The 144,179-nt window shown below is 34.9% G+C and overlaps 3 protein-coding genes across 6 annotated transcripts; 1 reads left to right on the top strand and 2 right to left on the bottom strand.

Moving 5' to 3' along the window:
• Nucleotides 1-942: 942 nt before the first annotated feature.
• Nucleotides 943-43,315, top strand: dpysl4 (dihydropyrimidinase like 4). 4 transcript variants are annotated; one of them, XR_012388163.1, is made up of 15 exons: nt 943-1,310; nt 11,958-12,046; nt 17,328-17,512; nt 20,210-20,374; nt 21,858-21,919; nt 22,781-22,861; nt 25,728-25,796; nt 26,495-26,615; nt 30,891-31,047; nt 33,277-33,418; nt 34,206-34,376; nt 39,281-39,460; nt 39,785-39,956; nt 40,624-41,798; nt 41,923-43,315. XR_012388163.1 is itself a non-coding variant. In XM_021480108.3 (14 exons), the coding sequence occupies exons 1-14, from the start codon at nt 969-971 to the stop codon at nt 40,713-40,715; spliced, it is 2,028 nt and encodes a 675-aa protein (XP_021335783.1). In that variant the 5' UTR covers nt 943-968; the 3' UTR covers nt 40,716-43,315. The 4 variants fall into 4 exon arrangements, 2 of the variants coding, with proteins under 2 accessions (XP_021335783.1, XP_005173028.1); XR_012388164.1 differs by lacking the exon at nt 943-1,310 and adding an exon at nt 5,061-5,307; XM_021480108.3 differs by having other exon boundaries at nt 40,624-43,315.
• Nucleotides 43,316-46,209: 2,894 nt separating this feature from the next.
• On the bottom strand, nt 46,210-60,864 carry LOC100334340 (E3 ubiquitin-protein ligase TRIM39). Its single transcript, XM_002664053.8, has 6 exons — nt 60,316-60,864; nt 58,125-58,220; nt 55,362-55,592; nt 52,831-52,853; nt 52,001-52,119; nt 46,210-49,460 (listed from the first exon to the last, which is right to left on the bottom strand). The coding sequence occupies exons 1-6, from the start codon at nt 60,709-60,711 to the stop codon at nt 48,925-48,927; spliced, it is 1,401 nt and encodes a 466-aa protein (XP_002664099.2). The 5' UTR covers nt 60,712-60,864; the 3' UTR covers nt 46,210-48,924.
• A 15,445-nt stretch (nt 60,865-76,309) lies between these two features.
• On the bottom strand, nt 76,310-126,201 carry kif5bb (kinesin family member 5B, b). Its single transcript, XM_002664019.7, has 26 exons — nt 126,063-126,201; nt 111,162-111,249; nt 109,097-109,170; nt 108,721-108,825; nt 107,133-107,181; nt 106,916-106,971; nt 106,744-106,831; nt 106,469-106,593; nt 106,206-106,310; nt 102,398-102,543; nt 101,773-101,921; nt 100,960-101,150; nt 100,374-100,442; nt 98,743-98,949; nt 97,763-97,906; nt 97,436-97,621; nt 96,286-96,403; nt 95,671-95,726; nt 95,441-95,550; nt 89,614-89,715; nt 89,464-89,524; nt 89,307-89,378; nt 87,699-87,803; nt 87,406-87,622; nt 85,402-85,537; nt 76,310-81,397 (listed from the first exon to the last, which is right to left on the bottom strand). The coding sequence occupies exons 1-25, from the start codon at nt 126,186-126,188 to the stop codon at nt 85,407-85,409; spliced, it is 2,880 nt and encodes a 959-aa protein (XP_002664065.1). The 5' UTR covers nt 126,189-126,201; the 3' UTR covers nt 76,310-81,397; nt 85,402-85,406.
• Between the last annotated feature and the right edge of the window lie 17,978 nt (nt 126,202-144,179).

Here is a 144,179-nt window from a genome sequence, read left to right as displayed (position 1 = left end):
ATGAAAAACATCTAATTTTACAACAGAAAGACGGATAAATCGAGTTAGACATCTGCATTAAGAGGTTTTTGTAGCTTATTCTATTGGCACAATCTTTTGTGAATGACTTGATCTAAAGATTTTCGATTGAGAAGCAGGACTTTGTATTGATCTTCTCTGCTGGAGTGTTCAGCACCACGCCTCTCTGGACAGCTCAGCTCGTCTCTCTCTCTCTCTCTCTCTCTCTCTCTCTCTCTCTCTCTCTCTCTCTCTCCCTCCCATCTATCTTGCTCTCTCTATCACTGTCTCAAATTCAAAAATTGCTTTATTGGCATGGCAAATGTGTTGCTAAAGCATTTCTAAAGTTTACTCCAGAAAAGTAAAGACAGTAAACAGTGGTATTTAAAAAAATAAATAAATCAGAATAAACTGTAGTCAATAAACATTTTAAAATAAAAAAAATAATAAAAATCAGTATAGGTGGCACAGTGGGTAGCGTTGTCGCCTCACAGCAAGAAGGTCGTTGGTTTGAGATTCTGGTTTCCCCCACAGTCCAAAGACATGTGCTATGGGTGAATTGAAGAAGCTAAATTGGCCATAGTGTATGTCTACGTATATGCAAGAGTGTATGGGTGTTTTGCTGTGTTGGGTTGTGACTGGAAGGGCATCCGCTGCATAGAACATATACTGGATAATTCGGCGGTTCATTCCGCTGTGGCGACCCTGCATAAGAGACTAAGCTGAAGAGAAAATTAATGAATGAAATAATTAATTAATTCAGGGTAAATAAGCGCAAATTTGGGATAGAATGATGGTCTGACAGTCCTGATAGAAGTGTTTCTCTGTCTCCACCTCTTCTTGGTCTCTCTCTCTCTCTCTCTCTCTCTCTCTCTCTCTCTCTCTCTCTCTCTCATGGCACAAGAGTCTTTCTGCATTGAAAACTAGAGAACAGGTTCAAACATTGCTCAAACCCAGTTCGTCCGTGCACTATGTCTGAGAGAAGGCTCCTTCCCCGGGATGATGATCAGGGCTCCCTGCTGTCCAGACTGGGCACCGACAGCCCCAAACCCCGAGTCAAATTCGGAGGGATGTTCTGTAACATTGAAGGCGCTTATGAGAACAAAACCTTGAATTTTGAGTCATACAGCCCGAGTTCAGTAAGGAGGAACCCTGGGGGACGGGTGGATGACCAGAGGGACAGTTTCAGCGACACGTCCAGCATCAGTGAGTTCAGCAGCGCGAGTTACGCCGCTCCCAGCCGAACTCACGCCGGCGGGTCACGCGCACAGACGCTCGTGCAAACCGCGCGCGTACACAACGGCAGACGAGAGGTAAATTACTGTTATTTTTTATCAATCTTTTTATTAAAATTTAGATTAAAAAATGGTTCATTGGGTTTACAATGTTTTTTTAAGATAGTTGCAAACATATAGGCTAATTAAATTTAATACTGTTCAACTTAATTTGTTTGTTTAAATTCAGGATGTAAAATGTTTGCAACCACTTCAAATGTTCCAATGAACCCTTTTTTTCAGTGAGTTTGTTCAAAACATTTATTTGAATTGACCTACTCTTGATTTTTTTGGAGGGCGATAACTTATTTGTTTTATGTTCAATCAACTTAAATTTGCAAAAAAAAAAAAAAAAAAAAAAAAACAAATATGTTATGTTAATTCCTTCATCTTGTCCCAACACAAATCGATTGTATGCCCAGCAGTTATTACAGTGCAGGTTGTTTTATAGTAACAGGTTATTCTAGATAATAAAACATTGGGAAGAAATATTTTATTCATTAAGGCATGCATCAGATCATCATTTGACCATGGTTGGTTTAAATAAATCTCTGGCGATGGGGGACTGTGTAGACAGGACAAGTCAGTGTTAAATTAATGTAAACTCAAAATAATGACTCATGCGGCTTGTTCAAACGACTTATTTAATATAAGTTGCACTAACGAAATTCTTAACTTAATTGTTTTATGTTAAATCTACTTACATTGATGAATTAACTATTAACTTAATCAATTTGTGTTTGGACAACCTTTTTTTTTTACAGTGTATCTTTACCTGTTTACTGTTACTGTTCATGCTGCTCTACTCTCAACTGACTACAGGTTAAAGTAGAGAGATAATTCCACCATGTTTGTGTCAAAACATTATGTATAAACTTTGACTTAGCCTAACAGACAGACAGTCAACAGAAATTAAATCTAAAATATTTATCAGTCATATAGTTAACATATGTAATTTATCAATAAACATTAAAACCTATAAAATCCTTAAAAGTTTGACATTAAATGAACCTGAGATATACAGTACTGTAATAAAATAATTGTGTATTGTTCATTTTAATTGATGCATTAAGAGCTGCAATATTATTGTTGATGCATAATGTATAGGCTATAAGATATTGTAAGAATTTATAATCTTCCATCAGGCCAGCCTGGTGAAAAGGTTGTTTTTTTTCCTCAAGAAGTAGTCCTGTCAGTTATTCGCCTCATTTTCTATAAAATTATGAGGTTTATATACTGCATGTTTGTGACATGTTGGATGCTGGTCATAACAGCACTTTTGATGTACCAAAAACACTTCCTAAAGATTCAGAGAAAAGAAAAAAAAACAAAGAAAAAACAGTACTTATAATTTAAAATACAAATCTTTCAGATCATATATCATTAGAAAAAAAGAGGAATTTGTTAATGTTTAAAATGATAAACTGTATTGTCATTTATTAGGCAAATAATAAACTGGCCTGTACATTCAACTTTCCTTTGTCAGAATTTGTGACTGAATTTGGCATGGTGTGGTCTTAAAACCCTTTTTTTTTTTTGATGGGCTATTTTTACAATTTATTTTGGGATAGCAGTCAAAATAAGACAAAAAGAGCTCATGTATGGGACAAATTCTGGACCTTTTTCAGTGAGGAGTGAGTCTTTTAAACCCCATACCCCCCCCCCCCCCCCAGTTTTAGACCCCCAAAACAGTTTTAGGGTCAAAATTATTTTCCCCTTTAAGCTATATTTTTTCGATATAAGAAAACAAAACAATGCTATACAGTAACTTGCCCAATTACCCTAACCTGCCTAGTTAACCTAACTAACCTAGTTAACCCTTTAAATGTCACTTTAAGCTGAATAGAAGTGTCTTGAAAAATGTCAAGTCAAATATTATTTACTGTCATCATGACAAAGATAAAACAAATCAGTTATTAGAAATGAGTTATTAAAGCTATTATGATTAGAAATGTGCTGAAAAAATCTGCTCTCCATTAAACATATATTAGGGAAAAAATAAACAGAGGGGCTTATTATTTAAGGGGGCTAATAATTCTGACTTTAACTGTATATAAACATTAACTTGAAATATATAAAGTTGCAAACAATATCTAAGAAACCTTTACTTTAAATGTGGACAGATATTTCAATAGCCCTAAATAATCTAAACTTATTCTTTTTTCATTTAAAACATTCATAACATAATACATTTTTAGTCACACTCTCAGAAATTAAGGTAGCCTACAATTGCTGTCACTAGGACGGTAGCCACCCTTTCGGGAGGCAAAGACACATTTGTCTCTAAAGTGTCCATATTTATACCTTAATAGATATTAAGGCCTACAAAGAAATGTTTAGGCGCAGCTAACTAATATATTTACATTTGATTTGAGGCAGACTACCAATATTGACCCTTTAGGTACACATGTTGAAACGAAAGTCTACACCCTAATGACAGCTTTTATTTTCTGGCAGTAGTTTATAACAATGCCAGTGACTCGCGACCCCCACCTTTCTTGGAAGTGGTTACAAATATCCAAACGTTGCACACACAACAATAGGCCTATAAAAACACAAGCATATGGACAACACAAAAACGTGCAAGTCTTACAATCATATACTGTTTATAGTCATTTATTAATTTGTTTAATTACATATTAACTAATGAGACTGGTGAACACAATGTTTTCAGCACAAGTCTATTATTTAGTTTAATTTTGAAGACCGCCACTCAGAGATCATCCTTAATGTTCAGTTGTGACCTGTATTTATTTTTAATGTATTTAATTCCCATAAAGGTGTCAGAAAGGTTAACCTGGTGCTATAAAATCATTCTGCTGCCACTGACACTATTGCTGTATTGTTAATCTAACGTAACACAATATCATTCATTCATTTATTTATTTTCTTGTCGACTTAGTTGCTTTATTAATCCGGGGTCGCCACAGCGGAATGAACCGCCAACTTATCCAGCATGTTTTTTTGCAGCGGATGCCCTTCCAGCTGCAACCCATCTCTGGGAAACTTCCACAGTCACATTCACACAGACACACTCATACACTACAGACAATTTAGCCTACCCAATTCACCTGTACCGCATGTCTTTGGACTGTGGGGGAAACCGGAGCACCTGGAGGAAACCCACGCGAACGCAGGGAGAACATGCAAACTCCACACAGAAACGCCAACTGAGCCGAGGCTCGAACCAGCGACCTTCTTGCTGTGAGGCGACAGCACTACTTACAGCACCAGTAGATATGGATTTTTCTATGGAAAAAGTCATATTTAAAGGCTGATGGGTTTTCATTTACAATTTTTTTGCATCTTTTGTGCGTTATTGATAAAATATGCTAATTCTAATAGTTTAAGAAAATTTATTTGACTTTTGGAAATCACCAAGGGACCCCCTGTCATTGTCCCGCGACCCCCCATGGGGTCCCGACCCCCACTTTGTTTGGGAACCACTGGCTTATTTGACCATGAATCAGTGAAGATTTTATGTTATTTATTAAAAATAATAATAAGTTCACTTTTTATTTTGTTTATTTAAAAACAAATGAAATACTTATTATTTTATCTATTTTTTAAATAAACAATAAGTAGGCCTTTTTTGTCACCAAAGAGTAGGCTAAAATGCCGATTTACAAACATATACTGCAAACTCTGTTATTAAATCCAATCATTAACACCAAAATATGACATTTTCAAGTATTTTTTATCCTGGACGTGGAGTTGTTGTGTCCGCCTCGCCCCTCTGTGTGTGCGGGATTGTGTGTGGATATAAAGCAGCAGATGGTGAGCGGGCACAGACAGAGGGTGGGGTCTCCGCGGGGCTTTTGTCTGTGTGACTATTGAACCCCGGTATTCCTAAACTAAATTACACACCCCGGTCACCGACACCCGTCCACGTGCGCGCGGCCGCGTCGCCTTTATTCTGACGTGAGCGCAGATCCGCTCATCATCAACGCCGCCGCCGCCGCCTATCCCCGGGAATCAAAGCTGCTCCGCCAGTGCCATGTCTTTCCAAGCCAAGAAGAGCAACCCTCGCGTGACGGTAAGACATGCTAGCGATTAAAACCCGAGGTCACAGGCGAATATGATGCCGGTTAACCGAGAGCGATGATGATGATGAAGGTGATGATGGTTTATTGTGCAGTCATGGGTGAGCCGCCGCCGGCAACAACCTGCTGTCCTCCAAACACACCGCTCAGAAAGCCGGTTAACGTTTACGAGCCAAGCTAATGCATTAAATCATGCGATAATTGTAAGAAAACGCTGTGTGTGTGTGTGTGCTTTAAATGTGTTTGCTCGGCCATGGCGGCGGCTTATTCCCGGTGTCCATTGTGCCTGCTATTCATTCACGTCTGCTCATTTCGGAGCCGGTTATTTTGTCATTTAGATCAATAGAAAATACGCATTTTGGCTCTATATGTTTAGCAATATCTCCATCGCTCAGGTCAAGCAGATTACGTAAAATGAGTTCAGATCTGTTCCCTGGCCTACACTACATGTGTCTGGGGGCCCAGCCCATCAATACTGGCCCCTGGCTGACATTATAGAGAGCATTTAGCAAGAGACAGCTTTACAGTTTTAATAAATGTGTGGCGATATATACACTATTCTGAGATGTTCTGCTTTATATTTAAGCCTGTAAAAATGCTAATGACGATACTGACAGCCCATGAATATATTTTCACCCATATTATAGTAAAGTGCAATATACATTATAGTATTTACCACACTTATTAAACGCTGTAGCGCACTGTTGTTTTAACAATAGTAAACTGATAAACTTTAATGCATACTGTTGTGTACTATAGTTTTTAAGGTAACACTTTACAATAATGTTCATTAGTTAATGCTTTTACTAACATGAACTAATCATGAACAACACATGTACAGCATTTATTAATCATAATTGAACATTTACTAATGCATTATTAACATCCAAGTCCATGCTAGTTAACATTAGTTAATGCACCATGAATGAACTACTGTATTTTCATTAACTAACATTAACTAACATGAACAAATACAGTAGTAGATGTATTGTTCATTGTTTGTTCATGTTAGTAAATGCATTAATTAACATTAACTAATGACCTTATTGTAAAGTGTTACCGTTTTTAACTGCATTAAACTGTAGTGTATTGTACTATACACAGTTAAAATAGTTGGGTTAAATTCCTCCACAAATAACCTAACTATAGGTTATTATAGCACTTTACCAACTATGGGTTATTTTAACCCAATGCATGTGGTCATAAAACGTAACCCAATGCATTGAGTTATTTTGATTATTTGTTATTTTTTGCATTCTGGTATTACTAATGCTAATATTTCTAGTACTACTATTAATTTTATATTTATGGCTGTGTAAATAAATAACAATAAAAAAATATTGAAATTGAATTCTTTATTTCCATTACATTTTAAGTTTCAGACACATCGTTTTTATCCATTTAATATAGATCAGCTACAAAGCGTGCATTTATATCATCAATAGTTGAAAGTGCTGGTGAAACAGATAGAAAAGACACGACTTGGAGATGCAATTTGAGGGAAAAAATAACAATTATTGTAAACTTTAACGCAAAAACAACATTATGTGCGCATATTAATACAGCTGTTCTGTGTCAGTTAAATCAGTTGACTTTTGAAATATATTTTTTTAACCCAACTAGTTGAGTTGTTAAATAAATAACCCAATAAAGGTTAAAAATAACGCAACAAAGCACCAAATATTTAACCCAACTGGTTGAGTTATTAAATAAATAACCCAATAAAGGTTAAAAATAATGCAAAAAAGCACCAAATATTTAACCCAACTGGTTGAGTTATTAAATAAATAACCCATAAAGCTTAAAAATAACGCAACAAAGCACCAAATATTTAACCCAACTGGTTGAGTTATTAAATAAATAACCCAATAAAGGTTAAAAATAACGCAACAAAGCACCAAATATTTAACCCAACTGGTTGATTTATTAATAAATAACCCAGTAATGGTTAGAAATAACTCAACAACTCACCAAATATATATTTTAATAAAACAAATATTAATATGCATATAATAAATAATACTGCTAATAATAATACCATTATACAAAAGCAAATTGTCATGAATAAACCGAAAAAGCCCCATGAGATGAAGAAGACATGGAGATGGGGGTTTTTATATTTATGTAGAGAATAATAATTTTTGTAATATTTTAATCCTTTAATTCAGGAGTCACCAATCTCAGTCCTGGAGGGCTGGTGTCCCTGCAGGGTTTAGCTCCAGCTTACCTCAACACACTTGCCTGGGTGTTTCGAATATACCTAGTAAGACCTTGATTAGCTTGTTCAGGTTTGTTTGATTAGGGTATGAGCTAAAATCTGCAGGACATCAGCCCTCCAGGAACAAGTTTGCTGACCACTGCTTTAATTCTTTCTCATTTGTAAAGATATTTGTGTATTGCTGTACACCCTATGTGTTTTAAGCAATGTTTAAGCGAGACGCACAACTATCGCGCTCTGTGCTGGACTTTAGACCTGCTCTCAGTCTGTTTTAGTTCCTGAAAATAGCAACTCTCCAGCAATGTGCCATAACACGCCTCCTTTTTAGACCAGAACACTTATGGGCGCACATATGAGTGCAAATGCATTTGCTATTTAAACAGCATGCTGCAAAACGTCAAAACGACTCTTGCGCCAAGCTGAAACTAGCAAACAACTATTGCACCACGCCTTGCGCAGGGTGTATGATAGGGTCCAAAAACTGATAAAAAATGAAAAGTTGCATTTTTTTAGGCTGATATGGCAAGAAATTATACTCTCATTGTGGCATAATAATCAAGGAACTTTGCTGCATTCGGCACATTGATATTAATCTGCTTAATATCGTTGCGCTGCTGAAGCCATAGTACACAATTTAACTACAGAAGAGTCAAGCTATAAATAGGAAAATTGTCAAAACTTTTTGGTCATTTTGAAGCAAGATGCTAATAAGTACCTCGATCCAGGAATCGAACTCGGGTCGCCTGGAACACCATAGATCTACAGTGTGTGGATACTAATCACAAGTCAACACATCTTCTATATTTTGACATTTTGTCTTTACAAATGTTATTTGAAGCATTAAACTACACCTTTATGACTCGATATTTTAGTTTTATGTGCATTACTTTATTTCACATCTAATTTAATCCATATGCATTATTAATGACACATCTATTATAGTTTGCAGTGTATGCTACACCACTGATGATGAAGACAGTAAAAGGCTTAATAAGCCGAAATTCATCCATGTGCACAGCAGGAGCGAGAAAACCCAGGGAAGAGCGCTGTTAACACGGCCAAATTGGATCCAATTCCCTTCCGCACAATTTGTCATTTCTGTCTGACCGCTAGCGTCCCGTCTGACCCACATTCAGTCAAACCATACACTCAGCATGACCTTCATTGCTTATAAACTCTTAAACATTAATGTTCTCCATCTATGATCTGTCATTTTAAGATTATCCATGGAACTTTTCCATTGCACAAAAGATTCTTTTAGTTTTTTTTTTTTTACAATGTTAAAATCTTTAAATAAATGGTTGTTTTTAAGAAAAGATCTTTTCTATGTGAAATATCTCACTTCATTTTTAAGAATTGCGATATAAATAGTGCATAGTCATTCATGCAGTGCATAATATTTAATTATAAAAGGCTCTTGATGTTGACTACTGTAAGATGAAGGGTGGTTCTGGTGATGTGCGCCGCTTTCTAGAGCCTTCGCTGTCTGTCTTGTCTCTCCTCAAGCAACATTGTGGCCCAGAATCAGAAATGCTTGGAGGGGATTTTGGCATTGCCAATGATGGGCCGCCCGTGGAAGTGTCACACCACATTAAAGTGAAGCACTGTGGGTTGCACACCAGCGCTGGCACAATTGTGGTGAATCACCCTTTAGCTAGATTCTAGATTTAATTCTTTGTTTGAAAGAACACCACATTTCCTCAACTTTCTCAGAGTTAAAGAGTTGAGTTTTTTCATTTTTTGATTCCATTTAGTCAATCTCCTGGTTTGGTAGCAGCACATTTAGCTTAGCGTAGGATAGATCATTCAATCAGATTAGACCATTAGCATCTCACTCAAATATGACCAGAGTTTAGATAATTTTTCTATTAAAAGCTCGACTCTTTTGTAGAGTCATGCAGAAAGACAGACAGAAAATGAAAAGTGGCTATTTTCTTGGCTGATATTGCCAGGAATTGTACTCTCATTCAGGCATAATAATCTAGAAACTTTGCTGCTGTACCACGGCTGCAGCAAGCGCAATGTTAATAATCTGTGTAAAATCATTGTACTGCTACAGCCATGGTACACAATATATCTGAAGAAAACTTTAACTTTAAATAAGGAAATATTGAAACTTTTTGGTCATTTATGAGTGAGATACTAATGGTCTAATCTGATTCCATGATCAATGCTAAGCTAAGCTAAAAGTGTTCACGCTAGACCCGGAGATTGGCTGAATGGATTCAAAAATGGTAAAACTCAGCAGTTTATTTCTAGGTGAACTGTAAAATGAGTCTATTGTCAAAAAACACTGCATTAAGGTGAAGCACTGTGGGTTGTACACCAGCATTGGCACTGTTGTGGCGAAACACTCGTTCTCTCCGTTTATTTAATTTCCTTGCTTAAAGGAAAACTCCACACTTTTTTGAACATGGGCTCATTTTACAATTTCCTCAGAGTTAAACAATAGAGTTTTATCATTTTTGAATCCATTCAGTCGATCTCAGGGTTTGGTAGCATCATGATGATGAACTTGGCGAGCCAGGGGTGGCCCTAATAGTATGCCTGGGGGCTCCAAAATGGCGTGGGCCCTTAGAATCGTTCTAAATTCCCCTAAAAAAACCTAGCAGCGCCCCTGCTTGGAACTATACTCTTTTTCGGGCATGATAATCAAAGAACTTTGCTGCTGTAGCACGGCTCAATGTAATTACAACATCACATAACATCATTACACAGCTAAAACCATAGTTTACACTGTAACTACAGAAGAGTCAAGCTTTAAATGGGTAAATTAATGAAACTTTTTTGAGCGAGATGCTAATGGTCTAATCCAATCCAATGATCTATGCTAAGCTAAGCTAAAAGTGCTCCTGCCAAGGGCAGAGATCGGCTGAATTGATTAAAAAAATGGTAAAACTGGTTAACTCCTCCTCAATCTGTGCACATCACAGGCTAATACAATGCAAGGTAGTGCATAGAGCTCATTGGTCCAAGAGCTGACTAGCTCGCATCAGTCCGTCTATAGACCCTGAGTCGACAGGTGTTTTGGTCCTGTCCTTCCCTGCTTTCTTTTTGGAGACAAATATTTCTCTCGCTATCAGCTATTACCACTGTTGATATACCACCATGTCCAATTATTGGTTTATTTGGGGTTCTTCCGCCCGACCAAACTTTACCCTCTCATTTTGTAGACTTTGTAGCCTTCTTAACCCTTCTGGCTAGGCGATTAATTCTTCTGAACTGGAAGAGCCCTCACCCTCCTTCTCACTCTTGTTGGATAAGAAATGTTCTTTATTTTATGAAATTAGAAAAAATTAGGTACTCTTTTCACCAAACTAGCACCGTTTTTATTAAATTGTGGGAACCCCTTCGCAAATATGTCCAAACTCTTCAGCTTGACCCTGCTCCTTCTAATTGAGTCCCCACCCCCTAATGACCAGCTTTTAGGGGGAACTATTTCTGGTCAACACATTGTAGACTTGTTTTTTATGTATATAAGATTGCACTAGTGTTGTTGGTTTTTATTTATTTATATATTTATTTTTATTATTTTATTTTTATTTATTTATTATTTATTTATTTATTTTTATTATTATTATTTGCTCAAAATACTCTTCAGTGTATTTGCTTATTGTTACATGTTTATTTGTTTGTACATTTTTGTAATGTTTCACAATGTATAAATAAAACATTTTTTAAAAAATGGTAAAACTCCATTTTTTTATTTCTAAGAGAACAGTAAAGTGATAAATGTAGCGTTCCTTTACCCTCGTCTATTTGGACTTTCATGTCATAGTTAGGTTTTGAGGTTTTTGGCTGAGATCGCACTGTCTAACAGCTCCATGAATGATGTTTCATGCTTGGTTGCCCTAACAAGGCCGAGTTGCCTGGCACAGTTTCATGACATTGGCATTGTTTCATCTGGACACACTGTAACTGGCCTTATTATTTGGAAACGGTGCAAAAAAAGGACAGGCAAAAGTGTCACTCCTTAGTATGCATTCAAGCAAAACAACAGCAGCCACGCGTGAATAATGGAGAAAGGAGAAGAGCGTGGTCACAGATGAGTGCGGTTGCCTGTTATCTTGCTTCTGTATTCTCTTCCTCTGTCTGGGGTTTTAAATGTCTGTTTTTTTTGTCAATGATTTAATCTCTTTGATTAGCTTCTCGAAGAAATAGGAGGATTTGCATGCATTATACAGCTCTTTGTGCTCTTTGATACAGCTGAAGCTGTCTGGAACTGGGTCAATCAAATATAAGTTTAATAGTTGTGGGTATCGCACACTGAAAATTTCAACATCTTGGTGTCTTGAACTTAAAAAGTGAATTTATTTATTTTATTTGTGAGTAAATGCTAACAGGTTGTTTGTTTATAATTAATGTTTATTTGTAGTTGTAAATAAGCTGAATTGAATATTTTTGTCTCTTTTTTTTTCTCCACAGAGTGATAAACTCATCATTAAAGGTGGAAAAATCGTGAATGATGACCAGTCATTTTATGCCGATATTTATGTTGAAGATGGAATCATTAAGTAAGATTTTATTATTTTTAAAATAATCTGCTTTGCAAAAATGATTTTTCAAAGCTGCGAAAAGCAAACAAACAAAACATATAAATGATTATCGTATGCTTACCAATGTTCTTTTTTAACTCTTTTTTTTTATTATTATTATTAGAACAACAAAATCAGAGATGCATCAAAAATACTCAATAAGGATACAGAGATTGATACTAAAAAGACTAGAGATAGAAAAAAGGGGAAAAAGAAAAGAAAGACATTTGCACAGTGTTTATTAAAAACAATATATATATATACATATATATATATATATATATATATATATATATATATATATATATATATATATATATATATATATATATATATCGTGTTGGAGTTAAAAAAAAAAAAAAAGGAAACAGGAGTTGGGGTAGGACGGGGAGTTGAGAGATGTCTCATATACTTATCATGTAAACAGTGTATTCATAGCACTTCACTTTTTACACATTTTTTTATGTTACAGCCTTATTCTAAAATGAATTAAGTTCATTTATTTCCTCAAAATTCTACACACAAAACTCCATTATGAGATTTTTAAAAATTGTTGCAAATTTATTAAAAATAAAAAACCTAAAAAATTACATGTACATCAGTGTTCACAGCTTTTGCTCAATACTTTGTTGATGCACCTTTGGCAGCGATTACAGCCTCAAGTCTTTTTCAATATGATGCCACAAGCTTGGCACACCTGTCTTTGGGAATTTTTGCCCATTCCTCTTTGCAGAACCTCTCAAGCTCTATCAAGTTGGATTGGAAGCGACGGTGTACAGCCATTTTCAGATCTCTCCAGAAATGTTGGATTTAGGTCTGGGTTCTGGCTGGGCCACTCAGGGACATTCACAGAGTTGTTGTGAAGCCACTCCATTGATATTTTGGCGGTGTGCTTTGGGTCCTTGTCCTGCTGAAAGATGAACCGTCGCCCCAGTCTGAGGTCAAGAGCACTCTGAAGCAGGTTTTCATTCAGGATGTCTCTGTGCATTGCTGCATTCATCTTTCTCTCTATCCTGAATAGTCTTCCAGTTCCTGCTGCTGAAAAACATCCCCACAGCATGATGCTGCCAACACCATTTTTCACTGTAGGGATAGTATTAGCCTGGTGATGAGCGGTGCCTGGTTTTCTCCAAACGCAATGCCTGGCATTCAGAGAAGTTTGTTACTTATGGTCTGAAAGTCCTTCAGATGCCTTTTGGCAAATTCCAGGCCTGATTGGTGAGTTGCTGCACAGATGGTTGTCCTTCTGTAAGGTTCTCCTCTCTCCACAGAAGAACGCTGGAGCTCAAACAGAGTGACCATTAGGCTATTGATCACCTCCCTGACTAAGGTCCTTCTCTTCCGATCTCTCAGCTTAGATAGCCGGCCAGCTCTAGGAAGAGTCCTGGTGGTTCCAAACATCTTCCACTTACGGATGATGGAGACCACTGGGCTCATTGGAACTTTCAGAGCAAAATAATTTTTTTCTTTAACCTTCTCTAGCCATATGCCTTAAGACAATCCTGTCTCAGAGATCTAAAGACAGTTCCTTTGTCTTCATGCTTGGTTTGTGTGCACTGTCAACCCTGGGACCTTATATAAACATGTGTATGCCTTTTTCAAATCATGTCCAATCAACTGAATTTACCACAAGTGAACTCCAATGAAGCTGCTGAAATATCTCAAGAATGATCAGTGGAAACAGAATGTACCTGAGCTCAATTTAGAGCTTCATGGCAAAGGCTGTGAATAATTCTGTACATGTGATTTGTCAGGTTTTTATTTTTTATAAATTTGCAACAATTTCAAAAACTCTTTTTTCATGTTGTCATTTTGGGGTATTGTGTGTAGAATTTTAGGAAATACATGAATTTAATCCATTTTGGAATAATGCTGTAACATAAAAAATGTGCAATAAATGAAGCGCTTAGATACTGTCCGGATGCCCTGTATAATGTGGCTGTTTGCTAAATCTATGTTGTATGTTTAGAGTTAGTTATGTATAATTCTTAGAATTGGGTTCCATCTTGCTTCAAATATATCAATCTAAAGTCTAAGGCAATAAGTTATTTGTTGCATTTCATAAATTTCCCTAATTCTTTTAATCCATGTAGGGGGGTCTGATCTGAGCCAGTTAGGTGTAATACATTTTAGTGCTGCAGAAAGCAATATTTGAAATAAATAATTTTACTTTCCTCCATGCTCTCAGGCACCAGAGCAGGACTGCCACAGTGCAGTAGGATCAAAGGGAATATCTATACAAAATTTGTCTCCGAGTACCCTATAATTATCATTCCTGAACTGCTGCAGTTTTAGGAAATACCTTGTTTATTTTGGAAATTACCTTAAAAATATAAGAGTGGTTCCCTACTGTAAATGATCACCACATTCTCCCCTGATTACCGATGTCTAATTCAATTTTAATCACAGTTTTAAATTTTGACTGAAAATTTTTCTACGCTAATGTTTTTAACTATAAAATTATTTAAATACTTTATAAACTTTTAATCTTTTCTTAATCTTATTATAAAATGATAACCTTTTTTTTTAAAAAAAGTTTGTGTATTTTCAGTTATCAGATGTGTTTTTTACAGCACACACGCATTTTAACAATGATAATATTTCTAATTGTATGTTTATGCAATATTTATTGGAAGCATTATTGAATCACAAAATAAACTTAATGGATTTTAGGAAGATTTTAAAATATAGTCTGTGTTTGGCTGGTTAAGAAATTGAACCTGAACATTCAAGATTTAAAAACAGGATTTATTTTAAGCTTTTAAAGCTTTACTCAGTATATTATTTAGCGACTTCATAATTGTGCAATTTTCTTGCAATTTCACAGTGAAAACAACGTACATGTGAAATGACATAAAACAGTGTTAAAAGTGCGACGAAAGTATACTTGTACAAGTAGTCTGTGTTATAATAAAGTTAAAATAAATGTATTTTTAGAAACTCAAATTTTGAAGTGCATATTGAAAAAAGCAGTTTATAGCATCATTATTTACAGCAAATTAATATTCATAAACATTTCTGATTGCATCTGTATTTTGTGTTTTACATGCATTTAGCAGATGATTGATCCCTAGTGACAAAATCATGAATATTACGTGCAATTTTATTTTATTGTTTTATTGCGAGAGCGTTTTTTTGCAGAATATAAAAGACAGCTTTACAGTTTTAATGAATGTATGGCGATATATAAACTAATGTTACAACTTCTCTTTCCGGAAAACAGTCCGGAACAAATTTACCGGTATTTTCAAAAAGGGCCTGTTCACACATACACACTTTTCCGGAAAATTGCCGGTAATTTTCCGGAAAGGTCTGTATGTGTGAAAGGGGCTACTGACAGCCCACATGAAAAAAAAAAAAAAACATTTCTATAGTAGGTCTCATTTATAGATAAATAAATTAATAATGATTTTGAATCATATTATTGTAAAGTATTTTACACTTTACAGCAGGGGTCTCAAACTCAATTTACCTGGGGGCCGCAGGAGGCAAAGTCTGGGTGAGGCTGGGCCGCATAAGGGATTTCACAAAAAAAAGTCCTCAAATGTCATTATTAACAGTTTTAATTATTTCTTCTGAACATGAAGTGTCCTGAACATTAATAGAACATTGAGTGAAGATTATGAACAGTTCTTCTGAACATGGCATCTTTTGCCTACTTCTTGCTGCCAGAGACTTGACAGCGCTTCTTCTCACAAATCTGAACCACATTTGGCTTTAGAGCAGAAGCAGTTGAGACCCTCAGTATGGCTCGAAGATGATCATCATCAAGTCTAGACCTGTACTTTGACTTATTGAAGTCCTAGGGAAAAAAGTGGGGGAACTCACTCAAAACTTCCATTCCCTCACCTAAAAAAAAAGGCGTATATATGTATAAATAAAACACCCCCACCCCACTCCAGCCACATCAGTCTGTATCTACCTATAATATCAATATATATAAGATGCAGGGCAGGCACGTGCACACATAGGGCTCAACCTGTGCAGAGCACATGCCCTTTTTAGTCTTGCATAGAAAGTGCCCTTCCAAAATGATCAAAAGTGCCCCCGCGACGCGACACACCCTCGGTACCGCCCTTCAGTAGGCGCGCGATAACACCGCTCTTGAGTACGCGCGCGACAACACAGCTGATCAGAACGCGCGCGACAACGCGCATTGAGTGACAAGCGCGCTGTGTACGGATAGAATCAGCGGAGCGGGGAGCGCTCTCTCTCCCCGCTCCGCTGATTCCGTCAGTGTACAGCGGTCGGCGCGGGCCACAAAATATTGCACTGAGGGCCGCAAATGGCCCGCGGGCCGCGAGTTTGAGACCCCTGCTTTACAGTATTTACAACACTTTCTTAATGAGTGTTATACTGTAGTATTAACTATAGTTAACTGATAATAGAAACTATAGTATACTTTAGTTTTTACTGTAGTGTTTTGTAGTATAATATACCCTGTAGTACTACCTGTGTGTGTAGACCATCACTGGGTCGTTTGTTTATAATATAGCTGTTACAATAGCAACTATAGAATTACCACAATAGATTCGTTTCTATACTTTTCAATAGTATGAATCAAAAACAATATAGTATAGTAATATAAATGACTACTAATATAAGAGGACCTACAGTTGAAGTCAGAATTATTAGCCCCCCTGAATTATTAGACTGCTTGTTTATTTTTCCCCTATTTCTATTTAACGGGGAGTTTTTTTTAACACATTTCTAAACATAATAGTTTTAATAACTCATTTCTAATAACTGATTTATTTTATTCTTGCCATGATGACAGTAAATAATATGGGACTAGATATTTTTCAAGACACACTGTACAGCTTAAAGTCACATTCAAAGGAGTAACTAGGTTAATTAGGTTAACTAGGCAGGTTAGGGTAATTTGACAATTTATTGTATAATGATGGTTTGTTCTGTAGATTATTGAGAAAAATATAGCTTAAAGGGGCTAATAATATTGTCCCTAAAATAGTGTTTAAAAAATTTAAAACTGCTTTTATTCTAGCCGAAATAAAACAAATAAGACTTTCTCCAGAAGAAATAATATTATCAGACATACTGTAAAAATTTCTTTGCTGTGTTAAACATCATTTGGAAAATAATTTAAAAAGCTAAATAAAAATCGAAGGGGGCTAATAATTCTGACTTAAACTGTATATATTTGCCTCTTCTTAAACTCTGGTCAACAGTTGCTGAAAGGCAAAGCACCACAATACATGCCTACATACAAATTGTATTTATTTTATTCCGGCACATTCAGGCAGATTGGAGAGAACCTCATCGTACCCACGGGTGTGAAGACGGTGGATGCATATGGACACATTGTGATCCCAGGAGGCATCGATGTGAACACGTGTCTACAGGCTCCTCATCTGGGCATGAGTCCGGCTGATGACTTCTACCACGGCACCAGAGCCGCTCTGGCTGGAGGAACCACCATGATCAGTACGTCATCTTATAGAAACGGAGGAAAAACACAGCAGATACAGTAGACCTGCATGATAATGATAAAAACTCATATTTAGCGTTCACACTTTGCAATAAGTTTTTAATAGTTAAAGATCCCCTATTTTGCAATAAAAAGGTCATATTTTGGTTGATCGGCATGCAAGGTCAAAAAACACTTTCATTGTCTTATAACATGCTTTTATTTTTACCTGATTATCCCAATGACTCCCACATGATTCATTCAGTGATTCATTTGTTCCCAAACCCCTCCTTAGCTATATTAATGAATATACCTGATTAACTGATCACGATTAGTTAAAGTACCATAGAACATTTGTCATATCATTTTTACAGTATCCCCACACAGTGCCGTGCCTTAAAAACACAAACAAATCTTAAAGTTTGACTCTATATTGTCTAGTATTTACATTGACTCCACAAATCGTATGTGTTCTGAACTGTGGTGCACTGCACGGTCAACTATAATAAGTGGACATTTGCAATGTTGATGCTGAAACAGTATATATTGTGCAGCACTGGACAGCTCATTAAACTCAGAAGCAGGCAGTCTCTGGTAAAAGTGTGTGTGTTGTACAGTATGAGGGCAGAAGAGCTTGTCCGGTCTCATAAATCAGCTGAATCGGGGTCACAGCGCTGTCACTGTCTGTTCTCTTTTCTCTGCTCAACTTTCCTCACATTATTCACTGTATTGTTACGCAGTGATTTAGGACAGAGAAATCCTACTTTTATATGGCATTTCCACCTTTAAAGGGACAGTTCACCCAAAACTGTAAAGTCTGTGATTATATTGTTTCTCTTTACTTTTCACAAACCTGTTTTAGTTACTTTTTCTGTTGTACACAAAATCTTTCAAAAAAAAGTTCTTTTGAAAAATGCTGGAAACCTGTATATGGAACAAAATCAACGGCAAAAGTATTGAATTAAAAAGCGTGTTGAATAACACAAACTGAAAAAAATAATACACCGAATTAACAAGTTCTTGCGTTTTAATGACTTGAATTCCAGGGTTTGTATTTTTAGGTCCTGAAATTTAACATAGCTGTTTATTTAAGCTGTGAATATTTCAACAAAAAATATTTCAAACACGTTTTCATACTTACAAATTCAATAATTCATATTCAATTTCCAGATTTCACTTACAAAATATTCAATTCCCTTTAAAAATACGATGAATAATATACAAAAGGTAATTTTCAGTTCATTTTATTTCAGTTCAAATATTCACTTCCATAAATTCAGTGGTTCAAATTCGACTGTTAAAATTCAACATTACATCCGGGAACTGCAGGAAAAGCAATAGGCTGCAGATTGAAGATCACCAGCTGTTCTTTCACCAGCAGGTGGAGATGGAATAATTTAAGATTTTTAACCCAGTAAACAGGCGAGAAAAAAAGCTAATAAAGGCACAAAAGTAGCATGTATTAATATAATACACTTCTCATCAAGGCCCTTATCATACACCCGGCGCAATGTGGCGGAAGGCGCGGCGCAATAGTCTTTTGCTAGTTTCAGCTTGGCGCAAGAGTGGTTTTGAGGCGTTGCGCTATGCTGTTTAAATAGCAAATGCATTAGCGCTCATTTGTGCGCCCATAGGCGTTCTGGTCTAAAAAGGAAGGCGTTCTCAGGCACACTGCTGTCGCGTTGCTATTTTGAGAAACTAAAATAGATTTTTCATTAGACCAAAACAATCCCGGTCTAAACTGCAGCGGAGAGTTGCGCCTCGCTTACACACTGCTTAATACACACAAGAGAGCAATAGGCAAATATCTTTACATATGAAAAAATTTAAATATTAAGGATATATATATATAGGATATAATAAGAATAGATATATGATATAAATATAAAGGATTAAAATATTACAAAACATATTATTGCTGAAAATTAGAACTGAATTTAGAAATAGTTTTGAAACAAGTCTTTGCGCTTAAGAAACGAAATTATTTATTTATAGACTAACTGATGTCTGTGCATAAAGGTTTCCCTATCCAAGAGCGAAAGTGAAAGTAGATCCATTATCTCTCATTCTCACGCAGTAGATGCTCTGTTTAACAGTTTTCTGTTAAAAAAAACTGTCAACTGTTAACTGTTTGCTAGTGAAATGCTCAGTTTTTCCACTTAGACTTACTTTACGTCCTGTAAATAGCAAATGCGCCTTTGGCGCGACGCAGCTGACTCTTAAAGGGAATGGGAGATGAGACTGTAATTGGTTTATTCACAAAACACACCTATAACTCATTAAGAAAATAAACTCAACCCTTTTAGACCATGCGCCACGGTGCAAAGCGGATTTTCCCGTCCTTAAATTAGCAAACATGCGTTCTGACACGCCCTGAAAGCGTTTGCGCCCTGCGTTTTGCGCTCTGCGCATGGACCATCAAAATAGAGCCCAAAGTCTTCTGACTAATCAAATGCACTCTACTATCTGACATGTCGCGCGCCCTTATTCTCATTTGCCTTTCTTTTGATGTGCTTAATCTCAACCACTCTCACTGGCAGAGCGGTGATAAAACAAAACACTAATGGCTGCTTTTTTAAACGGGAGGAGCTTCTCTATGTCCCGCCCTCTCTTCATGTTTCAGATGAGATTACGTCAAACATCGAATAAAATATGCACATTTCAAAGCACTTCAAGCATCTTTTTTATCAGTATTTTCTGCTCATTTCTTCCAGTCGACCATGTAGTTCCTGAACCGGGCTCTAGTTTACTGTCAGCGTTCGACCAGTGGAAGGATACGGCGGATAAGAGGTCGTGCTGCGATTACTCTCTGCACATTGACATCACGCGCTGGCACGACGGCCTGTTTGAGGAGCTCGAGTCTCTGGTCAAAGATAAAGGTGATGTGAGCTTTCAGGTGTGACTTTATTAGTTTATTGTTTGATGTATTCTTTTATTTCATGTAAGGGTAATTCAGTGTTATTAGAAAGAGACATAATGCACAATTGAGATGGTCAAGACACAAAGTGATGTGTCTATTATACCTTGGGCGCATTATTTTGTAATATTTCAATGGCTAGGTGTTAAATATTCTGTTTATACAACAGTTACTAGGCCTGTCATGATATATTGCACCAAAATATTGTGATAAATTAAGTTATTGTCATTTTAAGACCATTTTACGCTATTTATTATATAATGCCAGAATATAATAGCATCACAATGCAAGTACACTCTTCCAAAGAACACATTATATTTTATTCTGAGGAGTATTTCATTTAATTATAGTGAGTTTAAGAATGAGGCATTGGAATCAGAGTGTGAAAACTTAAATCCTAAATAATTAATAATAAATGTTGACAAAAAAGTGCAATGTGAAAAGTATCAGAGGCTGCGATATCTGCTAGCAGATCTATTTTCAGTTGTCAGACACCCACATGAAAATATACTATAGAAATTTATAGCAAATACTGTAGTGTTTTTTAACCATACTGACACTGACATCTCCAATAGAGATAGAGATGTTGCACAATTAGCTAAAATGTTGCTAGAATTGATTTTATGTATGGGCGATATATATTGCATTACCAAAAATGACTGAGATCATGTCCATGTTGTGTGAAGTCAATATATTGATTATTGTGACAGGTCTGACGGTTAACACTCCTAAAGACATGGTTTAAATGTTGCCAATTATCTGTTTTTTATACTTAAACAACTTAAATCTTTCTGTGTAGTGATATAGAACTGTAATTCAATCAAAATCTGACTGGAAGTACTTTAGGTGCGTGTTTATCTGACATTAATAGCACACATTCGAATGTTCATCAGCCAATCAGAACCAAGCATTCAACAGTAGTATATTGCTTTACACACACAAAAAAGATTTCATTATATATATATATATAGCTGACATTAAAATTATTAGCCCTCCTGTGAAATTTTAAATCTTTAAAAATATTTCATAAGTGTTACCTAATACAGTGTATTTACCATCATAACTAATTTCTAATAACTCATTTTTTTATCTTTACCATGGTGACACTGCATAATATTTTTACTAATTATTTAGCAAGATACAAATTTTTAGCATAAAGTGTTATTTAAAGACTTAATTTCGTTAATGAGGCAAGTTATTGGATAACAGTGCTTTCCAAAAAATAAAGCTATGCATTTCTTAAGGGGGCAAATAATATGGATCTTAAATAGTTTAAAAAAATTTTAAATACTGCTTTTATGCTTTTATCCTAGCCAAGCAAATAAAAAAAAAAGACTTTGCCTAGAAGAAAACATTTAATTTTAGGAATTACTATGAAAATATATTTGGTCTGTTTACATATATATATATATTACAATATAAAACCTTTATTTATTTATTTTTAGGGGTCAACTCTTTCCTCATCTTCATGGCTTATAAGGACAAGTTTCAGAGCTCTGATACACAGGTTTGTGATTAACTTTCTGAATTTACAGGTCAACTTTAATCTCTCACATATAAGTATCAAAAGTATATAGTAAATCATCTAATGCCATTTATATCGAACTTAATATTTAGCCATATTGGTGTTTCGTAACATCTAGTTTTTCTTAGGTGAGTTGTTAACTCAACCCCCAACCTGGAGGACGAGGACATACACACATACACTACGGACAATTTAGCGTTCCCAATTTATCTATACCGCTTGTCTTTGGACTGTGTGGGAAACCAGAGCACCCGGAGGAAACCCACGCCAACATGGGGAGAACATGCAAACTCCACACAGAAATGCCAACTGACTTTTCTGCAAGGCGACAGTGCTAGCCACTGAGCCACCGTGTCGCCTCTAATAGTAAAAATTAATGAATTATATTTTTTATAATTACACTTAATAAAAACAGTCTGCAGAAACACTTTGATTGACATTCTCCTGTTGTACGTGTCATCAGCGGGGGAAAGCCCCGCCCACTAGTGACAATAAACAGCCCTGAGTAAGAAGCAGCCATCCACCAACAGAACTTTTGCATTGTACCTGCAAAAAAAATAATGTGGTATTTTCATTGTGAAATATCGTCACAATTTAAAATAATAGTGTCTTGTTTTAATGTTGTGGCACCTTGTTGAATTTGATTTGTGCTGCAACACAACAATTTGGTTTAAGCTATGGTGCATTTCTTGGTGAATCGAAAGTTCATTTAAAACATTAATAATTTTTAGCATTACAAATGACTGTATTGTCACTTTTACATCTTTGCTGAAGAAGGCACTGTTTGCTTTCAATATAAGTTTGAAGATGCTGTTTTAACAAAACCTCTCTCTGTGTGTGTAGATCTATGAGATGTTTAGTGCCATGAGAGAACTGGGTGCCATCGCACAGGTTCATGCTGAAAACGGAGACATCATTGAGGAGGTAACCATCATCTGTTTATTCATTTAGGTTTATTGTAATGCGTATGCATTTTAATAAGCAATATGTAATTTTAAATAGTATTTTTTTATTTTTGCACTGAAATTTGCACAACTGAAAATGATTTCTTAAAACTTATTTTAAAATTGTATTATTGTCATTTTTTTTATTGATATTTAATATTATCATTGTTGCGGTAAAAGCTAAGACATCACATACATATTAATTAAAACAAAAATAGCTATAATGATAATCTGACTATTACATATTTATTAATCCACCCTCACAAAAATACAACCCGGGCTCATTGTGGAAACGTAGCCCCGCGGACGTTTCTGCGGACCGAGATTTACGTCCCGGGAGGTACGTATTCGAACGTTTTTTTGTTTTCGCGGATCCACGAGAGGCCGCTGTGCGCGCTTTTTCGCGTCTCGGGCGGGCGCCTCTCGGGAGCGCGCGGCGTTCGCACCCGCGCCGTTCTCGCGCGAATAGCCGCCGGATCGAAAAAAAAAAAAAAAAAGCAAAAGCCCCCGTCTTCGATTTCGACCGCGTTTTCGGAACCCGCCACGTTCTCGCCCTCATTTTCCGGATTCCGTTTTTCGTCTTACCTGATTTCCGGAACCCGCCATTCCCCGGACTCGATCCCGGTCATCATCCACCGCAGCCGGCTCCGGCTCGTCCTCCTCCTCCTCCAGGGCCTCCGCTCCGCCGACGCAACGCTGTGAGCTAGGCAGTCGGACTGATTGCGTCGGGAAAGCCCTCCACTCGGAGGCGAGCCGTCGGTCGGCGAGCGCGAAGAGGAGGGGCGGAGCGGCGCCACACCGCCCCGCGGCGTTCGCTCGAAAAAAACCCAAACGCGGCCTTTACGTACCTCCGGCCACGTAAATCGCGGTCTCCAGAAATGTCTGCGGGGCTACATTTCCAGAATGAGCTTGGGTTGCAAAAATATGTTGTACGTCTTTTGTAATTAAAATATTAATAATTTTATAATCAATTTAGCTAACTAGCAACATACAGACATTGAATGCCTTTCCCAAATAAATGTAACATTATTGTTTATGATCTAAAAAAAAGCTTTAGTGATGTCTTACCGCATTCGAAACACTGATTAAGAGATGCACGCTCAATCAACGCCCTGTGAAAGAGAATAAAAATGGCATTAATTAATTAAAATGTAATGATAGAATTGTCAAAATATGAAAGTTGAGACTGTTTGACATTAAGTGTAACAAAGCACAAAGATTATTAAGATTGTAAAAGCACTAATTATTGTCACTATACTGTATATAATCATGAAAATATGTAAAGCTGTAAAAACATTTCAGCCCAAACCCAAAACTGCTGCTTGTGCCTGAAAATGCCCACTTGAGAAAATACTATAGTAATTTATAGTATATACTATGGTGGTTTTGATCCATATTGTACCATAGAATAAAGTACTTGCATTAATATGTAGTCATACTTCTATACAACTATGGTATACATAGACAACTGTGGTATACATAGACACATTGCCCAATACCGTACCTTTTCTACAACTATATATGATACAATTATTATGTTGGCTTGAGAAAGCCAACATACTGTTATACTACTCTGTCCTTGAAAACAAACGTATCTCCTCCTAGGCCGTTCATGCCACTAGGCCCAAATGTGGTCAAAATGTGCCTTCTGCATTCAAGATTGTTGCTATATCTCCTCATGCCTATAAGACTTATTGTTTTTTTAATAAAAAATGTTAAATATTAAATTTTTATAATCCGGGCATATAAAAAAATTATACAAGCCCCAAATTTGGCCAAAAGCTATATTTAGATGCGTAAGATTTTGTTGCTATATCTTTAAGGTTTATCAGACTTATAGTTTTCCAATAAATAATTTTTAAGCATTATTTTTCTCAAAATATGGCAAGCAATTTTTACTTGAACTCAATATTTTTACTGGTATGGCAAGCCATTTTTGCATGTATCACCTTTACACTTATTAAGCATTGTATTTTCAAAAAAATACAGCAAGCCATTTTTAATTAATGTTCATTCCCTTAGTCCCTTTATTAATCAGGGGTCGCCACAACGGAATGAACCGCCAACTTATCCAGCATTTGTTTTACACAGCGAATGCCCTTCCAGCCGCAACCCAACACCAGGAATACATAATGTTCAAGTTCAGTTTTTGACACTCATAAAGACTGTCATTGAAACATCGGGGTTGATTTAGATCACTCATATTGCCAAGAAGCTTTGATGTATCATCACTAACCTGTCAAATGTCCCCATAGCAATAAAACAGTATAACCTAGCAACCATTTAAAAATAGCAATATCTCTACATCAGAACATCGTAGGGACCTGGGCATTGGCTTGTTTGACTCATGCTAGCAAATGGGACTTCCTGTGAACTATGCATGGTAACAATGATAATGGAAGCCAAGTGCTAATAACGATTAGCTACATGCTATGAATGATTATCTAAATGCAATAACATATGCTAGAAATGCCTACTAAGTATTAGCATTTGATCAAACATGTACACGAGCATTGCCATTTAGCAACTGCTTAGCAACCACCTAACAATGCCATAAACGTTTGACTTTCTCAAGCCAACATCAAAGTTTATCAATGAACTTTAGTTTCCAGTTATATGTACTGTAGTATTGTAGTAAAATCTAAAGTGTGATGTTGGAGCATTCATTAACAAAATGTTGTAAATATTATAATATATACAGTAACGTGCATTCTGTTTGCTTACATATTTATTAGTATTTACTTATGATATCCACTATAAAGTACTGTGGTGTTTTGCAAAAAAAATATATATATATATATTTTTAAACTCCATACCTACAATGCTTGCTTTGTTTGTAATCTCAGGAGCAGAAGAAGCTTTTGGATCTGGGAATCACTGGACCCGAGGGACACGTGCTGAGTCACCCGGAAGAGGTCAGTCTATTTGTGAAAAATAAGTATAATAATAATAATAATTCATATATTGGCTTTAAAGTCTGCTTAAAACAGACGTTTCTGATACTTTTATTTCAGTATGCTGATGTACTTCCAGCTGAAATAGAATATTGAGTAGGGGCAGGGCTTTTTGTGCATCATTTACTCACAGCAAAATAGAGATATGAGGGCGTGGCTAAATATTGTGGCTTAATAAGTGTCCAAGCTGACATCATCAGAAAAGGACCGCCCCTCCAAACGCAGAAGCACATGGTCAGACTTTAGTTGAAGATGACCAAAACAACACTTTAGTTTAGGTCATAATTGATGCTATTATCTACTGGCTAACTACCTGCCTATTATTAAGATATGAACTGTTCATTAGTAGTTATAAAGTATGATCTTGTTCTGCATCCCCAATCCTACCCAAAACCTAAACCCAGCTTCAACATTACTATTTATAAATAGCTAATTAAGAGTTTATTAAGCTAATAGCATTAGTTAATGGTTTAATACAGTGAATTGTGACTTACCAGTGTTACCACATCATTTTATTTCAGTGGATTAATGTGCACAATTGAATATGTCACCTATTTGTGCTAGCAAAATAAACATTGTCATTTTTGATTTCACACAGACTTTAAATCCATTCCAGCGCCGAACATCAGCATTACTGACAATCTGTTGTGTTCCTCCAGGTGGAAACGGAGGCCGTGTATCGAGCCATCACCATCGCCAAACAGGCAAACTGCCCTCTTTACATCACCAAAGTGATGAGCAAACCTGCTGCTGATCTCATCGCCAAGGCCAGGAAAAAGGGTATGAAAGCTGATCACACAAACACAAATAAACATTGAGATGAAATAAGGAATAATTAAAAACATGCTGTTGAATTATTAGAGAATAATGCACACCTTATATAGTTAATAGACTGGCTTGTGTAGCAAGCCAGACTACTGAAATCCTATTTTTCTTCTAACACTAAAAAACAAAACGCATCTCCTCCTAGAGCTTTCGAGCTATGACCACCAAACTCACACCAGACCTCTAAACTGGTCTGACTCGGGTTGCTATATCTTTTCTGACTGAACCGACTTTCGTAAAGAAGCGGTAGATTGTAGAGAAGCGGGGGTTGGCTTGTTTGACTCATACTAGCACAACATTCATCTTGTATGTTTCACATGCTAGCAATGACTGGCAACATGCTAATAATGATTAGCTAAGTACATTAACATGCTAGAAATGCTTACTAAACATTGATGAAAATCAATAGATCACTGCTCTATCTATCTATCTATCTATCTATCTATCTATCTATCTATCTATCTATCTATCTATCTATCTATCTATCTATCTATCTATCTATCTGTCTGTCTGTCTGTCTGTCTGTCTGTCTGTCCGTCTGTCCGTCTGTCCGTCCGTCCGTCCGTCTGTCTATCTATCTTTTGATACTTTTTAAAACTGTTTAAAATAAATAAACTATTGTCCACAGGCTTTTTCAAGCCAGCCTCAAAGTTTGTCTAGACAAACTTTAATAATCTAGTTTGGATATTATGCAAGTGAGTGTGCATTATTTTTTAAGGTAACACTTTACAATAAGGTTGCATTAGTTAATTTATTTACTAACATGAACAAACAATAAATACATTTATTACAGTATTTGTTCATGCTAGTTAATGAAAATGTTAATTGTTAGTTCATGTTAATTTGTGGTGCATTAACGAAAGTTAACAAACATGAATGTGGATGTTAATAATGCATTAGTAATAAATGCTGTACAAATATTGTTCATAGTTCATTAGTAAATGCATGAACTTATGAAACCCGATTGTAAAGTGTGACCTTTTTAATAACTCAATGGCTAGGAGTTCATTACAGTATATAGCTTATACTACAATTGAATGTTCAGATGTTTTATTTCAAAACATTTGTCAAGATTTTTCTTACGCATCTCATGCAAAGCCTTTTGTTTTGATTTGATTTTTGACTGCTGTAAATGCACTGAAATCCTTTAGCCTAGTGATATGGAACTGTACTGTGGTCAAAACCTGTCTGGGACTACTTTAGCCATTCCTTTATTTGACAATAACATGTTCATAAGTATTGTTGTCATGACTATCAGTTTCAAGGTAAACCACTGTACATTTTCTCATGGTTAGTATTACCGTTTTAAATTTTCATCATCATTAAAACTGATTGATTATCGTGATTTTAAAACTCAGTGTAAATAACTTTGCAATTAGTTAATCGCAAAAGGTTCCAATTTAAATGTTAACAGTTAATACATACAGTTGAAGTCAGAATTATTTGCCCCCTGTGAATTATTTTTCTTTTTTAAATATTTCCCAAATGATGTTTAACAGATCAAGGAAATTTTCACAGTATGTCTGATAATATTTTTTCTTTCTGAGAAAGTCTTATTTGCTTTAATTCAGCTAGAATAAACATTTTAAGGTCAAAATTATTAGCCCCTTTAAGCTAAATTTTTTTCGATAGTTTACAGAACAAACCATCGTTATACAATAACTTGTCTAATTACCTTAACCTGCCTAGTTAACCTAATTAACCTAGTTAAGCCTTTAAATGTCACTTGTATAGAAGTGTCTTGAAAAATATCTAGTCAAATGTTATTTACTGTCATCATGGCAAAGATAAAATAAATTAGTTATTAGAGATGAGTTATTAAACTGTTATTACCAGAAATGTGTTAAAAATTCTTCTCTCTGTTAAACAGAAATTGGGGGGGGGGGGGATCAACTGGAGGCTAATAATTCAGGGGGCTAATAATTCTGACTTTAACTATATATATATATATATATTAGGGATGTAACGGTATTGTAAATACCGTCATACCGCAATATTAAATTTTTTCGATATTACCGAAGTCGCATGACTCGGTAAAACTATAGGTCTTCTGAGAAAATTTGCTCAGGCGAATGAAGCAAACGGGAGGTAGCTGAAACTTCATTTCCCATCAGCCCCGGCGTGGCCATAATCCTTTGCGGTCTGTTGTCGCTACAGATCCAGTAATGCGGAAATGGAGTGTGCTGCTAGCGGAGATGAAAAAAAGATGGAAATGATCGAACCTAAAGCGGGTGTTGTCGCCGCGTGCGTGCTGAATAGCGGTGCTGTCGCGCGCGTTCTGATCAGCTGTGTTGTGGCGCGCGTATTGAAAAAGCGCCGAGGGGGGGTTGAGCGCGCATACTCAAGAGAGGTGTTGTCGCGCGCCTACTGAAGGGCTGGACTGGACGGAGGTTGTGTCGCGTCGCGGGGGCACTTTTGATCGTTTTGGAAGGGCATTTTCTATCCAAGACTAAAAAGGGCATGTGCACTGCACAGGTTGAGCCCTATGTGTGCACGTGCCTGCAAGTTGGGGAATACGACTAATAACAGTCATGGGGACTGCAGAAACACAGCACACTGTTCATATTGATGCAGACATTGACTTGTACCGCAAAGAGACCTCTATCTCACTCATGGTTTGTCTTCTCAAGTGGGGGAAAGACAATGCACAACGTTACCCCACTGCTGTCAACATGGGCCAAGTCATATCTCTGTCCCAGAAACCTCAGTCCCAAATGAGAGGGGTTTTTACTGTTGCAGGGGACATTGTAAATGCCCAGAGATACCAGCTTTTACCAGATTATATTTATATGATAATTTTCCTTTAAACCCATCTCTATCTAAGTGAGTGATTAAATGTTGAATGTGATGAGTTTTCAACAATACTAAATTGAAACTTTATTTTTTTTACATGGTTTAATAATTTTTTGTTATTAAAATTGAAGTTCCTGTTTCAAAGCTAACAGATAGATGACTAATTTGTATGTCATTGACATTTTTGGCACTTTTTTGGAGTATTTTCAAAAGTTTTTTTTTTTTCCTGTAAATGATTCAATAAATACCGTACCGTGACATTCATACCGAGGTATTACCGTACCGTGAAATTCTGATACCGTTACATCCCTAATATATATATATATATATATATATATATATATGTGTTTGTGTGTTGTGTGTATATGTATGTGTTGTATTATTTGTTGTATCCATATAAAGTGAATGTGCTGCACATTATTGAGAATATAGAGCTAAAGCTTGACTTTACAAAATGAAATCACATATCGAACTGGAATGTCAGTCAGGAAAATGGCAATTAGATGTTTTTTTGCTTGTGTTTTTGTTTTGTGAGGGTCAAGGAAAACATGGATAACTGTGAGAGTTTTCCAAGTAGGGTATATGACGAATCATGCTAATAGGACTTTTAATTTGCCAGTAACCTGGGTTAAGCGCTTCCGATGAACTGCATGCCAATGCAAAAATCAGCGTGTTTAAGGTCTGTTTACTTTAAAAATCAGCGATCTCCACTGGCTGTGTGATATCCAATATAAAGTGAGTCTCAGATTGTACAAGAAGCACTGCATTACATTACATTTTCCCCGCCATGTCTTTATAATATGAGCATTTATTTTACCCCAGTATATTCAATGGAGCTTCTGTGCTAGCCTGCCGATTCTGACAGGCGAGTGCAAGTAAAAGGCCTTTTGTTTCATTTTACGCTTGAACAACTAAATGAATGCCAAAGTTTATTTAACTGAATGTATTTTAATGACATTACAACATCGATGCTGTAAAAGGAACCGTATAAAATGGAAAAACAATTCACAATAACAGGTCACCGTAAGTTTATCAGTATGGAAACAGCACTAGCTCGGCAAATACCCTATTCATCTTATTTCACTACTAAGAAAATCTAATTTACATATAAAGCACAAAAAAAAACAATGTATGTGAAATAATACAAACGTAATAAATCCAAAAAGCAGGGCTCCATTTATAAGTTGCTGGTCACCAAATTGCGTAAAGCAGCTAATTTTATTTGTCACTTGTTCATTTTGAGATGCAAATGGTGCAGGAATGCCATAAGTGTGCGAGACTTGAACATTTTCAGGTGATTTTAACAAAATCCTCATGACAATCATGATATGAAATTTTTATATGGTTTCATAAGCCAATCAGAATCAAGCATTCAGAAGGCCAACCATGCAAGTTGGGTTACTTGGGTAATGTCTGTTTTGTGCTGTGATTGATCAGGAATGGTCATCTATGGAGAGCCGATCGCTGCCAGTCTGGGCACAGACGGGTCACACTACTGGAGCAAAAACTGGGCGGAAGCTGCTGCATTTGTGATGTCACCTCCTCTGAACCCGGACACCAGCACACCAGATTACCTCAATTCACTGCTGTCCTGGTGAGAATCCATGCCAGATATCAGCACGCACAGATTTTCAACATTTTCTGCATGTCTATATATTCCATATTATATTTATGGAAAAAAGTAAGAGAGTGCTTCTCTGGATTAATGACATTTCTGCTAAACTTGATCAGAATCAGAATAAGCTTTACAGAGTTCACACTTAGATATTGATTGATAATAATAGCAGGTTTGGCCTGTTATCCCAGGAGAGAACCCTGAGCTCGGACATAATTGACCAGCCTGGTCAATGAGCATGTAAGGGGATCAGGAAGTTCTCTAGTGCTTCCCCTGATAAAGGAGGAAAGGGTGAGATAGGGGTGGATGGGGGGGATACTTCAAGAAATGAAGATGAGGGAGTAACGCTAGTTGGGCTATTTATAGTGAGTCTGGAATGATCTGATTGGCTTACTAATGATTACAGATGAGAGACCAGCTGCGATCAATCGTATCTCTCAAAATTAGTTTGTGAAACTTCACTTAAGCTGTGGTCACACTAGAGTTTGAGCTTGCGAAACATTGAACAAGATGATTAGACATTTAAAAAGCGAGCGATTGCTCCACATTTGAAAGATCTGTCCAGAGAGGTCATGTTTTGATCCTTGATTGGTCTCACGCAGTCACATGATGTGATTTTGCAGGTCAGAGTTCACCAAGCTTGAACTTTCCAACGCAGTGATATGCGAAACTTAACGCAAGATCTTGTTTCCAGTCTTCTGCATTCGCCTGCGTATGAATAGAAGTCTTTCAGGAGAAAAGTGCAGTGTGACCACAGCTTCATTCACCAAGTGTGTGCCAAACACAAAAGGATTTTTTTTTGTGGTTTACAGGGGCTCATAGAGGTATATCAGCACAAGTAGACAGAAGGAGATTTAATTAAGTGGGAAATAAAGTAACAAATAAAAATGATTTTTAAAACTATATTATACACACACATCTAGATGGTTTATGTGCATCTAAACTATTGACTGTTTTATTCATTCATTCATTTTCTTGTCAGCTTAGTACCTTTATTAATCTGGGGTCACCACAGCGGAATGACCCGCCAACTTATCCAGCAAGTTTTTACACAGTGGATGCCCTTCCAGCCATAACCTATCTCTGGGAAACATCCACACACACATTCACACACACACACTCATACACTACGGACAATTTAGCCTACCCAATTCACCTGTACCACATGTCTTTGGACTGTGGGGGAAACCGGAGCACCTGGAGGAAACCCACATGAAGGCAGGGAGAACATGCAAACTCCACACAGAAACACCAACTGAGCCGAGGTTTGAACCAGCGACCCAGCGACCTTCTTGCTGTGAGACAACAGCACTACCTACTGCGCCACTGCCTCACCATTGACTGTTATAACTGTACAAAAAAAGAAATAAAAAATATATAAATATTTATACGTATTTACAAAGAAGTGGCTTAACTGGTTACAGAAACCATGAACAGTAAGGGTTACGGTATTGCCTTTGACCATAAGAAAACAGGTAGCAACTGATGTGCTAAGAAGTGTGAACAGTTTGTGGCCATAAAATAAAATGAAAAAATGTTTGCATAAAATAACTAAAAATGCCCTGTTTTAACATATATTGCTTGAATTTTTACAAATGTTTTATTTAAAGAACAGTTAAGAATTCAGTATTTGGTTAAATAACATTTTTCAGTTACAACAGATTAAATAATTTATTACTTTGATGAATTATTTTCTAAAAAAAAAAAAAAAAAGTATTTAATTTTAAAATTGGAAGAAATTTTATTATTAGACATTTGTATCCACATTTTAATTAGACTCATACAAAATAAATCCAACAGAGTCCAGAGAAACTGAGAATTGTCAAGTAAATGATCATTTAATCAGAAAATTTCAGGTGGAGATTAGTAAACTTAAACAGTCATTTATTGATGTGTAAAGTATGCATATAGTTGCCAGATTTCAAGTGAAACTGCAGGCAGAAAATGCATGATTTTTAACAGAAAACTGATTAAAGCATTCTTGACATCTGGAAACTGCAAACTGTTGTTTTTTTTCCCCCTCAAAAAACGTTTATGGTAACGTTCTTGCATTTAAACGATATTTTAATGACCTGTACTGCATGCTGAAACTATAAGTTATTATTTAATGTCCTTATTGTCTTCTCGACTTTTAGTTATGGGGTAAAAAAAGCTTGCTGACACATTTTTCATCATAGGTTTAACTGAGGAATAAACCCTGTTTTTCAGTGGAGATCTTCAAGTAACAGCCAGTGCAAACTGCACCTTCACCACCGCACAGAAAGCTGTAGGAAAAGACGACTTCACCTTCATCCCAGAGGGAACCAACGGCATCGAGGAGCGCATGAGCATCGTCTGGGACAAAGCTGTGGTGCGTTATGAACTCGTTTAAGAGAAATGCATGTCAAATGATATATTCCAAGTCTTAAAGGGGACCGATTATGCAAAAATCACCTTTGAGTTTTTGGATATTAGGCATGGACAGATTTATTGCGATCGTGATTTTCGAAAGTATTAAATCGATTTGTAAACGTTTGTTATTACCATTTTCAGTGGTTTAAACACAGTTGTGTGGTAAGAGTGTGTGAATATAGTCAGCTTCTAATGGTACAAATGAATTCATTCTATTTTTTATAATCACACTTGATAAAACAGTCTGCAGAAACACTTTGATTGACATGTTCTCTTTGTACGTGTCATCAGATGGGGAAAACCCCGCCCATAAGTGACTATTCGCTTGTTAAGTGTGACATCACGCGAAGCGGCTTCCGGGTCCAAACGCTCTATTCAACTGAATGGGGAGACTCGTGAAATGGTGATAATAAACGTTTACAAATAGATTTAATACTTTCGAAAATCACGATCGCAATATATCTGTCCATGCCTGAAATGCAATGTCCAATGGCTATCCTGTAGCAAAATGCAGCAAAAAGTGCTACGTGATAGTAATAGTTCAATAAAGATTAATAATCAAATGAAATCAATCAAAACTCGCTGTTTACATGGCAGACTTTTAATCTGAGTATTGTCTTAATCGCATTAATTGAACTATTGGTGTCCATGTAAACGTACTCATACAGTATGCTTCAGTAAACAATATCATAGCTATTTGCATATGCTTGAAACTTCCATTTGCTTGCTTTTCTATTGTCACACAGGCTACAGGTAAAATGGATGAGAATGATTTTGTGGCCGTGACGAGCACAAACGCTGCCAAAATCTTCAATTTGTATCCTCGGAAAGGCCGAATCGCTGTTGGATCCGATGCCGACATTGTTATCTGGAACACAAAGGAGACCAGAACCTTTTCTGCCAAAACCCACAATCTGGTATGAGAACTTCATCTGTTGTTGCTGAAAACTGTAGCTATCCAGCATGACTGTACTCATTCAAATATTGCTTTAAATATTTTGTGGATGTGATCTAGAGCTGTGCAACATTAAATCACTATTATTTTTGGGACATTTGGGATTAATTTGGGAGAATTCATATAATTTGCTAAGTGTAACAATAATTTATGGGTTTGGATTTATTCTAGTTGTTTATTCATTAATTATTTCATACATACAAACATTCATACATACATACATACATAAATACACATTCATTCATTCATACACACATACATACATGTGTTTATACATACAAACATTCATTCATTCATTCATACATACATACATACATACATACATACATACATACATTCATTCATAAATAAATACATACATACATACATATGCGTTCATTCATACATACATACATACAATCATCCATTTATTCATACATTCATGCATACAAACACATTAATTTATTCATACAGACATATATACATACATACATTTGTTCATACATGCATACAAACACATTCATTCATTCATACATACAAACATTTATTCATACGTTCGTTCATTCATTCATACATACATACAAACACATTCATTCGTAAGTACATACATACAATCATTCATTTATTCACACATACATACATAAAAACATTCATACATTCATTCATTCATACAAACATACAAACATTTATTCTTGCATACATACAAACATACACACATTCATACAAACATACTTTCATTCATGCATACATTCATAAATTCATTCATTCATACAGACATACAAACATTCAAACATTTATTCATGCATACATATATTCATACATACAAACACATTCATTCATTTATACATACAAACATACATTCATACATACATGCAAACATACATTCATTTATACATACATGCATACAAACACATTCATTCATTCATACGTACAAACATACATACATACATTACATACATACATGCATACAAACACATTCATTCATTTATACATACATACATTCATACAAATGCATTCATTCATTCATTTATATATTCATTCATGCATACAAACATTCATTTATTCATACATACATACATACATACATTCATTAATTCATTCATTCATGCAAATGCATTAATTCATACATACATACATACATACATACATACATACAAACATACATACATACATACATACATACATACATACATACATATATTCATACATTCATACATACATACATACATACATTCATTCATTCATTCATTCATTCATGCAAATGCATTCATACATACATACATACATACAAACAAACATACATTCATTCATACATTTATTTATACATTCATGTATACAAACTTTCATTCATACATACAATCGTCCATACATACATACAGACATACATTCATTCATTCATACATACAATCGTTCATTCATACAATCATTCAATTATACATACATACAAACATACATTCATACACATGCAATCATTCATGCATTCATTTATACATACAAAAATTCATACATTAATTCATGCATACATGCATACAAACATACATTCATGCACACATACAATCAATCATTCACTTATTCACACAAACCTTCATACATTTATTCATGCATACATATATTCATACATACAAACACATTCATTCATTCATACATACAAACATACATTCATACATACATACAAACATACATTCATTCATACATACATGCATACAAACACATTCATTCATTCATACGTACAAACATACATACATACATTACATACATACATGCATACAAACACATTCATTCATTTATACATACATACAAACATACATTCATACAAATGCATTAATTCATTCATTCATATATTCATTCATGCATACAAACATACGAACATTCATTTATTCATACATACATACATACATACATTCATTCATTCATTCATTCATGCAAATGCATTAATTCATACATACATACATACATACATACATACAAACAAACATACATTCATTCATTTATTCATACATACATACATACATACATACATACATACATACATTCATACATACATACAAACATACATTCATTCATACATGCATGCAAACACATTCATTCATTCATATGTACAAACATACATACATACATACATTACATACATACATACATTACATACATACATCATTCATTTATACATACATACAAACATACATTCATACAAATGCATTAATTCATTCATTCATATATTCATTCATGCATACAAACATACGAACATTCATTTATTCATACATACATACATACATACATTCATTCATTCATTCATTCATGCAAATGCATTAATTCATACATACGTACATACATACAAACAAACATACATTCATTCATTTATTCATACATACATACATACATACATACATACATACATACATACATACATACATACATACATACAGTTATTCATGCAAATGCATTCATTCATACATACATACATACAAACAAACATACATTCATTCATACATTTATTTATACATTCATGTATACAAACTTTCATTCATACATACAATCGTCCATACATACATACAGACATACATTCATTCATTCATACATACAATCGTTCATTCATACAATCATTCAATTATACATACATACAAACATACATTCATACACATGCAATCATTCATGCATTCATTTATACATACAAAAATTCATACATTAATTCATGCATACATGCATACAAACATACATTCATGCACACATACAATCAATCATTCACTCATTCACACAAACATTCATACATTTATTCATGCATACATATATTCATACATACAAACACATTCATTTATTCATACATACAAACATACATTCATACATACATACAAACATACATTCATTCATACATACATGCATGCAAACACATTCATTCATTCATACGTACAAACATACATACATACATTACATACATACATGCATACAAACACATTCATTCATTTATACATACATACAAACATACATTCATACAAATGCATTAATTCATTCATTCATATATTCATTCATGCATACAAACATACGAACATTCATTTATTCATACATACATACATACATACATACATTCATTCATTCATTCATGCAAATGCATTAATTCATACATACATACATACATACATACATACATACAAACAAACATACATTCATTCATTTATTCATACATACATACATACATACATACATACATACATTTATTCATGCAAATGCATTCATTCATACATACATACATACATACAAACAAACATACATTCATTCATACATTTATTTATACATTCATGTATACAAACTTTCATTCATACATACAATCGTCCATACATACATACAGACATACATTCATTCATTCATACATACAATCATTCATTCATACAATCATTCAATTATACATTCATACAAACATACATTTATACACATGCAATCATTCATGCATTCATTTATACATACAAAAATTCATACATTAATTTATGCATACATGCATACAAACATACATTCATGCACACATACAATCAATCATTCACTCATTCACACAAACATTCATACATTTATTCATGCATACATATATTCATACATACAAACACATTCATTCATTCATACATACAAACATACATTCATACATACATACAAACATACATTCATTCATACATGCATACAAACACATTTATTCATTCATACGTACAAACATACATACATACATTACATACATACATGCATACAAACACATTCATTCATTTATACATACATACAAACGTACATTCATACAAATGCATTAATTCATTCATTCATATATTCATTCATGCATACAAACATACGAACATTCATTTATTCATACATACATACATACATTCATTCATTCATTCATTCATGCAAATGCATTTATTCATACATACATACATACATACATACATACATTTATTCATGCAAATGCATTCATTCATACATACATACAAACAAACATACATTCATTCATACATTTATTTATACATTCATGTATACAAACTTTCATTCATACATACAATCGTCCATACATACATACAGACATACATTCATTCATTCATACATACAATCGTTCATTCATACTATCATTCAATTATACATACATACAAACATACATTCATACACATGCAATCATTCATGCATTCATTTATACATACAAAAATTCATACATTAATTCATGCATACATGCATACAAACATACATTCATGCACACATACAATCAATCATTCACTCATTCACACAAACATTCATACATTTATTCATGCATACATATATTCCTACATATATACATACAAACGCATTCATTCATACAAACATTTATTCGTTCATTCATTCATATATGCATACAACACATTCATTCATTATACATATATATACACACATTCATACATACATACATACATACATACACATTAATTCATTTACACATACATTCATACATACAAAAACACATTCATACAAATGCATTCATTCATTCATACATACAAACATACAATAATTCTTTAATTCATACATACATACATACATACATACATACATACATACAAACACTTGGATTAATTTATACATACAAACATACATTCATACAAATTCATTAATACATTCATTCATTCATTCATACATATATACATACATCCAAACACATGAAATCATTTATACATTCATTCATACAAATATAAAATCATTCATTTATTCATACACACATACAAAATACTGTGAAAACATCTCATCTTGATGTCTTTTTATATTTAAATCTTTTATTTTTATGTAAATGGAATACTTGATGATGTCAGTACACACATCGCTAAATTCCAATATAACTAATTTACTATAATGTGAGTGTGTTCATCATTCATTTCTGTGTCTGTGTGACTGTTTCAGACAGTGGAGGTGAATATTTTCGAGGGAATGGAGTGTCGTGGTTTCCCGGTGCTGGTGATCAGTCAAGGCAGGATTGTTCTGGAGGATGGTACTCTTAGTGTGATGGAAGGTTCAGGACGCTTCATTCCCAGAAAAGCCTATCCGGACTATGTATACAAGAGAATCAAGGCCCGCAGCAGGGTAAACACTCATCAAACAACTGATTCAAAACAAAAATTTACTTACCCTCCACTTGCTTTAAACCTGTTTGCGGTAGTAATTCTATTCTGTTTAACAAACACAAGAATGCTGTAAACAGCTAACCACTGACTTTTTATAGTATTTTTTTTACCTACTATGGAAGTAATAGATACCAGTTTATAATATCTTTCGAAATGTCATATTTTGTGTTCAACAGTAAGGATCATGAGTACTTTTCAATTTTTAGATAAACAACTTTTTTGTCATTGTTTAATGTAATGCTGTACATATAAAGCTGATTGTTGTTTTTGATGTATTGTTCAGATGGCTGATGCTCGTGGCGTTCCTCGAGGAAACTATGACGGTCCTGTTCATGATGTCATCAGCATGACTAAATCTGTTCCTGCCACTCCCACCACTAGAGGGCCCTCATGTCCAGGAAAGACCCCATTGGGCCCGACCAGAAATTTACACCAGTCTGGATTCACTTTATCTGGTAAACACCTTTTTGTTTTTTAAGAGCGTGCGCATGTACGTTAAGTTTTTTGTTCATTTTACATAACTTTATTATTATTATTATTATTATTATTATTATTGATTTATTAATAATAAATCATATATATATATATATATATATATATATATATATATATATATATATATATATATATATATATATATATATATATATATATATATGTGTAATGTGTATATATGTATGTATGTATGTATGTATGTATGTGTGTGTGTATATATATATATATATATATATATATATATATATATATATATAAATATATATATTGAAAAGAGGCCTTTAAGATCAAAATATCTCAGCCCTGGTAATATAACAATTTTAATATTAGTAAAATACTATTTAGTACTAGAAAAAAAACATGACCATGGCGTAGTCATAATTATAGTTCTGATTATTACCTTGAATATTGTTGTTACTGTTGCCATGGTCACAGAATGTCTACTTTTTAATAATATTATTATGACAATGAATCCCAAGTTCCCAATATTATTATGAATGTCATTGCTGTTTATACACAATCTGGGTTTTTTTTTATTGCCGTTTTTGTGTTTGCTTTATGTTTTTTTGCACTCTTACGAAAAAAAGAAAGTAAACTGTATCCAAACACACGTTTCCTTTTACGCAGGCACTCAGATGGACGACCACATCCCCAGGCGTACGGCACAGAAGATTGTAGCGCCACCTGGAGGCCGTTCTAACATCACATCCCTGTCATGAAGCTCTAATCCCAGCAGCTTCCTCTTTTACATCATCAAATAATAATCCCAATAACTCCATAAACTCGCCATGACCAATAGGCTATGCAGCGACTCGATATAGCTCTCCATATTCACTCTATTATTCTGCCTCGTCCTCTGCTCAGACTCACTCATAATGTAGCATGTTCCTCCATCGGAATTACCCACAATCCATTCTGCTTTAGTGTAGCATTGATGGCGTGGAGACGGATATAGTGGTTGTTGTGTGTTTGTGAACTAATGAATGGATCTCATTCTCATGGAAGTTTATTTGCGCTGTAGATTCATGAATTCAAAGTTGCCTTTATTTATTATTATTATTATTTTACAATTCTGACTTTTTGGTAGCAAACTCAGAATTAAAGTCAGAATTAAGTTATGAAAATGCTGAACTCCACAGCAAAAGATAAATTATGAGACGAAATGTCAGAGTTACATGAGACTATGTGTACAAATGTAAACTATTTATTAGATTTCCACAAAATAAGAAAATTTTCCCTTTTTTCTTTTTTGGAATTCTGAGTTTACATTTATCAAAGGTTTTCTTCCACTCAAAGTTCTCAAAAAAGATCAAGACTCTGAACTCTGAGAAAAGTCAGAATTCCATGGAAAAGATAAAAGTCAGAAATCTGTATTGTGAGCTGATATCTTTTACTGAAATAATTTGCTTATAATTTTACTAAAAAAGTCTGAATTGTGACATTAGAACTCTAAATTGCACAGGTGGAAAAAAAATTATTTTTAATCTGAATCTAAAAAATAAATTAAAATGTTTCTTTGAATTCCTATTTTTTAATCTCATTTAATTTTTTTCTTGTGGAATTGAGTTTATCTCATAATTCAGATTTTTTCTTGTGGATTTCAGATATTTAGTCTTATAATTCTGACTTTTATTCAGTGAATTTAAGAGTTTTTATCTCATAATTCAGACTTTTAAAGTGGAATTCAGAGTTTTTATCTCATAATTCAGACTTTAAAAAGTGGAATTCAGAGTTTTTATCTCATAATTCAGACTTTTAAAGTGGAATTCAGAGTTTTTATCTCATAATTCAGACTTTAAAAAGTGGAATTCAGAGTTTTTATCTCATAATTCAGACTTTTAAAGTGGAATTCAGAGTTTTTATCTCATAATTCAGACTTTTAAAGTGGAATTCAGAGTTTTTATCTCATAATTCAGACTTTTAAAGTGGAATTCAGAGTTTTTATCCCATAATTCAGACTTTTAAAGTGGAATTCAGAGTTTTTATCTCATAATTCAGACTTTTAAAGTGGAATTTAGAGTTTTTATCTCATAATTCTGACTTTTTTTGTCTGTGAATATTAGATTAGATTTTTACTGTAAAATTCAGTTTTTATCTCATAATTCTGATTTTTTTTTTGTGAATTTCAGAGGTTTTTAATCTCATAATTCTGACTTTTTTCTGTGTATTTCAAAGATTTTATCTCACAATTCATTTTTTTTCATTGGAAACAAAGTCAGAATTATGAGATAACACTGAATTCAACAGAACAAAATCTGAATAAGATATTATGAGATTTAAAATCTGAATAATGAGATCTCTGAATATCCACATTTGAAAATGTCAGAATTATGAATTGACTTCCAGATAAAATTTTGAATTATGAGATAGAAAAACTAAAATCTAAAAAAAGGTCAGAACTGTGAGATTAAATGTTACAATTCTTAGAAAGAAACAGTCAGAATTCCAAAGAAAAAGTCAGAATTGTTTTATGAAAACTCGAGTTTCTCCTAATCTGAATTATGAGATGAAATACTCCTAAATCATGCCAAAATTATTTAAAAAGACACAATTACAAAAGTGGAAAAAAGTCAGAATTGTGAGATTTAGTTTGTTCTGTGGTGGAAATAAGCTTCCATTCATACTAGTTCTGCCTTTGAACCAGTGCTTTCCTCTTGTGACCAGACATTTAAAGGGCAACTGTTTTTCCTGCACTAATAATGATGCAGAAATGGTGCACTTTACCTTTAAGAGCTGCACTTCATCACTGTTTGTGCTTTAAATGATGAAAAAAAGATGAACTACCTACTGATGGTCTTAGTGCTAAGATATTTTATTAAAGTAACTGCTATCCCAAGGTTTGTCTATGTTGTATCTGAGAATAGTGCAAAAAAAAACACATTGGATTGTAGACTTCTGCTTTACAGCATTCACCATTTACAGACTCAAATACAGCCATCAGAAATCATTCTTTTGTATGTTTCTAAGACATATTTGGTGCTCTCAATCTATAGATTCAACACAGCCAGTGTGTTACTGTGAGGAAAGGTCACTTTTTGAACCCAGATGAACATTTTTAATTCTTTTGAGATTTCTATTCCTGGAATTCATTTTTGTAGTCTTAATCTGTATTTGCTGGAAATCTCCATTTAGATGTAATTTTTGGTGCGATATTTCCCAGCTAAAGGTGAAGGTCAGTGAAGCTGAAAGCCATCAGCGGATTGTCTTTTCTACCTTCTTGTGTTCATTCTGTAAATATTTTTTTGTTTGTCTGTTTTTCATTTTTGTGCATGGTTTGCATGTCCTCAATAATACTAATAAAATGGATAAAAGAAAGTGTGATTTATTTTGTCAATTTTAGTTTTGAATTACACAGCTAAAAACTGAATTATGACATAAAACTCTGAATTCAACAGAAAAGAAGTCACACAGGAAAAAATTCAGATTTTTAAGATTAAAATCTCTGATTTTCCACCATAAAAAAGTCTCTGTAAGTATACCGTTTAAAAAAAGACACTGTAAAAATTCTGAATTACAGTAGAGATAAAATCTTAAAATAAAATCTCAAAATTTCACAAAACAAAGTCAGAATTATGATAAAAACACTGAATTCCACAGGAAAAAGTCAGAATTATGAAATGAAAATTTCTGAATTACACAGGAAAAAAAAGTCAGAATTATGAGATAAAATCTTGACATTTCACAGAAATAAAGTCTGGATTATGAGATAAAAATTCTACATTTCACAGAAAAAGTCAGAATTATTAAATAAAACTTTGAATTATACAAAAAGTCAGAATTATGAGATAAAAACTCTGAATTACACAGGGAAAAAGTCAGAATTATGAGATAAAAACTGATTTGCACAGGGAAAAAGTCAGAATTATGAGATAAAAACTGATTTGCACAGGGAAAAAGTCAGAATTACACACAAAAAAGTCAGAATTATGAGATTCAAACTCTGAATTGCACAGAAAAAAGTCAGAATTATGAGATAAAAACTCTGAATTGCACAGAAAAAAGTCAGAATTATGAGATAAAAACTGAATTACACACAAAAAGTCAGAATTATGAGATAAAAACTGAATTACACACAAAAAGTCAGAATTATGAGATAAAAACTCTGAATTGCACAAAAAAAAAGTCAGAATTATGAGATAAAAACTCTGAATTGCACAGAAAAAAAGTCAGAACTATGAGATAAAAACTCTGAATTGGACAGAAAAAAGTCAGAATTATGAGATAAAAACTGAATAACACACAAAAAAGTCAGAATTATGAGATAAAAACTCTGAATTGGACAGAAAAAAGTCAGAATTATGAGATAAAAACTGAATTACACACAAAAAAGTCAGAATTATGAGATAAAAACTCTGAATTGGACAGAAAAAAAGTCAGAATTATGAGATAAAAACTGAATTACACACAAAAAAGTCAGAATTATGAGATAAAAACTCTGAATTGCACAGAAAAAAAGTCAGAATTATGAGATAAAAACTCTGAATTGGACAGAAAAAAGTCAGAATTATGAGATAAAAACTGAATTACACACAAAAAAGTCAGAATTATGAGATAAAAACTGAATTACACACAAAAAAGTCAGAATTATGAGATAAAAACTGAATTACACACAAAAAAGTCAGAATTATGAGATAAAAACTGAATAACACAGAAAAAGACTCTGAATTTAGGCATTTATTCCAACAACAAAATAATAAAATATTAATGTAATTCCACAATCCACAAAGAGAAGTCAAATTACTTGCAGCTGGTGTGGTTTTGACAGCATATACAGACATTTATAGCACATTTTTTAAATAAAAGCATTAGCAAACTGAAATGCTCCACAGTTTAAAGTGTCCGCGGTCAAAAACAGAAAATAAGAAAAAAAAGTAATGCCTAAGTAAAGCATTTCCATCTTTCCAAAACTAAAAGAAACTAGCAAAATAGGCACATCATGTGACAAGAAAACAAATCAATATTTAAATCTCTATAATCATTAAAAAAAATACAGTCTAACATTCTATTACTCAAAAATCAGTGCAAACAGCATTTATTAACTAATCTGAGAAAATGAAAGTGAAATGACAGTATTCGTGACAGTACATGATTCATGGTTTTACTGTTGAAAATGTATCGATGATAAAAGCTTCTGCAAAAATAAAAGCTTCAACTTTAATAATAAAAAAAGCACCTACCGTCATGAACAGAGAAAATAAAAGAAAGAAACCTTATGGAAACCTTAAAGTGCTTATTTATGGAAATGCAAGGCAGAAGAAACATTGCAGAAGTTATTAATTATGTGGCATTTAGTATTAGAGTAAAATAACACCGTGAATTGTTATAAACACATACACATGGAAATTCAAATGCTTTAAAAATACTGTCTTGTCATGATTATATGCATGACAAAGTACTTAGGAAAATGTTTAAAGACACCTGTTGATTTGTTGGCTGATTACGCCGGACAGGTGGAAATGTCAATCTGAGAGCCACATCTGCTGTATGAACACACACTCTGATAAATACTGAGAGAAGACTGCACTGACATAACACTACCGTTCAATGCTTTTTCTTCTTTAAAAAAGAAAAGCTTTTAATTAGCTTTTCTTTTCTTTTTTTAATGATGAATTGAATAGAAAGTGACAGAGCTCTTTATATTGTCATACTGTCAACTTTGTTCATCAAAAAAAAAAAAAAAGAATATTGATTTCATATAAATGTTTAGAGAAATGAGCTGAATCAACACAATTCTTGAGTATTGTACAAAACAATTAAGTGACTCAATGAGATTGTTCAAACAAAACAAAGCATTCCCAATAATGTACTCACACACAGGTCATCCAAGATAAGGGTGACTCCCAAGTGATGTTTATCAATAGTTTTATTAACTAATTTTTATTAACTATTATTTCTAATGCTTTTGGTATTTGCCATGATTGTAGTACATAATATTCTACTAATTATTTACTCAGCACTGGTGATGGATGAGGAGATTCACCCAAAAATGTGTAAAGCGCTTTGAGTGCCCAGAAAAGCGCTATATATAAAATGTAAGGAATTACTATTATTATAATAATAATAATTATTATTATTATTATTATTATTACTACGACTACTACAAGGTACTAAGATTTAATGCAAAAAAGTGCAATTTAAAAACCTGGTTTAATTAGGGAAGTTTACCAATTATTTTTTTAATTATGGTAGCATGTAACTGATTTTTTTGTCTTTGCCATAATGACAGTTTATATTTTACTAGTTGTTTTGCAAGGTACTAGTATTCAGCTTAAAGTGAAATTTAAAGGCTTAACTAGGTTAAGTAGGCAAGTTAAATAATTAGAAATAATTTAAAAAACGGCAGTATCTAATTTGTTCCTCTGTCATTAAACATCTATACTCCGCATACACGGACATCTTCTCTGCTAAAATATGCATTGGATGCCTTTTTAAAATGTTAGAGAAATACAGGAACATCTTCTTTGTAAATTTATACATATATATTGAGTTATCAGCTTTGCCATAATTATAGAACAGAATATTTTAGTTACTTTGCAAAATGCTAGTATTCAGCTTAAAGTGCACAAAGTAAAGGCTTAACTAGATCAGGTAACTCTTATCTCTAAAACTGTAGTTTGTTAACTAATTCATCTCTTTCACAAATAGTTTTAAAAACTAATTTCTTTTGTCTTTTCCATGACGACAGTACATAATATTTTACTAGTAATTTACTAATAAGATACTGGGGTGTAACGGATCCCGTTTGATCCGTGATTCATTTGGATGACAGCCCATGATTCAGAACACACGCGGCCCGCAGATTAATGCATTTTATTTTTACTGGTAGATTAATCCTAAATTTGTAACATTAACAGAGAGACCGCCTCTTGCATTATTCAAATCACTTGTATGAAAGCATTTAGTACTTTTTCCTGTAAAATATAATGACGGAAGACGTTGTGGCAGGTTATTCGGGATGTGTTGGGTTTATAGGTTATTAAAGGTGTTTTCTGTCACCTCTTGTTTAGTCTGCATTAATGCATTCAGGTTAAGCTGCACGATTAATCATTGAAAGTACGGGATTTTAAAAACCATGCAGCAAGTTATAAATGATGGTGATTTGCAAATGTTTATTAATACTTCATATGGCTGCATTCAAATCTTTGTTTGAAAAATGCAAAAATCAAAAAAAGAGATTCAGCCTTTAGACTTTTGAGTTAGTTAGAAGTTACAAACAGTCAAATAACACAGCAGTACTGGGATAACAGTTTATAGTTTAGATATAACCACTGATGTGTATGGTAAAGGATAAAATCAAGGTCGTATGCATTTTACTTGAAACTCAAAAATGAAAGTTGTAGGCAGCAATTAGATTATTTAAACAATTGGTGAACACGCCATTAAAGATATGCCACTGAATAATTCTTCAAAAATGATCATCTAGCAATGAAACATGAAGTGTTACCAGTGAATAACTGAATTATTTATTGAAAATTAGACTAAAAATAAATATGGGTATAAGAATTATGTTAGATTTCTACATTTAGTATGATCAGCAACAGTGGTAACGGAGTTTTTCACAGTACTGAATATTTTATAGTTTATTTTTATTCAGCCGATTATTTCTACATTTTATTCTTAATAAAATTACAGGTTCTAAGTTCTGTTTGTTAAAACCAAAAGTGTCTTGCAGTGCTGTTTTTGTAATAAATGTAAAGCAAATGACATTTGTCTCTTCCACTTTTTGGATGATCTGAAAAATGGTCTGATCCTTGACTAAAAAAAGCACAATGTGGTCTGAACCCAGGGTTCATAAACACTTTGACTACTAAAACTCCAGGGCTTTTCCATGACTTTTCCAAAACCTTCAGGTAAATATTGATGACCTAATGCTTCATGTAATGTCTACATATATGCGGTAAATAAGAAAAAAATGTATGTTTAAATTTATTACAGCATATCAATATCAAATGTGAAAATATATGTTTGTTTATTTTATATCTTTAAAATAGTTTTTACAAAATAATTTGTGTGAAAATCTTTTAGAAATGTTGGCTTGTGTTTTCATAAGACTTATTGAATAAGCACAAATTAGCCTTTAGCACCCACATTATCTTACCTCTGTAGTTAGAGACTGTTTCTGGACATGACACTCAAAATGTATCTTCAATTACGATGAATGCAAGTGAAAGAGGTGAAGCTGAAACTGCAAGTTGCTTTTTGCCCCACACAGAGAGTGTCATGTAAAGGGATAGACATGGTAATTGTATTTGAAATTTAATCTCAAATATATTAAGTACACAGATATTTGTTATACAAATTTCCAAGACTTTTCCAAAACATATTGGGTTTATTTATTTATCAGAAACTTTTCCAGGCTTGTCAGAGCAATTGCCTACTGGTTAGTGCACTGACATATGGTGCAGTTGCACCTCAGGGCGTCCCGAGTTCAAATCCCGACTCGAGGACAATTCCCGTCCCTATCCCCTCTCTCTCTCCCACTTCGTTTCCTGTCAAAAATACTGTTCTATCCTCTCAATAAAAGGCAAAAAAGCCAGAAATAAATCTTTAAAAAAAAAACTTTTCCAGGCCTGGAAGATGCCTTGTCAAAATTTCATGACTTTTCCAGGTTTTCCAGGAGCGTATGAACCCTGGAACCGTGAGATTTGTGATCCGTTAGACAACAGTATAGCCTAAGACACTAACATTCAGTGCAATTTAAAGGCTTAACCAGGGTAATTAGAAAAGTTATCTAATTCTTTCCTTAAAACCAGTAGCATCTAATTACTTTTGTCTTTACCATGATGACTGCAGGCTACATAATATTTTCTTAGTTGTTTTGCTGTTAATATTCAGCTTAAAGTGCAATTTAAAGGCTCAACTAGGTTAATTATGCAAATTAACTAATTATTTCCTTAAAAACAGTGATATCTGCACGTATCGCTCTCATTACTCCGTGTACACCGACACCTTCTCTGCTAAAATATGCATTGGATGCCTTTTACAAGTGTTGGAGAAATACGGAAACACCTTCTCAGTGAACTTATTCTTATACTTGTATATAATTGAGTTATCAGCGGCGTCGGAGAACGTGACTCTACCGGCTTCACAGTCCAGCTGAACGCGGATCTTCTGCGGCTTCTTCTTGAGTTTGAGAGGAGCGCTGGTGGGCGTCCGGGCGCGATACTCTCCTCCGTACAGCCCCACAGTCCACATACCGCGCTCAGGACTCGGAGGAAACCACTCTTTGCGTTGAACGCTCTCTTTGACCACCCCTAAAGCCCATTCGCTGCAGTCTCCTACCTCCACGTCCCAGCTGTGCCGCCCCGAGACCAAGCCCTCTGAGCCCAGGACGCACTCGTAGAAGCTGAAGCGCTCTGGGTTTTCAGGCAGGAGCTGCTCTTCTTCACTGTAGCGGATGGTGGTGAGGTCGTCGGATAGAGACACACACACGTCAGCCGTGTTTGGGTTCAGGATCACTGGAGCTGGAGGAGGAGTTGGAGAGGTGTTCAGAGTTAAATATGAAAACATTGGCGAGGTGAGCTTTCGGGTAGTGGTTTAATTGGATGCTTATTGTAGTGACACAAACACCACCAGTATTGTCACTTAAGCATTTCTAAAGTAAGAGGTCCAATCAATAAAGATCATCCGCCAATATACTGCTTTTCTGGGTTTATTAGCCTATCATACTGTTAGTACAGCTGCATTTTCTACTCACAGATCCATTGTATAATGCACTCATGAATCAAATAGGATGGTTTTCCATGCTCACAGCAATCCACGGTCAAAAAATGATGTGCTCCCCTTGATTACACACCTGCGTCCCTCTTCCCGTTTCCCTATTTGTTTATTCAGAGCTGTACTCCACCCAGAGTCCAATCAAGAATTACAATACAAAAGAAAACAAAGCGGCTCTTTACACTCATGCACTCATAAATAATTATAATAAAATATTATCTATCTATCTATCTATCTATCTATCTATCTATCTATCTATCTATCTATCTATCTATCTATCTATCTATCTATCTATCTATCTATCTATCTATCTATCTATCAAACCAACCACATACCCACTCACCCACCCATCCATTTATCCATCCATCCATTCATCTATCTATCTATCTATCTATCTATCTATCTATCTATCTATCTATCTATCTATCTATCTATCTATCTATCTATCTATCTATCTATCTATCTATCTATCTATCTATCTATCTATCTATCTATCTATCTATCTATCTATCTATCTATCTATCCATCTATCTATCTATCTATAAATATATGTATATGCCGAACAGACAAAAAATACGATCAGTTTTCATCTTTAAAAAAAAAAGTTTATTATTTAGTGGCTTAGTTCACTGAAAATGTGATGAAATATGCAATTTTAAAGGGGGTGTTCCATTTATGCGGAGCACTACATATAAAAGATATATTAAACTTTAAAAGATAATTTTGTTAATGTTATTGAGTTAAACTTGTTTTGCTGTTAATGTTGTTTTTACTACCTGACAGTCTTGTCGTCTATCCCGAGCAACAAATAATAACTTGACTTCTAGTTGATCATTTGGAAAAGTGGCAGAAGGTAGTTTTTTCTGATAAATCATCTGCTGAACTGCATCCCAATCATCACAAATACTGCAGAAGACCAACTGGAACCCGCATGGACCCAATATTCTCATAGAAATCAGTCAAGTGTGGTGAAGGATAAATCATGGTTTGGGGTTATATTGAGTATGGGGGTGTACAAATGATCTGCAGAGTGGATGGCAACATCAACATCCTGAGGTATCAAGACATTTGTGCAGCCAATCACATTACAAACCACAGGAGAGGGCAAATTCTCCAGCAGGATAGCGCTCCTTCTCATACTTCAGCCTTCACATTTAAGATCCTGAAGGCAAAGAAGGTCAAAGTGCTCCAGGATTTGACAGCCCAGTCACCAGACATGAACATTATTGAGCATGTCTGGGGTAAGATGAAGGAGGAGGCATTAAAGATGAGCCCAAAGAATCTTGATGAACTCTAGGAGTCCTGCAAGAACGCTTTCTTTGTCATTCCAGATGAGTTATGTACAAGTTATTGGAGTCACTCCAGAGATGTATGGATGCAGTCCTCCAAGCTCATGGGAGTCATACACAAAATTAACTATTTTTCCACTGCACCATAACTTTATATTCTATACTGTACATTAGTTCTGTTACGTGACAAGACTTTTGTCTTAACAAAGTCAGACTCTACTGTCCTATTTTAATAATTAAAAATCAAGGCATGATCATATTTTATTTTGCTAAAATAAGCATAATCTAGAGGCCTTTGCCTTTAATATAAGACACTTCTGATACCAAATGATCAACTAGAAGTCCAGTTATTATTTGTTGTTCCTAAAACTTGAATAGGCGACAAGACTTGTCAGGTATGCAGTGTATATACACCATGAATTTTTACTTATTTTTCAAATATTTTCACAGTGCTTTTTAACAGAGTTTTTTTCTTTTTATTTTAATCATAGCAGTTTAAATTGACTCATTTCTGATAACAAATTATTAAATAAAATGTAGAAAACGAATAAGTAAATTAAATACATATCACTAGGGGAAAAACGATCTTCAACGCGGAAGTGCGCTCGTTTTTGTGATTGTTTTCCAATTCAGTTGCCTATGAGCGAAATGACTGGGAATAATGAACGGCAAAAAATGGTCAAACTACTCCCTTTGCAAACAAGAATTTGCATGATTTTTCAGACAAAGTAGAACAATGCAATATGAAAATATCAGTTTGCAACATCAAGCAGCAAAACGAGCTGTTTTTATCATCTAAGAATGAATGGAAGTGATTGAGACCGGAAGGCTCAAGCCAAAAACATTCAAATGACTGCGTCCACTCGTATGCAGAGGATATGGTGTATAGAATAACTACTTGTGAATCTTTTTATGGCCTAATTTCTTCATATTTCACAGATCCACCAGAGCATATGTTATGTGTTATGCAGAGAGAGCGGAGGTGAGTTTGCTCTTACTGTAAGTGACTGCGCTCTGCATTTTCTCCCATACTCTGAACTTGAGCGAGCCGAGGTGTTTGGCCACATCTATCAAAGACTCCGAGATTTCCACTGGATCCTGAACTGTACAGTCCATCCTGAGACAGAAACACAGAGAGTTATTTTTCCTGAAATTGACAATAATCATCCAACTTATCAAAACTTAATATTTAATAATCATTTTTGTCTTGAAACAAAAAAGAATTAGGTTTTGCTCTTCTTAAAATTAAGCAAAATTTAAAATACAACTTAATTCAAAGTATGTAATAATAACTAGTATTTTCAGTGTGTCAAAGTATGTATAAATTAGTAGTTGAACAATCTGGGTCTTGGTAGCTAATGTCAATAATTTACTAATTTAGCATTAGTTTTTAATTGTGCTATATAAATAAACTGTCACTGTCATAACAGATGTGATTGTGTATTAAAATTATGATATTCAATTTGTAATCCAGCTTGATAATGGAAAATGACACACAAATACCCGCAGATTTTTTTTTACTTCATAATATACATAATTTTAAATATAATGTAATATAATGTTATATAACTAAAAATTCTCAAAAAAAGTTTATTAAATTTATTTATAAAGTTATTTATACAGTTTATTAATTTAACAGAATAAACAAATGTATGACAAATGTATTTAAATAACATCAAAACTGAACATATAAGACAATTAAATTGATTATTGAATATATAAATTGATTATTGAATAAATAATACAATAAATGTAACTCACTGAAGCATATCAAATATACTATTAAATGCGTATGACAAAAGTGATTTATGAAATGAAAAATAATTACCGTTCAGAAGTCTTCTTGTAGCTCTGTTTACGATAAAAACAAAAATTACCTGTTACTTCAGTTTTTTAACCCTCCTGTTGACTTACAGCTCAAAAAAAAGAGACTCATGCACCATTTAAACCTTTTGTTTTTGTATCTTGAAGTTTAAAGAAATTTTCTAGAAATTACCCCAACATTATAAAAAGTGAATGATTATCTATATTAATATTTTAATGAAGGCTGTAATGCTTTAACCTTTATAAACAATGTCTTGCTAAAACCTTAAAACTTCGCCACCTTATAATTATAAGGTTCTATCTGACCTTTTTGTCAAAACTGAGCGATTGATATATTCTTACGAAAATGACAACTTATTTAAATTATATGATGTTTTTATATATATGTTTTATCCACAAAGTCAAACTCTAGCTTGGCTCTATAAGGTTCAGCATTTCGAGCGCATGCACGAGGACCAATCAGGATCAGCATTGACAGCAGCAAAGACCAGAAAGAAACGCACAATTGCTTCTTCTCAAAATTGAGAAGAAACCTGAAACTGAAAAGATGTGTGTAAATGTGATGATTTAAAAGCATTTTTTGACATTGTTTTTTACATTGTTAGAAAAGAAACAGCTATAAAAAATTAATTATATTTTAAATGTAAAATATATTTTTTATTTGTTTACATGTAGTCAGTGAAACTTCTTAAGTGTTCATTAAACTTTGTTAAATAACTGATTTGCTCATTTTCTTTAAATTTAAAGTCTTTAAATAAAGCCTTGAAGGGCACTTAATTTATTTACTTCATGGGGCATATAATGAGATTAATATAATTCATATAAAGTATATAATTCAATACATATTACCATATTAATTACATGTGAATGTAATTTTGAACAAGAAAACATGTACATTTTGAAAAAGAAAAAAATACCTTACACTTCCAAGGCAACTACTTACAGTTGAAGTCAGAATTATTAGCCTCCCTGTTTATTTTTTTCCCCTAATTTCTGTTTAACAGAGGAAGCTTTCTTCAACAGATTTCTGATCATAAAAGTTTTAATAACACATTTCTAATAACTAATTTAATTTATCTTTGCCATGATGACAGTAAATAATATTTGACTAGATATTTTTCAAGACACTTCTATACAGCTTAAAGTGACATTTAAGGGCTCAACTAGGTTAATGAGGTTAAATAGGCAGAATAGGGTAATTAGGCAAATTCTTGTATAATGATGGTTTGCTCTGTACACTATCGAAAGAAAATTTAGCTTAAAGGGGCTAATAGTTTTGTCAAAATGGCTTTTAAAAATGTAAAAACAGATTTTTTTTCTAGCTGAAATAAAACAAAACTAGCTCATTCAGGGAATCTCCGGTATTTTTCAAGTTTGGAGTCAGCTGTTTTCCAGCAGTTTTGCAGTGGAGCGATGTCAGAAGTGGCTGACGTCAGACACTCATTTTTTAACCGTAGCGCCAGGAGTCTAAGGGTGCTTTCACACCTACACTTTTGTTTCGGAACGTATCTCGTTTGCCCAGTTAGCGCGGTTCGTTTGGCATATGTGAACAGGGCAATCGCGATCTGTTCTGCGCCAAAGTAATCGCTCCGAGATCGCTTGAATGAGGTGGTCTCGGGTCGATTGAAATGAACCCTGGAGCGGTTCGATTGCAGTGAGAAAGCGATCAGATCCGAGCGCGGTTATATCACAGTGTTTTATGGATATGTAATAGGCTTACGGCTATATGAAGAGAGAATTAGGAGTATGGCGGGAAGTTTCGCGAGTCTCTGGATGCCCACAAACGAGTGATGATCTCCCGGTAATCTCACGTCTCCCTCCCGGTCATCAAATAGGCATCGTCGCGCACCCTTCTCACCCCTCCCCACCACATCTCTCCTCAGACACGTCGCGCGCACGCGCACCTTGTCAATCACCACCAAACCACCACCTCTCCTGACAGCTGAGCGGGACTCTGCAAAATAAACCCTGAAACTCTGTCCAATGTGAGGAGAGTTTACTCACACGTGACTTGTTTTAGCTCTTTTGGTCCGTTTAAAAACTTTGCAGTGTGAAAGCGAACCGCTCCAAGAGCAACAATCTAACAATTGTAATCTCTGTTTCGGAACAACTGAATCGATTTACAGGTGTGAAAGCACCCTAAAACAATTGAGGTTGGTTTTATTTTCACACATTCATTTGTTTCAACTGACCCTATATTGTTTATCACAATACTTTGAATATTCACTCTGAAATCGCATTTACATACAGTATGACTTCAAAACAACATTAGGACTATTTAATTGACTGTGAACAATGATGTACTCTGATATTCATTGCCTGCCAATATGATTTCACTATTTAGAATGATCAAACAATACTTTTCTGAAATTACATTGTTGAGGAAAATTTCTGACTGTGCAGATATAAAACCAACTTTACCACAATGATAAAACAGGAGGTTTAAACAGCGCCAAGTCGTTATGAATGTGATATCTAAAAACGACAGACCTTCAGTAAACACCATTAATATAAACTCTTGATGTATTTGTGTACCTTGAGAAACGGCATGTCCTCAGCGCTCATGGCCTCCTCTGCGGAAGTGAGGGTTTCTTTGAGCGTCGTGATCTCGTCGGTCAGCCTGTCCATCTGCTCCTTCATCTTCTGGCTCTTCTGCTCCTCTTCCTCACTCAGAGCTCTCAGTACGGACGTCTCCTCGTCATGCAGGAACTGATGGAGCTTCTCGAAGTTTTCCTTTATCAGGCGCGCTGTGTTCTGGGCCTGTCTCTGTGCAAACATCAGACAATTTCAGAAAATAATAGATACTGACAGGTTTTTTGAGAGACAACTTCTGACTAACTAACCTATATTTAGGTTAGGGCTGCACAATATATCATTTCAGCATCGATATCGCAATGTGTGCATCCGCAGTAGTCACATCGCAGCACATGCAATGTTGGATTTATAGTTTAATATAGAGTTTAATCATAATGGAGTAAAAGTTTATCATCTGCATGCAATTTTAAAGAGATAATTCACCCAAAAATTACTTACCCTTTACATTCAATCAAGTGAAGGGTGAGTAAATATTGAGTGCATTTTCATCTTTGAGTAAACTGACCCTTCAGAGTTTAAAACATCCAGCCTAATATATATATATATATATATATATATATATATATATATATATATATATATATAYACACACACACACACACACACACACACACACACATACACATATATATATATATATATATATATATATATACATATATATATATATATATATATATATATATATATATATATATATATATATACATATATATATATATATATATATATATATATATATATATATATATATATATATATATATATATATATATATATATATATATAAAGCCTAATATTACATTTAAAAGTAGTCATTTAATAGTAATACACTTAAAAATGTTTGTTTAATATGGGTTGTATACTAGTATTCCACTGTATTACTGTACATAAACAGGCATAGCCATTTGAGTTTTGAATAAGCCAAATAGGCTAAAAAATGATATATATATATATATCCAAATTAAAAATTATATATATAAATTCTAAAATCGCCTCTGGTTAGAGTTCTGACGTGTGTTTTTACATCTTTAGCCCGCTAATGCTCCGTTCAAAAACCTTCTGTGACTTGCAGACAAGGGAGATCTGGAACAACATAGGGTCCCACTTTATATTAAGTGGCCTTAACTAATACATGATTTAATACATGTATGTAATTGCATCTGTAATTACTTTTGTATTTACATTTGTAAATACACTGTTGACCATCCCTTACACCTTAACCCACCCTTAAACCTACCCATTCCACCAAACCTGTCCATAACCCAACCTCTATCCCAACTCAAATGCACCACAAGTGTTCTCAAATACATTATAAACACAGTAAGTACATTGTATTTATTTTTTGATGTAAGTACATAGTAGTTAAGGACACTTAATATAAAGTGGAACCCAACATAGTAAGCCACTTGACATACATACTTTGCATGCAGGATTATTGATGTATAGACACACTAGTTAGCAAAGTGCGCTAATTTGTATTTCTATTTTTTTAGCTAGTGTAAGTTGAAGACTTTTCTTTTTCATATTATTATTTTCTTATTTAGTGGATTGGGTAAGGGATTAAGGGAATATTTTTGTTATATTTATTTCTTTGATCTGCTAGCGCAAACTTCAGTTCCCTCTCCAGTTTGTTTTGGTTCTTTTCAACATTATCTTATTGTTTGTAAATATTGTAAATACTGTGGGAGCAATAAATCTTTGCGATGCTAATTCGTTATTTTGTGTTTTCTCTTGCCATCTTCATCATCAGTTTATTCTTTGGTCATCTCTTTGTTACTATTCCTAATTCCCATGACATATTTCCAAGGATCGTAACACAGTTGAAGCCTGAATTATTAGCCCCTCTGTTTATTTTTTTCCGTTATGTTTAACGGAGAGCAGAATTTTTTCAACAAATTTCTAAACATAACAGTTTTAGTAACTCATCTCTAATAACTGATTTATTTTATCTTTGCCATGATGACAGTACATAATATTTGACTAGATATTTTTCTATACAGCTTAATGTGACATTTAAAGGCTTAACTAGGTTAATGAGGTTAACTAGGCAGGTTAGGGTAATTAGGCAAGTTATTGTATAACGATGGTTTGTTCTGTAGACTATCAAATAAATGTATAGTTTAAAGGGGCTAATAATTTTGACCTTAAAATAGTTCTTAAATTTAAAACTGCTTTTATTTTAGCGGAAATAAAACAAATAAGAATTTCTCCAGAAGAAAAAATATTATCAGACATACTGTAGTCTTTATATTTTTAGAATAAGTTTTGGGTGATGAGACATTCTAGGGAGAGAATTATATTACATTAATAATATCTTCTGTGTTCTGAAAACTATTGTCTTACGGTTTTGGGCCAGCCCATAGTAATGATGAAATAGTAATACATTTCTGTTTGTGGTGACAAATTCTTAAAAGGGTTAGATAGCTGATCACTTCCATTAATTCATATTCCTACAGCTTAGTCCCTAGTCCCTTTCATTTGAGCTTTAATGCTTGTGTATTTATTTGACTTTTTATTTATTTATTTATTTTTAAATCTAGTTAGAGAATTGTTCAAAAATTAAACACTGTAGTGCAAAGTCAACACAAATATTGTGTTTGGTTCCAGTGTGTGCATCTGGAAGGATCAGAGACTTTCCTCTGTTAAAACACTCAGAAGCAGTCTGGATGTGCTGTTAACGTTGGCTTGCGCTGATCTTACCCTGATGTGCAGTGAAGTTTCCTGGCAGCTTTTCTTGGCTGCGTTTAAGGTCTCCAGTTTCTCTTGCAGGGGTCCAAGAGCTTCTCTCAGCTCCCTCTGAAAACAAACGAATCACTGTCAGTTCCTAAACGTCATCATTTAAAACTTATCCATCAGAAGTGACACTTTCACGATTCAAACCTACACTGCAAAAAATGCTTTTCTTACTTAGATTTTTTGTTTTGTTTCTAGTCCAAATATCTAAAAGTTCTTAAATCAAGAAGCATTTTCTAGACAAGCAAAACATATAGTCTTGTTTTAAGAAATAATATGCCAAAATGAAGTGAGTTTTTTCTTAAAACAAGCAAAATATTGTGCCAATGGGGTAAGCAAAATAATCTTATCACAAATCGAAAAACAAGATTTTTTGCTCGATTTAAGGAAAAACTCACTTCATTTTGGCACATTGTTTCTTAAAACAAGACTATATGTTTTGCTTGTCTAGAAAATGCTTCTTGATTTAAGAACTTTTAGATATTTAGACTAGAAACAAGACAAAAAAATCTAAGTAAGAAAAGCCTTTTTTTTGCAGTGTAAACATCAAGTCTATAACATTCAGAATCAGTTTGATTTAGTTGTCATTCATGCACAGTTTGTTAAACCCTGCCCAACTGCTGTTACTGTTGAATTAAACTGTATTAAAATAAAAAAATACAAATAAATAAATAACATACATAAAATCAAAATGCATAAATAAAAGATATTTAACTAATTGAAATTAAATGTATAGCTTAAAATATTGTGTTTTTAAATCAGGAGTGTCCAAACTCGGTCCTGGAGGGTTTACCTCCAACTTCAACACACCTGCCAGGAAGTTTCTAGTATATCTACACGGCAAAAAAAAGCTTTTCGTACTTAGATTTTCTGTCATTTCTAGTCCAAATATCTAAAAATTCTTATATCAAGAAACACTTTATAGGTATGCAAAACATAATGTCTTGTTTTGAGAAATAATATGCCAAAATTAAATGAGTTTTTCCTTAAAACAAGCAAACAAATCCGCCAATGGGGTAAGCAAAATATTCTTGTTTTTCCTTTTGACATGAGATTATTTTGCTTGTTTTAAGGAAAAACTCTCTTTATTTTGGCATATTATTTCTTAAAACAAGACAATATGTTTTGCTTTTCTTCTTGATTTAGGAATTTTTTTATATTTGGACTAGAAAAAAGATTTTTTTAAAAGCTAAGTAAGAAAAGCATTTTATTTTTTGCAGTGTAAGAGCTTGATTATCTGGTTCAGGTGTGTTTGTTTAGAGTTGGAGCTAAACTCTTCAGGACACTGGCCCTCCAGGATCGAGTTTGGACACCCCCGTTTTAAATAAAATGAAGGTAAATATGAAAGAACAAAAGTAAAACTTGATATAAACTTGAGATAATATAAACTAGATATGGGGAAGGTTATAAAATTGCAAATTTTAAAAATAATTAATACATTTTAAAAATAATTAATACAATTCACAGTATGTATGGATGTTAAAACATCTGCACAGTTATTAGCCTAAAGACTCCAAAAAACATCAAAATATTGGCTCAATTTAAAGCAATTGACTTCTTCCGAGCATCACTTTATATATACAGTTGAAGTCAGAATTATTAGCCCTCCTGAATTATTAGCCCCCTGTCAATTTTTTATGGAGAGATGTTTTTTTCAACACTTTTCTAATCATAAAAGTTTAAATAACTCATTTCTAATAACTGATTTGTCTTTGTCTTGATGATGGTGCATTATATTAGACTAGATATTTTTCAAGATACTAATATTCAGCTTAAAGTGACATGTAAAGGCTTAACTTATTTATTAATTAATATTATAAATTAGGCAGGTTAGGGGAATTAGGCAAATCATTGTATCATGTTGGTTTGTTCATTAGACTATTAGAAATAAATATTGCTTAAGGGGGCTAATAATATTCAGCCCAAAAAAGTAAAAAAAAAATAAAAAATGCTTTTATTCAAGCTGAAATAAAACAAATAAGACTTTCTCCACAAGAAAAAACATTATAGGAAATACTGTGAACATTTCCTTGCTCTGATAAACATCATTTGGGAAATATTTGAAAAAGAAAATTCACATAAGGGAAATAATTCAGACTGAACTGTGTATTTGTCTGAACTAACACAATATCAGCTTGACGCAGCGTCTACTTCTCACCTTACACTCTTGCGTGGCCTCTTCAACCGAGCTGCACTCGTGCTCATCATGCTCTTCAGCCTGGCACTGACCACAGATCAGCTCCTCGTCCTCCATGCAGAACAGACTGAGTCTCTCTCTGTGCCGTAAACACAGATCTCCATCCTCCTCCACCGCTGCTTCTCCAGCCTCCACCCGCCGCCGCTGCCCCTCAAACAGAGAGTCCAGAAGCCCCTTCAACACGCTGTCCAGCAGCTCACGGCCATAACACTCCGTACAGCCTGGCCTGTCCTGCCCAAACTCACTCTGGCACAACTCCAGGCAGGACGAGCACAGGCGGTGTCCGCACGGCAGAAGCAGAGAGTCTTCGTTCTGACAGCCGGGACATACGGCTGGAGCTGGCTGCTGGTCGGACATTATGCTTTTCTGTCTTCTAAATGTCCTTCTGCTGCTGGTCCGCAGCTCTCCGGGTCTTGCACAATCACTATCAAAGGGAAATCCCCGGTTGGTGGGCTATTTATAAGCGGGTTATTTTGAAGCGAGCGCTCTGGGGTGTTTATATGTGTGTGTGGGGAGTCGTTTAGTGCTGATCGCTGGGCAAGAGTGTGTTGCTGAGTCACTATAGTGTGTGTGTGTGTTTGATCGTGATTAAAGCGTACCGTGATAGCACTTTGCCTAAAATCAAATCACTTACAGTTAAATTCAGAATTATTAGCCCCCCTGAATTATTAGCCGCCCTGTTTATTTTTTCCCCAATTTCTGTTTCAAGAGTTCACTCTTAGCTGATGATTGATTATAAAGCTTGTTTGGCATGCTGTCCCGGGAGAGAGCCCTGAGCTCAAAAGATCCTCGAGCCCGAGGCTTCGACAAGGCGGGAGGGGAGTTTGAGCTCCGGTAGATCTCGAGAACTCCCCTGCTGTAATAACCAATGAACAGTAAGTGATTGCTCTTGGGAGATAACGACATACTAGGAGCATGTCTATGGTGCTGATTTGGGTTAGTCAATTAACTTAAGTTGCAAGTTTTTGTACGGTGGGAGGAAACCGGGGAACCCGAGGGAAACCCATGTGAGCACAGGGAGAATGTGCAAACTCCGCACAGAAACATCTGCTGGTTTGGTCAAGCCTGGAACCAGAGACGTTCTTGCTGGAAAGCACTGGGCCACCGTGTCACCCATCTAGAAAGGAGGAGGAGTAGGGGTGGGAGGGGGGATTCTTCAAAACGAAGATATCAGTGGAATGTAACCCAGGGTATTTGTAGTAGTTTAGGAGGGGTCTGATTGGCGCATCGTGAATTGGATAATGCGGATCCAGCCGCTAGCAATCAAAAGCATGTGATCCTCTCTTAATTAGTTAATAAATAAACTTCTCCTAATGAAGAGATTTTGTCAACACATTTCTAATCATAATAGTTTAATAACAAAATTCTAATAACTGATTTATTTTATCTTTGCCATGATGACAGTAAATAATATTTTATTTTATATATATATATATATATATATATATATATATATATATATATATATATATATATATATATATATATATAATTATTTATTTATTTTTCTTTTTCCCAAGACACTTCTATACAGCTTAAAGCAGGGGTCTCAAACTCGCGGCCCGCGGGCCATTTGCGGCCCTCATACTATGGCAAGCCCAAGAGCTCATAAAAACACTATTAATCAATCGCGTTTACAATTAAAACGCCGCATTAAACGGCGCTAATACCATTTCAAACGCCGCTAAAAACGCCGTTCTGATTGCAAACGCCGCAAATAACGCGCGTAAACCTGTAAAAAACGCCGTTTTTAACGCCGTTTTAGTGTTAGTGAAAAGCGCGGTTTATGACGCGATCCGCTTGCCACAAAACGCCGTTTAAAACGCCGTTTTAACCCCACTGAAACGCGCGTTATAAACGGCGCTTTCCTGAAGTATAATGAGCCACGCCCGCTGATTTCCACAGCCAGTAAGCTTGAGCTGCTCTCACCCAATCAACGATTAACAGAACCAGACAAGACTAGTTCACCACTGATCGTAGCGGAAGAAGGGACTCTGAACTGATAGCAAATGCTTATTTACAAAGTACCTTTTACAATAGATCGATTCCACGTCTTTGTGCTTGTAAATGTTCATTTTAGATAGATGGCATCAGAAGAAATGTATTTTTGTAAGTGCCTTGGCAAAAGTGAGCGGGCATGTTATTGTAACCCTTATTTATGGCTGTTTACAGACAATTCTCTCCAACGTGGGCATCGTAAATAAACGCTGGTTACCAGGGTGATAATTCGTTTCTTTTCTTTAATCTGGAGCATCGACATAAAATTCACAAACAACATTACAACAGCATTGCATCTGCCGAATTCCTCCACTTCCTTTTTTCCCTCTTTCTCCTGCTTTCCGGTGCGCCTCCCTTAAAGGAGCCAGAGCACAACAATAACTTTCTCAACTAACACATATTAAACCTTGTATCAGACATATTGAACGTAAATAGAAAATCTTTTAAGTAGATTCAATAACATTTTTACAGTTAAGTATTAATTAGCAAAATATAAATTAAAATAAAATATAAAGTTACATTGACATAGCAGGTCTGCAAACGCAAACTAACCGACTCAATACTATTAGGGCTGCATGGGCAACATCAGTTGGAGGGCTAATGCAGATTTTAGCTCCAGCCCATCAAGCACCTGCCAGCTTTAGTGGTCTTGAATACGTTGGTTAGCTTGTTTGGGTGCGTTTGATGTGCGTTATAGCAAAACTCCACAATGCCATCCCTGACAGGCCCTGCCAGGTGCATTTTAATAGGGCAGACCTTATGACTGATTTTGGACCCTCTTGTTCCTTTCATTTAGGCTATTTATTCACTAATTTGTTATTACTTTGCATTGCTGCCCAAGTTACTGACTTAAGGCAGTATAATATACTTTTATAGTAATAATAATGCGCACAGTTTTATTATTACATCAATGAATTAGTGCAACGATACCGTTTATATAAATGCGACAGATCTTTCAGTGCCAAACAAGGGCTTTACATTATTTTCATTCATTCAATTTCTTGTCGGCTTAGTCCCTTTATTAATCCGAGGTCGCCACAGCGGAATGAACCGCCAACTTATCCAGCAAGTTTTTACGCAGCGGATGCACTTCCAGCCGCAACCCATCTCTGGGAAACTTAACATTATTTTATTCTCCATATTTATTTCCGTTTTATTTCAAATAATAAATGTGTACAGTTTTAGGTAAAGACGTCAAACTATGCTTGCAAGCTAACCCACGGTTAGACTATTCTATACCGATAAATAAATATAGTGAAATCAGCAAAATCATCACGCTTCACGTACACTGAAAAAAGTGTTCAGCCGTACCCAACCAATATAAATGAGAAAAAGTTAAATGTTACAATCTAATGTCATTAAAAAATAAAAAATAGTAGCTATTTGTGTTAATTAGTTAAATTTTAAAGCATTAGTGTAGACAGAAAAATACCTTTAAAAGATAGCTACCTAAATACAGTTATTACCGAGAGAATTGGTTAAATTTTGGCATGGATAACACACAACTCTAGACTATATACCTTTTTTTTTTATAATTTTAAAGGTAAAAATAAAGATTTATGTTAGGTTATGATAAGTGTGCAGTTGTCCGCTTTGCAAATGTAAAAACACCATCATAAACCATAGGCAGTTTGTTCTCCCTGCGTTCGCGTGGGTTTCCTCTGTGTGCTCCGGTGTCCCCCACAGTCCACATGCGGTACATGTGAATTGAGTAGGCTAAATTGTCCGTAGTGTATGAATGTGTGAGAATGAGTGTTTGTATCTCGCTCCATAGTTTGTGGATGTTTCCCAGGGTTGCGGCTGGAAGGGCATCCGCTGCGTAAAAACGTGCTGGATAAGTTGGCGGTTCATTCCGCTGTGGCGACCACGGGTTAATAAAGGGACTAAGCCGACAAGAATATGAATGAATGAACGAATGAATGAATGAATGAACGAACGTTCTTTCTGTGTGGGATGTCTTGTGGGGTAAAACGGAGCATCCGGAAACCCACGCCAACACGAAAAAAAAAACATACATCTCCACACAGAAATGCCAACTGACCCAATTCTGATCGGTCGACCAGCGACCATCTAGCTGTCCGAATTGTGCTGCGCCACCGTGACGCCTATGTATTTATTTATTTGCAAAATTACCAGTGGCCAAATTTTATTTAATAATTTAAAATTAAGATTAACGATGCTCCAGTCAAACGTTTAAATTTAAATAGCAGTTTTGTATCCAATGCATTAATTAAAGATTACAAAACAATTCTAAATGTTTTATTTAAAAAGCTACAATAACCACTTGTTTTAGAAATTTGCCTTTTTGTCCTACATCAAAGAGCATCAAAATGGAACACAAAAAACAGCAAAAATGCAACGATCCTGAAGAGCATAAACAGCAAGCAAACCTTTTTTTAAAAGACACAGATGTTTAGTGCAAACTGCGTGAGCTCAACGAGTGAAGGCGGGGCTCCTTGCATAATCAGATTGTTGTCTTAGTCTGCTACAATGACTGTAATTTTTTTATTTCTCTATAAAATAACTGACTGCTAAAATATTTTAAATAAACGACAATACAACGAAATCATGTTAAAAAAACATTTTAGGGTCAATAATAGCCTCCTTGAGCTTTTTTTTATTGTAACAAATCAATATATAAAATGACTTGCCTAATTAATCCTACCATAACTTTACCCTATAAATTAACCTATAGTTAAGTTTTTAAAGTGCACTTTAAGCTGATATATTAAAAATATCTAGTATTAAAATAGTTATTAAAACTATTATGTTAGAAATGTGATATAAAGAGAGTGTCAATATATACTGACACTCTTTTTTACTGACCAGAATTCTAACTAATGGCCATATCAGGCATGCATGGCCTATTAAAACATCATAATTATATTCAAAGCTTCTATTGCATATTACAATTAGGAATATATATCAACATATTTTATGATGTTATTACCTAAAATTGTGATATTTTTGTTAATACAGTCTATGTGTATGAGTTAGCATCTACTGAACCACCTGCTATAAGCTGCACCTCACTTTCACTTCGCAAACGGGAGAGCACGATTTTTTCGCAGAACTTGCTGTTTTAAAAGACAGAAACAGTTTAAACAGCCTAAACACAGATGTTAGGCATTATTTAATATATTATTACAACATTTAATTATTTTTAGACTTTAGATGACATTGATGTTTGTAATTATTTTGAACGCATGGAATAACACTATTTTTGTATGCTAAATCCAGCACCGCCCGCTCCTTTCCCAATCATGTCAAGACACAGATGCTTACTGTCAAAGACAATATTTTTTCGTTATGACATAATTCGTTTCCTTTTTAATTTTAATATTTCGTTGAAATCTAAATGTAATAAAACACATCAGCACCAAAGAAAAAATTAGACGCTCAAAACATAATCTTTAAAATTGCAAATATATATATATATCAAAAGATTGTGAGACAATACATTTGGTCAAGCAAGCATTAGGCTAATTAAATCCTCACTTTCCACTGACTGAAAATCATACACCCGCACAGCTGAGTGGACAGGCTCAAACAAAAAATATATTTTTCTTAAAAAAAAAAAAACATTTTTAAACAAATTTCGTATAGTTTTTCTCTTTGTTTCAATAATTTTTATGTTCAGTTATTTTCTAGAGAAAATATAAGAACGAATAACATTTGAGATGCTTCAAATCCGCTATATGCTTCAACAATGCCGAATCACTAATTCGGTTGTCAAAATAAATAAATAAAAATTAATAAAAAATTTATTATTCTAGCCTAAATAACATTAATATTATATTAATGTTATAACATTAAAGTGAAATATTCAGTATCAGAGAAGCCTGTATTAAACTGTTTTCCATGTTGTACCGGTCAATCACAATTTAATTAATTTAATCAAATAATTTATGAGCAGGACAGGCGTTTACAAGTTCGTATAGGCCTATTCGCAACAGCACTGAACATGCCCACATTACCAAACTCAGTTGAAAGGTGAAAAAACTCAAACTCCTTGTGAGAATGGAGATGTCTGCTTATTTAAGCCAGTCTGTAAAATAAAATTGTTTAAAACACCTTGAATGGTAGCGGTTCCATGCGAGATTACTGCGCAGCAGCTGGATCTAATCTGTCTGATGAAACGAGACAATTTCCATGGCTCATGTGCTAATAATGAGATGGTCTCCACTCTGTGCAGGGGATCATATTTGTCTCATTAGATTTAGACTCAAATGTCTAAATTACGTTTATCTGTTTTAAAGAGCATTTACTCATTTTGAACTTTGTATTAAGCAATAGTAATCTGAATGGTAATTTTTATGTGGAAAAACGCTTTAAAACACACAAACGCACACCTTTATTTGTTGTCATTCTTTCTTGCTTTGAATATATCACACACTGTTTAATCAGTTATCAGTTTAAATTATGTAATAAATAAATAAATGAATAAATAAATAAATAAATAAATAAATAGATAAATAAATAAATAAATAAATAAAAACCAGCATCAATTTGCTCCCTCATGTTAGGTACAGTGCGTACTGCAGGCCCCACTGCACATATACAGACCCATGTCACAGACACATTTCTTACTAAATAACCTAGACTATACTATAAATTAAGACCATTGCCTCTTCAGAAAAAAATTTGGAGAGATCTGGTACCCGCGTCAGGTCAGGTGCGCACACCCAGCAGCAGAGGCGCACTCAACTCACACGGAAGAAAACTGTACTAGTTAACATGAAGACTAGCTCGTTACATGATTTGGTAAACTAATTCTTTGAATACAAATCTCTTGAGCTCTAAAAGGAAAAAATGCAGAAGAAATTTGCCGTTAAATTAATATTAGCAGAGACGCAACTGCCAGTCATTTGTACATGAGTTTTTTTTCATAGGAGTAGCCTAATAAAAAATGTTTAGTGGGACACTGCACATTATCACAGTAGTCTACACTATAATTAATATTTTAATTTATTATATTTATTATTATTAACATTATTAAAATTAAACTTAAATTGACATAACGCAGAACCCTTTTAAATGTTTGCTTTCATTTTGACATAGCTAAAGCGCATTTTAATAGTTGTGAAAGAAACATCCTATTATGCAGCAACAGTCAAGTTAGGGCACTTAAAAATGCCTTTTGCGTTTAAATGAAACATACAAATATATATTTAAGGCCTATTTTACCAGCTCATATCGATATTGTTTTGATAGCTCATGGCCCTAAATAAAGAAAATGTAACCTGAAAACAAGCTATTATAATAGGCATAATAAATAATTAAAATAATAAATAAAACACAATGGTTTATGATGGCGTTTTTACAAATGCCAACCGGACAATATCAAGAAACCACACTTATTATAGCCTAACATAAATCTTTATTTTTACCTTCAAAATTCTGAAAAAAAGTTATATACTCAGGTGAGTTACCTGCGTGTTATCCATAGCTGGTTTTAAATAAGTGTTAGCTGGCGGCCCACGGTCGGTCCACAGGTCATTTTTAAATATTATTTTAGCCTGTACAATTGCATTTAATATTAATTTGTCCAATAATTAAATCAAGTACAAAATACTTAATCATTATAACATTAATATACATAACGAGCATACGTTAAACACTTAGATCATGGTTAATTGTTTCAAAAACACATACGTTAACAAATATAACAAAATAAATGTAAAATGCATATAAACTACATAAAATTACGCTTTACAGTAGTTTCATTAGTTAATGTTAAAGGGTTAAATATGAACTAAGTATCACCAATACTTGTACAGCATAATTAATGTACAGCATTTACTAATGCATTAATAAAATCCAAAGTCATGCTTGTTAACTTTAGTTTATAAATTGTGAATTAAGATGGAAAAACAATGAACAACTTTTTTTTTACCATTTACCAACATTAGCAAAGATGAATAAATACTGTAATAAATGTATTGGTTACGTTAGTAAATACATTAACATTAACTAATACATACAACCTTATTGAAAAGTATTACCCATACAACAATAAGTTTGTCATATAATAAAAAGACGAACTTTGAGTCTTATCATTATATATAAAAATAAACTATAAAAAACATTATAACATTATAAAAAATATTATTTATAATTTAACATTATTATAATTATTTATTATAATATATTATAACATTAATATAACATTTAACGTTAATATAAATAACATAAAAAATTCATTACATTGTGAATAAATATTAACATATTACAATAAATGTAAACATACATTATCATTACAAAATCAAACTGTAAAATATCTGGAAGTTTTTAAGAACTACACTGGGGCAGCACAGTGGCTCAGACTGTTACCTCACAGCAAAAAGGTTGGTGGTTCAAGTCCCGGTTGGGTCAGTTGGCATTACTGTGTGGAGTTTGCATGTTCTCCCTGTTTTGGTGTGGGTCTCCACCACAGTCCAAACACATGTGCTATACTGTAGGTGAATTTGAACATTGTGTAGAAGTGTCTGTGAATGCGAGAGTGTATGGGTGTTTCACAGTGCTGGGTTGCAGCTGGGAGGCCATTTGCTGTGTAAAACATATGCCAGAGTAATATCCAGATTCTTCCGCTGTGCCGACCCCTGATATTAAGCTGAAGGAAAATGCAGTTTCTTTTGTCTGCCCCCTCATGATTAGCAGATCCTAATAAAAATGTCTTGGAGGCTCCCTTCCGCTGTCTCTCTTGTAGCAGGCTTCTTTCTTATCCTGAAATAACAGAATCATCAGTTATCATTTTTGTCCATCATCAGTAACTAGGTCACTATGAACATTAATGTTTGTATTTTTTATTGTCTTTTATTGGACATCAAGACTGAATTGATTTGATTGATTAAATTCATTTACAGTTAAGTAACACTAAAATATGTTTACAGTTTAAAATAATAATTTTCAATGTCAATACATTTTAAAATGTATTTGGTAACATTTTATTTTGATGGTCCATCTGAGTATTAGTAGACTGTCTGCTTAATATCTGCTGATACTGCTCCTTCAACAGACACTAAACTGACAAGAAGAAACTTTGCAACTACATGTCAACTTACACTAACCCAAACCACAACCCTTACCTAACAGACTACTTATAATCTAATAAGAATTAGTTGGCATGTAAATGCAGTGTAACTTAAATTCAACAAACTGACCCGCAAAATAAAGTGTGACCATGTAATTTATTAATGTAAGGTCAAAGCTGATTTGTCAGCATCATTACTCCAGTGTCAGAGGACTCTTCAAAAATCATTCTAATAGGCTAATTTGTTGCAGTTTATTAATATTAACATTTATATATTTCTAACAGATCTGCACAAAACACCACAGTCCTTAGCAAATATTTAATGGTGCATGCTGTTTATGTGCAAATTAAGCTTACATGAGTTTTTAAAATAACATGTAAAGTGAAACCTCTGATAAGATTGTAAAGCAATTTGGGTCCACATTACTTCATAGTGCTACATAAATGCTTAAAGTATACATTTATTTGCAGCTAAGAATGTCTAAATCATCTTACAGATATGAATGGCAATGATCTGTTTGCAAACATTTAAAATAAGAAATGAAAAATTGGACATCTAGTGCATAAAGGGAACATATCTCAAAGCATTATGAATATTTCAAAATAAATACATTTTGAATTGAAATCTACATCAATTTTCAGATCTTCGTTTTAAAGAACTGCCACTCTGACACACACTGTCATTTGCTCATTACTGTCTGGCAGTCAGTCAAAACTTTACTTACATATAAATATGTTCAGAAGCTGATTGGCTCTAGAACCATTGGGCCCCTTTAAGATGCTGTTGAAAACAAAAGAAAAAGAGAAAAAAGACATGACATAAATGAATATGAGTTGTGCATCATGCATGTACCAAAAAAATTATATTAATTTTTGGGCTTAAGAATGAGTTTAAGTGTAAGGGACCTAAAAATATATATTTTAAATGTGAATCCTAAAATGTAATTCATGGCTGTACTTTAAAGCTGAATTCAGCAACATTATTTAAATCTTATGTCACTTTATCCTTCAGAAATCATTCTAAGATGTTGATTTAGCATTTAAGACTAATAATGAATGTTAAAAACAGATGTGATGGCAAATACTTGTGTAAGCTATTTTCTTTTTTTTTTCCAGGATTTATTGTTTATTGTTAAATAGACCCTAGACCTTAAACGGTCAAGTATACTACTGCAGTCAGTGAGATTTTTTTAAGAAATGCATACTTATTAAACAAGGATGCATAAAACTGATCAGAAAAGAGTTAAGATTTTTGATTCAAATACTGTTCAATTTAAACTTTCTATTCATTAATGAATTCTGAAATAAAACATAATAAAAATAAGAAATATTGCTTGATCAGCAGCAAATTATAAATACAATATTACATTTTGGACTGGAGCACTGGTGCTGTAAATTCAGCTTTGAGAAAAGCGAAGTAAAAATTTGTTTAAAACCACTCATTTACGTTTGTATGTCAAAACCTTAAAATAAATGCAATCAAGACATGTATCAGATGCATGATAATATAGGGATTTATTATGAAAAATGCACATGAATCTATTTAACAGTTAATTATAGTCTTACCTGTGTTTCCTCCATCTCTGTGATCAGCTCCCTTCATCTTGGCTCTTCTATTTTGTTGTAGGGGTAATTTTGTTACTCCTGAAACCACAGAGCACTTTTTGAAATCAACATTAGTTTACATTACTGTGAAATATCAAAGTAAGGTAACACATGTGTACTAACTTTAACGTTTTAATTTGCTCTCCTTAACAGTAAAGTGCATATTTTAGGCTAAATAAAGTAGACTACCTCCAATAAAACATTGACAAACCTCTCATGTACACATAAAGATGTAATTAAAAGCCAAAACTTGTATAAACAAGAGCTAGTAGCCTAATGCTAACGTTTCCTCTGCTAAGATGCTAACTGACTTTTTCCAAAGACACAACCGTCTCTATAAAATACATATTCAACTGAAAGATGTCAATTGTCAGTAAGAAAGGTGTCAGAAACAGTTATATGTAACATTTGCATGATTTTAGCGACTAAACTTACCTGAAATTAGTGAAAACTGCCGCATGAGAGAAGTGCTGTTGACGGTCAGGGGTCGTGTCGTGTCGTTGCTCCATTTCCATGACAACGCTCTCTGCTGCAGTGCTTGAATAAGGCTCGGTAATGCACACTTTAAAGTAACGCAGCCTGAACGCAGCATTTACATAAACTTTTAAACAATTTAAAAATAGTTTAATATTAAAAATAATATTAAATGGCATTTAATATTAAATCTTGATTTTTAAACGTATTTTTTGTGTTATGCTGATTTCACTATATCGGTATAGAATAGTCTAACCGGGTTAGCTTGCATGTGTGGGCATAGTTTGATGTCTTTACTTAAAACTTTTAACATTTATTATTTGAAATAAAACGGAAATAAATAAGGAGAATAAAATAATGTAAAGCACTTGTTTGGCGCTGAAAGATCTGTCGCATTTATATAAACGGTATCACTATTTCATTGATGTAATAATGAAACTGTGCGTATTATTATTACTATAAAAGTATATTATACTGCCTTAAGCTAGTAACTTGGGCAGCAATGCAAAGTAATAACAAATAAGTGAATAAATAGCCTAAATGAAAGGAACAAGACGGTCCAAAATCAGTCATAAGGTCTGCCCTATTAAAATGCACCTGGCAGGGCCTGTCAGGGATGGCATTGTGGAGTTTTGCTATAACGCACATCAAACGCACCCAAACAAGCTAACCAACGTATTCAAGACCACTAAAGCTGGCCGGTGCTTGATGGGCTGGAGCTAAAATCTGCATGAGCCCTGATGTTGCCCATGCAGCCCTAATAGTGTTGAGTGGGTTAGTTTGCGTTTGCAGACCTGCTTTCAATGTAACTTTATATTTTATTCATTATTTCAATTAATATTTTGCTAATTAATAACTGTAAAAATGTTATTGAATCTACTTAAAAGATTTTCTATTTACGTTCAATATGTCTGATACAAGGTTTAATATGTGTTAGTTGAGAAAGTTATTGTTGTGCTCTGGCTCCTTTAAGGGAGGCGCACCGGAAAGCAGGAGAAAGAGGGAAAAAAGGAAGTGGAGGAATTCGGCAGATGCAATGCTGTTGTAATGTTGTTTGTGAATTTTATGTCGATGCTCCAGATTAAAGAAAAGAAACGAATTATCACCCTGGTAACCAGCGTTTATTTACGATGCCCACGTTGGAGAGAATTGTCTGTAAACAGCCATAAATAAGGGTTACAATAACATGCCCGCTCACTTTTGCCAAGGCACTTACAAAAATACATTTCTTCTGATGCCATCTATCTAAAATGAACATTTACAAGCACAAAGACGTGGAATCGATCTATTGTAAAAGGTACTTTGTAAATAAGCATTTGCTATCAGTTCAGAGTCCCTTCTTCCGCTACGATCAGTGGTGAACTAGTCTTGTCTGGTTCTGTTAATCGTTGATTGGGTGAGAGCAGCTCAAGCTTACTGGCTGTGGAAATCAGCGGGCGTGGCTCATTATACTTCAGGAAAGCGCCGTTTATAACGCGCGTTTCAGTGGGGTTAAAACGGCGTTTTAAACAGCGTTTTGTGGCAAGCGGATCGCGTCATAAACCGCGCTTTTCACTAACACTAAAACGGCGTTAAAAACGGCGTTTTTTACAGGTTTACGCGCGTTATTTGCGGCGTTTGCAATCAGTACGGCGTTTTTAGCGGCGTTTGAAATGGTATTAGCGCCGTTTAATGCGGCGTTTTAATTGTAAACGCGATTGATTAATAGTGTTTTTATGAGCTCTTGGGCTTGCCATAGCCCTCAGTGCAATATTTTGTGGCCCGCGCCAACCGCTGTACTCTGACAGAATCAGCGGAGCGGGGAGAGAGAGCGCTCCACGCTCCGCTGATTCTATCCGTACACAGCGCGCTTGTCACTCAATGCGCGTTGTCGCGCGCGTTCTGATCAGCTTTGTTGTCGCGCGAGCGGTGTTATCGCGCGCCTACTGAAGGGCGGGACCGAGGGTGTGTCGCATCGCGGGGGCACTTTTGATCATTTTGGAAGGGCACTTTCTATTCAAGACTAAAAAGGGCATGTGCTCTGCACAGGTTGAGCCCCATGTGTGCACGTGCCTGCCCTGCATCTTATATATATTGATATTATAGGTAGATACAGACTGGTACAGACTGATGTGACTGGAGTGGGGTGGGGGTGTTTTATTTATACATATATACGCCTTTTTTTAGGTGAGGGAATGGAAGTTTTGAGTGAGTTCCCCCACTTTTTTCCCTAGGACTTCAATAAGTCAAAGTACAGGTCTAGACTTAATGATGATCATCTTCAAGCCATACTGAGGGTCTCAACTGCTTCCGCTCTAAAGCCAAATGTGGTTCAGATTTGTGAGAAGAAGCGCTGTCAAGTCTCTGGCAGCAAGAAGTAGGCAAAAGATGCCATGTTCAGAAGAACTGTTCATAATCTTCACTCAATGTTCTATTAATGTTCAGGACACTTCATGTTCAGAAGAAATAATTAAAACTGTTAATAATGACATTTGAGGACTTTTTTTTGTGAAATCCCTTATGCGGCCCAGCCTCACCCAGACTTTGCCTTCTGCGGCCCCCAGGTAAATTGAGTTTGAGACCCCTGGCTTAAAGGGACATTTAAAGGCTTAACTAGGTTGATTAGTTTAACTAGGCAGGTTAGGGTAATTATGCAAGTTATTGTATAACGATGGTTTGTTCTGAAGACAGTTGGGGGGGGGGGGGGGGGGGAAACATAGCTTTAGACTAGCTTAAAGGGGCTAATAATATTGATCATAAAATGGTTCATAAAAAATTTCAAACTTCTTTTATTCTAGCCAAAATAAAACAAAGACTTTCACAAGAAGAAAAAAAAATATTATAGGAAATACTGTGAACATTTTCTTGCTCTATTAAACATCATTTTGGAAATATTGTTAAAAAGATTTTAAAAAATGGGGGGTTAATAATTCTGACTTAAACTGTTTACTATAGTAGTAATTGTTGTAGTGCTAGTAGTTGTTGACTAAAATCAAGCACTGCACTTAATTACATTTATTGAGTTTATTTGACTTACATTTTAAGAACTTTTTTAACGTAAACAAGTTACACACTCAAAAAAAAAAAAAAGACTTTTGCTTGTTGTTCAAAGTACTTCTTCAAATTGAGTTGAATCACAATTCTTAGTTTTTTTGGCACAACTTAATTAATTTTACAAATTCAAGTGGATTTAACATAAAACAACCAATTTCTTAATCGATTTGTCTTGGGAGAACATGAGAGAATTGTGTGAAACCCAGCATTTTTTTACAGTGCATGAGCTAAATACTTGTATTAGACTGAACTGATGGAAATAAAATGTGTTATTTTGTATTTTTCAAAACACGTTTAACATAGGAAGACATGATTTAGACTTTAAAGTTTTGCTATGTTCAGATTTACAGAAGTTTCAGAAAAGATATATATATATATATATATATATATATATATATATATATATATATATATATATATATATATATATATATATAAGTAAATGACACTCAATATAAGGAATATTTTATTAAGTTAAATATGCTTTATTGTTATTACTTTATTGCTGTCATTTTTACCGTCATTATTACCATCTTTTATATTACTGTTGTTACTTTTACCGTCAATATTACCATCTTTTATATTATTGTTGTTATTTTAACCAATGAACTCTTCTGTTTTTAAGTGGGTTATTTCGAAGCAAACTAAATATGAAACAGCAAAAATTTTAACGTGATATTACTTTGATATAATAATGGGGAAGGACATACAACTGCAAATGAATACATATTTGTGCAAAAACATGAAACAAATGTATTTAAAAAATAAAAATCATGACCCAAGATAATTTTCAATATCCATTACCAGTAATTTTGTTTATATACACACACACACACCAGCCACTTTATTAGGTACACATTTAGGCATGTAGACATGGTCAAGATGTTCTGCCACAGTACAAACTGAGCATCAGAATGGAGATGAAAGGTGATTAAAGTGACTTTAAATGTGGGATGATTGTTGGTGCCAGACAGGCTGGTTTGAGTATTTCAGAAACTGCTGATCTACTGGGATTTTCACACACAACCATCTTTAGGGTTTACAGAAAATTTTCCGAAAAAGAGTAAATATCCAGTGAGTGGCATTCTGTGGGCACAATAGCCTTGCTGATACCAGAGGTCAGAGCAGAATTGCCAGACTGGTTCCAGCTAATAGGAAGGCAACAGTAACTCAAATAAGCACTTGTTACAACCGAGGTCGACAGAAGAGCACCACTGAACGCGCAACACTTCCAACCTTGAGGCAGATGGGCTACAGCAGCAGAAGACCACACCTACTGTTATTTAAGAACAGGAAACTGAGGCAACAATTCACACAGGCTCACCAAAATTGGACAATAGAAGATTGGAAAAACGTTGGTCTGATGAGTCTCGATTTCTGCTGTGACATTTGGATGGAAGGGTCAGAATCTGGCATCAACACCACAAAGAACTGAGGCAGTTCCGAAGGCAAAAGATGTCCTACCCAGTACTAGTAAGATGTACCTAATAAAGTGGCTAGTTAGTGTATAAGCACATTATTCATACCCTTGGTTTAAATTGATAGTAAAATTCCTGCAAATTTAAGCATCACTTTAAAAAAAAATGACTGACACTATACCAGCTTGAAGAAGTGTCAGATTTGTCTTTCCTTTTGATATATACGGCTTGACACATCACATAATAAATGTACATGACAACCTACTGTACTAAATCCAACCATAAAGTCAATTCAGGAAGCATCACAGGGATTTTACTGTACAAATAACAAATTATAATAATAACACTGAATGTATATGACTCTAAAAATAAAACCACAACAAACATACTCCAGTGTGTTTTACCCTATAGTTTATTTGCGTTTCATGTCAAGGGGTGAAAACTTGCCTACAGTAAGCAACTGAAGGAAATATACACAGCAATCCAGTCTACACACTCTGAAGAACCAACTGTACACACATCTGATCACCTCAACAGTGTTACAGCTTTCCATTCGGTTTCCCCCCCAGCAACTGTTACAAATGCAGATTCAAGGCAAAAAATAAAATACAAAATAAAACGACATTGACAGTCTTCAAAACACAAGACCTCCTGAAGAAGCTCCTCAACAACAATTACAAAAATTCAGTGAGAAATTCAATGGTTGAGATGCAAAATTTCAGTATTCGACAAGTGCGTTGTTTTTCAATTGAGATGGTAACATTTTAAAGTGCTTTTAAAAGATTAAATTAGACAACCGTTAGACAAATGAGCATTAAACACTAAAACAAACTCTTGAGTGCCGTTTTCATTCCTTCTCCTGTCACTTTTTTTCTTCAGTACTGCTGAACTTGCACTACGCCAGATTGATATTGCACACAAAATGTCTTAATAACGCCATCTTCAGTATTTCCCCCTGCGACTACAGTACTACAGTAACTTACACAATACACCTAGTAGGATCTGAATCCAATTTATATGGAAAAACAGGGAAATGGAAACCAAGTATGCTGGAATCTATAACAATACATACGAAAATACAACTTAAAAAAAAGATCGACGAACAAAACAACGGCAAAAATCCTAGTCTATGATAAAAGAAATAAATAAAACCATGTTACATCTAACTGCAAGTGCAACATAATGAAAAAAAATGACCTAAAATGGGTAAATAAACCCCACCCATTGTTAGATAAGCCCCACCCACTAACACTACTCAATGAAAGGCAGTAATGTTGTGCTGAATGAGAAGCATAGAAACCATCGAGAGCCAATCAGCAGGTCTGAATATGCAAACGATTTAAATAAAATCAAAAGGCAACCAAAACCACAGCAGACAATAATAATAATCCATGATCTTTTTGTTTTCGGTTGTATGAGCCAGAGCTAAATGCTGTGTGGGTTCCTGCTGGGTTGTTTGCAAAGCTCAAAATCATCGTTTCTAAAATGCACCACTACAAAATATGGACTAAATAGTACCAAAAAAAAAATGACAAAAGGGAGCATAGCTATATTGTGACTTCAATGGCTGTTTGACCATCGCACAAACTGTACACTCCCAACAAAACAACAGTATATAAGCAGTGCAAAACAATCCAATGACCTTTTCTGTATTGCTTTACGAGGGCGTTGGGATGTGACCATTCCTACATTCAAACATCCTTCAAATGAGAGACAGTTCAGCCAAAAATTAAACTTGTGTCATTTATAATTGTGTATAAAGTTTTTTCTTTTTTGTGGCTTTGCAAAGATTCATGTACACATGACAACATTGTTAAAATGATCTGTTAGTTTAGCGGAAACCACTATAAGTGCTGTTGTTTGCATGCCAGGCCAGTAGTTGGCGATGTGACTGAAGAAACACTATGCATAAATATTTCTCTTAAATGCAGTGAATGCAAAGATGGCTTCATGCATTCCTATCCGCTTGTTAAGTCGTGATGTGGAATAATGTTTACTGATAAAATAATAGTTTGTGACCACTTTTTAGTCATATCATTAAAGTCAATTGTAAATAAAATCTTGGTGTACACAATTTGCTATATCACAGACACCAAAATTTTAGCAATTTATAAAAAATGTATCACTTTCTGCCTATCGGATATTAAGCATGGATATATATTGCGATCATGATTTTCGAAAGTATTACATCGCTTTGTAAACATTTATTATTACCATTTGTTAACCCTCCACATATAGCCCTTGGTCCCGGAAACCACTTAACTAGACGTCACACTTAAGAAGCGGATGTCACGCATCACGGTTTAGTTGTTTACATTCAAAAGTTAGTATTTTTAGTCCTCAATGTTGTTGTGTAAATAAACAGACAAAATGCATTAAAATGTTTTCTGTTTTTAAACACCCTTGTGATCTCGTCACCTCAAACCTTTACGAATTGAGTTTTTGTGCAAAATAAAAAAAAATTTCAGTTGCAATTTAAGTTTTAATTGAAATGTAGGGGAAAAAAACAATTGTGCAAAATGTAATGCCAATTAAGGCTTGTGGACACTGGGACGCTTTATGCTACAGTTTTCCGTCAACGTTTAACGCCTTGTGACTAATTAAAGGGTGCCAATGTGATTGAGCACACCAATGCGCAAAACGCCAGGCTTAAAAGCATCATTTTTTGAGAAACGCCTTATACTCGTTTTTTTTTTTCTTCTCCACCAATCAGATTCACACTTTTGTTCACATGCATGAAACTGCTGAAGTTACAGTAAACAGCACTTGAAGGCGCTCAAGCGCAAATCTGTCAATGCGAGCGCACATTAAAGAAGATGCCCTTCCAGCCGCAACCCAGTACTGGGAAACACCCATACACACACACACTCATAAACTAAAGAAATGCCAATTGGCTCAGCCGGAACTCGAACCAGCGACATTCTTACTGTGAGGCGACAGTGCTGACCATTGACCAAAATGTGTTAATGCACATTTTAAAGTGTTGCATGAGAAACGATTGCTGGAAACGGCAAATTCTGAATATTTTTTTTTTAATTTATTTTGACTCGTGCAAAAAACTTAATGCGTATAATAGAAGACGAAAAGGCATTTGTTGAATAATCTTTGATGTAGCGAACATTACACCAAAGTGACCAATCAGCAGTCTCCATTATGCTTTCCTCGTTTACTTATAACTAGGGCCAGACGGAATCTGCGGACATTTTTTGCTATTTCTGCAGGGAATTTTAGTAAAAATCTGCAGACTTCTGTGGAATTATTTTGGGAGTATCTTAACTAAAACCTTAATATGTGAAAACTTTTATTTAATGTTTAAAATGCAAATCCAATTAGATTCACTTTATTTGGTAAACAAAGCAAGTCTCTCAAATAATATATCTACTAAAAGACAGAAAATATTACGGTACAAACTGCATTGTACATAAATCTGATGAACATTTTCATATTAGTCTGTAAAGTTACTGTTATTAATTTAAAAACTTAATAGATATAGATTTACACACATTTACTCAAGTAAATAAACAGAATAAATGATGGGCTAAAAATCCGCAGAAATCTGTAGAAAATCTGGGAAATTCTGGGCCTACTTATAACGCATAAACTGGGTTTTGTTTCTTATTTGTACTAGTTTTTGAGCAGGAATACGTATATATAATTTTATATTATCATTCTTTTTATTTTTTAAACATGCTTTTGTCTTTGAATTATTCTTGTTGCTTGTGATTTTTAGTTATGTCAACTTGGGTTATTTTTAATTGTGCATATATAAATAAACTGCCATCGTCTCTGTCATACTTTGTCACTAACTTTTATTAGGCTTATTTAGAGATGTTAAATGACATTTTAAAGCCATGGAGATCAAAATAGTATGAATAATACATCCAATTTTAGTTTGTTTATTAATGTATGACTAGAAGATTTGGAATATAGCCTGAGCTTGAAATAATAGATTCCCATTGATATCATCAAAAAGCAGCATAATTATCGTGATCTCATTCATTTTCCTTCAGCTTAGACCCTTATTTATCAGGGACCACTACAGCGGAATGAACCACCAACTGTTCCAGCATATGTTTTACGCAGCGGATGCCCTTCTAGCTGCAACCCAGTATTGGAAAACACCCAAACACACTCTCATTTTCACACACACTCATACACTCCGGACGATTTAGTTTATCCAGTTCACCTATAGCGCATGTCTCTGGACTGTAGGGGAAATCACCTGGAGGAAACCCACACCAACACAGGCAGAACATGCAAACTCTACACAGAAACGCTAATTAGCCCAGCCAGTAATCAAACTAGAGACCTTCTTGATGTGAGGCAACAGCGCTACCCACTAAGCCACTGTGCCTGCCTATTGTGATTTTAATGAAAGAAAATTTATTTAATTTAAACTTAATTTTTGTGTTTGTGTGTTTAATTTTTGGGTCAACCATCTCTCAAAATAAATGCAAAGTCTACCTAAAACCAAACATTATTTTCTGGAAAAAAATCCACACGCGATTATTAACGATTTGTAGTGATTGAGCTCCAAAATCAGCTACTCTGCCAGTTTAAACAGTGAAACTGAAGATAAATATGGAAATGTTAAAATGAGCACGTAACGATAGCGCTACTCTTCTGTAAACCTAACTACAACTCATCTAAGACCTCAAGCTGTGACACATACACACAAGCACAGGTCTGTAACAATGCTGTAACATTGATTATTTAGTCATGTGTTCGTACAGTGCTTTATAAATATACCTGTAGCTCAGGTGCGTCTACATTAAGCAGCCTTTTCATTCTCATTTCATGGAACTGCATCTCTTGAGTCTACTTTCAGACCACCTTTTATAATAATTTAAATCCACATCCATCATTACAAAAAAAACTAGTTCAATGGTTCATATATACACAGTTCAATCGTAGTGTTTAACTTACTTATTTAGGTGAAATGTTCAAGAGAATCTACTCAAAGCAAGAGAGAACAAGCTAACTCTCTAAACCAACTCAAAATGTGAACGGTACATAAATAAGGCTAAAATAATGCAGCTAGTAGTTTTTTTTTTGTTCCTTTTTACCGTTTTCATTCATTTCTGCCTTTTTTTTTTCTTTTGTGGTTTTGAAATACATTCAACTTGGCACAGTGAGGGATGTGGAGGGCAGAATGAGAGCAGAAACCTACTGTGCAAGAGTAGTGAAGAGATACACGCTAGTTACACATGTGTCCACTGGTGCAAAAAGCTTGTCCTTTTTTTCTTTTTTTAACGTTTTCTTTGTATTTTTAAAGGGAAGATATAAGAGATAAGAATGGAGGAACAACTGTACAGCCCAGACGGGGATAGTATTTCATGTTTCATACACATATATATATACTTATATTCATTTCTCATATGTATAATATTGAACCCTCCCGTGCTGTGGAATGCCTGTTCAGCTTTTTGGGGTGATATCAGCTTCAGCTGGGGCTACTGGGGTTACTTTCAGCATTCAACAGCTGGACATAGTGGGAAACAAAGAGACAGGAACAAAAGAATGAGGAAAACATTAAAGGAAATTGTTTTCACAGCTTATTTTTACTTCGGTAATGTGATGTGTTTAGGGTTGTCACGATACTTTAATTCGGTACCAACCAATACTTAAACAGGGCTCGAAATTAACCTTTTTTTCTGGTAGCAACGCTGCTCCTAACTTTAAAAATGTAAGCGCACCAGATAACATTTTTTAGCACCCACCAAAAATTATGAGCACCCTTACTACACATTTTTTTGAACAAATTCTATTATATATTAACACTTGTTACATCCCGTATTTTTGTTTCTATATTGCAGTTTTTCTCCTTTGTTTTCTGATTTCTTTTGAGACTGATACAGATTGATGCCACCTGAGTCCAATCTGCACAGCTAATCTATTGGGCTATAAAGGCTTGCTGCAGCCGACCAGAAGGCAAGGAAGAGGGGAGACGACATGTCTCACTTGAGCTGCTCCAGTCCCGGATACCAGAGGCTTCTGACTTCTCTTTGTTTTCATTTTTATAATGTGAATTAAGTTGCTGTTATGAGTAAGGTGTGGGGTGTCTTTTTTATTTTAAAGCCTTTTTCTCCTGTTTTGGTGGGTAGGCAGGGAGTAAGGGAAGTAATATGTATTTTCTTTCTTTTGGGAATGTTTATTTTGTTAGGTAAGATAGTTTGTCTTAAATTAGTCATTGGTTTTGTTTGTTATTTTGGACCCCCATATCCTGAGGTATTATTTTTGTTTTGTATTGTTACTTTAAAATTTAAAATGCATTATTTCATTTGATCACACAATAAATTGATGGTTGCCTGATGGTGATCAGAATATTAAGAAGGTGTTGACTGTTGATTCTGGGTCCGGAAGCGGTACTCTCCCCACTTCCTTCATTTGTTCGTTCCTAGCTGTGTTTTACCTCTAGATGTAAGTGGGAACGTAACACACTCTAATCACAACTAACAAATAAACAAAACTCTGCACTCGCTCACCGCCGCTGTATGCACTGCTTGACGTGAATAAGATTAACTGAATTAACAATAATAACTGTGCTGTTCTCACGGGTGCTGTCTGATATTGCACAAATGATATTGACATATAACTTATTATTTGCATCCGTCATTTTAATAGCAGTAATGATCTTTTCATAATAATAATAATAATAATAATAATAATACCTTATATTTATAGGTGCCTTTCAGAGCAATCAAGGACACCTTACAGTATGTCACAGGCACATTATAAAAACAAGACAGAACAGTAATGAAAATAATATTGATCCAGAAAGTCATTAAAAGGTTTCAACCTGGGATTTAAAATTGGAGATTGAGTCCACCTGACAAATATCTAATGGCAGGGAAAAGTCCTGCCACCAAATAATTTTATCTTAAAATTTGGAACTGAAAACAGTTCAGCCGCAGAAGATCTCAGTGAGCGCCTAGGAGTGTACCAGTGAAGAAGATCAGAGAGATAATCGGGTGCCAGGTTGTGAAGAGCTTTGTAAGTTAATACAAATTTTTCATGAGCTACAATATTAGTTTAATCTCGGTGAATGCATGCTCTTTATCATTGGTGAATGCGGTGTCAGTTGCACGACTGACAGCATCATGACGATTAAATGAAGGATTAAACAACCTTAGAACATCTCGTATTTAAAATGTGTAGATTCAGTGGCAAACACTGTTACCTAAAAACTCTGTCCCATCGGCTTTACAGTGAATGGCTTTAGTCATTTTCATAGCGGATTTTAACCACTGCAAGTCATTTATCCACTCTTTGATAAGTGTAAATACTCAATGGACATTTATTACATGATCACTGATCATATGAGCCATTATTTGTAACTTTAGGTGGTTTCTAAAACCAAATCTGTCAGTGTTTTTTTTTTATTCTCTCGGATCAAGACATTTATGTTTTCGCAGCTGTAGCTCCGTCATTGGAACTGAGTGATTGACAGCTGATATTAACCAATCCATTCGTGTCTGTTCTAGCTCAGTGGGCCAATAAGAAGAGCTTGAAGGCAGGGCAAGCATTGCGGGCTTTGTTTACTGCAGCAAGTTAACATGTCAACTGTTTTAAACCATTTCTGAGCGCTGTATTTGGTGTTTTTAGGTGCAAAGATGCTTAATGTGCGAATGCCTCCTAATTCCTCGCATGTGGTGAACATTTTGCTGTGAAAACTAAAACTGGTCGCACTACATCAATTTAATGCACTCGCACAAACGCTCCCAAATATATTTTGAAGTCACATAGATAAAATTTTGGACGCAATTTCGAGCCCCGCTAACATTTAAGCGCTGTTGAGCATGCTTTTAAACACCGCTGATTCGCCATTGCTCAACAGAAATGACTGTGATTGGTTGGGAAGATCAACAGTTCACCGAACTCATCGGTGTTTACTGAGTGTTACCACAGATACAGGGCCCCTGCAGCAATTCATCAGCAGATCGCTTGTTTGTCAGCTTATAGACAAACCAGATGATCGATGTGACATTGAAACACTCCAGTGTCCCTGTATCAGTGGTTACACTCTGTAAACAGCAGTAATTTTGGTGAACTGATGATCTTCACAACCAGCCACAGTCATTTCTGTTGAGCATGTGAACACAATGGCAAATCAGTGCTGTTTAAGAGTGTGCTCAATTGCGCCAAAGAGCATAAAATCACCAAGAGGTGACACTCTGTTGATATTTGGGAAACAGCCACTAGTTTCATGCAGCAGCCATTAAAGCAGGGGTCACCAATCTCGGTCCTGGAGGGCTGGTGCCCCTGCAGGGTTGAGCTCCAACTTGCCTCAACACACCTGCCTGGATGTTTCAATTATACCTAGTAAGACCTTGATTAGCTTGTTCAGGTGTGTTTAATTGGAGTTGGACCTAAAATCTGTAGGGCACCGGGCCTCCAGGAACAAGTTGGGCATTAGGGAATAAAAATTGCAATAGAACAACAGCACAGATAACTAACGTTAGACTGAATGAATTAAAATATTGAGTTAAATATAAGTTAAAATATAATATTATTTATATTCATTGAAAAGCAACATTTTAAAAAGCATTTCAATGAAAAACAAGACGTGTAATATAATATCTGTTTAACTTATGAAAGTAAAATTAACAAAATAACTATAATTACAATTTTTAAGCTTTACTTAAATTAGTGTGATGCAAAAATGTGTATTAAACATATTTTTTTTTCCATTCTTGAAAAAAATGACTCCTCTTTTAGAGTTGCTCAAAGAGATGCTCAACTTGATGTCTCTTCAGAATTCCCCATATGTGTTTATTTGGAATCAGATCAGGAGACCTGAAGAATATTACCATAGAAGTGTATGTGTATACATGATGAATTTATGCGCTCATTCATTTACCAATCATATTTAACAAAGTGGCTTTTGACATAAAAACTTATTATTATAAAAAAAACTATAAATATAACATGTACTGCAACAAAAAGTGTACTGTCAGTCTGTTATCAACATCCCATTTTGAAAGTCATGTTAATTTAATTGACCGTGTCAGTATTCATTTATATTATGCCAGTGCATACACTTTTAAAGAAATTTAAAGTAATTTAACCTAAGAGTGACAGCTCCAAGAAAAAAGTATAGTTAAAACATAAACATTAAGTCTGTAAAATAAACCACTAAATGTGCTGATGATTGTGATGTATTGTTGTCTTTCAGGTTGTATCTCAGCTTTAATGCGCTTTTTAAATAAATAAATAAAAAACAAAGCAGCTGACTTCTATCGCGAAAGCAATAAGATCCAATGGACAGCCAATCGCTTTCACTCAAAAATGGCGAAATCACGTAGCTGCTGCTGGGCACTGCTGTTGCAATGGAACGTTATACTGAGTGTCGCCTCTTGGAGACTCTAAGCTCTTTGACAGAGCTCAAATTTTAGCGGGAAATGGACGTTTTTAAACTTTCTTTTCCGATTGGTACTGAATTCCAGTATCGTGACAACCCTAGATTTGTAAAATGCTTCTACTTACTAATTTTACTGTTTGACTCCGCCTCCACCACGGATGCCTGCTGATTGGTTGTTCTGGAAGAGCCCTGCCCCTGAGCGGATGACGTTAGGGTGAGTGGGAGAGGCGACAGGGGGCTGACCTGGTCTGATTGGTTTGGCTGTGAAAAGGTGAAATATGATTAGTTGGTTTCAGGGTTCTAACACTTTCAGAAACACAAGATTCAAGGACGTTTTAAAGCATCATTCATTTTAAATCAAACACCTTTGAAATTCATATCCTAGCATATTCAGCGCCATGAAAGTCCTAAATATAAGTACTTACTCCGCCCACATACAGCCAGCAACAAGCAGACTCTACAGTTTGCGAAATATTACTCATGTTACACAACAAAATATACTTTTGAGGCTTTTAGTCGAGAATGTAGTTGTTTAGATTGCAACTACGCAGTTTATTTGCAAGAATAGTGCCTATTTTAAAATATTAACAATTTCTGAGAGACAGCTCGTCGGCGACGGTTGACATTTTCTATCCACAAGATGGCGACAGAATCGCATAAAAAGCCCTTACGCTTAGAAGATTTAACAGTCTGATTTGTAACTACAACAGATCAAATCAATATTAAACTGGTAAGCACACCTGCCAACACTTCCATTTTTCATGGAAGTATCTCGTATTTAAGACCAGTCTCCCACAAACATCCCGTTTTTATTTCTTTCTCAAATACTCTTGCAATTTCACCCACCCCCTCTTTGGTACAGTCTGTAAACTAAACACCCTCAGGTTGCCAACTTTGGTACAGTACTCAATCGAAGCGGCCGCCCAAAACCCACTGCATCCTGTTCTCAACCTCACCCCCGAACACCCTCTCCCCCCGGTCTGCTGGCTTGTCAGAGACATGTTGCCAGGTAAGATGATCTCTCTTTTGTATGTTGTAGTGCTGTATTTATACCAATTTGCTCAAATATCAAGAATGTGTCTTGTGTTGGCATATTGAAATAAGCAAAGTCCGCAAGTGTTTAGCGTTTTTCCTTATCGCAATCACAACAGCAGTCTGGTAACGTTAGTAAATTCGTTGTTATTTTCGGGGTTAATTATTGTGAAATCCCGATTGCAACAGAGAAATACTGTAGACTGTAACACTGTAAGGAGATATCTCTGTAGATGGATGGCAGCCTTATAATCTATAAGTTCAGCCTTATAATCTTAAAGTGTGAGCTAAAATCAGCAGTTTTGTCATCACTTTAGACAGAGAGTCATTCAAACACTAGCTCTAAAGTGACGTTGGTGAATTAGTAACGGCTTCTGCTGTTTTGACATCAGCTGCAGATGTGAATGAATGGCGGAAGAAAGTAGTTCCTAATAAAAAAAGGGTTTTTAGACTCTCCGTGTTTGATTTTCTTATTTATATACACGATTGTGCCGTTGAACTGTTGTATAAACGCAATATCACACTCGTAGCAGTGCAATATGGCTGTATATCAGCACTGGTGGGACGCTAAGGCAACGCCTCCCACCAGTACTGATATACAGCCATATCGCACTGCTACACCTGTGATATTGCTCATATATTATTATATGTTATAATTATTAGATATAGTAAAGTATTATCAATATTATACATTTTTACATTCATAGATATTAATATATACATTTCATAGTTATACCTCTGTCCCTTCTGTGTGTATATGTGTATGATGGGTATGTTATGTGTATGAATTCACAGTGGATGGCAAAGTAAGATTTTCATTGTACAGGGAAACATGTTTCCTTACTGTGCACATGACAATAAACAAATAAAATTGAATGGTTAAATAAATCCTAATAGTTATAATGATTATAACAAAATGAACTAAAACATAAACAATATGTAAAGAAGATATAATAGTACCTGAGAAATAAAACAAACAAACAAAAAAAGAATATGTTAAATTAGAAATGATGATCTCTGTTAAAAACATTCAGCCCAAATCAAAGGTTATCATCAGCCAATGCCCATGGGTCATGTTTGTGTATGTGTGAGCTAACCGATCTGTGCGGAGTGTCCTCGACGGGCCATGTTTTTGGCTCTGACGGCCTCTTTAATGCGGTCCACCTCCTGCTGGTAGCGTTTGCGGTCGCGGGCTGCGTTCTCTTTGGCCTCTTTAAGCGCAGACTCCAGAGCCTTCACTCGCTCCGCTGTGGCCCGGAGACGCTTTTCCAGCTTGGGCAGCTCACAGCGCAGGTCAGCGTTATCCCGAACCAGCTGCACAGAGAAGGAAACACGCTGTGAGCATGTGTGTTGTGAGAGAATGCATGTGTAACTGATGTTTTGTGTTTACCTGCTTGTGCACTTTAGTGAGCTGTTCAAGGTTGTTCTCGAGGAATGAGATCTTCTGCTTTTGGGCTGCACTGCCTCCAGTGTCGTCCGAGTCCATCTCAGCGCTCTGAAAAACATTGTAATAAATAATCATAATTAAGGCCTGTCTGGTCGATAACTGTATAACTGGAGTTTTATAATGTCTAGTCCTTTAGCTTTGATGGCTGTGACAAAGTAAAAGCTCCCGGTAATGAAAACAATAATAAAATAAAATAAACACACACTCAGAAGATTCGACTAAATTTAAAACATACATTTTTAAAGAATTTCTCATTTAAAGAAATTTTATATGTATAATTGACAAAAATTGTATTTATTTCTGATAAATTCAATTACTTAAAAGATTAAACATATTTTATAAAAAATTAAATGGACTATGTATTTTTATCATGTAATGTAGACTATTTAGTTTTAATTCTAAGTAATTTAAAAAGCTAATAAAAAAAATCTAAATATTAATGGAAAAATAAAATGAAAATGAAATTAAAGAAAATCATAAAAAAATAAAACAAAAAATAAAACAGAATAGAATATACAATATAAGCTAAATGATAGTTAATATGTAAAAGATTAATAATAAAATTAATTAAATTTGTAAAATTGTAAGCATATAATTATTTTAGAAATGTACAAAAAAGAAAATAATAATAATAATAATAATAGAAAAGTAAAATGAAGGAGCAGGCGCTGGTCTATATTTTCCATCCAACAATTAATTGGCACAGAAATTTTTTAAACGTATAGAAATTTTATTTATTATCTGATAATTTAAAAAAATATCAAAAATTAAATATATTTCAGAAAAATTTAATATTTTATTATTAACTAATTATTATTAATAATTTATTATGAATTTGTAGATTTTTTATTATAAACGTAGAATATAAACTAAAACATAAAAACCTAGGTAAACAATTTCAAAGGTTAATAAAGAAATCTAAATTATAAAGATAATGTTTAGAAGATTAAGTGAAATTCTTAAAATTGTAAGTATAACATAATTTCAGAAATGGACATAAAAAATGTTAAATAATAATAATAATAATAATAATAATAATATTATTATTATTATGATATTTTTTCACTGTTCTATATTTCCCATGCAAATGTTAATTCGCACATAAAAAAAGTAAAACTGCATAAAAATGTTGTTTATTATATAACTTCTGTAAAAATTAAATATAAAAATTAAATAGACTATTTTTTTAAATAGTAAAAGTAAATAATTAAAAAGGCTATTAAAAAACATAAATAGAGAAACTAAATTGTAAATTAAAAGTAAGTCAATATTTCAAAGACTAATAATTAACTTAAAATTGTAAAATTATAATTGTAAAATTACAAGTATACAATTATTTTAGAAATGTACAAAATAAAAAATAAAAAGAAACTAATAATAAAAAAAGAACCAAAAATTAAGAAATATCCTGTTCTATATTTCCCATCCAACAATTAAATTGGCACATAAAAAGTAAGAAAATGTCCCCCACTCTCATATAAATCCACTTTTTCCCGCACACATAAGCATAATAAATCCACATTGTGCAGAATGCATTCATAACAATTGTACCTTCTTCACTCGTGTTGCCAGATCCTGAACAAAGAGTTTCCTCAGATTATGAAGAGTCTGCAGCTCTTTGGCCTGAGGACGCAAAAGAGAGAGTGATCAGAGAGTGCAAATATACACACAAACATAAAACAAACATAAAACACTTCAGAAGACCAACCACTGTCTCCTCCAGGCCTTTGAGATCCTGTCTGGCCTGTTCCCTTCGGTCCTGCATGACCCTGAAAACAGATTCAATCATTAACACACCATTACTAAACTCTTCTCCTGCAAACTACTCAGATCTTCATTGATTCGGTGTGTGTCGTACGTGAGCTCGTGCAGTTTGCGGCTCTTCTCCTGGTCAGTGGATTTGAGTTTTTCATGCTCCACCTTCAAGCGCTCCTGCTCCAAAATGATCTTCTGGTTTTGACTAAAAAAAAGAGAGAGAGAGAGAAAAAAAATAAGTGATTTAACCTAAAAAAACATCATTTTTATTTATTTAATTAATTATTTGATTATTTAACATAGATTTGTTAGCAGCCGTGTATGGATTTACTGTAGCCATAGTATTTCGACAGAAGTGTGGGAAATTTATATTAAACATAGAAATTAAATTGAGTAATGGAATTATATTAGTTTAGTCAAGCTATAATTAATTGATGCATATTGATAGGCCGTAATGCAGGGGTGCTCAATCCGGTTCCTGGAGATCTACCTTCCTGCAGATTTCAGTTGCTACCCATATCAAACACACCTGAACCAATTAATTAGGACCTGAACAGCACTTGATAATTATAGGCAGGTGTGTTTGATATGGGTAGCAACTGAAATCTGCAGGAAGGTGGCTCTCCAGGAACAGGATTGAGCACCCCTGTCATAATGTGACTAAAAGGAAATTTATTTCAATCTGTCTGAACATTCAACTCGAGGAAAAAAAAAAGAGTTTTATTATAACTTTAATATAACAAATTGTTATTTTATTTGAACATTTTTTGCTTTAATCATTGCCTACAGACAAAGTGCCATCCAGGCTTTAATTAATCATATTTTCATTTCAGCTATTTTAGCTTAAAGTTAAGTGAAAGAAACGAAACAACACAATAAAACTTAACCACAATTGCTAACACTTAATTGTTTACACATTTCAGGGTTATTTGTAAGTAAATTTACATCTGCATATCCCAATTCAAGTGATTGCATACTTGTGCATTCCTAATAGGCCATTAGTCATATTTCAACATGTAGGCCAGTGGTTCTCAAACTGTGGTACCTGTTCAACTAGTGATTTGTGAGCTTCCGTCTAGTGGTACGCGGAGGAATCAAATATGTAATATTGTACATGCTACATAAAGTTCAAAAAATTATTTGTATATCAACGTGTAGGGCTGCTCGATTTTGGGAAAAATCATAAATCACGATTATTTTGGTCATAATTGTAATCACGATTATTTAAAATGATTACTGTTTAAGTCAAAATTATTAGCGCTCATGGGAATATGTTTTTTTAAAATAAATATTTCCCAAATAATGTTTAACAGAGCAAGGAATTTTAACAGTATTTCCTATAATATTTTTTCTTCTAGGCTTATTTGTTTTATTTTAGCTAGAATAAAAGCAGGTTTAAATATTTTGAAACCCATTTTAAGGTCAATATTATTAGCCCCCTTAAGCAATATATTTTTTGACTGTCTGCAGAAGAAACAATGAACTGCTTTATTACCCTTATTAAGTCTTTGAATTGCACTTTAATCTGAATGCTTGTATTTAGAAAAATATCTAAAAAAATATTATGTACTGTCATCATAGCAAAGATAAAAGAAATCAGTAATCAGAAATGATATATCAAAACTATTATGTTCAGAAATAAGTAAAAAAAAACTTTTTCCATTAAACAGAAATTGGGCAGGAAAAAGATTGCTAATATTCAGGAGGGCTAATAGTTCTGACTTCAATGTATACATACAGTTATTTTCCTCCCTGCAAAGGAAAAAAATACAATAGAATAAAAATATGAAACAAGCTGTGCTTTAAGCATTTTTACTGTAAGAATAAAACTTTAGCTACAAAAATCCTTCAGTCAAGAGCAGAGGGATTTTCTCGTTTTGTTTGATTAATGATAAAAACAACATTGCGCGCTGTCTCTTTGATGGTTTCTCTTTCACGTGTCTTTTGATCCTCAACTCGTAACTCGTTTGTTTATTACACAAATGAGGGTTATTATGAATAATCACTAAACACTGCGTTTTGACACCTATTTGACCATTAAAGCGCTCACATTAAGATGACTTTAGATGTCTGCGCCTCGTCCGTTTCGCGAGGTGCACGCGCGGTCAGCGAAGGCGCGCGATGCGGCGCCAGGCGCAAGTATAATTCCAGCTTCAGTGTGCGAATGCTGACCTGGCCGCATGCTTTTGGCTGTGTGCGCTTGCCGCACACACATAAGCACGCGGTCTTTCGCGCTTTTAGGAGCAACAGCTGGAAGGGGGGCAGTATATGATGCAATAATCGTTTATCTCAATTAATGCTTTTTCATTATAGTTTGAAGCTAAAATCGAAATCGGATTTTCGATTAATTGCACAGCCCTATCAACGTGATGACATATAGCCTATATTTATGAGGTCCAAGCAACATTTCCAGGTTTTGATGAATAGGCTACTATATTTTTACTTGTTAAGAACAGTAGCCTACCCTTTTTAATGGACTTTTAAAAGCACATATCAATTTAAATGTTAACGTTTTATTTTGTTTGTTTATTTTTTGCATATGAGCACAGTACAGTGTTGATGTTTAAACTATTTATAATGTTTAAAGTGGCTGATAATAAGAAATATTCTTAATAATAGAAATTAATCTGCCTGTTTTTTGAACTGTGCAGTGCTATATCTTCTATACTAGGCCTACTGTTTTTCAATTTTGCTCATTATGGTGGTACTTGGAGTGACTTTTTTTTTTGTTGAGGTGGTACTTAGTGAAAAAAGTTTGAGATCCACTGATATAGACCATTTTGAGGGATGTATTGAAATGCATCGCCACATTAAATGTATCTATTGTACAGCCATCTGTAGATGTGTGTGTGTGGTTACATGTTCATGTGGTATACAAGGACAAGTTATATAACGATTTGAGTATGACCTAGTTGTACTCTATTGAGGTGGTTTATAATTTATAAAAAAAAACATCTATACAACTCTGAATGTGTTTGAGTGGTCTGTCCATGGTAATGTGGTTTACAAGGACAAGAAGTTGCATAATGACATGAGTATGACCTAGTTGTACTCTATTAAGGCGGTTTCTACTTTATTAAAATACATTAGACAAGCCTAAGCCGCCTTTCCACTGCACACAACATTTGGACACGACTGTCGGAATACGCCCCCTTGTGGCAGCCGCACAGTATTTTCAGTGTTGTCGTGCACCACGGGGGAAAAGCTGATTCTCACGGTGTCCGAAATAAAGGAGTGCAAAAGCAAGGGTCGTTGTTCTCTGTGCGTTTACATAGTTTAATGGATGAATGAATACTAGAAACTCATAGACTCCTAAAATATTGGAGGGAATGTGGAGACAACGTTAAAAATATACAGATGAAGTCAGAATTATTAGCCCCCTTCGATTTTTTTTCTTTTTTAAACATTTTCCAAATGATGTTTAACAGAGCAAGGACATTTTTACAGTGTGTCTGATAATATTTTTTTTTTCTCGAGAAAGTCTTATTTGTTTATTTCGGCTAGAATAAAAGCAGTTTTGAATTTTTTATGAACCATTTTAGGGAGAAAATTATTAGCCCCTTTAAGTTATATTTTTTCTCAATAATCTACAGAACAAACCAACGTTATACAATAACTTGCCTAATTCCCCTAACCTGCCTAGTTAACTTAATTAACCTAGTTAAGCCTTTAAATGTCACTTTAAGCTGTACAGAATTGTCTTGAAAAATATCTAGTAAAATATTATTTACAGTTATCATGGTCTAGATAAAATAAATCAGTTATTAAAAATTAATTATTAAAACTATTATGTTTAGAAATGTGCTGAAAAAATCTTCTCTCCGCTAAACAGAAATTGGGGGGAAAAAAACAAGTGGTCTAATAAATTAGGGGGGCTAATAATTCTGACTTCAACTGTATATTTTTATTACTTTCTTACTTACATTTTTGAACAGAAAAGTTTTTTTTTAATATAGACTTTTTATAATAAAAAAAATTACCAAATAAACTACTATTTCTCATCTCGCGTGCACGGATCTGCTTGGAAAACACTGGAATACATCACATCCGGTCAGCCGGTCACATACACTCGAGTCGCAGGAGTTAAAATATTTTAACGGATCTGCAACTCAATTCGGATCTGAATTTTCTGCATACGGCGATGATCTGAACTCAACGCAACTCCCGGACTGCTCTCCATTGGAAATGAACGACTTCCGGTCTGTCGTTTGTCATGTGCAGTAAAAAGGAGGCTTATAGAGCTTTCTTGTAAACCATGTATACAAGTGTGCATGTATGTACATGTTTATGTGGTTTAGAGGGACCCAAAGTTGTCTAATGGCATTGGTATGCACTAGCTGTACTCTATCAAGATGGACTGCAAGGTGGTTTTTCCTTTATTACGCCAATGGAGTGTTCCTTTAAACCATGTATACAAGTCTGAGTGTGTGTTAGTCTTCATGGTTATGTGGTTTACCAGGACAAGAAGTTGTTCAGTAACATGGATATGACCTAGTTTAGACTCTATTAAGGTGGTTTCTACTTTATAAAATACTATGGAGTGTTCCTGCAAACCATGTAAACAAGTCTCAGTGTGTGGTTGTATACTTATATGTGGTTGGTACAAGCTAGATGTATTCTATTAAGGTGATTTACAAGGTGCTTTTTACTTTATAAATTACATATTATGCCTATGGAGTATTCCTGTAAACCATGTAAACAAGTTTGAGTGTGTGTGAGAACATGTTTATGTGGTTTAAAAGGACAAGAAAATGCATAATGACATGGGTATGACCTAACTGTATTTTATAAAGTAGAAACCACCTTACTAAAGTGCATTACGCCTATGAAGTGTTCCTGTAACCATGTATACAAGTGTGAGTGAGTGAGTGAGTGAGTGAGTAAGTGTGTGAGTGAGTGAGTGAGTGAGTGAGTGAGTGAGTCCCAATCCCAATTCTACCCCTTAGCCCTTCCTTGTTTTGCGCATGCCCGTGAAGTGGTAGTGGTATCCCAATTCTCTTTAGCTTGAAGGTGTAGGGCTAAGGGCAAGGGGTATACACCCCTTCAAACGAAGACTTTTCAGGACCACACTTAAAACCAAGGAGTAAGAAAAAATTCCCAGAATACCCCGGCAACAGCTGCACCCGGAAAAAGATCCACAAATTAGTATTTTTTGTCATTATTACGAATTTTTACAACAAACAAACATACGTTTTAATATATTTATAACCGCGTTCATGTTTTACCGTCATGCTTTAAAAAAAAAACAAAAAAAAAAAACACTAAATTTCACAATCTATTCGTGATCTATAATCCCTAATCATAACTCCTGTACAGCAGTCCCACAACATTCTCACACTCAATGACACTGGAATACCCTGTGAGAAAAGTCTAGTGGCCATCAATGAGCTTTTTACAATGTCTGCTATAATGTTAATGCTGTTTTTGTGTTTACAATGATGAGTATACTATGGCCACTGTGTTAAATGTACAGTATTACAATCTAATTGCCACATTAGATCGTTATGATAACATAATATATGCCTTCAATTATTTCCTAAAGATAAATACCAAAAAATAGCACAACTGGAATCACTCCAGCAGTCGCGATCGTCTGATCTCATATAAAGCAAGAAATCGCGAGGACATATGATGAGATGTGCAGGTACAGTAGTGCTGTCCCAATTCTTAGGGGTACATTTTGAAGCCCTTCCCCTTGTAAGGGAAAAGGGGAACGGGAACAAAAATAGAATTGGGATTGGGCCTGAGTGTCTTACTCCTGGGTTTACAGGAAAAAGTTGCATAATGACATGGGTATGACCTAGTTGTACTCTATTAAAGTGGTTACTACATTATAAAATACATTACACCTATAGAGTGTTCCTGTAAACCATGGATACAAGTTTGAGTGAGTGAGTGAGTGAGTGAGTGAGTGAGTGAGTGAGTCTTACTCCTGCAGTTCAGTGATGAGCTTCTCCTTGGTCTCCAGCTCGTCTCTCAGGCTGCTCAGCTGTTTCTGATGAGCTTCTCTGTGGTTCTGGATCTGCTGCTCGACTGCAGCCTGTCCAATCACAAACACACAAATTATGAAGTGCAATCTCTGTTATAAAACAATGCAAACCTTTCTTCTGATTCAGCTACAGATAATCTAAAAAAAAAAAAAGATATAGCCAAATCTCACCTTGACTTCATTAGCACTTTGTATCTCATTCTCTTTCTCCATGGCATGAACTTTCTCTGTAAAAAAAAAAAGTAAATAAAATACAATTCATCACAAAAACAGCCCAGTGCAGCCTTCGCCACAAGAGGGCAGTAAAAGAATGGGTTCTACTTCAAGTCAAAGTCCTTGACTAAAAAGCTGATTTTCTATGACCTATAATGAATATAAAAATAGCCAGACCTTGAGGTCAAAAATTACTATTGTGTAATCTTGTGTATATTTTCAGAGCAAAAAAATTTTTTAAATAAAGCCACAAATTATTAAAAATAAGTAAATTAATAAAAGTCTTACAAGGTCAAGAGAGAAAAGGAACACAATAGCAGTGAAAAAAGCCTTATTATAACCACATGTAAAACAGGGTACTTAAAAAGTACATTTTAATAAATGGGAAGTAAGTAAAAACTAAAAATGACACAAAAATGTCCCTGATATTCAACAACTAAAATTCCCTGACTTTTAATGTCTGGAATAGACCTTTTAAAACTCCACAATATTCTAGAAAATTCCATGTAAAAGCAATTGACCAATAAAAAGCATTTATGGGAGTAAAAGAAAAGCATGTGTGAGTATGTGTACCCTGGGCACTAAGTTTGACCAGCTCCTCATTGAGAGAGTCGACGTTTTCCTCCAGCTGTCTCTTCTTCTGTTCAATGTTTTGCAGATACTCTGATAGAGACTTGATCTTCGCCTCGTACTGCAAACAAAAGCAGACAAATCTCAGAGGGTTTCTAAATGCATCCTTTAAATGTCGCTATTATTGTAATGGAGAGCCTCTAGTGTTTCCATTGAGCTGCAGTCATACATTGCTATGTAATAAAACCATTTGTGCTAAGAGAAAACCCATGTAAACATGTTAAGTTAATCTTTGTAGCAGAAATTCAAACTCTTTTAAATGTAAAATGTATGTAAAATGATAAAAATGTTACTCCATCTTATACTTTAAATTTCAACTATAGTAAAGACTAAAAATATAAAATATGTAAAACAACAAATAGGATGAGTAAAAGGCAAAACTATAGAAAATTAAATGTTAAAATCAAAAATAATTATAAAACGTTAGATACTAATATTTAAAATCTACAGTAAACATTACAAATAAAAATTCAAATTTAAGACAAATTCAAGTTGAAAATAAAATATTAAATGCATAAAAATTATTTAATGTATTGTTAATCATTAAAATTATTAAAAAAAGAAAAAACATTTAAATGTAGAACAAAATAAAATGAATATTCTGAAGTAATAAATTATTTTAAAAATGATAAATGTAAGAAATATGATGCTAAAATTAAAAATGAAGTAAAAACTACAAATAATAATCAAATAAAAAATCTAAACTAGAAAATTAATTGTATAAAATATAATAAAAAATATCATTAATAATTCAAACTATTTAAAAATAAATAAATGTCAATGCAGAACAAATCAAAACAAATATTCTGAAGTAAAAAATGCTAAAAAATAAAGAAAATAAAGGATTCTAAACTTAAATATCCAATCCTTCAATCTAAATATTAAAAAAAGTTTAATATTAAAACTACATGCCTATAAAATAAATCCAACATCTACTTTTAATATTACCACTGACTCTGAAGCAGCATTGTAAAATCATTTTGAGGAGAATGTGTTCATAATAGTTGTACTCTTCAAAATGCATTAAAAGTAAATGATAAAAAGTATTGTTTTTATATTAATTATTCTATTAACCCAATAATCTTGTGTTTACCTGAGAGATACGGAGCTGACAGGCTGCCAGCTCCTTCTCGTTCTCATCCATCTTCTTGTTGCTCTCAGTCTGAGCGCTCTCCAGCTGTTTGCTGCGCTTCACCAGAGTCTTGACCTCCGACTTCATCTTACTGATGTAGAGACGGGCCACGGTGAACTCTTCATCAATGAGTCCTCCTCCCTCATGCTAAAAAAAACAAACATGAAGACAAAGTGTTGAGGGACCTTAAAGTGGGATGCAAGGATGAAGTGGCAAATATTAAATGAAAAATGAAGAATAAAATGAACACTGAAGGTCATGTAAGGTTGTGGTTATTTGTCTTGTTACCTTAATGTCGTTACTGCCCACAGCGATGCCGATCTCTGCCAGGTCTTTCAGCAGCGATGACATCATCTCAGTGACTCTCTTCTTCTGATGGTTGGTCATTTCCTTCAGTTTCTGCAGCTCAGATTCAATTGATGCAAGAACGCTCTGAAGCAACAAAGCCAAGGTTAGCAATCAGATTGCATGTTTAAAATAGCATTGCACTATATATACTTATTATAAGAATTATATTTAACAACAACATAAAAGATAATATTTTAATTATTATTGATATTAAGTTGTTGAATTGAATGAGTATTAACTACTACTCATTCATTTTAAGTTCATTTGAATATAACACTGCATTGGCAATAAATTCAACAATTTGTTATTATTTAATGCATTTATTAGCATTTAGTATTAATTATATGATATTATATTTAGTTATTTTATGATGTTAATAGCAAAAGAATGTTACAAAAATGTCTAATTTCAAATATGTAATAACATTATATTTATGTGACTTACATTATATGTTACTAATACACTATATTAGTACTGACACGAATGGTAAAAAAAATAAAGTATTCAATAGTTTACAATTGTATTCTGAAATATTAATGTAAATTGAATAAAAAATAGGACTAATATTACCAACCATTCCCATTTTATTAAGGTGTATCCACATAAATGGCCCACCCTGTACTTGCATATATTATTCATTATATTTACACAGTTCAAATACTCTTAGACTATCACCATGCTACAAACAATGAATGATTATGAACAAATCAATAGCTTAAATTAATCGCAAACATTAAGGACTTGCATTTGCCATTTTACATATCCGATCCATTTTAAAACATTGTGTTGTCTAGATTATTCAATCTATTTATACATTAATATGCACATTACATTGTATCTATTTATTATGTTAGTTGTTGATGCTATTTTGCTTTGAATTATTACTGTTATATTATTATATAAAAAAATATTTGGCTCACGGATTTCTGGTTAAGCTCTTCATTCAGGGTCTCAAACTCCTTGGTTTTGTCCTCCACCTCCTGACTCTTCTGGTCGTAGTTGACTGCCAGCTCCTCCAGGGCCTGCAGCACCTCCTTCACCTCCTCCTTAGACGCCTCGTTCTCCATCTGCAGACGCGTGAGCTCCGCCTGCAGGTTATCATGGTCCCGTCTCGTTGAGGCCAGCAGCTACAATACAAAGATTTATTTTTGAGGCCTGTGACTGTAAGAGGATTTTCGAAGCAAATTGTAATGTTTGTAACTTTAATAAGGATTGATTTTGTTGAGACTCCTCAGAAAATAAAAAAAAACACTGTTTATTTCTTGCTAATCTTTTTCGTTATTGTATTCATCTATGCTTGTAGATCGTTTATTAGAATTTAGGCTGATGCACTTCTTTTTTAAGACCATTATAAATTATATTTTAGATTTATACAGGGCTAAATGCTAGATTTCTTTTCCTAAAGGTTAGTGGAACAAAATATCACTTGCCCCAACAAAATAATTCAAATATACAGTTGAAGTCAATTTTTGTTTAATGGAAGGAAGATTGTTTCAGCACATTTCTAAGCATAATAGTTTTAGAAACCTATTTCTAATAAATGATTTATTTCATCTTTGTCATGATGACAGTAAATAATATTTTACTTGATATTTTTCAAGACACTTCTTTACAGCTTAAAGTGACATTTAAGGCTTAACTAGGTTAATAAGCTGAACTAGGCAGGTTAGGGTAGTTAGGCAAGTTATTGTATAACGATGGTTTGTTCTGTAGACTATCGAAAAAAAAATTAGCTTTAAGGGGCTAATAATTTTGTCCCAAAATTGTTTTTAAAAAAATTAAAAACTGCTTTTATTCTAGCCGAAATAAAACAAATAAGACTTTCTCCAGAAGAAAAAATATTATCAGACATACTGTGAAAATTTCCTTGCTCTGTTAAACATCATTTGGGAAATATTAAAAAAAAGCAAAAAAAAAAAAAAAATCTAAAGGGGGCTAATAATTCTGACTTCAACTGTATATATATTTTTACTAGCCATATATTTTAAATACATTTTCAAAACAAGCAACTCTAGTTGTGTACATACACATTCTTAACATTAACAATTTAAGAGATAACAATTTATTTTTATTATTATTATTGACAAGTTTTAAGAACTATAATGAAATAATATATGCACAACAATCTTTCCAGGACACTATCCTCTCCAGGTAGCTACAGTATCAATACCGTACAGAGAGAACTTCTAAACAAATGTTATTCAAAGGAAGATAATTAAACCATATTGGTATATAGAGGTAATGAAGCAAATGTTTGTTAAACATTTTGAGAGGAATTGCTAGTGATTGAATAGGTGTATGGCCTGATTAATTAGCTTTATGTGGACATATAGGGAAATTAAGACCTGTTTAAAGTGATTTAAGACCTACATGACAATAGTTCAGTGAATTTAAAACATTTTACAGCCTAAACATTTCTTTTAGAAATTTAAGACATTATAAAAGTTTTTAATACCTTGCCGACAGCCTATTCACAGCTGATTAGAAGACAGTATATTATTTTTAATCATGGGAAATGGTGTAAACATGCTGCTGTATGTTCGGCTCTCACCTCCTCCTGATCCAACATCTGCTGTTTGAGTTTCTCAGCCAGCTGAGACTGCTGATTTATCTCATCATCCTACAGACAAACAGACAGACAGCAGAGAACACATGAGGATTTTACTGCAGAATTACAGGTTGTTTACGTTATTATGAGCAGAATGTTTTATTCTTTACATAATTAAATAATAACACATTCAGCATCCGTCTAAGAGGTCTAAAATACGGTTTCACAGGGAGCTGAAAATAATAAACATGCATGACATCGATCTGAAGCTTAAAGTCTAACATTGTAAAATCACCAGCTGGTGTTTTTCCACATGAAAACATGATTAGAGTAAAATATTATGTTGCCAAATTATTAGTGCACGCTTGGGCTCTGCAATATGACAATTAATACCGTATGGAAAAAACAAAAAGTCAAACATTTTATATTGTGCTCTATTGATAATCCTTAGTTTTGAAAAGTGTTTTATATTTCTAAATTCTCAATCAAACATTTTCCCTGGACATCATGCGGATTTGAACATCGATTGGATGCATCACTACTCCAAAATCTTCACTCGTTCATCAATTATCGTTAAAGTAAGCCTCACCTTGTCGTCCAGCTGTTTGAAGAGTTTGGCCAACTCAGCCTCACACTTCTCACGCTCAGCGTCAGTAAATTTGAGGCCGGGCACGCTTGGAGTTGAGGTGAATTTATCATTATTCACCACATTATCCAGGGCCAGAACATCTGCGTTTGCCTTCTCCTTATCATACTGCTCATCAACAGGGACGCTCTCACCTGGATACAATGAATATGCAAATGTAATAATAGCGTGTAATTTGCAATGAAAACAACTGAATGTGCATGAAGTGTGTGTGTGTGTACAGGTTTAGCTATACTTTTGAGGGCTCAATTGTCTGCACTTACTGTACATAGCGAAATATCCAAACGACCCACTAGTGAGAACATTTCACTTGTCCTTACGAATTAAAAGTGCTTAAAAATCAACCAGAACATGTTTTTATTAGCATCTAATGGTACTAATTACACTTCTGTGAGAGTTGAGTTTAGGGGTTGACCATAGACTCTATCATTAACCTGATATAAAAACAATGGAATTCCATGTAATGTCCTCACTAAGATAGTAAAACAAACCAGTGTGTGTACATGTTTTTACACCTAATGGGGACTTAAACCTGAATGCACACTTGTTTAACCCTGGGAACCAAAATTGATGGCTTATAAATCACACAGAAGTGTTTTGAAAATGTGAAAATGCAGATTGTTTACTGTGATGGTTGGGTTTAGGAGTATAAACGGTTTAGAACTATCATTATTTCTATGAGAATCCTCACTAGGATATAGGAACAAGTCTGTATGTGTGTGTGTGTGTGTGTGTGTGTGTGTGTGATTGCACTACCATTCCTCCAGCGGTTGAGCTCGTTCTCCAGCCAGGTGATGGTGTTTTTAAGCGTCTTGTTCTTCTCTTTCTCCTTCTCATATTTCTTCTTCCACTGCTCTGCTGTCAGCTCCACATTCACTGACACTGTGTTCTTGATGGTCTTTGCTCTGACAGTGAAAACAGAACAATTACTTGACGCTCAAAGCAAACATTTCATTAAAAGCTCCCTTGATGTTTTTTGGTCACCCTTTACACTTAGGTTCCATCAGTTAATGTTGGCTAGTGTATGTATTAACATGAACTGAAAAGGAAAGATACCTGTACAGAATTTATTAATCATAATTCAACATTTACTAATGCATTCTTAAAAACCAGACGTTTTTAATTTAGATATTACCTTTTATATAGTGTGTACTCTAGCTGTTTATAAATGTACATGTTTGCAAATATTCCAATATCAAAAGGCGCAACAAATTGGCAAATTCATGACGTGCAATGCAAAAATGTTATAATATGATAAAAATTTAATTAAGTTGTTTTTTTTTTACCTTGGTTGGATGTCAACCTATTGTAGGACACCTTACTATTGCATAACAGGACAATTGAAAACTCTCATTTTGAGTGTGTATGGTTATGTCCTCACCTCTGTCCGAACATGAGTGTTGATTTGGTCTCGGCCTCGTTGAAGGAGGATGGAGAGCAGCAGATCACTATAGTGGTCCTGCAGTTTCCACCCAGAGAATCCTGCAAGATCCTGGTCATCTTGCTGTCTCTGTAGGGAACGTACGTCTGATAGGAGAAAGAAATACTTATTATGTCTCAATCCATTTCATAATTGTATATAAATGTGCCACTCGGGAGCATCACACACAGGGTTGCCATGTCCTAAAAAAGTTTCCAGCCCAATGACAGCTTAATACCTCACCAAAAAGTATAAAAACTAGCTGATTGCCTCATCACTAGTTTAATTTAGTTGCAATTTTTTGTCAGTTGCAGGCAAATACAGTCTTGAGGCACTTTCAAAACTAGACGTTTGATTCGAAACATGTCTCATTTGCACAATTAGAGCGGTTCGTTTGGCATATGTAAATGCCGCACCAACGCTCGGATCTAAGCCAAATTAATCAGTATATATATATATATATATATATATATATATATATATATATATATATATATATATATATATATATATATATATATATATATATATATATATATATATATATATATACATGCTATAGGAAGAGAGAATTGAGTTGGGTGTGATATCATTCCTACCGGTAAATGCACGTTTCATATCGAGTACAAAAGTGAAAGCATGCTAAAATATTAACGAGAGCTGTTTATCCATTGGAAAAATTGACTGAAATGACCACCTGATCATTTTTTCACATTTTTAATCTTATAAAATTTTGTATTAGGCTTCATTTCTGCACCGACAAGTTTAAAGAAAGATCAACATTGATCTGCTTCATGATCTGACTGATCTGACTCGCTATTTTTCTTTATAGTTTGTTTCATCACAGTTGCAATTTTTTTAATTTCACAGCTGTCTTTAAAGAAAAGTTATGCTGAATAAAATGTATACAATAATATTTGGCTTTTGACACATTATTTTTAAATAACTTTAGAAAATACTTTTTTTTTTTGATGGGACCAGTGAAAATTTTGACAGGGCAATTCAAAATCTGAACCATTGTCCAAATCGGGAAAAAATCGTTAACATTAAACCCTGCTAGAGGGCATTTGATTGGTCAGAAGATCTGATGAGAAACGGAAGTATGAGGTGATGTCAAAAAAATATTGATCTATTTAGGTGAAAGCAACAAACTGGATCAGTGACTGCAGGAAAAAGAACATTACGCTGGGTGCCAACATTATCCGCAAAAAAGCTAAAAAGCTTTAACCTTTTGCTGACCGCAATGAATGTTTGCACCTGTCAACAGGTTTTGATCTTTGGTTTCATTCTATAATACTGGACTTGTTATTCTAAGAAGGATTGAAATTTGAGAGTGTTTAAATGAGAAAAGTGTGAAAATGTTAATGCCTGTCTGAGAAAAGTGTGTAGTGAGGTGTTTTACAGCCTTAAAAAATCTATAATAATTGTAAAAAATAAAAGCTGACTATTTCACGGATTTCCTCTATTACGGGCTATTTTTTTTAGAACATAACTCCAGCAAATAACGAGGGACCACTGTATTTTCTAATTTTTATGACAACTGATTTTAATTCTTTAAAATGGTAACAATGTTTAAGAGGTTTTTAATAAATAGTAGAGTACTCTGTGGTCATGCTTGACCTTTCTTTGGCTCTATTAAAACCCTCACATCAAACCTGTAACTCTTAAGAAATGATAGCAAATTGCATTTTAAATCAGAAAATGATAATAATAATTTGTTTTCTATAAATTGTGCAGCCCCACTTTAAAGTGCTGACTGACTTTCCACACACCAAACAAAACCAAATGCTTTTCTCATATATTGGCTGATGTTTCACCCTTTTAATACCTGACGTGCCATCAGACGGTTTTATTTGCTCCCTTGCAATGGTCTTTGTGTTGCCAGGTATGCATACCACGATTAACATCCATCAAGAAACGATTTTGGAAGATTCACAAGAAACAAATAAATACATTTTGGCAGCTGCAACACTAGGGCTGCACAATACATGATTTCAGCATCGATATCGCAATGTGATCATTCGCAACTGTTAGATCGCAGAACATGCAATGTTGAGTGTGTATTGTAATTTTTAATTTGCATGTGTTTTTAAGGGCTGTGTGACTATGTATTGAATTTGATACATCAATATTATATCAATGCCAGATATTTATTGATCTTATGCATTTAGGTATATGATAAATAACACTGTGTACAACTTTAAAAATGATTCATTGTATTAAATTATTTTAATTTTCATTATTCAATTACTTTACCAGAATACTGTTAGACTCAAAAAAAAAAAGATTTCATCATGTATCTTTTTCTTTATTGGATTTATCTAAGCTTGTTTATTAAATTATATGCAGATGCACTCCCCTACAGAATCATCTCTATCAATCTAAAATTATTTAGAGATATTAAGTCATCTGCAGAAATTGTATTCAAATCGCAGAATTACAAAATATTAGGGATGTAACGGTTGTAAATACCGTTATACCGCAAAATAAATTTTTTTTGATATTACCGAAGTCGCATGACTCGGTAAAACTATAGGTCTTCTGAGAAAATTTGCTCAGGCGAATGAAGCGAACGGGAGGTAGCTGAAACTACATTTCCCATCAGCCCAGGCGTGGCCATAATCCTTTGCGGTCTGTTGTCGCTACAGATCCAGTAATGCGGAAATGGAGTGTGCTGCTAGTAGCGGAGATGAAAAAAAATAAAAAATGATCGAACCTAAAGCGGGTGTTGTCGCCGCGTGCGTACTGAATAGCGGTGTTGTCGCGTGCGTTCTGATTAGCTGTGCTGTCGCGCGCGTATTGTAAAGCGCCGAGGGGGGGTTGAGCGCGCATACTCAAGAGCGGTGTTGTCTACTGAAGGGCTGGACGGAGGTTGTGTCACGTCGCGGGGGCACTTTTGATCGTTTTGGAAGGGCATTTTCTATCCAAGACTAAAAAGGGCATGTGCACTGCACAGGTTGAGCCCTATGTGTGCACGTGCCTGCAAGTTGGGGAATACGACTAATAGCAGTCATGGGGACTGCAGAAACACAGCACACTGTTCAGATTGATGCAGACATTGACTTGTACCGCAAAGAGACCTCTATCTCACTCATGGTTTGTCCTCTCAAGTGGGGGAAAGACAATGCACAACGTTACCCACTGCTGTCAACATGGGCCAAGTCATATCTCTGTCCCAGAAACCTCAGTCCCAAATGAGAGGGTTTTTTTTTCTGTTGCAGGGGACATTGTAAATACCCAGAGATACCAGCTTTTTCCAGATTATAGTTATATGATAATTTTCCTTTAAACCCATCTCTATCTAAGTAAGTGAGTGAGTGATTAAATGTTGAATGTGATGAGTTTTCAACAATACTAAATTGAAACTTTATTTTTTTACATGGTTTAATATTTTTTTGTTATTAAAATTGAAGTTAGTGTTTCAAAGCTTACAGACAGATGGCTAATTTGTATGTCATTGACACTTTTGGCACTTTTTTGGAGTATTTTCAAAAGTTTTGTTTTTCCTGTAAATGATTCCATAAATACCGTACCGTGACATTCATACCGAGGTATTACCGTACCGTGAAATTCTGATACCGTTACATCCCTACAAAATATCATAATGTTCGATTTTTCCAATATCGTGCAGCCCGACGCAACACATCATAAAAGCAGCCCCTAAATAACACAAACCACAACTTTATTTTGTTTGTCCTGCAACAGCATTTTCAAAAGAGCCCAGTTGTGTGGGAAAAACAACAACCCTGACATCTCAGATCACACCTACCGTTGCTTCAGCCAGAGCTGAGATGACGTTGCCCAGAGCGGAAAGAGATTTGTTAATGTTTTTGGCTTCATCCAACACAGCGCCCTCTGCTCCGGTTTTACTGACCTGCAGTCAAAACCACCAAATCAGAGAGTGCATTTCACAAATGAAACTAATAATTAGGAACTACTTGCACCACATATTCTATTCTGAGCTAAAACACATCCTGATGCAAAAGCAGCTGTGACCAAATGGAAGTGAAAAGACAGAAGTAGAAAGATTACCTTCTCGCTTCCAGCTAAATCCACCAGGTAGAGTTTCCCGCTCAGTTTCTGCTCTGTCTGAGTGTTTTCTTGCTTGACGTTTATCAGGAAGATACTGTGACTCCTGGAGCTGTGCTCGTTCATGTCTGACACACCACACCGGGAAAATAAAACTCATTCCGACTCTTGATCGTCCAAATATCTCAAACAAGAAAGTTCTGAAACTGTTCTCATTAAAATAACTCAATGAAAAAATAAATAACAGTGTGTGTGTTTGACTGATTTGCATGGCTTACTTGTGACAGCCACATGTCTGTTGGATTTGCCTTCATCTATGGTGTCCATCACTTCCTCCGGGCTACAAACAAACCGTTCAGTGCAGCCCTGCGGATAAAGAGAGACAAGGAAAACATTCGAACCAGTCCTTTACTAACACACATACAGCTAAATACTGGAACACAGTCTCACCTTTACATAAGGGACTCTGTTCTTGTCTTCGTGTACAGACAGGTTGGTCTTAGATACTAAAAGTGGAATAAAAAATAGAAGAATCTGCATATTTACGGACATTCTGTTAAAAAATTAATTAAAATACTATTAATTAGCTTATTCTAATGCGACAGAAGACTTTAATATAGAATCAACACAAATAAATCCAAAACTAAACATATTTAGTAGGACATACCATCCAGCAAATCCCTGATCTTGTCCAGGTAGATCTCGAAATAGGACACCTGCCAATGTAGAAGATATCGATGAGTTTGTTTACCACAAGTCAGAAGTTAATAAACTACAGCTCACAATGTCAGTAAGATTTTGAAATGTTCTTGAAATATCTAATGCTTAACAAGATTTTTACCAATTTTATCAATTGTTTATACGTTCACTGGCCACTTTATTAGGTACACCTGTCCAACTGCTTGTTAACGCAAATTTCTAATAAGCCAATCACATGGCAGCATACTGGGCAAAAATAGGATATTTCAGAAACTGCTGATCTACTGGGATTTCCACGTACAACCATCTCTAGGGTTTACAGAGAATGGTCCGAAAAAGAGAAAATATCCAGTGAGCGGCAGTTCCGTGGGAGCAAATGCCTTGTTGATGCCAGAGGTCAGAGAATGGGCAGACTGGTTCCAGCTGATAGAAAGGCAACAGTAACTCACATGACCACTCGCTACAACCGGTGTATGCAAATGAGCATGTCTGAATGCGCAACTCTTCCAACCTTGAGGCAGATGGGCTACAGCAGCAGAAGACCACACCGGGTGGCACTCTTGTCAGCTAAGAACAGGAAACTGAAGCTACAATTCACACAGGCTCACCAAAATTGGACAATAGAAGATTGGAAAAACGTTGCCTGCTCTGATGAGTCTCGATTTCTACTGCAACATTAGGATAGTAGGGTCAGAATTTGGTGTTAACAACATGAAAGCATGTATCCATCCTGCCTTGTATCAACGGTTCAGGCTGCTGGTGGTGGTGTAATGGTGTGGGGGATATTTTCTTGGCTCATTAGTACCAATTAAGCATCACTTCAATGCCACAGCCTACCTGAGTATTGTTGCTGATCATGTCCATCCCTTTATGACCACAGTGTACCCATCTTCTGATGACTACTTCCAGCAGAATAACGCACCATGTCATAAAGCGTGAATCATCTCAGACTGGTTTCTTGAACATGACAATGAATTCACTGTACTCAAGTGGCCTCCACAGTCACCAGATCTCAATCCAATAGAGCACCTTTAAGATGTGGTGGATCGGGAGATTCGCATCATGGATGTGCAGCCAACAAATCTGCAGCAACTGCGTGATGCTATCATCTCAATATGGACCAAAATCTCAGAGGAATATTTAAAGTACTTTATTGAATCTATGCCACGAAGGATTAAGGCAGTTCTGATGGCAAAAGGGGCTCCAATCCAGTACCAATAAGGTGTACCTAATAAAGTGGCCGGTGAGTGTATATTAATAGATTTTAAACAGTACAATTTTTCCTAGTTTTCTGAATTTATAAAAAAAAAAACACTAAACAAAATATGCTTCAGACCCTAAACTTCTAATGTTTGAGCAACACTTATAAAAAGGTGTTTTGTTTTTTTATAATCATTTTTTTCAGACTCCACAAAAAAGTAGATGTTGAGACAATAAAAATTGTGAAGATAAGCATAACAACATTTACATTATTAGCTCATATGCCATTTCTAGGTGTAAAAACATCAGTGGGAATCCTGTGAATAATTAGCACTGGATCTTTATGCATTGAAAACCTTGATATGGAATTCCAGGTTTTCATCCATGGAGTAAATGTAGTTGAAAATATCCTGGACGATCCGAGGTATGATGCCCATGCAATCTGAATCGTGCAGGTTTCCCTAAACAATCCCAAAACACACACTCAATTACATACTATAAAAATGCAATGTTGTGTAAATGCTTTCAATGAAACTGTGTAATTAGTAACAAAAGCACAGTTTTAAAGGAGCTTTTTGTTGAAAATCACATACTGCCTGAAGAATAAAACAATTTCTAAAGACTTTTATATAAATAAAAGAGTTTATTTATATGAATTATGACTGTTTATTTATATAAATTATGACTGTTTATTTATATGAATTATGACTCTTTATTTATATGAATTCTCACCTCCATAGTGTGTGTTTTTCCAGATGAAGTTTGTCCATAGGCAAATATTGTACCGTTGTAACCCTCAAGAACATCTACAGGACACAAAACAGAGACAAAACATACAATTTAAAATATGATCAAAATATGTACAGTATAGAATATAAAGCCATGGTGCAGTGGAAAAACAATATTGTGTATAATTCCCATGAGCTTGGGGGACTACGTCCATACATGCTCGCATCAAATTCAAAGCTCTGATGTTTGCCTACAAAGCGACTTCTGGCTTTGCTCCTTCTTATCTGCTCTCACTTCTGCAGATCTATGTGCCCTCCAGAAACTTGCATCTGTGAATGCGTTCATTTATCCTCATGGTTCGACCCCAAAGAGGGAAGCTATCACTTTCCCGAACGCTCGCATTCAATCTGCCCCATTGGTGGAATGAACTTCCTAACTGGATCAGAACGGCAGAGTCACTCGCTGTTTTCAAGAAACGACTAAAAACAACTATTTAGTCTCCACTACACTTCCTAATCTGCAATTGCCTCTCTGGATATACCACTAACTGTACTAAAAAAAAATAAAAATAAAAATTACTGATGCTTTCCTTCTTAGACTTCACAGACCTGAAACTTGCCTAAAGCACTTATTCATTGTTGCTCTTATAGTTGTGTAAATTGTCCTCATTTTTAAGTAGCTTTTAATAAAAGCGTCTGCTAAATGACTAAATGTAAATACATCTCTGCAATGACTCAAATCACTTAATAAAAAAGTCATCTGGAATGGCAAAGAAAGCGTTCTTGCAGGACTCCCAGAGTTCATCTTCAATGCCTCCTCCTTCATCTTACCCCAGACATGCTCAATAATGTTCAAGTCTGGACACTGGGCTGGCCAATCCTGGAGCACCTTAATCTTCTATGCTTTCAGGAACTTTGATGTGGAGGCTGAAGTTTGAGAAGGAGCGCTATCCTGCTGAAGAATTTGCCCTCTCCTGTGATTTGTAATGTAATGGGCAGCACAAATGTCTTGATACCTCAGGCTGTTGATGTTGCTATCCATTCCGCAGATCTCTCGTACACCCCCATACTGAATGTAACCCCAAACCATGATTATTTCTTCACCAATCTTGACTGATTTTTATGAGAATCTTGGGTCCATGCTGGTTCCAGTAGGTCTTCTGCAGTTTTTGTGATGATTGGGATGCAGTTCAGCAGATGATTCTTCAGAAAAATCTACCTTCTGCCACTTTTCCAAATGATCAACTAGAAGTCAGGTTATTATTTGTTGCTCTTAAAATTGGGATAGACGACAAGACTTCTGTCCGGTAGTAAAAACAACATTAACAGCAAAACAAGTTTAACTCGATAACATTAACAAAATTATCTTTTAAAGTTCAATATATCTTTTATATGTAGTGCTCAGCATAAATGAGATCTCCCTTTAAAACTGAATATTTCATCAGATTCTCAGTGAACTTAGCCAATAATTTTTGGTGTATTTAAACAAAACAGTTTTATTAAACAGGTATATCCATTAAAATAAGAACATCTTTAGGAATAAAAAAGATAATACATTTTAATTTAAAACGAGCTATTGCAAAAAAGAAAAAGACAAACTACAAAATTTCAGCCTAATTTCATATTTTTTATGTTTTTTTTTTTATTTTTCCTGTTAATTAAAAATGTATTATTATTATTTATTATCTCCCCCCCTTCCCCCAACAAATTACTTTGAAGTAACTGACTTTTTGACTGTGATCTAGATTTTATTTTTATGCTAAATCAGCTCCAATCTTGGCTTCTGGTACTGACTAATCTAGTTCATGCACAAACATAATATTGTATAGCATCCTGTAAAGAATTATCATTTAAAAGAGAGATCTGTGAGGGGTGTACTTATTTTTGCAGGGTACTGTACATTATGAAAATAAAAGAAAAAAAGTAATTTAATGAAAAGTAAAGGAAAAGGAAAAATGAAAAGAAAGTAAAAAAACGGAACAGAAAGAAAATGTCCTTACGGCCACTAAAGGGTCAATGATGAATGTTTCATCTTTTTTTTTTTTGATCCTGCAGGATTCATTTCTCACCTTTAACAATCTTCTGAGCGCATGCGTTGTAAACCTGCTCCTGAGTAGTGTTTGACTGAAACACGCGATCAAACACATACGGCTTTCCCTGGAGAGAAACAGAAACATACAGAGAATGAAGAGTATATACATGCATTTCTTTACATAAACAACTCTGAATCAGCAGACAATAGACCATTTCAATGCGGCGATGTCAATGGCCCGTGAACATTTCCTGCTAAACACCAAACTATTTTATAACTGTAACAAGAGGCAATTTAATCATTATGTAAAGTTAAAACAGCTGCCATAAAATTATTTATCAATATGTGGACCTTTTTGGATTCTTGGGAGCTATGGAAATTAAAAATGTAATACAGGAAATTCATTAGGACCACTGTTATTGTTTACATCTCTCAAAATGGTCTAGTCATAAGAGTCAAAGATAATCTTTCAGAGAAAAAACATTTTACATCTAAGAAAGCAAATCACAACCCTCATTACTAAAGGCTAAAGAACAAAATAACCTTCACCCCTATTATGAATGACCCAGACGTGAAATTCAGCCATTATAGCACAATAAGAGCATTTTATGAAAGCTCTTCCTCCAGGCAGACAGATTTAACAGTGACCAATCCTGTTAATGCACAGCCGTGCTTTCAGAACAGGGTGTGTGATACTGTAGTTATTGTCTTCAATAACATCATAACTGTTGTTGTAATGAGTTGACATTAAGTATCTCAGTCAATTTGCAAAAAACAAACAGACAAAGAGATTTCTTGAGATCCCAAAAGCATGTATTGTATGATGAAACATATTAGAATAATTCAAGTTACGACAATAAAAAATATCCCTGTATAGCTTTTGTTTTGAAACGATTGGTTAAAAAATATGGTAATGATGTTCGTCCAACGGGTTGATGAGGACACAGCATTGTGTGTTTTTGTTTTGCCTATAAAAAATATTTCTAAACAAAGCCAAAGCACAACACTTGTGGATCTCAGAGCAATCCTGTTTCTCTAAGGTTAAGTTTTTTTGTTTTTAGATATTAAATACTAATGAAAATATGCACAGACAACAGTACAAGACTAATATCAACAATACAGTATTGTAGCTCATTCAACCAATTATCTTTTCAGACCAATAATATTTTGAAAGATCAATAAAGAAAAAAAGTTATTTAAACTTACTAAAGGACTTAATGAAGGAAGAAAAAAAGGAAGGAACGAACAAAGGAAAAATATAGAAATAAAGGAAGGAAGAAAATAAAAAAGAAAAGGAAAGAACAAAATAGAAAGGAAGGAAATAAACAAACTAAATGATTGAAGAAAGAAAGAAAGAAAGAAAGAAAGAAAGAAAGAAAGAAAGAAAGAAAGAAAGAAAGAAAGAAAGAAAAAAAGAAAGAAAGAAAGAAAAGAAAGAAAAGGAAAAAATAAAGAAAGAAAAAGAAAAAAATAAGGAACAAAGGAAAGAACAAAACAGAAAGGAAGGAAGGAAAGTAGAAAGAAAGGAAGGAAAGAAAATATAGAAATAAAGGAAAGGAAGAAAAAAAGAAAGAAAAAGAAAGATATAAAAAAGGAAAAAAGCAAAGAAAGAAAGCCAGAAGGAAGGACTGAAAGAAAGTAGGAAGGAAGGGAAAAAAAGAAAAAGAAAAGAAGGGAAGGAAAAATAAATAATAAGAAAGAAATAAAGAAGGAAAAAAGGAAAGAACCAAATGAAAGAGAGAAGGAAGGAAGGAAGGAAGGAAGGAAAAAATGAAAAAAAATGACAAAAAAATAAATTAAGAAAAAAATGAAAAAAGGAATAAAGGAAGGAAAGAAAGAAAGAAACAAAGAAAGAAAGAAAGAAAGAAAGAAAGAAAGAAAGAAAGAAAGAAAGAAAGAAAGAAAGAAAGAAAGAAAGAAAGAAAGAAAGAAAGAAAGAAAGAAAGAAAGAAAAGAGGGAAGAAAGGAAGTTACATATACAAATCACAAGCTCATAGTTTCAGTGTCGAGACGAAGACTAATATCACAGACACTCAATGGAACTTTTAACTTCCAACTAATAATGAACATGCAAAACAAAAGCGTCACCTGATTCATGCAGTTCCTTTTAAAGGAAACTGATAATTAAATCAAACTGCCACCAATCTAGTCAGTAACTGATATCAATCATCTGAACTAGACTGAATCCTCAAATGACTCACTTGCTCACTTAAACGTATTATCAGTCAGGGTTTATCATGTTGTAAGATAGAAAAACTAAATCCTGTAAAAACTGTCCTCCAAACACACGCATATCTTTATTCACATATGACCACATCCTTTTAGCTGTGCATCTCTAAAAATAAAGCTGAAAGCAGGATTCATCTATTTAAACGAATAAACTGTTTATCAGACAGATTATAACAGTGGAAAATATTAATAAATATTAAATAAAGTCATAGGAGCAGTAAAATAATCCTCTACCAAGGCATATACAAGAATCGAGAGTGAAATTCAATAACTTTGAAGACTCTTTCAACACATTTTAATATCTCATCGCCACTTTTCAACCGGTAACATTGGCGACATTTTAACAAAGTATTTTACTTAATATTAAGAAACTAATCCTAAACTCAAACATAATTGATTTACTTAATAAAAATGCCAATCCAGCAGACGGCACCTATAGAACAGCAGAAATAATGTTGTTGCCTTGATTACTGCAGTAAACAAAGCAGCGTCATGTCAAATATAGCAGGATTTTATTGATATATTCAGCATACAACTATACATTGTACATTGATACAACATGTAATACCTTGTAAATGTTAAGGGCCTTAAGTTTCTCTAAATTCATTTATCAGCTTTCAATATACATTTTAAGACCCCTTGGACACCCTGTCTACATAAACTTGTCCATGCATTTAGATAAGATATTTAGATCTTTTCTTACAGCTGACTGACAAACAGTATATCAGAAGACAAAGTATAACCCTATCAAACTTAAAAGATCTCCTTTAAGAGAGCTAGTCCTTATTAGGAAGTAAAAAGGGTGAATTGATTCACAAGACATTGAAAGAAGTAGGGCTGTGCAATTAATCGAAAATCTGATTTCGATTTCGATTTTACCTTCTAACAATTATGAAAAACCATTAATGGAGATAAACGATTATGAACTTAGCAGCGCGAAAGACTGCGTGCTTATGTGTGTGTGCGGCGCGCACACACATAAGCATGCGGTTGCTTATGTGTCTGTGTGTGGCGTGCACACACATAAGCACGTGGTTGCTTATGTGTCTGTGTGCGGTGCCCACACACATAAGTACGCGGTCAGCATTCGGTCTCATTCGCACACTGAGATGAGCAGAGCACACACATCTAAAGTCATCTTAATGTGAGCGCTTTAATGGTCAAATAGGTGTCAAAACGCGGTGCTTAGTGATTATTTATATTAACCCTTTTGTGTGTAATGAACATACGAGTTGAGAATCAAAAGACGTGAAAGAGAAACCATTAAAGTGACAGTGCGCGTTGTTCTGCTGCCGCCTGTTTTTATGATTATTAATCAAACAACAAAACGAGAGAATCCCTCACTGCTCTTGACTGAAGGACTTTTGTAGCTGAAGTTTTTTTCTTACAGTGAAGATGCTTGAAGCACAAATATGTTTCATATTTTTTTTCTATTGCATTTATTTATCTTTTCTTTGCAGGGAGGAAAATAACTGTATATATGCAGTTGAAGTCAGAATTATTAGCCCTCCTGAATATTAGCGACCCTTTTCCTCCCCAATTTCTGTTTCATGGAAATAAGATTTTTTTTCAACTTACAAATACAAGCATTCAGATTCAAAGTGTGATTCAAAGACTTAATTAGGATTGTTAGGCAAGTCATTGTTTAACAGTAGTTTCTTCTGCAGACAATCAAAAATATTTATTGCTTAAGGGGGCTAATAATATTGACCTTAAAATAGGTTTCAAAATATTCAAACCTGCTTTTATTCTAGCTGAAATAAAAACAAATCAGCCTTTCTCCAGAAGAAAAAATATTAGAGGAAATACTGTTAAAATTCCTGGCTCTGTAAACATCATTTGGGAAATACTTAATAAAAAAAAAATTCTCAAAAGCGCTAATAATTTTGACTTCAACTGATAATCGTTTTGAATAATCGTGATTACAATTATGACCAAAATAATCATGATTATGATTTTTCCCAAAATCGAGCAGCCCTAGAAAGAAGTGCTTATAATTAAGGGTGCTTTCACACCTACACTTTTGTTTCGGAACGTATCTCGTTTGCCCAGTTAGCGCGGTTCGTTTGGCATATGTGAACAGGGCAATCGCGCTCTGTTCTGCGCCAAAGTAATCGCTCCGAGATCGCTTGAATGAGGTGGTCTCGGCTCGATTAAAACGAACCCTGGAGCGGTTCGATTGCAGTGAGAAAGCGATCCGATCCGAGCGTGGTTATATCACAGTGTTTTATGGATATGTAATAGGCTTACGGCTATATGAAGAGAGAATTATGAGTAGGGCGGGAAGTTTCGCGAGTCTCCGGATGCCCGCAAACGAGTGATGATCTCCCGGTAATCTTGCGTCTCTCTCCCAGTCCTCAAATAGGCATCTTCGCGCACCCTTCTCACCCCTCCCCACCGCGTCTCTCCTCAGACACGTCACACGCGCACCCTGTCAATCACCACCAAACCACCACCACTCCTGACAGCTGAGCGGGACGCTGCAAAATAAACCCTGACACTCTGACCAATGTAAGGAGAGTTTCCCCGCACGTGACTTGTTTTAGCTCTTTTGGTCCGATTAGAAACTTTGCAGTGTGAAAGCAACCGCTCCAAGAGCAAAGAGCAACAATGTAACAATTTTAATCTCTGTTTCGGAACAACTGAATCGATTCACAGGTGTGAAAGCACCCTAAGACTCTAACATGGCCGTTTTCTTTTGATCCGTGATCTCCTTGTTTACTGTGTAATACTGCAAGAGAAATGGCAGTAAAACATAGCAAACAAGCTTCATTCTGATTCACAAGCAAATGACTCTCATGAGCTGACTCTTTCATTGAATCACTCACCACTTATTGGTTATGAATCAGATTTTCTTCCCCACTGAAGGTTACAGAGGTGAATTCAATACAACAACTGTGCTCATTTGCAGAAACACTTCCCTCGTGATCCTGATTGTATTTGTTTGGTGGCCTGTTATCAAGTGTCCAAATGTCAAATTTTCTAATCATGTTACTATAACACAGGCACAGATTAGCAGGTGAGGAAACAGCTGTGAGTTTAACACTGCTAAGCAGATTAGTCCAGTCCGCCTGACCAACCTCTAACACAACAATACCCAAACAACACCTACCACAAAACAAGCTTAGGTTTGACCAAAATTCCAATGGTAAATGACAAATTTCAATATATCTAGTATTTCCAGCCTGATCTCATGAGGAAACGTACGTATTTTACGTTTTGACAGTTTATTGGCTAATTCGTACAAATTCAGTTGTACAAAAATTGTACAATTTTAAAATGGAGGTGTGGCACCCAACCCCACCCCTAACCCCAACCGTCATTGGGTGATGAGCAAATTGTACTAAATTGTCTGAATTAAATCGTAAGAATTCATACGAATTAGCCACTAAATCAAAAAGTTATGAATTGCTGTGAGATTGCTTTGGTAAATCTCAATCTGCATACAGGCATAAAAAATAATAATAATACAAAACACAGAAGATGAGATTGCAGCAATACAAAAAATAATAACAATGATAAAATAAAATATAACAAAGTGATATTTATTATTGCTCATTTATTTAGAGATGACATTTGTGTTAATTAATTGGCTGCTGCTTCTGTTAACAATAGCAACATGCAAAAACAATAAATAAATTAACGTTATAATTTAAAAACTTGCACAGTATTTACTTATGCTATAGTATTTTTGGAATTTATTAAATACTAATAAGGGGGTGACACGGTGGCTCAGTGGTTAGCACAGTCGCCTCACAGCAAGACAGACTCTAGTTCGTGTCCCGGTTGGGTCAGTTGGCATTTCTGTGTGGAGTTTGCATGTTTTCCCCGTGTTGGCCTGGGTTTTCTCCGGGTGCTCCGGTTTCCTCCACAGTCAAAGACATGCGCTATAGGTGAATTAAATAAACTAAATTGGCCGTAGTGTATGAGTATGTAAATAAGTGTGTATGAATGTGCCCCAGTACTGGGTTACAGCTGGAAGGACATCCGCTGCGTAAAACATTTGCTGGACAAGTTGGCAGTTCATTCCGCTGTGGCGACCCCTGATGAATAAAGGTATTATGCCAAAGTAAACTGAATAAATACTAATATTTTATTTTATATTTTTCAGATCTCTTGGAAAAATTTATTTAAGCACAGATACTCTTGACAACAATATTTAATATGATCTAAAACACTATAACTTTGCTATAACATAATAAATTGCTGATCAGCGTTAATGAATTACAAAACATTCATAATATGTAAATAATTCAATTCAATTCAATTCAGCTTTATTTGTATAGCACAGGGGTCTCAAACTCGTGGGCCGCGGGCCATTTGCGGCCCTCAGTGCAATATTTTGTGGCCCGCGCCGACCGCTGTACACTGACGGAATCAGCGGAGCGGGGAGAGAGAGCGCTCCCCGCTCCGCTGATTCCATCCGTATACAGTGGTCACTGGCATTTTCCGCCCGTCGTGTAAACAAAGGGGCGGGGATGCCGGTGACATCACTACGCACCCCGCCCCTTTGTTAGACGCTGTGACGGGCGGGAAGTGTTAGGAGGGAACTCGCGCCGGCCAGAACCAAGGTAAGCTGTTCCCGCCCCTGCCTGCCACTTAGCTACCTATCTGCAGCCTGCCACCTACCTATCTACAGCCTGCATCTTATATATATTATAGGTAGATACAGACTGGTACAGACTGATGTGACTGGAGTGGGGTGGGGGTGTTTTATTTATACATATATACGCCTTTTTTTTTAGGTGAGGGAATGGAAGTTTTGAGTGAGCTCCCCCACTTTTTTCCCTAGGACTTCAATAAGTCAAAGTACAGGTCTAGACTTGATGATCATCTTCGATCCATACTGAGGGTCTCAACTGCTTCCGCTCTAAAGCCAAATGTGGTTCAGATTTGTGAGAAGAAGGGCTGTCAAGTCTCTGGCAGCAAGAAGTAGGCAAAAGATGCCATGTTCAGAAGAACTGTTCATAATCTTCACTCAATGTTCTATTAATGTTCAGGACACTTCATGTTCAGAAGAAATAATTAAAACTGTTAATAATGACATTTGAGGACTTTTTTTTGTGAAATCCCTTATGCGGCCCAGCCTCACCCAGACTTTGCCTCCTGCGGCCCCCAGGTAAATTGAGTTTGAGACCCCTGGTATAGCACTTTTACAATGTAGATTGTGTCGAAGCAGCTTCACATAAATGGTCATAGTAACTGGATCAGGGTAGTTCAGTTTTTAGTGTTTAAGTTCAGCTCAGTTCAGTGTGGTTTGAAGTCATTACTGAGAGTCCAAACACTGGAGAGCAAATTCATCGCTGAGTAGCTTTTCAGATCCTGAACCATGCAAGCCAGTGGCGACAGCGAAGAGGGAAAAAAACTTCACCAATAGGAGAGTGAATGAAAAAAACCTTGAGAGACTCAGTTCGGCACGACCATTTTAATTTCTCCGCTGGCCAAAAGTCTTGTGCAGAGCTGCAGTCTCAGCAGTGGAGGCTGGAAGCTGGCCTCAGCAAAGACTCGTCTGTCCCTGGAGCGTCGCTGTAATCAGTCTCATACTCTCCACTCTCCCATGACCAACAGCGCAGCAGCAGAACAATATTTCTGTATTTTTGTTGTATCTGCTTAATACATTAAGGCTGTATTTTTACATTTACTTATTTATTTATTTTATTGAAGTTTTATTAAATTAAAATTTTAATTTCAGTTGCACAAAAGTAAACTTTTATGTTTACACTTTCCATCTAATTTTGATATTTAATTTTATTTCAACAAACGAAACACAAATGTTAACATTATTTGTTAGTGTTACGTTCCCCTGCAGAACATACTTTAAGGCTATTTGTGTGTGTGTTTCTGTTTGTACAGTATGTGGGTGTGTCGTTTTACATGCGTTACAGGCATAAATGGCATTGGAGGATCTGCATTTCGTCCTTATGACGTTGGCAACTGTCACTGGACTTGCGTCACCCAGCCGCTGGTTGGCGTAGTGTTTAAAAGCCGACAAACTGCAACGGTGATCACGCTCTCTCTCTCTTATTTTTGCTTTGATTTTGTGGGTCTCTGTGAGAACAGTCTCTCTTGCGAGGATTAGTCTGAGAGAATGTGGTTCTGTTGGGTTTGTTGCAATGTGTTGTTTGTGAACTCATCCAGTTAACTGATACTTTTTGAGTACCTCAAAGAGGGTGTAGAAGTGAGCAAGTCCTGCAATATACATTTACAACACCCAGATTCATAGATTGATTGATTGATTCATTCATTCATTCATTCTCTTTTCAGCTTAGTCCCTTTATTAATCAGGGGTCGCCACAGCAGTATGAATCTCCAACTTATCCAGCATGTTTTACACAGCAAATGCCATTCCAGCTGCAACCACTCAGATTCATTTTTGTATTATTTAATTATGTTTTCATAAAATATTTAGATAGAGTAGTTTAATTAAGAATTTCAATATGTTGAAGAGGTTTCTTTTCATGCTTTTCTCAAGGTATTTAGTGTAGATATGTTTTGTTATATTTTTTTTTTTAAGCACCTCTACACCTCCTCTCCAATGAGTAAACTATCATTTATTTATTGTAAATATTCATCTTTCACTGTACAATATTTTTTCGCTTGTTTTAACTGGAAGTATGGGCAATAAATGGTCAATTGCAGTGATATCCTTCAGTTGTTCTTTCTCCATTCACTGGTTACACAGGCACACAACACTATTATATGTTGTGTCAAAAATACCCTTAGTTTATAAATAAAATATAAAGGACGTAACAGTTGGTTAGCAACAATAACTCAGTCCCTTGTAGTTTAATAGCATTGACCCAAAAAGCTTTCAGTATAGCGGTCTTTTTCTCATATTATATTATGCATTATGAAGCTGAATGTAAAAACACAACCATCAATACTAACATTCTAATAATAAATATCTACCATTTACTCCCATTATGTTTAAATAATCAAATAATGACATATGTAAAAGATTAATAAGTGCATTATATACTCTGCATTTATAAAAAATAATAATGCATTACATCACAAAGCTGAATTTATAATAAAATAAAAAAATAAATGCATTATATCATAACACTGGATTTATAAAATAATGATAATAATGACAATAATAATGATAATAATAATAATGCATTATATCATAAAGCTGAATTTATATTTAAAAAATAAATAAATGCATTTTATCATAACTCTGGATTTACAAAAGAATAATAATGCATTATACCACAACTCTAAATCTTTATAAAAAATAAATAAATAATTAATGTATTATATCATAACTCTGGTTTTATTAAAAAAAAATAATAATACATTTTATCACAAAGCTGAATTTAAATTAAAATAATTAAATTCATTAATTAATTAAATAAATAAATAAATGCATTATATCATAACTCTGGATTTAAATAATAATAATAAATTATATCACAACTCTATATTTATATTAAAAATAAATAAATAAATAAATAAATAATGCATTATAATCACAACTCTGGATATATAAAATAATAATAATGATAATAATAATGCATTATATCACAACTCTGGAATTCAAAACTGCTGCTTTATTTCAAAGTCTTTAGACAATCACAAGACTACATGAAGAGTGTTTTTGTGTATCTGCCTGTCCCGAGGCCTCCTCCTGCACCACAGAATGGAACAGCACTGTTTACAACCCTCAGTATTCCCAATAAGGGATTATAAATGTGCTCCCAATGGACACGATGATGCGAATATTCGTCACATGTTCGTTTCTAAGATGCATGACAACATACAAACTGCTCTCACCAAGACCAAAACAGAAAGCAAGCAAAAAAGATGACTTCCATCATGACCTACAAGTCAGTGAGACATAAATAATCCCAATCCTGATCCTTGTACATTCGGCTGGACAAACAGGTTAGGTTTGCTTCATTACAGCAAGATTTACAGCTCAATTTATGACCTTATCCACCTGCTAAAAGCCATTATAGCAACAAGCATGGTCCATTACACCAGACCAGTTGCTTTGGTACTGGATGCTGACTTGCTCAAAACAGCTGGAAGAATAAAACTCATTTGGCGGTCCCTCAAACACACACACACACACACACACACACACACACAAAATCATCAGTGCGCTGGAAACAAAAGGGTGAGTGTTGTTCAGACAGTACTGTGTCACTGCAGAAATGGAGGCAAGGATTTAAAGATATTGAAAGAATCACAATTCTGGATTACTGCTGCATGATTCATAAAAAAAAAAGATCGCAATCTCGATTCGTTTGATAACAAGCAGGAAATTATCTTGATTCGTTGATAGTTTGATAACAAGCAGGAAATGATCATGACAATGGCCAATCACATCACCACATTGAAATGGTCTATACATTGCTCAGCAACATGGACACCTCCAAATGGCGTTAAAAGTATCAAATACTGTATTTATAAGGTATAATTTACCCAAAAATGTCATTTCTGTCTTCATGTAATGACATATTCTTACAGTACAGGGCTGCAGGTATAAATTACCCAAAAATGTCCTTTCTGTCTTCATGTAATGACATATTCTTACAGTACAGGGCTGCAAAATCACACATGAGCTGACGCGCTGTTTGTTTACAACCGAAGGACGCGTGCGTGCCAGCCAATGATGTCTACTTTTCTGAACAGAACCTGCATAGGCTGTGAATAACAGCTAATAAAGTTGCAAAGAGCGTTCAGTTTGTTGCAAACTGAACTCAAAGTGACGGCAGTCATAACATGAGCGCACTCAGCAGTGAAAAAGAAGACCAAAAGCACACACATCATTTAAATGATAAAAATCACATTTTACATTTATGATTAACACAAGCATTTGATGTTTTTTTTCCTTTATAAAAACACAGTGTTTACTGCAGGGGTGGCCAAGAGCCACCTTCCTGCAGATTTCAGTTGCTACTAGGGCTGCTCGATTTTGGGAAAAATCCTAATCACGATTATTTTGGTCATAATTGTAATCACGATTATTCAAAATGATTATCAGTTAAAGCCAAAATTATTAGCGCTCCTGAGAATTTTTTAAAAATAAATATTTCCCAAATGATGTTTAACAGAGCAAGGAATTTTAACAGTATTTCCCCTAATATTTTTTCTTCTAGGCTTATTTGTTTTATTTTAGCTAGAATAAAAGCAGGTTTAAATATTTTGAAACCCATTTTAAGGTCAATATTATTAGCCCCCTTAAGCAACATATTTTCGATTTTCTGATTGAAAATTCTTCAGTCAAGAGTAGTGAGAGATTTTCTCCTTGTTTGTTTAATGATAAAAACAGGCGGCAGCAGTGATATTTCGCGCTGTCACTTTAATGGTTTCTCTTTCATGTGTCTTGATTCTCAACTCGTTTGTTTATTACACAAATGAGGGTTAATAAGAATAATCACTCATTAATTAATCTCGATTAATGCTTTTTCATAATCGTTTGAAGCCAAAATCGAAATTGGATTTTCGATTAATTGCACAGCCCTAGTTGCTACTCATATCAAACACCTGAACCAATTAATTAAGACCTGAACACCACGTGTTAATTACAGGCAGGTGTGTTTGATATGGGTTGCAACTGAAATCGGCAGGAAGGTGGCTCTCCAGGAACAGGGTTGGCCACCCCTGGTTTACTGGGTCAGTATATCCACTGTAGCCTTCATGAAGTTGGATATAATGCAAGAGGAAATCTGATAATGACAAAAGTTTTATTTTACCAGTGAAAAAAATAGCCAAATAATATTCTCAAAAACAAGTGACAAGCATATGTCTCAAACTTAATAATTAAATAAAACCAGGACATATTTAAAGACTGTATAAATCCACCATTTCAAGTCTATACAAAATCTAGCACTTTAACCAACAGTAGATTTACACATAAGCCTAATATTGCTGTTGTATTACCATATGCTTGAGAAATAACAATAAGAATAGTCTACCCATATAAACCTCTATTTTACATAGAAAATCGTGATGCAATCATGATCTTTATTTTAAGCAAAATAAAAAGTGATTCTCAGTTAGCCAAAATTGTGCTGCCTTATTTTGGATCCAGGATTGCATTCTGACAATGCCAGCACAATATATCATTTCAGGATCAATATAATTCCAATGTGATCATTCGCAATAGTCGCGTTGCAGGATATGCAATGAATCTGGATTGTAATTATTTTTATATTATATTACATATTTAATATGTTTATATTATAATCATTTGCATGTGGTTTTGATTTTAAAAGCATTCAGGTATTATAGATTGTCTAATTTTAATAACAATTAATTTTATGGAATTATTTATATAACAGAGATTATGCACTAATATTTTACAATAGATTATTCAATTACTAACACACTGTTTATTTCATTTGTATCTTTTTCTTTATTGCATTTATTTATGTTTGTGTGTTTTACGCAGATCTACTCTCACAACAGAATCATCTCAATCAACTTAACATTATTAATTAATTCGTTCAGAATAGAGATATTCAAGTCTTCTAGTGAAATTGTATTCATATCGCAATATATAATGCAGAAAAAACAAAATATGGAAATATCAGCTTTTTCCAATATCGTGCAGCCCTATTTTTGACCCTTACAGAAAAGAAAAACTACCAGTGCACAGTGAAACCACAGAAGTGCTCCACCTAATACTGAGATGTACACTATAGAGTGTATGAGAGAGCTGTTGGATGTACATCAAGACTGTACACCCTGCAATTTCACTCTAATAAAGAGCTATAAAAGTTCAAACCAGTACAGTATGAAAAAAGAGCCACATAAGGCAAAGTAAGCTTACTGCAACTCAAAAACAGAATAATTACATCTATCTATCTATCTATCTATCTATCTATCTATCTATCTATCTATCTATCTATCTATCTAATGCCACATCAGCAAATTATCTTAACTTGCTATTTCATGGGAAACTGGATATACATTAAAATATTACATGATAAAAACAAATGTGCATTGCAATAAGTTACATAGAGAAATATATAAATAGAAATAAATAAATAAAATTAATAAATAAACAAATATGTATTCAACATTTTTTCGGTTCCATTTTTGATAAATAACTAAAGATTCTTCCTGGTGGCACCCTTTAAAAATGTCCATCCAAGTACTCTCCTAATAAAAATTTTGTCAAATGGTCTTCAAACTTCCACATGCCAACAATATATGTTTTATGGTTAGAGCAGCTTGGCAGCATTTACATTTAGGTGGTGCTTCATTATTCTTATAATATTTACAAATGAGTCAACCTCAAACTGATGTATAGAAAGAATGTTCATACCTGGTCTCAAAACTATAATTTGCAAAAGCGTCTTTCATTTATTTTCAGGTTCAGAGTAACATTGAGGTAAAGTTGGTTTTATATTCACACATTCGTACATTCACCTTAACAATATAATTTCAGAAAATGATTCTTTGCGACTTGTAGTCAAATCACATTAGCTGCCAATGACTATCAGAGTACAACACTGTTCAGTCAACTAAATAGTGCTAGATGTTATTTTGAGGTCATATTTACATGCGATTTCAGACAGAATATTCAAAGTACCATGGTAAATTATATAGGATGCATGCCACTGAACCAATGTGAGAATATAAAAGCAACTTTACCTAATTTCAAGCACAGCAATTGTTATAGTAAGATAATAATGATTTTGTAAAAATAATAATAATAATAATATTAATAATATGCAAAGCCTAGACTATAATCATGGACATTTAAATTGTTTACCAGAAGAGAAGCCAATATGCCAAATCAGTAATGTCAGCATTTTAATGAATTGTTATTATTATTATTATTCACTTGCAGCATCTGAATAATTACAAAACAAGAAAATTAAAAACATGTTTATCATAGAAATGGTTCCTTTAATAATGATTCTATTAATGAACTGCATTGATTTCTAAATAAGTTTATATGGCTAATATCTTTCCAACCACTCAATGAGATATGTTTTGAAAGACAAAACAAATTCAAATGTAAAAAAAATAAATAAAAAATACAAGTAATACTCGAAATTATATTATTTCATGCTCTAGAATGCATGTCTATTGTTCCGAATTAAAGCACATATAATAAAGCTATGACAAGTGCTCTTTGTTCAATAGACGTGTTATTAAAGTAGGCCAAATCATAACAGACTGCTATAAGAGGCTGTAACACTCACTTTTACTTAAATTATTTACTTTTATAAACATATTAGCAATGACTTCAATGCGGTGTGTGTGATACACATATATGCTTGGTAAGCTTTTGTTGATTTTCTGGATGAAAACAAACCGATTAACATTAGCATACAGGAGCTAGCGTTTGCTTATCGCACGTTTAAAACAAAATCCATCTCGAAGGTCAAACTATCTAAATTATGACTAAAATGTTTGGGTATTTAAATTATAAAGATCAAAATTAAACATTTTGACATAACGCTGCATTACATCTTAGGGATGTTAGCTACCAAGCTAACGATTATTAAAAACTATTCACCTTGCGATTGCATTAACGCTTTAAGCCCTCATGAAGGCAATTTCCCACACATTATACCACTAGAATAGGAATTACAATCATATTTTCTCTTATTACGATATTAAAGGTTATATTTTCTGTCAGGATACGCCTGCAGGTGGTTAGCGGATGCTAATAGAAACTGACGGCGGATGTCACAGTGGAGTAAACGCAGTAAATCATCAAAATATTGTGCTATAAACTCACCCCGATGACCACACTGTCCTCTCCTTGAAATGAGGGGATGTATTTGTCTCCCCTCATCACCTCCGCACTGTTTAAAGGCCGAAAACGGCACATGACTTTGATGGTGCACTCGGCCGGGTCCGCCATCTTCAGCTGTGAGGAGGAGGAGGAGGAGAAGGAGGATGATGAGGATGATGATGAAGAAGAAGAGCGCTCCTCCCGACCGTCCTCAGCTCTGTGTTGATCTGTTTTGGTGGAAGTGGGTTTGTACCATAGACTGTAAATAAAAAATGGTTTGTACTCAGTGGGTTTTGGGGGAGTGGAGTTGCTGTCACACCCACTAATAACACACACACACACACACACACACACACACACACACACACACACACACACACACACACACACACACACACACACACACACAGGGATAATGATTGTGATAAATTGTCAAAATAGCTAAATCCTCTGAAATTATAGAAAGAACTAAAGCTGTAATCATATAGTGTCCTTGTGATAATAATAAATGCTGGACATGTGCATTTATGTCTGTAAATATAGGAGGAAATGCCAGTCATATGTGCCAAACTTCCTTTGCCAGCAGGTGACATATATTCCTAAGTAAGTATTAATGTGTAGATTTTTTCAGACCGACTTTTATCGAACATGAAATATGGAGCTGACAGAATTTGGATTGATTTGCTCCAAATGGATATATTGCTCGTCAAAGAGCACTTCAGAGTAAAAAAAAAATGACAGTCTCCATATATTGAAGTGGAGTTTCAAACAAAAATCCTCAAAGTTGGCCCCTTCAAACTTCAAACAAAGTTGCCCCCTTCGAATGATCCTTTGTGCAGAGAAGTTGTTTAGTGTCACACATTGCATTGCATTCAAGAGCTCATCCCTAATCTAGCGTTTCTCAATCCCAATCAATTGTTTATTCTAATTCGACAATAAATGCTCTTCAAAGTGAACTTTACATGCTATACCACCATGATTTCAGTTTAAAGGGAGCATATGTCATTCAAATGGCATTTTAGTGTGATATATGTGGATTAATATTGTATTCAGACATCAAGTCTCCGGAAGTTTTGGGAGTCTCCCGCATATGCATAGGGACTCCCGGATGCCCATAAACAAATGATAATCTCCCGGTAATCACGCGTCTCCCCCACCCCTCAGTACTCCCACAAATCATCAATGTCCCACCTGGAAATTATGCCTTTTCCCAACTTGGGATGTCTGTTGTCTTTATTTACTGATGTGTATTATTCATGAAAGAATATTCCCAACTTGAAATAAAGATTTCTCATGCTCAGGTAGAGAGCAATAGAGGAGAAGGGACTAGGGAGCAATGCACACTGTGTAGGGATATGGCAGTTAGAACACTGTTCATGCATGGAGCTGGTCATCTATATCAGCTGTAATAATAGAGGCATGCAAAACATCCAGGTTGGTGGGGCACAAAGACCAGGATTGAGAAACGCTGCCCTAATCCCTTCAAAACTGTCACTCCGGAGGATAAACCCTTCAAAGGGATTAGGGCATAGGGATGAGCCCATCTGATTAAAACAGTGAGAATATTTCTGTTAAAGCATGTGACATGCCATTGCGCTTTGACAGAAAGTGAATATTAACGTTTTCAGGTCAAGACTTTTAACAACGTCTTGTTTCAAGGTGAAATCGAATTTGACAGGCCACCACAGTCAATGAAAACTCTAGATATTTGCAGTTTAAAGATGCATAAATTCATTCATTCATTTCCGAGGCCGGGTCTTAGGGGTAGCAGTCTTAAGAGAGAATCCCAGACTTCCCGCTCCCCAGACACTTTATCCAGCTCCTCCCAGGACAGCCAATAGACATAGTCCTGGGTCTTCCCCAAGGCCTCCTCCCGGTGGAAAATGCCTGAAACACCTTCCTAGGTAGGCGTCCAGGAGGCATCCGAAACAGATGCCCGTGCCACCTCAGCTGACTTCTCTCAATGTGGAGGAGCAGCAGCTCTACTCCGAGCTCCTCCCGGGAGACAGAGCTCCTCACCCTATTTATAAGGGTGCATCTTGCCACCCTGTGAAGGAAACTCATTTCGGTCGCTTGTATCCGAGATCTTGTCCTTTCAGGAATGACACAAAGCTCATGACCATAGGTAAGAGTAGGAATGTAGATTGACTGGTAAATCAAGAGTTTTGCATTTCGGCTCAGCTTCTTCTTTACCACAACAGACCGGTACATCAACCACATTACTCCTGCCTCTGCACTAATCCACCTGTCGATCTCACGTTCCATCCTTCCCTCACTGGTGAACAAAACCCCAAGATACTTAAACTCCTCCACCTGAGCTAAGGACTTTCCTTCAATCTAGAGTCAGCAAACCACTTTTTTCCGGTGATGCACCCTGGCATCGGACGTCGGGTCTTTCAATCAGATTGACCAAATTTGGTGTTGATTCAATTACCTATCTAGGAGGAGTATCTTACAGTGTATGAAATGGCATTTTCTGTCAGCAGAATGGTGACTATGATTGTAACTCAATATTAGAATATATATGTGTTCATGGCCAGACTTTTATTAATCATGTGAAATTTGCAGATCAGAAATTTAATGCCGGAGTTATAATGGACACATCACATCGTGCAGGCCTACATGTGAATACGAACAAGACAAAATATATGCTCATGTCAAGGTCTCAGAGCGCCACAACGGAACCCCTGCAGGTAGGAACGCACTTCTTTGAACGTGTTCCTAATTTCAAATATCTGGGATCTCTGCTGACAGACTGCAACAAAAACAGCAAGGAAATAAAAGAGAGGTTGAAGGCGGGAATCAAGGCATACTACGGCATGCAGCACCTCATTAAATCTCGTCTGTTGAGCCGAGCAAGCAAGAAAAGACTCTACCGTACAGTACTGTGGCCAGTGGCAATGTATGCCAGTGAAACGTGGGTATTGAGAACTCGGGACGAACTGCTTCTTAGCGCATGGGAGAGGAAGATCCTAAGGAGGATTTACGGACCGAAGTGTGACCAAGGTTAATGGCGCATAAAGAATAATGCAAAAGTGGCAGACATTTATGCGAAGCCAAGCCTGGTCACAGAATTAAAGAGGAACCGTATAAGATGGCTGGGCCATTTAGAGAGACTCCATGAACAAAGAGCTGTTAAAGAGCATACAAGCTAAAACTAGAAGGAAGGAGACGTCCTGGTAGGCCACGGTAGAGGTGGTTAGATGACGTACAAGATGATCTACGTACCTTTAAGGCAGATTTATACTTCTGCGTCAAACACCAGCGTATGTTACGGCGCTGACACATAGCCCTTCGCCGTGGCCGTCGCTATCACGTGCACCTCTCAAAAAATTTAACTACACGTCGCAACAACACGTAGCGCAAGCTCTGTGATTGGTCGGCTTGGTAGCGCTGACAAGTCGGGCGGGACCGAGAGCTGCGCGAATGGCGTGAACCCAATGTAGCGATTGTTTACAAGTGTGGAGTCCCGTGAAGGAGCTCCGGATGGAAAGTTTTGTTTTGTGTTTACCTCATAGTTAAAGTTGCTGCACGTCCGCCGGTTGCTGTCTTAAAATGAGCGAGTTTGAGCCACTTGTACATCCCGGAAGTGTTCAGGAAAAGCAAAAAAGCAGCGAAGAAACTTGACACAGAGGAACATTTACACCTCACTGCCAACTAGCATTTCGGAAGTGTTAATGCAGACCAACAGAGACAGCGCGCAGAAGTATAAATGCACAGCCACGCACGTTGAATGCGCTGTGGGTTACGCCGGTCACTTGACGCAGAAGTATAAATCAGGCTTAAGAGTGCATGCCTGGAAAATGCAGGCTTTGGATCGGGAAGGCTAGAGAGGAGTGGTGGAAGAGGCCAGGGCTCTAGAAGAAGAAGAAGTTATAATGGACACCTTTAACGAAAATACTAGGTCTTCCTGATTTAACATCGTAAAAGCCTTTCGATTAAAATACACAAATTTGGTGTTGTTCTGCTTTAAAAAAAACTCCCTTTCTCTTAGGTTATGCTGACCTTTTTGTTGGTACTGGAGCATTCCACGCGTCTAATAAGTTGTGTATATTAAAATTAGCACAAGAGTCACTTTGTTGAAGGTTTATAGGTGCCGCTAGCAATCGAGCAATTTTGCCACACTGACTTTTGAAACCCAAATCAGATATAAAGTTGTCAGTTTGCTATTTGCGCTTCTTGAGCTTTCAAGCATGTTTAGGGCATTAACAATAAAATTCATTTTGGAGAAGAATAAACTGAGCAACTTGATGAGGGTCCTCACAATCAATTAACATTGATGTCAAAGCGACATCAAATTGACAGCATTGGCATCAAAAAAACGTTTAAAAATTTGACATGTATTTCACAGCAAATTTAGATGTCAATTTAATATCGTGGCGGCTGTGCTGGCCTAGTGGGTAGCGCTGTCGCATCACAGCAAGAAGGTAGCTGATTTGAGCCCCAGCTGGGTCAGTTGGCATTTCTATGTAGAGTTTGTATGTCCCCCCGTATTCGTGTGGGTTTCCCACAGGTGCTCTGGTTTCCCCTACAAGACAAAAAAAAAAAAGCTCTATACGTGAATTGTGTAGGCTAAATTGTCCGTAGAGTATATGTATGAATGAAAATGTTGGGTGTTTCCCAGTGATGGGTTGCATCAGGAAGGGCATCAGCTGCGTAAAACATATGCTGGATAAGTTGGGGGTTCATTCTGTTGTGGCGACCCCCTCGAAGGAAAGTCATGACATAATTATATATTAACAGCTCATGAGTTCATGATGGTTAAATTAAGCATAACCTAATGTGGTAATTAATACATTCATTAACAAACAATCATGTACTAATAAGTAATTAAGGTAGCTGTTATTTACACATGAACTCTTGTGAATCATGTTGTAGTTAAAGTTAGGTCATGATTAGTGCATGCAATACCTCATCATTAGTTCATAATAAAGTAATGTTTTTACATATTAATACATCATTATTAATGTACTGTTATTGTAAAGTGTTACCAACAACTCTTATATTCCAATACTTTGTGTCATTATTTTAGGGTGGAAAGAGCATCACTGTGTGGATGTCAGATAGACGTTAAAGTTTTGACATCAAGGTGTCTGCTGAGTACTAACTTAAAGCTCTTCTTTTCTGTTTGCTCTTTAAAGTGTTATATACTATGTTTTTTTCCAGTAACCCTCAAAACACACACACCACAGCTATTCTTTGCAGACGCAGCATTGATTCCGGATGATTCAGGGATCTGTTGGATCCTGATGGATGTTTGATGCCAAGGGATGTCAGAGATGCTTTGCAGAGCTGGAGGCTGAAACGGGATGTTGGAGTGTTAAATTTAAACATCTTGGATCAGCTCTGATTCAATCGCAAGAACTTTAGCCTATACGGATGAATGTGCTTTTCTTGATCAAAGTAGGATACTATAAAAGAATATTTCTGAAAAAAAGGTGTAAAATGGAAATACTCATACTTTTTTTACTAAATCTTGTACCAATCATTCATTCATTCATTCATTTTATTGTCGGCTTAGTCCCTTTACTAATCCGGGGTCGCCACAGCAGAATGATCCAACAACTTATCCAGCATTCTTTGTCAAATCAAAACCATTGTATAAACAGCTGTTCATCTGTTAATAGACTTCTATTGAACACATACTACTGTAAATACAGTGCAATCCTTGTTTTTACATTCCCTGTTTATATGTGTTTAAACAAACTGACAGGCCTGTGACCATTATTATGTGGTAACAAAGCTTGTCATGGATTTTTATTGAACCTACAGAACGTTTCTTTAACATAAAGAAGTGAAAATAAGAACGAGTTAATGAGGGAGTATTATATGCCAACTTCCTGGCATTGAAAGCATAACGTCATGCAGACAGATGTCATGGTGGAAATTATTCACACACACACACACACACACTGTATCCTCGGGTGTGGCAGAACGACACATTGAAATGTTTGGGATGAGTATGAGCAATAGTTTTCATTTCTTCATCAGCAAATACTTCTAACAATAACAGATGCAGCATTCTCAGAGCGTTCATTTCTTGTACTGTATTAGTTCTACTTCAGTATAAGTGTTTGTAGCTGAAAACTAAAGCCTTAATGTAGTTGATCAGATGTCTCATGATCAGCTGCTACAGCATAGAATATATTCAGAAGAGCTGAGATGTGGTAGAGTGTGTGTTACAAGAGTTAATTAATAAAAGTTTATGTCAAAAGATATAAATAAATACTCGTTCACTTCCCTTCAGCTTATTTACTGCTTTATCTGGAGTTGCCATAGTGGAATGAACCAATTACTCTGGCAGTTGTTTTACACAGCAGGTGCTCTTTCTTATGGAAGTTTTTTCCTAACCAAATTAAAATGAAAAATCAAATGCTTAAAAGATCAAATGATAAATCAAATGCTTAAACTATAAATCAAATGCTCAAACCGACATTGCAAATGATAAATCAAATCCTCAAACGGACATTGCAAATGGTGTATCAAATTCTCAAACCGACGCCTTGAAAAAGTCGTAGCGCTACCGGTAGTTGTCAATAACAAACTCTTCCGCCTAAAAGCTCCGCCTAGGCTGGTTGATTGACACCTCATTTGCATTTAATTTATCATTTGCGATGTCAGTTTGAGGATTTGATTCACCATTTGCGATGTCAGCTTGAGGGTTTGATTCACCATTTGCGATGTCAGCTTGAGGATTTGATTCATCATTTGCGATGTCAGTTTGAGCATTTAATTCACCATTTGCGATGTCAGTTTGAGCAATTGATTCACCATTTGCGATGTCAGTTTGAGCATTTGATTCACCATTTGCGGAGTCGTTTAAGGATTTGATTCACCATCTGCGGAGATGTTTGAGCATTTGATTCACCATTTGCGATGTCAGTTTAAGGATTTGATTTATAGTTTGAGCATTTGATTCACCATTTGCGATGTCAGTTTAAGGATTTGATTTATAGTTTGAGCATTTGATTCACCATTTGCGGAGTCGTTTAAGGATTTGATTTACCATCTGCGGAGATGTTTGAGCATTTGATTCACCATTTGCAATGTCAGTTTGAGGATTTGATTTATAGTTTGAGCATTTGATTCACCATTTGCGGAGTCGTTTAAGGATTTGATTCACCATCTGCGGAGATGTTTGAGCATTTGATTCACCATTTGCAATGTCAGTTTGAGGATTTGATTTATCATTTGAGGAGTCGGTTTGAGGATTTGATTTATCATTTGCAATGTCGGTTTGAGCATTTGATTTATAGTTTGAGCATTTGATTTATTATTTGATCTTTTAAGCATTTGAATTTTCATTTTAATTTTGTTAGGAAAAAACTTCCAATCTTTCTGTCACAACCCAACACTGAAAGTACAACCCTCAGTACTGGGAAGCACATACACACACTTCCATTCACACACTCGTACACTACTGCCAATTTCAAGAGTTCACACTTAGATAATGTTTGACTGTTTTAGCAGGTTTGGCAAACTGTACCAAGAGAGAACCCTGAGCTCGGAGATAGAGGAGCCCAAGGCTCCCACCAAGTCAATTAGGATTAGGAGGTTATAAAGGATCAGGTATTTCTCTATAACTTGTTTTAAATGTCTTTAGACTGTAGGAGGAAACTGGAGTACCCAGGAAAACCCATGCGAACACAGGGAGAACGTGTAAACTCTGCACAGAAGATGCCGACTGGCTCAACTAGAATTTAAACGTGTATTTGAATGATCTTCTTGCTGTGGGGCAGCAGTGCTAACCACTGAGCCGCCATGTCGCACAATCCTAGAATTGAGGAGGAAGGAGAAGGGATAGATGTACTTCATTTTTCATTCCAAAATGAAGACGAGGAATGAAGTTGAAGCTAGATATTTCTGTTACATTTGGAATGATCCGATTGGCTAATAATAGCGGTAGAAACCAGCTGCAGCCAATCCTATCAAATGCACTTACACTAGGTTATCCAAACTATTTATCAACCACTTTTACCCCCATTTCCTGGTTCTTTGACAAGTGTGAGTGGTCTGATTCGGGTCAGTTGGAAGAGGTGTACCAGAGCGTGGTTTGGTTGGGCTTTGGTCCAGTACACTTGTAGTGTGAGAGCAAAGTTTTCAGTTTCACACTCAGACGAGACATAATTTTTAAGGAAGCGTTTCATACGTATTTATTAATCATTCTTACTTTTCAATAAACTCAAACTGTCAAAGTTTATTAAAGACACAAACCCCTCACTGCATGACAGCTGCACCTTCAGTATACCTGCAGCACGAGGACTTTCATAAACATTTATGAGCATCAAAAGTTTTGGATCACTGCATATCAAACGACTTAAAATAATACAAAACATTTTAGGTAATCCATTGTATGGAGTGAGAGCACTTCTCTTCTGTTAAATTGAACAGTCGCAGCATTGATGACGTAAGCATGCTCAGTCTCGGAAGACTTGTTTAAGACAACTGTGCCTCCCAGGTGAAAAATATATATAATTAAATGCAATTGAAATACACTTAAATACCCGCAAATAAATTTTTAGTACAGTGTTATTTTTTGTATTAAATAAAAGTTTAATGGTTTTACACTATAATTATACTAATTAGAAGTATGTTCATACTTCTGTAGGACTTTAGTACACTTGACAAAAGTATACTAAATACCAGTAATACTTAAATAAATTTTTAGTGTACTACAATAAAGTACACTACAGAAAAAACATCCAAAAGAGTTTTATTAGTGTGTTTTTCAAAAGTGTGCTTTAAATGCTTTAAAAATTAGTTGATTTTTAGTACACTGTTTACATACTAATCCTAATTTTAAAATAGGTAAATATATAAAAAATCTAATAGTAATGTATTGTAGTACACTTAATGTGAATGATTTTGAGTGTGGTAATCTTACCAAAACATTATTGTCTTGAAGTATGTGTGTGTTGTAGGTCAAGTAATGTTCAGGAAAGCCAAGAATGGGAATCTTTTGTCTAACCAATTACGTGAAGATGTCTAAACAATCTAATGACAGGTTTGTTGACTCTGTTAGCATTTTGGACTTGTGGTTTATTGCACAAAAAGATTAAAGTGTTTTGATGAAGCACAGATGATTTTCTTTGTACACAGTATCCCTTTAAAATATATACTTTAAATAAATGTTTGGTATGTTAAAAGCACATTTTAGATCAGCTTCATGGTGTCTCAAAATAGCACAGTTGAGTACACTTCGATGTACTTAAGTTTATCTTAAAATGTACTTAATACTAATTTTTAGTACATTAAATACAAAATTACTGTGTGAAAATAGAGCACTTTTAGCACAGTACTAAAAAAAGTATAATTAGTGTACTTAAAGTGTATTTTAGCACACTGCTTTCACATTTTGTATATTCTTTTAATATATTACTATTATGCTTTAAGCTATTCTTAAATATAGTTATAAATGTTTAAAATTAGGGTTCAAGTGTATTTCTAGTTGTAACTAAACATATTTTTTAAATACAGATATAGTATGTTAAAAGCACATTTTAGTTCAATTTCAGGGTGTCTCAAAATAGCACAGTTGAGTGCACTTAGATGGTATTAAGTTTATCTTAACATGTACTTAATACTATCTTTTAGTACATTAAGTACAAAATTAATGTGCGAAAATAGAGCACTTTTAGTACATTACTCAAAAGTGTACTAAGTATACTTAAATAAAGTGCATTTTAGTGCACTTTTTTTTTTAAACCTGGCCTAGTGTGAGTACACCCTGAGTACACTGTAAAAATGCTTCCAGACACAATTCCTTCATGTTGTCTTAACACAAATTAACTCAAGCGTATTTTTTATTTATTATTATTTTTTTTACAAATTTAAGTTGACAAAACATAAAACAATCAAGTTATCTCAAGAATTGTGTTGATTCAGCTTGTATAACATTTATTTATTTATTTTAGGAGTGGACAGTTTAGCGTAACTTGTACATCAGATATTAACAGACTAAAACTATTTTCTAGTATCATCTTCAGCCTATTTCGTTTCACCTGCATTTCTATTAGATCAATAAAATGCATCAATCAGGGTGTCCATTCACTAAACCCTCTGATGTGTGTCTAATTCAATGAGTATGAATGTCAGTGTGTGAGTGTATGTGTGTGTGTGTGTGTGTGTGTGTGTGTGTGTGTGTGTGTGTGTGTGTGTGTGTGTGTGTGTGTGTGTGTGTGTGTGTGTGGGGAAAACAGCTGTTGCGTTTGATCCTGTGCTGCCCAGTCCTGTTTTATTCAATCTCTGCTGTAGAAGGGCTTACAGCAGATGTTTGGATTCATCACGCTATTGTCAAACTATACACGAGTGCAAAATAGTCTGAATATTTTTAGTCTGTAACTTCATAATGCATTACAGAGGAGAACAGCGTCAACCTGTGGTAAAGACGGGGAACAGCATGCCAAAGCCGCTGGGGGTTTCATTACTGTTCACAATGAGAAGTTTTCATAACTGTTCAGGCTTGAGTACTGCACACTACACAGTATACTTCATAAGGTTATCATAATGCCTACATTTGTAACTTTAGAGTACACTTTTGTATTAGACATCACACCCAACTCCTTACTTTCAAAGGCATAGTTCATGCAAAAATGAAAATTACCTGATGGTTTTTATGAAAATTATTATCGTTTACTCTCCCTCATGTGGTTTTATTTTGAAGAAGGCCGGTTTCTGGCACACATCAACCTCCAATGTAGGAAAATAAATATTATGGAAGTCAATGGGTTTCTGCATGCAGCATTCTTCAAAATATCTCCTTCTGTGTTCAACAGAAGAAAGAAACTAAAAATGGGTTTAAATAAGTAAAGGTGGAGTAAATTACATTAGAATTCAAATATTTTGGGTGAACTATACTTTAATCGACATTCTTTCAATTCATCTTCATTTCTATAGCACTTTTACAATGTAGATTGTGTCAAAGCAGCTTATCATAGACGATTACAGTAAATTGAAACTGTGTCAGGCCAGTTTTTAGTTCAGTTCAGTGGTGCTGATTCTCATTCTCTTCATGATTCACACTCGACAGCAAATTCTTTGTAAATTAATTTTGAAAACACAGTGGTGCAGCGGGTAGTGCTATTACCTTACAGCAATAAGCTCGCTGGTTTGAGCCTCAGCTGGCATTTCTGTGTGGAGTTTGAATATTCTCTCAGTGTTTGCGTGGGTTTTCTCCGGGTGCTCTGGTTTCCTCCACAGTCCAAACACATGCGCTATAGGGGAATTGAATAAATAATACTGAATGAGAATGAATGGGTGTTTCCCAGTACTGGGTTGGGGCTGGAAGGGCATCCGCTGTGTAAAATATATGCTGGAATATTTGGTGGTTCATTCCATTGTGGCGGCCCCTGATAATCAGTTAGTCAGGGATTAAGTCGAAGGAAAATAAATAAATGAATGAATGAGTATTGCATTGTGGAATATGAAAAACATCCAATATTCAAACTAAATAAAAGCATGTGTCTCTGCAGAACACAGAAACATCAGGTACAAGGAGAGCGGGAGACAAGAGAGCAGGATATCAGTGCTGGAAGAGAAGAGAAGACGAAAGATAATGAAAGAGAGGGAAAGAGCAAGACGGGAAGACACAAGACTCATTATAGAGCGTCTCTGTTCATTTGGGCCTGTCAGTCTGACTGTCATCAGAACACACAGAGCAATTATAACTGTCTACTGCAGCACGCAATTAAAGCTGCGCTGCTCTCAAACTAACACACTAGCAGAGATAATGATGACACACACACACACACACACACACACACACACACACACACACACACACACACACTCACAAACACATGCACACTCACATACACATACTGACACACACACTTATGCATACTTATAAACATTTGTTCCCCAAAACATAAGGAATACTGAGTGCACACACACACATGCTTACACATAATTTGTATGGACAGAAATACGCATTTAAACACTTTTAAAATAGTCCTCGGCTATGCAGAGGCTGACTGTTATTAATCAGATAATAAGTTTTACATAGTTTTACATACTGTACATAGTTTTACGTTAATACAGTTTTTCATCATTGCTAAGACACTAAAATTAAACTTTTCCCACAACTTGCAAAACTGTACACTTAAGGAACTGTCAGCTTCCCACTTTTTGCAAAACATTACACACATTGATATGCAAATCACTAAACACACTCGGATGCTTCTGACACAGAAATTTTTCATAATGGAATATTCTTGGAATTTCAAAGCAAAGGCCTTCAAATGAGCACACAGATGAACAATAAGTTAAACAGCCGTCAGGTGTGCACACACACTGCTGCAAAACTGTAGACACATCAATCAGCTGTAACCACAATAAAAAAAAGCAATAGGTATAAACTATTAGTCTTCAATAAACAAGTTTACAGTAGTATAGCTATGAATAGTAGTCTTCAATACGTATGGAAGGCAGTGTCGCAGTATGGAAGGGGAAGCACTGAAAGAAAAGAAAGATTGTTTTTTTTATATATATATTGAAATCTATACATCGCCAGAAAGCTAAATAAATACATTTAACATTTGTTGTATGGTTTGTTAGCATAAGGCAATATAAGTCTATCACTGTTTGGTGAATACAGTATGTTCATGTACTTTCTGGCAATATCGCTCAAACCAGGGGCGGACTGGCCATCTGGCAATTCTGGCAAATGCCAGAAGGGCCGGACCATTTTTTTAAATGTGGGCTGGTCAGTTTTTTATTTTTATTTTTTATTTTATTACTATTTTTTATATGTATTGTTTTTACATGCAGGCAGCTTTTATCTCGTGCAACATGTGAATATTATGATGACATTGATGATGGTAATAATAGCAATAATAATAGTAAATGTTAAGCATTTGGCCCAATCGGTGATAGTTTCGAGAGGAGTCGACTCAAAGGTTACGCGGACATATTCAAAATCTGGCAAGAATGTCAAACAAACAGTACGTATGGTAATGTGGGCTGGTGTGGCTATGGTGCCAGGGCTGAATTTTTGTCCCAGTCCGTCCCTGGCTCAAACCCTGATTATATCAGTATTGGTCAGTTAAAATGATACAAGTGTTTAAGACTGATTACAGCAGTGTTTAAGTGTAGCAAACAGATTTATATTGAATGAGGCGTGTGTGTGTTTTGTGCGGTGTCAAAATTGTGTTTTGTTATAGTGGGGTAAAGTTTTGGATGAAGTGTTTAATTTAGCAAAAATTACGATGTGTTTTGCTGTTTGTGTGTGTGTGTTTGTGTGTGTATGTGTGTGTAGATGTGTAAATTGTGTGTAGTGTTTTGACAAAACCCAGGTAGCAAAGAATTCTGGCCCAGATTTGGCGTAAAGCTGGCACAGCAGGCATTCGTCTGGCACTTGCATGCAACATATGGGCCAAACATGGCCCAGGTTTGGCTGAGGTGGCACTGTCTTACAGGCGGCCCTCAAGAGTTGGGCCAGATCTCAAATGTAGTATTTGGTTCAGATGTTTAAATGTACATGTGGGCCACATAAGTTTGGCCTAGCTTGACCCACTTTTAAAATACATTTATATCATTTTTGTGCAAAGAAAAATTCAATCAATCAGGTCGCTTCAAGAAAAAGCACAGCCATAAAGCGAAATGCTTCATGGGTTTATAAAAAACATTGCAATCGTAACACACCAACATATCGGGCCCAGTTCAGGCCCAGTTATGGGTTATTAATTTGGCTGAGACTTGGCCCAGATATGGTCCATGTTTGCCGCTTGTATGGAAGCCAGAATTGGTCCAGTCATGTACCGTAATTCACTGCGGCATGTGGGCCAAGCTAATGCTGATGGTGTGGGCCAGATCTGGGCCAGAGAAATTTTGCTATAGGGGAATGGGCCTTAATTTCAAAATTGTGCTTAAGCAATCAGAAAAAAACTGTAAAAGCAGCCTTGAATTTACAAACAGCCTGCAAGTACCGGAGAACAGATGTAACACAGTGATCAAATGCAGTTTCCAGTCACGCTCATGTAAAAGTGATATATTCAACTCGTTTAGTTTTGCCTTCATTCAATTTTGTTTTCAGTCGTGACATAAAGCACGAGTCTTCAAACACATGATTTATTTACAACACGTTTTTAAACATAATAGTTTAACTAATTTCTGATAACACAGGCCCGTAGCCAGGGGGGTTTGGAATGTTGGTTCACTGATATAGGTCCAGAATTTGTCTCATACATGAGCTCCTTTGTCCCATTTTGACTGCTATGCAATCATATAAAGTGAAAATAAACCATCGAAAAAGGCTTTAAGACCAAGCGGAATCCTCTGTTGGCTGTCGACTTCAGCTATTCAGTTTTGGCCAATGCTAACCAATATTTTAATTTTACAATCTGACGTAAGTGAAGTCATTTTTCCCAGCTAACAAAATTCATGTGGCTCAAATTCGGCCCACACCAGACACTTTCATCCGGCCCACATACCACATGGAATGATGGCGCTTGGGCGGTCCGCTCCTGTTTGCCAGATCTGGGCCACAATTAAGCCATAGCAATACCACATATTAGCCAGAATTCAACCAATTGAACCAGAACTGACCCTATTCTGGGCCACAGTTTGCTTTTATTCTGGCCCAGATCCGGCCCACACCAGACACTTACATCTGGACCACATACCGAATGGGGTGATGGCTCTAGGGCGGTCCACTCATGTTTGTCAGATCTGGGCCAAAAATAAGCCAAAGCAATATCATGTATTAGCCAGAATTCAACCTAATGAACCAAAATTGACCGTATTCTGGGCCACAGTTTCCTTTTATTCTGGCCCATATCTGGCTTATTACTTCTAATAAAGGATTGAACACTGGTTAACATCCATTATAGGCTCAAATCCACATTAGCCAGAGTTTACTGTGCCAAATATTTGCTAAAAGTGGCCCACGTATGTTTTAAGATAACAGGGAAACATTTTTCATATCTTCTCTGGGCCAGTTTAGGCTAATGACCGCAATAACCAAGCTTACTGTGCCAAATATATGCCAAAAGTGGCCCACATATGTCTAAGATAACTGGGCCACATTTGCACCTACACTTGTGAGCCACTATAGGTTTAGACCCAGATTACCCTTAAATGACTATGCCACTATTTTGCCAAATTTGGCCCACATTTGTCCTCCATCATTTGGGCCAAATTTATCATTTTCCACATGGGCCACATTGGGCTCACATTCAGATTACATTTAGTCATAAAAGCCAAATCTTTGCCTTAAATGGCCCATATATGAATTTGAATATTTGGCTCCCGTTTGCCATTGTACAGGTGGGCCACTTCAGGCTCACATTCATTTTGTCTGGGCCGAAGAAATACCACCAGTGCCGCATAACTGCCTAAAATGGCCCACATTCGCATGCTATCTGGGCAGTTACTCTGGTCTAGAACCGCCACCGGTCATGAGCCTAAATTCCACTCAAGACTTTGAGTAAACGCCAGCTGTTCTATAGCAAGTCAAACATAAATATTCTGCAGCCACACAAACACCTTCAGATTCAGCACTGGTCTCTCCAGCAGCTGCTGTGTTTGATTTGTCATGTTGTGCTCAACACACTGAAGGTTAATTGTTTGATCCCAGCAGCTTCAGCACTCACGCAGAATATAGAAAACGAACACTACACACTGTTCAGTGCAGCGCGTCTGCTATCATGCAGGAATATCTGTTGTGTGTTTGTGTTTGAGATGCTCAGGAGACTTGAGTCTGGTCTGAATGGAGGTTTTGTGATATTTGACATTTAAATAGATCAATATTTTCCGTCAATCCTGCTAATTTTCGGTGATATGATCGACCGTGCAACTGCGACCAAATTGACTTCATTGGGATGGTTTGAAAGTAAACCCGCAGCTCATTTTTGAACCACTGAACGGCGCTGTTGGACCTCAATGATCGAAGCCCTCATGGGAACACAGTGGGGCTCGTGTTATTTAATCTTCAGTGATGTTCATAAATATATAGCAGCTGTTTCAGTCATGAAATGAGTAATATAATGCGTTATGTGAAAGATCTGATACATATTCAATATTCTTTTATAGAAATTGATAACACAACATATATGGTATAACTAATTATTACTAAACTTTTATATACTCAATTTCCTGCGGCTTAATGCCCTGTTTAACAGAGGTCACCAGTAATGTAATGTAATGTAATATAATATAATATAATATAATATAATATAATATAATATAATATAATATAATATAATATAATATAATATAATATAATATAATATAATAATCATTCATTCATTCATTTTCTTGTCGGCTTAGTCCCTTTAATAATTCGGGGTCGCCACAGCGGAATGAACTGCCAACATATCCAGCAAGTTTTTACGCAGCGAATGCCCTTCCAGCCACAACCCATCTCTGGGAAACATCCACACACACATTCACACACACACTCATAAACTACGGACAATTTAGCCTACCCAATTCACCTGTACCGCATGTCTTTGGGCTGTGGGGGAAACCGGAGCACCTGGAGGAAACCCACACGAAGGCAGAGAGAACATGCAAACTCCACACAGAAACGCCAACTGAGCCGAGGTTCGAACCAGCGACCCAGCGACCTTCTTGCTGTGAGGCGACAGCACTACCTACAGCGCCACAGCCTCACCTATAATATAATATAATATAATATAATATAATATAATATAATATAATATAATATAATATGACATAATGTAATATAATTCATATAATTCATATAATATATTTAATATAATGTAATATACATAATATAATTTTATACAATTAATATAATATAATATAATATAATATAATATAATATAATATAATATAATATAATATAATATAATATAATATGACATAATGTAATATAATTCATATAATTCATATAATATATTTAATATAATGTAATATACATAATATAATTTTATACAATTAATATAATATAATATAATATAATATAATATAATATAATATAATATAATATAATATAATATAATATAATAATATAATATAATATAATATAATATAATATAATATAATATAATATAATAATATAATATAATATAAATAATATAAATAATATAATATAATATAATATAATATAATATAAAATAATATAATATAATATAATTAATATGACAATGTAATATAATTCATATAATATATTTAATAATTTAATATAATGTAATATACATAATATAATTTAATACAATTAATATAATATAATATAATATAATAATATAAATAATATAATATAATATAATATAACGTATTGTATTATAATTAACATAATGTAATAGAATAGAATAGAATATCATATAACAATATCAAAATGTGATGATATATACACAATATATACAATTGAAGTCAGAATTATTAGCCCCCCCTCAAATTTTTTCTTCTTTTTAAAATATTTTCCATATGATGTTTAACAGAGCAAGGGAATTTTCACAGTATGTCTGATAATATTTTTTTTTCTTCTGGAGAGTCTTATTTGTTTTATTTCAGCTACAATAAAAACAGTTTTTAATTTTTTAAAAACCATTTTAGGGACAAAATTATTTGTCCCTTTAACCTATATTTTTTCTCGATAATCTACAGAACCATCGTTATACAATAACTTGCCTAATTACCCTAACCTGCCTAGTTAACCTAACTAACCTAGTTAAGCCTTTAAATGTCACTTTAAGCTGTATAGAAGTGTCTTGAAAAATATCCAGTAAAATATTATTTACTGTCATCATGACAAAGATAAAATAAATCAGTTATTAGAGATGAGTTATTAAAACTATTATGCTTAAAAATGTTTTGAAAAAATCTTCTCTAAGCGCTCTAATAATCTAAAGGGGGGCTAAAAATTCTGACTTCAACTGTATGTATATATATATATATATATATATATATATATATATATATATATATATACATTCTCCAAAAACAAACTGTAAAGTCAGATCTGACTGTTTAACATAAAATCTGCATATATTTATAGGTCATGAGAGCATCAATACAGTAAAGAGCATCAGCATTTTAATGTCGTCTTATTAATTCTCACAATCAAGTCTCTTTGCTCTTTCTCACAGTCTTTTCACACTAGCAGACGAAACATCTGTGCTGTGAAAATTTGTCTTTAATAACTTACAAAGGCAGCTT

This window comes from Danio rerio, chromosome 12, assembly GCF_049306965.1.
Source record: "Danio rerio strain Tuebingen ecotype United States chromosome 12, GRCz12tu, whole genome shotgun sequence".
In the NCBI taxonomy this organism is placed as follows: domain Eukaryota; kingdom Metazoa; phylum Chordata; class Actinopteri; order Cypriniformes; family Danionidae; genus Danio; species Danio rerio.
Note: the sequence above shows the minus strand (reverse complement) of the source record. Positions and strands in the feature narration are given on the sequence as shown.

Bases quoted from the DNA above. Each gene is read 5' to 3' on its own strand.
- dpysl4 (XM_021480108.3), top strand. From the start codon at position 969: ATGTCTGAGAGAAGGCTCCTTCCCCGGGATGATGATCAGGGCTCCCTG. The intron at 31,048-33,276 runs GTGAGAATCCAT...CCTGTTTTTCAG, and splicing joins CTCAATTCACTGCTGTCCTG to TGGAGATCTTCAAGTAACAG. The intron at 39,461-39,784 runs GTAAACACTCAT...TGTATTGTTCAG, and splicing joins GAATCAAGGCCCGCAGCAGG to ATGGCTGATGCTCGTGGCGT.
- LOC100334340 (XM_002664053.8), bottom strand. From the start codon at position 60,711: ATGTCCGACCAGCAGCCAGCTCCAGCCGTATGTCCCGGCTGTCAGAAC. The intron at 55,593-58,124 runs GTAAGATCAGCG...ATGTTTGCACAG, and splicing joins AAACTTCACTGCACATCAGG to AGACAGGCCCAGAACACAGC. The intron at 52,854-55,361 runs GTACACAAATAC...TATCGTAAACAG, and splicing joins AGGACATGCCGTTTCTCAAG to AGCTACAAGAAGACTTCTGA.
- kif5bb (XM_002664019.7), bottom strand. From the start codon at position 126,188: ATGGCGGACCCGGCCGAGTGCACCATCAAAGTCATGTGCCGTTTTCGG. The intron at 109,171-111,161 runs GTGAGAAATGAA...TGTGTCCTGTAG, and splicing joins CGCTCAGAAGATTGTTAAAG to ATGTTCTTGAGGGTTACAAC. The intron at 95,551-95,670 runs GTGAGATTTGGC...GTGATTGGACAG, and splicing joins AAAGTGCTAATGAAGTCAAG to GCTGCAGTCGAGCAGCAGAT.